Source organism: Sebastes fasciatus, chromosome 4 (genome assembly GCF_043250625.1).
Source record: "Sebastes fasciatus isolate fSebFas1 chromosome 4, fSebFas1.pri, whole genome shotgun sequence".
Classification (NCBI taxonomy): Eukaryota; Metazoa; Chordata; class Actinopteri; order Perciformes; family Sebastidae; genus Sebastes; species Sebastes fasciatus.
The window spans coordinates 18,977,928-19,089,019 of record NC_133798.1 but is presented as its reverse complement, the minus strand read 5'-3'; the positions used below and the strand labels follow the sequence as shown (position 1 = coordinate 19,089,019).

The 111,092-nt window shown below is 39.0% G+C and overlaps 7 protein-coding genes across 15 annotated transcripts; 1 reads left to right on the top strand and 6 right to left on the bottom strand.

Moving 5' to 3' along the window:
- Nucleotides 1–1,941: 1,941 nt before the first annotated feature.
- Nucleotides 1,942–17,647, bottom strand: LOC141766060 (AT-rich interactive domain-containing protein 3B-like). The gene is made up of 9 exons (XM_074632492.1): nucleotides 17,313–17,647; nucleotides 15,996–16,637; nucleotides 9,658–9,732; nucleotides 9,477–9,549; nucleotides 7,498–7,681; nucleotides 5,649–5,890; nucleotides 5,010–5,294; nucleotides 4,824–4,913; nucleotides 1,942–3,281 (listed from the first exon to the last, which is right to left on the bottom strand). Exons 1-9 carry the CDS (start codon nucleotides 17,337–17,339, stop codon nucleotides 3,142–3,144), a joined length of 1,758 nt encoding a protein of 585 aa, XP_074488593.1. The 5' UTR covers nucleotides 17,340–17,647; the 3' UTR covers nucleotides 1,942–3,141.
- Nucleotides 17,648–21,828: 4,181 nt separating this feature from the next.
- On the bottom strand, nucleotides 21,829–27,744 carry cox5aa (cytochrome c oxidase subunit 5Aa). 4 transcript variants are annotated; one of them, XM_074632491.1, is made up of 5 exons: nucleotides 27,575–27,744; nucleotides 25,714–25,830; nucleotides 22,581–22,702; nucleotides 22,337–22,454; nucleotides 21,829–21,872 (listed from the first exon to the last, which is right to left on the bottom strand). In XM_074632491.1, the coding sequence occupies exons 1-4, from the start codon at nucleotides 27,645–27,647 to the stop codon at nucleotides 22,341–22,343; spliced, it is 426 nt and encodes a 141-aa protein (XP_074488592.1). In that variant the 5' UTR covers nucleotides 27,648–27,744; the 3' UTR covers nucleotides 21,829–21,872; nucleotides 22,337–22,340. The 4 variants fall into 4 exon arrangements, with proteins under 4 accessions (XP_074488592.1, XP_074488590.1, XP_074488591.1 ...); XM_074632489.1 differs by having other exon boundaries at nucleotides 21,829–22,252; nucleotides 27,575–27,743; XM_074632490.1 differs by having other exon boundaries at nucleotides 21,829–22,244; nucleotides 27,575–27,743.
- A 3,474-nt stretch (nucleotides 27,745–31,218) lies between these two features.
- Nucleotides 31,219–32,952, bottom strand: LOC141767074 (ribonuclease P protein subunit p25-like protein). The gene has a single exon (XM_074634321.1). It carries the CDS (start codon nucleotides 32,655–32,657, stop codon nucleotides 31,977–31,979), a length of 681 nt encoding a protein of 226 aa, XP_074490422.1. The 5' UTR covers nucleotides 32,658–32,952; the 3' UTR covers nucleotides 31,219–31,976.
- Nucleotides 32,953–34,557: 1,605 nt separating this feature from the next.
- LOC141766889 (protein mono-ADP-ribosyltransferase PARP6-like) lies at nucleotides 34,558–44,419 on the bottom strand. Its single transcript, XM_074634061.1, has 23 exons — nucleotides 44,354–44,419; nucleotides 43,909–44,157; nucleotides 43,198–43,275; nucleotides 41,331–41,425; nucleotides 40,755–40,815; nucleotides 40,564–40,654; nucleotides 40,415–40,478; nucleotides 39,188–39,337; nucleotides 38,958–39,093; nucleotides 38,688–38,819; nucleotides 37,274–37,369; nucleotides 37,072–37,164; nucleotides 36,871–36,996; nucleotides 36,715–36,780; nucleotides 36,490–36,557; nucleotides 36,331–36,379; nucleotides 36,058–36,170; nucleotides 35,888–35,960; nucleotides 35,630–35,699; nucleotides 35,451–35,530; nucleotides 35,291–35,354; nucleotides 35,107–35,191; nucleotides 34,558–34,996 (listed from the first exon to the last, which is right to left on the bottom strand). Exons 1-23 carry the CDS (start codon nucleotides 44,417–44,419, stop codon nucleotides 34,900–34,902), a joined length of 2,202 nt encoding a protein of 733 aa, XP_074490162.1. The 3' UTR covers nucleotides 34,558–34,899.
- Nucleotides 44,420–50,145: 5,726 nt separating this feature from the next.
- On the top strand, nucleotides 50,146–59,018 carry pkmb (pyruvate kinase M1/2b). Its single transcript, XM_074632485.1, has 11 exons — nucleotides 50,146–50,278; nucleotides 51,913–52,093; nucleotides 52,193–52,284; nucleotides 53,904–54,035; nucleotides 54,169–54,355; nucleotides 54,465–54,735; nucleotides 54,817–54,967; nucleotides 55,055–55,207; nucleotides 56,054–56,220; nucleotides 57,398–57,579; nucleotides 58,429–59,018. Exons 2-11 carry the CDS (start codon nucleotides 51,943–51,945, stop codon nucleotides 58,533–58,535), a joined length of 1,593 nt encoding a protein of 530 aa, XP_074488586.1. The 5' UTR covers nucleotides 50,146–50,278; nucleotides 51,913–51,942; the 3' UTR covers nucleotides 58,536–59,018.
- Nucleotides 59,019–61,663: 2,645 nt separating this feature from the next.
- Nucleotides 61,664–83,685, bottom strand: LOC141766056 (potassium/sodium hyperpolarization-activated cyclic nucleotide-gated channel 4-like). Its single transcript, XM_074632480.1, has 8 exons — nucleotides 82,313–83,685; nucleotides 76,137–76,560; nucleotides 74,619–74,780; nucleotides 72,841–73,059; nucleotides 70,382–70,528; nucleotides 68,887–69,127; nucleotides 67,238–67,402; nucleotides 61,664–64,928 (listed from the first exon to the last, which is right to left on the bottom strand). Exons 1-8 carry the CDS (start codon nucleotides 82,939–82,941, stop codon nucleotides 63,325–63,327), a joined length of 3,591 nt encoding a protein of 1,196 aa, XP_074488581.1. The 5' UTR covers nucleotides 82,942–83,685; the 3' UTR covers nucleotides 61,664–63,324.
- Nucleotides 76,529–108,474, bottom strand: LOC141766057 (neuroplastin-like). Of its 6 annotated transcripts, XR_012593567.1 has the most exons (9): nucleotides 108,133–108,474; nucleotides 98,130–98,298; nucleotides 97,928–98,022; nucleotides 96,799–96,932; nucleotides 95,267–95,540; nucleotides 94,387–94,432; nucleotides 93,660–93,681; nucleotides 91,978–92,054; nucleotides 90,871–91,825 (listed from the first exon to the last, which is right to left on the bottom strand). XR_012593567.1 is itself a non-coding variant. In XM_074632481.1 (8 exons), exons 1-7 carry the CDS (start codon nucleotides 108,221–108,223, stop codon nucleotides 91,994–91,996), a joined length of 846 nt encoding a protein of 281 aa, XP_074488582.1. In that variant the 5' UTR covers nucleotides 108,224–108,474; the 3' UTR covers nucleotides 90,871–91,825; nucleotides 91,978–91,993. The 6 variants fall into 6 exon arrangements, 4 of the variants coding, with proteins under 4 accessions (XP_074488584.1, XP_074488582.1, XP_074488583.1 ...); XM_074632481.1 differs by lacking the exon at nucleotides 94,387–94,432; XR_012593568.1 differs by lacking the exons at nucleotides 93,660–93,681; nucleotides 94,387–94,432 and having other exon boundaries at nucleotides 95,250–95,540; nucleotides 108,133–108,473.
- Between the last annotated feature and the right edge of the window lie 2,618 nt (nucleotides 108,475–111,092).

Here is a 111,092-nt window from a genome sequence, read left to right as displayed (position 1 = left end):
TGTGCCTGTAGCATCTTTCTTTTACAGTGTTCCAGATGCCAGTCCATCAGAGTCACTATAGAATAATTATCCCAACATTAAATCCTGTAGCCCATCCCCCGCCCTCATCCTCTGACCCAGCAGCTCTTATCTCCATTAGTATAACCTCTGTCATACATCTGCTGCTCAGGAATTAACGCTCAATACAAACTCTTTCCACTTTTCCATATACTGTACACAATATGTTGATTTTTTTACTTTTTAAAAGTAATCTGATGTGAAATGCATATTGTGAAAACCACAAATACAAATTTGGTTTGTCACCAATGTTGCAATTAAGAACCAATTAACAATAAAAATCCAGGACAGGAATTGTTTAATAAATTAACTCCTAATTATTCACCGGTTCAGGTTCTTGGTTAAAGATATTAACAACAGAGATGTCAAAGTGATGATCAATGAAATGCTGATAAATGTGCATGTTTATGGATGCATAATACCTCTGAACTTGTGTGGAAGTGTTTTATAGAAGAGGAAATACTACCCCCATCTGGCCACTCACTTATGTATTCTTCTCTTTTTGGTATGTACTTTCCAGTGAAGAAAGTGTTTAGATAGTAAAACTAGCAATACAAGTAATAGTCCTGCAAATGTCAAAAAACTTGCATAGATATTATTAGCAAAATGTATTTTAAATTCCAAAAGTAAAAGGGTGAAGTGAGTGCTATACTATTAAATATATTACATTATTGAGTTATCATTAATGATGCAAGGATGTGCAAGTAGCATTTTAGTATTGTAGTTGGTCGAGATGGAGCTAATTATGCATCATATTTATAAACCAATTCTTTTAAAACCCGTCTAAAGACCCATCTCTTTTCTTTAGACTTAATCATCATAAAAAAATACCACTTTTGTTTTTATTTCATTTTGTTGTTTATGCAATACTGTTGTGTTATGATTTAATCACGATACTATGTGCTTTTAGTAATTTACCTATATTCTCTCTTATTTATGGCTGCGTTTTTATTTTAATCATTTACGTGTTTTATTTAATCTCTTTGTAAAGCACTTTGGTCAACGTTTGTTGTTTTTAAATGTGCTCTATAAATAAATGTGACTTGACTTGATGTGTTTTCTATGTAAAATCTTCTGTCAGATAAATATAGTGGAGTAAAAATTACAATATGAAGTGGAAGTATGAAGTAGAATTAAATAGAAAATACTTAAGTACTTGAATATATATATATATATATATATATATATATTTATTAAAAAAAAATATATATATATATATATTTTTTTTTTAAGATATATTTGTAGTTACAGGGCATTACAAACAGCAATAACCCCAGCAAACCCAGTCCCACAACTTGGAATAACAGGAGAGAGAATGGTGAAAGTAATAATAACAACAATGAGAAAAATCAAAAATAAATAAATAGATAAAATAATAGATAAAACATATAAGTCCCATGTGTTAGAAGCCCCAATTGGTTGCATAGGTAGGGAGAAAGTGAGCCCCAAGTGTGGCTATATGCACAAAACTCCACATATTACAAATGACAAAACAGTCACTCATACAATGATATAAATCTCACATAAATTTGAAGATGGAAGTTCTTGACATTGGGATCAGTATGTGTGACAAAATCGTTTCAACTCAGTCACTGATGAAGACGATGAAGACGCAGCTGAAAGCTTAATAAAAAAAACAGCCAATAAGTGGACCTTGCATTGAGACTATTCACACATGGCATAAAATGTTCACTTACTTATTACGCATTTGTTCAAGCCCAAACACAACTATAAAAAAGACTACTACACAATTCAAAAATGAACACGATCATATGCACAACATGTGAAATATTAGAACAGCTAACTTTTTTAAGGATCATAATGATCTTTTGCACTGAGGCGTTCACAAAGGAAACACTGCCTTTGTGTAAAAAGAGAGAAGTCTTTCTACAGCACACAAGATTTATTTTATTCCTCATGGCCACGTGTCCAAGAAATACATAAATCAGTCCAAAACAGAGTTTAACATAACCTTGATTTTCTGAAGTTCACAGTGACATTTGTTTGCATGATTGATATGTCTACTTGATTGTCCACATACAGTATATTCCAGCAGATGGCTAAATCAACACATGCTGCATTAAGTATTGCATATTATTTCTCTAGAAGAGTGAGGTAGCACTGTTTCAGTGTCAATAAGCTTGAGGTCATTAGCGATACATTCTCTGAGTTTATGCAAAAACAACACAGCAATATATTATGAGAAACAGTTTAACAGTGATGAGTCTGGAGGACGTTCCTGAGAAACTTACCAACACGGGAAGTCAATTGAGGTAAATGTTGAATCACTTCCATCCTACATATAATTCTAAGCAAAACTATGTCTCTAATGTTTTGCCTTTGATTCAAAGCCGACATGAAATAAATGAGGCCGAGCCAAATGATTAAATAAAAAAGTTAAATGAAACACAATACAAAACATAACAAAAATCCAACCAACCTGGACCAAATTTCTCTAATTCTTTAGGAAACCGATGGTGTACATAATCCCTGAAAAAAGCTATGAAAAGTATAAACTATGCGCTTTCAATCAGGTTAAACCAAATGTTTACTACAAAATGGCTTCAGCATAATAGTTGCAGATAGAAGCTATGACATTGAGCTAAGGCTTTTTGGTCTTCATTAGCTGCACTTTGGCAACCACACTGTTCTACGATGGGAAAAGGCAGCTACAGAACTGTTTGAGAATTAGCTATAAATGCAGTCAACATCCAAAGAGGCTCTAAAGACACTTCTGAATAAACCTAGTAAAGCCTTATAGACATGAATGCTACTACATTTTAAAAAAAAAGAAACGCTTCTTACAGGCACAAAGGTTAACTATAATCTGAATCTATACTATGGTCAGTTTGAAAGCCTTTGAGGTTAAACATCATTTAAAGCACATTACGCTGTCAAAATAATGGAAAAACAAAGCTAGATTTCCAAAAAGACTGCACTGCCTGAGTGAACAAACAGGAGGTCAACTAGTAGGTATACTAGTAGACAGCAGTATAGTTAGAGTTCACACAGTTCTTGCCTCGTATGCATTTTGCTTTAATTATTAATTATTTAGCTGAGGACCGGTTTAAAGACCAGCGAGGCTTAATGTGGTCCCTTTGAGGAGGTGGAAGATGAAGAGGAGGGGCTGTGTGCCGAGGACAGGGCACTGAAACCATTTGTTCCTGCTGGAGTTACGACCTGTGACGCCACAGAACCAGCTGCCTTCTGGGCAAACAGCATTCCTGCAATGCAAAGATCAGAGAGAAGACTGGAGTTAAAACCAACAGCCATAAAAAACATGTATTGTATGATTAACTTAAATTAATTAAAATTAAAAATTTCAAGGTCAAATTCAAGGGAGAATTTAGTGTCATTAAAGGGATAGTTCGGGTGTTTTGAAGTGGGGTTGTATGAGGTACTTATCTATAGTCAGTGTATTGCCTACAGTAGATGACGGTTCGCACGCTCCCAGTTTTGAGAAACAGACACGAGCACCGACACCGGAGCAAAGCAATACAGTGCTGTGGACGGGGGCGGCAGAAAAATGTATTTTAGCCACCTAAACTCTTTCTAAATATAGCATTCGCTTAAATGAATATCAAATTTTTTTTTAACTGGGACTTTCTTTTAGGTGGCTAAAATAAATTTTTCTGCCGGCCCCATCCACAGCAGTACATTGCTTTGCTCCAGTGCCGGTGCTCCTGTCTGTTTCTCCAAACTGGTGGCGTGCCGACCGTCATCTACTGTAAGTAATACACCTACTATGGATAAATACCTCGTACAACCCCACTTCAAAAAACTTGAAATATCCCTTTAAGTAGTTAGTATTCAGAGGAATGAAACCTTTTAGTGCTGCAGTCACAATAGAGAAACAGATTTCAATAACAAAATAAAAAAAACAGGTACAAAAGACAGTAAAATACATTATTATTAAAGGAATAGTTTGACATTTTGGAAAAGATGCTTATTCGCTTTCTAGCTGGGAGTTAGATGAGAAGATTGATACCACTCATGTCTATGCACTACACAGGGAAGCTAGAGCCAGCAGGCTAATTTAGCTTAGCATACAGACTAGAAGCCAAGGGAAGCAGCTAGCCTAGCTCTGTCCGAAGGTAACAAACTTGCCGAGCAGCATCTCTAAAGCTCACTCATTAACACTTTACATCTTCTTTGTTTCATGTGTACAAAAAACAAAGTGTAAAAATGAAATGTTGTGGAAGGAAGTCACTTTTCCCAGCCATGAAATAGTCCGGCACATAACCCCAAGTAAAACCACAACTTGTTGGTTTTTACTCTGTTCTTGTAAGGATTAAACAGTACGGATTAAACAAACAAGATATAACACGTTAATCACTGAGGTTAAGAGGTGCTGGTAGGCAGACGTTTTTTATCTTCCGACAGAGCCGGATGAGCGGTTTCCAGTCTTAATGCTAAACTAAGATAACGCCTGCTGGCTAAACTATTCTATTATTACTATTATAAGCAGTATAATCGACTAAACTGAGATTCTATATGTGTTTATTAAATAAAGTGTGATATATTGTAAAGTGCAGTCTCACATCAAAGAATGTGTGATCGGTTTTGCGATATACAATAACATTGACAAAAAAAGATAATAAAAACAAATATAAATAAATAAATAAAATGATCTAAAAACTAATTTATAATATATATATTATAACATTTTCCTAGCTGCTTCTTTTCTTCTTTTTTTTGAGGAGGGGGGGGGGGGGGATTTTAAAAACACCAAAAGGCCAAAACCCTGTTAAAATGTAATCACTCACCCGAGTAAACGGTGCCATTGACCTCCACAGACACACTGATACTGGCTGCTCCGTTAGTGGAGATACTCAGAGACAAATCCTGTTTGCTCTCTGTGGGAGAAAACGAAAATACTCCAATTAATGGACTTTCCTAGACTCATGTTAAGTAATGATAAAGCCTGCATCATTACAGCGGAGGCAACTCACCATGTCCGTTGTTATGTTTGAGGTTCATGGGGTTAAAGTGAGACGCAAAGGCCAGGAGGTTTTGTTGGAAAGCCTGCTGCATGAGGCGTTGCTGCTCCTCCGCCATCCTCATCATTTTCTTCTCTGGACCGTCGGCTGCAGCTCCTGCAGCTCCTGCAGCTCCTCGCTCCAGCCGCTCTCTGAAATGCTCCAACGTGGCAGCTTGTGCCAGCTGCTGCTGCTGCTGCTGCCCCAGTGCCGGAGCCATGGGCAGCCGGCTGGGTAACACAGGAGTTGACATCTCATCTGATTGGAAAAAACAGTGAAAATTATTTTAAACGTGTCATGAAATCAGGAGAACAACACAAAGAAAAAGCAAAGGAAAATAGCAATTCATTATATGCTTGAATAATAATCCTTTCTATTAATACTGAAAAAAATTAGCAATCTGCTAAATATGAAGGAAGATTTAAACCACTAGTCACAAGTATCTTAAAATTGTTAAAACATGCTTTATGAATCAAGTTGGAGTCCTCTAATGGACTAGTATAAAACAATATAGAATCCAAGCTGGATCAAACAAATGTTTATAATGGTGATCTAAGAATGGTGACAAGAATTACTTTCAAAATATCAAATCAGGGACACTGTGTGTCATACCTGCGTTTCTCTTTAGATTTGGGCTAGTGGATGTATTGAGGCCGTTGTGTGCGGTTTGCATTATGGGTGAAGAGAGGAGGGCGAGTGAAGCGGAGCTCGGGGAGGGAGAGTAGCGGTACAAGCTGTTGGTGTAGCTAGGACGTCGACCTTCTCTGCGATTACTGTCGATGGCGGCCTGCAGCTCACCCGGAGAACTCAGGCCCTTCTTCTCACACTCAAATCCGTACAGATACTTCATATACCTGCAAGGAAACATTTCTAATTAGTCACATGATCTGGTGCAAAAGAGCATCATTTCAAAATAATCTGAGTGTAAAAGATTGAACATTTCTGCATCCATTGAACGGCTTCCCTTTCTTATTGCTAATCAATAAATTATTTACCTTGAATTCAACATTTCAATGTTAAGAAATGTGTTTTACTTACTCTAGCATGCAGCTTTGAATATCGCCTACTGTAAATAATACTGAGAGATTTGAACCATTACTGAAATGTCTGTGCTTAAGCCAACAGAGAGGCTAAAACTTTGACATTGATTGGTTATGATTACATGGACACTTGCACACTGCATGAAAACAAGTCTAAAGTAATCTGAAAGAAAGAACAAAGATGGTGGGTTTAATTTACAGTAATGACTTAAAATATTTTGTCATTCTTGCAGCACAAAGTGGTAATTTTTCATCATTGAGAAGATGACATAGCTCCCTTCAAGATGTAAAAAACTTATAGTAAACCTAATAGCATAATAATTAATTTCTCAAAATGTGATCAATGTCTCTCCATTAAGACTAAAGATAGATGGAAATTAATAATACATTAGATTTATATAGTGCTTTTCAAAGTTCTCAAAGACGCTTTACATACTGTAGAATAAAATAAATTAAAAAAACAAGCAGTAAACTTTAACAGTGATAACACATGCTGAATACTGTAATGCAATCATTAATAAAGGGTGAATCCCATGGTGTAAAAATACTGAAAAGGGTAATATTTCATTTATTTGTCATTATTATTATGATTTTTGATCAATCAATTGAAATGATAGACCCAATGTTAAGTAATAATTGCAATAATTTACGCTACGTTCACACTACATTCAAAAGTGGCCCAAATCAGATTTTTTTGTACGTGTGACTCTGATCTGTTTTTTCTCACAAAAGTGTGAACAGTACAAATCACAGACCTTGCAGCTGGATTCTCGCGATGTCACAAGATCACACAAGAATCGCGGGATCATACATCACATGAAAATCCATCTCGTCAGGCTTCAAGTAAGGCGTTTGTGTCCAGTAAGCGAGATCATGGACCAATCAGCATCTTATGCTACAGCTACTGGCGGGCTTAGGTATGTGTGTGACGACACAGAGAGGCGACCATTCGTTCTTAACAACAGTTGCAGCTCCTAAAGAGGTTAGCTTGGATGCTGCTATAGCATCCGTAATATCAGAACAGGCGAGTATTTCTTCATTGAAAGAAGAGCAAAGAACGGCACTGAAGGCTTTTCTCGATGGAAAATATATTTTCCCTCTTCTCCTGACTGGCTTCGGCATGAGTTTGATTGACAGATAAATTCACCTGCCAATTTTGAAAGTGCCGGCCCTTTTCCAAACAGTTTCCAATGACAGCTTCTCAGATGGTTCTGTGTAACAAACCATCTGGTCGGTCAGGTTACAAATCACTTGAGATCTGATCTTTTCAATTCTGATTTGGGTCACTTTCATATGTTGTCATAAATCCGATACAGGTTAGATTTTTTGCAATGCGACCTCATTCTTAACAGTACTAACGGATTTCATGCGACTTTTACGTCGCTCTAATTCGTCATTCGCCAAAATAGAGGGACACCTACTGTGTGCGGAGGGTGAAGGCTGCGCTGGTGATGGATGTGGGAAGGTTGAGACCTTTGGTGATCTCCCTCCAGATCTTCTTATTGATAACCTCCACCAGGCCTCCCTTCTCCGTCACAAGCTTATAAAGCCTATACAGGTCCAGCACCTGCTTTGCCATGATGGGGATGCGGTTCACAGGAGTTCCTGAATAAACGAGAGGATAAATACTCATGAGAAGTTGGCATGAAATAAGAGTGGATAAGGAGGACAAGAACATATTCTGATTTACGGAGCTGAGGGCCCGAGGTTAATGTTGGGTAAAATGGCTTAGCATGTATAATCTGTGTGGATAGACTTCTCTAATGAAGCCTATTTCAAATGGATGGGGGTGGGGATAATTCCACAACAGCAGCTCTGTTGCTGCACTGATTTGAGCGCAGGGGGGAGGGGTCATTTCAGAGCCAGCAGTGCCTGCCAATCACAGGGTTCACGGCTAACCCTTCCAATCCCAATTTGGAGTAAAGCCAATTAAGCAAGGAGGCTAAAATGCAGTCGTAGAAACAAGATTTCTTTGTGCTTAAGATGTACACATGTCACAGACACACACATGCACACACGCATTTGCTATGACCTTTGCACACACGAGTGCAGATTGCAGACAGTGTCCCGCTACATTTTCTTCAGTTTGACTGGGATTTGTTTGCATCGGACCAAATTCATTTGCTTAACTGTCTTTAACATATACCCTTTTCCACCAAAATTATCGAGTATATGTGGATTTTTTAAATACAGGTAAACCAGCTAAAAATAGGTGTTAGACTCCTCCGTTCAAATTGGGAGTATGGCGTGCATATTGTTATACATTCACTTAAACGCACTGGCGAAAATTGGCGTGTCCATCCGGGAGTCATGTTTCCATCACTGCTGATAAATACTCGTGACTACTGCAGAGTCATTTGTCCCGGGAATGAATGCCGGTTGTAACCTTTCCCACTGAAGGCAAAAGCCAGATGTTAGTGTTTAATTTGTCCAGTACTATGCAGTACTTAACACTGGTACACAACTATAGAATTGCAGGTGTAGACAAAAAGTATATTGTAAAAGCCTTGAGGATTTCTGTTGCTAATTTATGCATTAATTTATGTTGAAAAAATTGCTCAATTGAACTAATTACTTAAATTTCCCTCGGGATCAATAAAGTTACTATCTATCTATCTATCTAATTCAATAATTCTTAGATTGTGGTTAAGACGTGAAATTAACTGGTATTTTTGAGATACTTGAAATTCCATATACAACTGAGAGAAGATCATGAGTTTTTGTATTAAGCACCAAAACACTTAAATAAATATATTTGAGAGTCTTTACTAGTAAAACCTGCAGGAATCGACCTGTAGTGCGTCAAGTTTGTTATCATGCTAAAAAGAAAATCAGTTTGTATTTTCAGTACAAAAAAACTGCCAAATTTATGGTAACTGTATTCATTGCTTGACACTTTAACCCTTTAATTTTTGCATTTATGGATCAGCATTTATCTTTCTAATACTATAATATTGAAGATATTTTGGTAACAATTAATTTACATAGTCAGTTGATTCTCTGATTGTTTTGTTGAACTGCTGGGGTTTTTTAAAATCATGTATTTGATTTTTTTATAGCAAATCTATGAAAATAGTGAATTCAGTTACTGTATAATGTAATATTAATTTATGAGATAATAGTCAACTTAAAAGATAAAATGCATCATTTTGAACAGATAGGATGAGATAAGACAGAGAGAGAGAGAGAGAGAGAGAGAATTTTAATATCAGCTACAATGCCAGCCCTGCTGCTAAAATTGCCATTCCTTTAATAAACAGACATAATATGGACATTAAAAAAGTATTCTATCAGCAACGCTTCAAGAGCACCACTATTAAAAAAAAATAACACAAAGATCTCCCTTAGCCACTCACAAAAACAAAAACAAAAACCTGAAGGCTCTAACTCTGAATCTGACCTCGTTTCTGCATGAAGATAAAGAGTTCATCAAGAAACTCCTTCCGTTGTGGGTCATGATCCAGTTCATAAAGCTGGAAGTTAAAACAAAAAAACATCAGCAACAAGCTGGTCAACTGTTACTCTGTGAATAATTAAGCCATTTTCTTGTTTGCATATATCGACTAAATACATCTTCTGACCTTGGCAAAGTCCCTGGATGGCTCTCCTCTTGCTTTTCCTCCGTCATTCTCCTCGGCCCAGATGGCACTTCCTCTCTGGAAAAACACCCAAACAGAAACATTGGTAAACAGTTTGTCCTCCGGATTGTCCTGCGTCTGCATTACGTGACGAGTTTAATGAGAGTATGGCTAAACACGGGACAATTGGAACTTAATTTCCAATTGCTTATTGCAGATGAAACATGGATGTATATACCACCAGACATGCAATATAGACAGACAGACAGACAGACAGACAGACAGACAGACAGACAGACAGACAGATGTTGTACCCTCAGTGAGATATCATTCTTATGTAAAGCTTCTCTTTATCTGTCACGTTTTCCTCAAGGACTCTGGACTTTGTACCTCCCAGCTCATGTGTCCAAACCTGTCTTTTTCCCAGTACTGAAACCACCGTTTACTGCAGGATGGTAGACAGCTGGTGTTACATACAAACTAATGCATACTATATGATATTATATTTCCTACTCTATGCTTTATTGTTGTATAATTATACTATATAAGTACATGTTCACCATATCATACTTTATATACATTATGTGTACTATATTAATACAGACAAACACTATTAAGTATCATTACTTAATCATATTATATATAATTTCTGGTGTATGCTAACCCCGTTATAGTAGGTGCTATCATATTAATCTTCCATATACTTTGCAGCTGCTAATCACACAACTATTTCACAACACTTGTACTGCACTGATAGTTTACAGTAAGTACGGTATGAGTACTGCTTGCCTTGTAATTTCGAGTTTGCTCTTGTATGGTTTCTCTTTTTTTATGTCTCTTCTTATTGGCTAATGCTATTAGCACCGAGGTGTCAGTAGCCAACCATTCTAATTGCACCCAGTTTAGTTGCCTCAACGAAACTGCGACTGCAAACTGATAATAATAAGTCAGCTAAGTGTAAAACGAGGTTTCTCAGGGGACACGAATGCCAGTCTGCTGGGTGTAAGTCCTATGTTTGACCGATTCATCCACCACAACCTCCTCCCTGCATGTACTTTGTTGATCTTTATACTATACGAGGTGAGGGATGAGGGGGCCGGGTGTAAATAGCTGCTGTGTGATTATTCTCACCCGGGTGCAACTAGACACTCAGTTTCTTATTTTATATACTTCCAATTATTTTTCTTTTACTGTGCTCTATTTATTTGTGCTTATTTCTCTGCTGCTGTAACACCTAATTTTCTCCTCTGGCGATCAATAAAACGCTAATCTTATCTTATATTTCTCAATGGGTGTGTCCGTTTAAAGCTGAGCACAGTAAAAGGAAGATTAATGAAAGCTCATTAGGTAGTTTAATGTGATATGCTCCGTTTTCCCTCCATCACCTCCCCCCTTAACATGACAGCTAAAGGTTAAAAATGTGAGTGGACGCCAGTGTGTGTGCAACTGTGTGGAAAGCCCCGCTGAGATGTTATTGTCCTGCTAACGCACAGAGAGAGCTGCATGATGATGCAAGTATGAAAATCAAACATGGTTGGTAGAACAGTCTTAAGAATGGATCTGCCATTACAATTACATGAAGTAGATGATGTGTTATTCTATTATCCCTCCTACTCTTAATCAAAGCTGACATTACAATTCATTCATTTAAGGACTATTGTGGATCTTGTCGCAGCAGCTTATGAAATGTCACACTGTTTTCTTCTTAGATATTTATCATTGGTTTGCTTTCTTTAGGCTTATGAGGGCTCACACGCCGTTCAGTTCATGCTCTTGTTTTATGTGAACATGTTTTGTATTAAAACAAGCATGGGTATTTTCAACAACAAAACATGTTTTTGTATGTGACAGGATCAAATGCGTCAATTGCCATGCTTGCGGTTTATCTAAATAATGGACTCCCTCATAAGGATTTTACTTACTTGCATTTAAATGTATCATTTTATACTTTAAACAAATTATCCCATTCACTAAATGTTTGGTATGAAAACCTGATCCGACCTGGGGCTAATACCAGGCTAATACCCATTGAGCCACAAAATACATGGGAACCAACAATTTCTTGGCTTCCAGTCCAACTGTAACTCTCCTCGTGTTTACAGTAAAAACACTATTCAAACTGCAAATGCTGACACACAAACAACTGCATGATATTATAACCCAGAGGTTCCCAGCGTTTGTTGTGAGATGAACCCCTACAGCCCTATCAGAGGTCATTTCAATGCATTTTAAGACATCACATTTCAACCATTTATCCATTACTTTTAGCTACTTCAAACATCCATTAGGCCTACTTTTAGCCAACTGTTTCAGCCATATATCCATTACTTTTAGCTAACTATTTCAACCATTTATACATTACTTTGAGCTAATTGTTTCAATCATTTTTACATTCATTTTAGCGATTTGTTTCAACCATTTGTACATTACTTTGAGCTAATTGTTTTGACCGTTTATACATTACTTTTAGCTAATTGTTTCATTCATTTATATATTCCTTTTAGCTAATTGTTTCAACCATTATACATTACTTTTAGCTCATTCAACCATTTATACATTACTTTCAGCTAATTGTTTCAACCATTTATACATTACTTTTAACCATTTAAGCATTACTTTTGGCTAATTATTTGAACCATTTATACATTACTTTTGGTTAATTCTTTCAACCATTTATCCATTACCATTAGCTAACTATTCAGCTCACTCTAAATAAATACACAGGTGATACAACTGACTGATAACATATTTTCTAAAATCTAATTTTAATTTTCTTTTCTTTATTTTAATTACATAATGTTCTTTCTACCACTAACTGCAGACGTAAGTTATCCCTCGGGTTGGGAATCACTATTGTAATAGACCCCCCCTGTAAACACCAACTTTTCCTCTGGAAAATAATTTCCAATTCCTGTTTTTAGTTGTTAAACTAGTAAAACAGTATTACTGGATGCATCAACTTTACACATAAAACTGTCCATGTGGTGGCAGCGCTGTTGACACATCTAATGGCTTCAGCTTAGAATTGGTAGTAAAGGACTTCTACTCCCCCAGCAGAAAGCTTATTGATGTGAAGGTAGATAAACATCCCAGTCTTTTCACCATGAAATGGAAATAAAACCCTCCCCCCCTTATTGATGAGCAAGTGAGACCTACTGTGGCTCTATTAACAAAGAGCTTTCAGTTAATTGCTCACAGAGTTTTCACACATCCAGCCCTGGGAATCCTGATAGTATTCAGTATGTAGGTCAGGAAAAGGTTTCTTTTGTTTTGTTAAAAAAGGCAAATTTTTATTAGGTTTTTAGATGCTTTTATATATTTAAATTCCAAATTACCCAGTTAATGCATATTACTATAAACACAAAGTAGTTATGGAAAAGCATGTCTGTTCAACCAGTCAAGATTAAAAAAAAGACACTTCATTTGAAATTACCCATTGAAATACTCCAACATTAACCGGAAACTGCTTCTTATAATGAGCTTCATTAAAATCATTCAGCTGCTCCAGCAGAGCAGCAGTGAAAACATATCCCTCTCCAAATGTCAAGGTAACCACGGGGGGACCAAATGTTTAATCCAAATCAAATTATTGGGTCTTTAGTCACCCGAACAAGTCAAGATAATTTATCCAGCCCCTTGCTGTGCGGTGGACTGGGACTGAGAGCAAACAGTGGCCTTTTATCCCCGCCCCGGCCTACATTGAAGGGCGTACAGTGAGACCGCACACAGGGAGTGAACAATGGCTGCCCAGCATGGTGAGGCTTGTGCAGCATGTCCAGACCTTCAATGATGTTTGATTCATGAAAGGAATGAGAAAAAAAAGCTAAAGAAATAGCAGTGAGGGAGCCAATTTTAGAGTGAAAAGGGGGTAACAAAAGTAAATCATTACAACCATTTAAACCAGCCACCAATTAACTTGCAAAAGACCCATTTCAAGCTAACAAAGTGAACTTATTTACATGCAATTCACATAAAACAGCTTTGTTGCTAACCACTGAAGGAGTCCTGTTTTAAAATTCACTCCAAAAAAAAACACTGCCAAACAAACACATATACACATATACATATACACTTATAGCTTATTTGTAATTTGTAAATTGTACATTTTTATTATTTTATTCTAACGTTTTTATCTATTCTTCTGTTTTTATCTATTCTTTTGTTATTATACAGTTTGTCTCGCACCAATAATGCCTCTTACACCTGGCAATAAACACCATTCTGATTCCGATTCTGATTCTACATTTTAGGTAAAGTGGAAAGCATGTTTAACTTTGTGTCTGGTTATAGGCTGCATACTATTTTACAACCGCTTGCAAAGCTCAATAATGTTCCCTACAAAGTTAGCAATGATAAAACAACCTATAATGCTTTTTAGCTTAATTTAGCATGTAGGATTAAGTTAAATATCACAAGCAATCCCTCCTAAATCTCAACACAAATGGGTCAAAGCAAACACCTCAATGATAAATTGAGGTCCTGAGATGGAAAAAAACAATCCAAACCATTTCACACACACACGCAATTAAGTTCTTTTCACAACTCGTTACTGTGCTTTAATTAAAACGGAACAAATGTTCTTCTTTGCTCCAGGTGTTGTGTGCTGGTCTGACAAAAGGAAATTCAATTCTCACTACAGTGGCCATATAATGTATTGATTACTTGCTGTTGAATTAAGCTGCCATTAAGTGTTGCCAAGCGACGGCTAAATTATGCAAAGCTATGCACTGAGCTACATCAGCAGTGAGGTTTCTGAGCATGTTGAGGTTTTTAAAAAAGAGCCTAATGAACACATAACTTTTTTAAATTCATAAAGAGAACTAGTAACTTTTCACTCCACATGTTACTTTTACCAAAAACTCAAGCAACAGAGGGGAAAGAAAAGCACAAGGAAATATGAAATATCTCTAAATAACGATCAAGAGGTGTGTAAAACTGATAGCAAATACAAAAAGCCCATTCAACTCCACTGAAACTACTGTATGGAAACTTTATGGGCAGTTGTTTGCTGGTATGCTGGGAGGCACTAACCCAGCTGTCCGTCTGGCCACAGGCCTCATTAATCATAATGTATTGTATTGACGTGGGGCCTTTTCAAGGGAAGCACACACACACAGAGGAACCAATCAGATTGGTCGCCATAAAGAAAAAATCTCTGAAGGGACCCTCTGTTTCCTATAACTAGTCAAACATATATCTGTTGGAAAACACACTCGTAAATACTAGCTTTGGCTCTCATTAAAGAAGATCTGTCTGATACAATGAGAGAAAAGTCCACCCCCCGACCCAGCAACTCCTTACAGTAGTTAACCCTTGAAGCCAACCTTGTCCATAAATACACACTTGAGGCAATTTCATTAATCCTCTGCTCTCATTTTAACTTCATCTCTGTCAGGCCTGAACGGGCTGCTTTGAACAGTGAGGATTGGACCGCGGCCAAGACCAATTAGCTTGACCGGTGGCGAGGACGTATTTTCAAAAGTGTGAGACATGAGGTGAAGAATGGCAGAAGGAGAGATCTCTGGCCTGGCCAGTAATTAAACACTATCAAGTTTGGGCATCTTGCCAAAAGGAAGCAATCCTTCCCTCCCACATGTGAGAGAACAGGATGCAGCAGCGACTCTCAGCAGGAAGAAGTCACCAATTATTAATAAGAGTTAGATCACACATCTAACACATCAGCTAACAGGGAGCGATACAGATGTTCATTTCCTGAATTGAGGCTCTGGGTACTTCATGTGGAGTTATAATCGCTATTATATATCCAAGAATGAACAGAGATATTACAATTTGATGTGTCTGTAATTTATGAGAGAAAATGTACACTATAAAGATGGTAAACAATACAGTGAAGAAAAACACTATGGCCTTGATTTGGGCTGTTAAACCTGCAGTAGGCAGAATGTTTTTGGCATCTTTGGGCAAAATTTCCATAATAACCTTTCAGCATATTGTAATTCAAGTGTTCTGAGAGATAACTAGACTTCTGCACCTCCTCATGGCTCTGTTTTCAGGCTTTAAATAATGATCAGCGCTGCCTAGTTTGACCGTTTGATCGGAGTTCGCGAGTGATTGACAGCCGGCTCTTATAGACAGCAGCTGGGCGGCAGACTCCAGCTCGGCTCTTACTGCTTGTTTTCCTCCGGTCTGTGAAATCTTGCAGATGCCATTAGGAGCATCGGGGGACACCGGAGGACACAGAGAGACATGATTTTTTTCCGATTACCTGTCTCATGCACTACTGTCAGGATATAGTGACCGTTTTATAAAAATAACTTTTGTATTTAAATCATATTTGCTCCATTTCTACCCACTGCAGCTTTAAATCAAAGGTTACTTACTTGTTTAAATGAGTCTTCATAGCTCCAGTCAGCGAAGCCATTGGGTGATGTGAAGGAGTGTTGGCCTGCAGGAGAAGTCAACTCCTTCTCCTCATTCTCCTGTTTTATTACTGAAGGTGGAGATTCGGACCTTTGCTTCACAGCAGACGACTGAGGTGTGGAATAAGGAGCGAAGGGGAAGCCTGCAACCTGCTGGATTTGAGGCTTCTTCGCCTGCTGATGAGGCATGTCCCCCACCTCCTCCTCATCATCATCACCATCATCTTCAACCGCCTCATCGTTCTCTCCAGGCTCCACCATTTCCTGTTCCTCCTCATCCGAGTCTTCATCGTCCTCATCTGGACCTAGTCTGCTGAGATGGCTGTTCAAAGCTTGTGGAGCTGCTTGATAAGTCTGTCCATCTGCTTTGCCAAATAATGCAGAGTCTAATCTGGAGCCAGAGTCTAATCTGGAGCCAGAGGCTCTTGCTGCTGCAGCGTGCTGAGCAAACAGGAGCTGGGCGTGAAGGAGATGTTTCTCTTGCAGGTTCATCTCCAGCTTGGCTCCTTGTTGTCTCTGCAGATGCTCCATCATCGCCTCCAGCTTCACAGCATTACCAGACTGTGGACACCCAGATGAACTGCCCTCTTCGGAAAAGCTTGACTATGGACAAAAAATAAAATAGAAATCAACAACTTCATTGATAAAATGTTTGATTTTTTTGCTTTTATATGCTATAGAAAATTATTTAGAGATAATGGAAACTGCATTCAACAAGTATAAAAGGCTAAAAGAGGCAAAACAAACTTTTACCAAATGCTTATTTAAGTACATAGTCTGAATAAAGTTGTATATTTGTCTTTGGATACAAAGAAAATAGTCATGTAAAGTGAAAAGAGAGTCTGTTTCTGCCTCAAAAAGCACAGTGATGGTGGATTAAAATGAAACAAAGCTTGATGGCTTGAGACAATAATTACATGCAATGCATTAATTCAGTTGAGAATAAATTAGTAGTGGGATGCAAAACGTTTTCTCACTACAATTTTTCTGTGTCCTCACTTTGTTAAAAACGAATTAAAATATGAAAGAGTTTAGATTATTTCAAAAACATCGATTCTTCGGTTTTATAAATAGAAAATGAATTATTTGCACAATGCAGATATATGCAAATACAAAGCCTACACTAATAATGATGAAAAAACATAATAACTAAAGAGAAAACTAAACAGTTAAAGTGCAAAATGTTCCAGGAACACGTCTACATTAATCGCCATTTGCTTTGTTACTGTAACAAACACGAGTGGGAGCTGGTTTACCAACCCAGTCGTCGACGCTCACCATTTGCCCCTTTGAGTAATCCATCATCGCCAACAGGTCGGATCTAGTTTTTCCTTCTTCCCTCCTGCAGAAATGAATCGCATCTCATGACCAGCTTTCTTTTGAAACAAGAAAAACACAGATTGCTCAGCCTCAGATGTGTTTTCAGAAAGCCCCTGTAGTGTGGAGGAGGCCGGAGTGCTGTGAGCTGGAGGAGGAGGGGTAAAATCTGCTCTGCTCTTTACCTCCCTTTGGTCACTGCTGCGCATGGAAACTCAAACATCTCTGATTGTCTGTCTACACCCCCAACAACTCGCGTGAATGAAAGGCCCGCCCCACGGTGCGTAGAGCTCGTAAAGTGGGTTTCCTTTCCTGCACATCCGTGGAACTATACCCACCCACTTCACACGGAAAGTCCCACCCACTGCTGTTATCCTACACACTTTGCATGGTGGGTTATAGAGGCAACTCGACCTCTAACTAAAAATATGACAAAACATTATTTTAGTCTGCTCCATTCACATTGGCTCTGACCTCTATACTCTACACCCACTGGACACTTTTTTCCTTTTTCTTCCACAGCAGAAACCAGCATGGAAATTCAGTCTGGCTATAAAGTCATGGTCCATTAGTCACTGTCTTTTTTCCTTTGAGCAGGATTAAAGGGGCTGTTTTTAAGGATCAGAAATGCTTGTTAACAGCGACACCTGTGGCCGTTAAGTCAACGAAAGTTGCTCTAAATAGACATGAACGAGCATCGCTCAAAACAGTGAGGCGACACACGTCAGCTAAAAACACAATATCACTCTTTATTTCAGCTGCTTGGCAGTAATGTTAGCTGACAAGACGAAGGTCTCTCCATGAATCACTGCTGATCCTAGTGTTGGCCCTTCAAAGCGGCTCGGTGCCGGGGCTGAAGCAGGAAGAGAAACGTTATTGTCTTCTGACTGCGCCCGCAGGGAGACACCAGCACCCGGTCGGAGATGATAACGTAACTCGCTGCGTCACTTCACAAGACCAACCTCTGTTGGTCTGGAGGAGCTGCAGCATTTATTTCTGCACAAAAGTCCACTGTACATCCACTAGATATTCTCAGAGCTAAACTAACTCTTCCGCAGTGTGGAGTGTGCGCGCATGAACGTGTAGAGGTGGAGCGAGACAGCGAGAACGCGCACATTGTGTGAGTGAAAGCAAGCAGGCAGCGGAACAGAGACTCCGGCCACACGCGATCGCGCATATGCGAGCGTGCATGGGATCCCGATCCGGTAGATTTATACGTGTAAAAAGTTACACAGTCCCTTTAAGTACATTTAACAGACAGTGTGTAAAAGAGGCTGGCAGAGGTCATCTGTCGGCGGTATACTGCAGATCTAATAGCTTGAATTCCCCCAAAATAATATATTTATAGAGCACTTTTCATATCAAGAGCTCAAAGTGCTTTACAAAAGAAAAGAAAAGTGCAACACATTCAAACAAGGGGACAACAACAGGACAGTAGAGCTATGCTAAAATAGTGAAATTTAAAAACAAAGACCATTAAAGCTGCAGTGGGTAGAAATGGAGCAAACATGATTAAAAAAATATATATTTTTTTATATAAAACGGTCACTATATACTGACAGTAGTGCATGAGATAGGTAATCTGAAAAAAAGCATGTGCCTCTGTGTCCTCCGCTGTCCTCTGGTGCTCCTAATGACATCTGCAAAATTTCACACACCGGAAGAAAACAACCAATCGTAGTCGAGCTGGAGCCTGCCGTCTCTGAGCAGCTGTCAATCCCTCGCAAATATGAATCAATATACTGCAATGCCTATTTCTCACATAAAATGTTTTCAGAAACATCTTGTAGTGTACTGTTTATTATAAAGTTTGTGACCCGGTAGCCATGTTGAGATCGCCCACCAACCAGAGCACAGCCAATAGGAAGGCTCTCTCTCTGAAATGACCTGTGATTGGCCAAAGTCTCCCGTCACGGGCTAGATTATTTAAATCCTGAAAACAGAGCCATGAGGTGGTGCAGAAGTCTAGGTATCTCTCAGAACACTTGAATTACAATATGCTGAAAGGTTATTAAACTGATTGCAGCTCCTACCTGGGGACTGAAATGTTTTTTCTGCCTCAGAATGGTTTGATTTTATTCATGAGGATTATATCTGACAGATTATAGACCACTCAGTCCTTTTTAACTGCTGAAATTCCTTTAAAGGACCATTACAACTCATAAAATACAGTTTTCACCTGCCAAAAACTGATTGCAGCTCCTATCGTGTGACTGAAAGATTTTTTCTGTCTCAGAATGGTTTGATTTCAATTATGAGGATTATATTTGACAGATTATAGACCACTCAATCCCTTTTACCAGCTGAAATTCCTTTAAAGGACCATTACAACTCATAAAATTCAGTTTTAACCTGCCAAAAACTCATTGCAGCTCCTACCTTGTGACTGAAAGGGGTTCTCTGTCTCAGAATGGTTTGATTTCATTCATGAAGATTATATCTGACATTGTAGACCACTCAGTCCTTTCTAACTGCTGAAATTCCTTTAAAGGACCATTACAACCCATAACGTACAGTTATGGTAAAATCTATTCTAAAAGATTCTGGGAGCCAATGGAGCGTAGCTAAAACCGTCAATGGTTCATCTTTATTTCCTGTATTCATGGTGGCATAAACAAATAGATGTATGTGTTGCAGTCAGATCAACTTTGCCACTCAGTAGGCCACTAACTGAATAGACATATGGCTCTTGACTTTTGCTTGTCTACAAAACCAATTTCAACTGCTATTTGGCACCTTGATGAACATCTCATGCACTTCTATTTTGAACAGCCCAATACTATATGTAACACATTATACTGGAAATCTAGGTTATATTGACTCCAACCCCTCTATAAAAAGCCAGAGGCATATGCTGTTGACATGACCAGATTGATTACAGGATAAGAAGTCAAGAATAGGGCTGCACAATTAATAGACATTTTTATCACAATCGCAATATTGCCTACTGCAACTTTCAAATCGCAGGAAGCACAATATTTATTAAAGGCAAATTGTGTCAAAATACCATTTTAAGTTAAATATTGTGGTGCTGCAGAGATGTACTGAACTACACATCATATTCTACGGACTTAAGAAAACATCTTTGTTTGATACAGATCCCTGCTAAAATCCCACCATAATAATTTTAATGTTTTTCAATGAAAATGAGAATAATGATCCAAAAATGATCATACCCTCTAATATCGCAAATCATTTCGCAATTGCAATATCAGTCAAAATAATTGCAATTACATCAATCCATCCATTATCTGTAACTGCTAATCCTATTAAGTGTTGCAGGGGGGCTGGAACTGATACCAGCTGACATTGGGCGAAGGCGGTGTACACCGTGGACAGGTCGCCAGACTATCACTGGAGAGACACACACATAGAGACAGACAACCATTCACGCTCACATTCACATCTACGGGCAATTTAGAGTCAACAATCAACCTAACCTGCATGTCTTTGGACTGTGGGAGGAAGCCCGAGAACCCGGAGAAAACCCACGCTAACACGGGGAGAACATGCAAACTCCACACAGACGGGCCCCAAACCGGGTTTGAACCTGCAACCCTCTTTAATTGCAATTATATATTTTTTCAAATTGGGTAACCCTGGTCAAGAATTAAATTCTCACGCACGCAAGCACACACACACACACACACAGTGTATTCATTGACTTGGAAAGGGAAATTTCAAGAATACAAAATCTAAACCAATTCCTCTCAAATAATATCTACTTTTTTTTTCAGTGACCTTGTAGCAGATGCAGAACGGTGACTAATTCAATTAACAAGTATGATCAGTTACTCTTTATTTCTCCTGTTAAACCACAGGTTTGCTTGGTTGGTACAGATTTATGAATCTCAGGCAGTATAAGAGATGTTGAAATTGGCAAAAAAAAGCTTGTTTTATCAAGTAATTGTGTTCTCGCTTTTCTTAAGCATGTCAAAGGATACCAAAAATTACATTAGGTATACCAGTCGCATTTAAGTACCTTTGACTTGTTAAAACCCTTTAAACTCCACTGCACTACAGTTTTTACAGTTTTAGCTGATAATAATTGCAAAGATTGCAGTGATGAAAAGAGCACTGAAATAATTTACTCAACTCAGGTTATTTTAACTCAAAGAATATCTTACCATCGAGTACATTTTTGTTTTTAAAGAGAATACAATTGTGCACATTTCAAAATGGTACAACTACACACAAGCCAATTGAAATTTTTTTACTGACACATTGGAGGTATTTTATGCTCATCCCAATAAGGGTGGCGTGCATGGTAATTATAAGCATAACATAATAATATTAAAACAATCTAATATTCTCTGTATAATACCGCTTGTAAAAATACAGAAAAGTCCATGGACTGTAAAATTGCCTTCTGTCCCAATCTTTAATAGAAACAAAACTTCAAAATCAATTTAAGTTGTCATATTTCGTATCCATTCGAGCAATATTCCAGTTATGTGTTGATAACAACATTACACCATTTGCAATTTGAACATGTTTATTTTACAAGCACATACATTCTCCCTGAAATGAAAACAGATGAAATATAGATTGAATACAGTAAAATGATTTTTACATTCATGTGAAAACGCTGCTCCCTGGTGGCAAAAAGTGACTCTCACAAGAATGTCCTCACACACACTCAGTCAACATGCACCATACAAGTGAGGCTCTGCTCTCAGTTAAAGCAACTTGTAATGAATTGAGTGTATTGTTTCAATAACTACTTAAAATATCCCAAAATACTTTTGACATTCAAAGATAAACTTTCCTTTATTAGGTTCATTGATATTTTACAAGTAAAAGAACTTCATAAAGGCCAAATTAAATATCACACGTATTATATGAGGCAAACAGTTAAGCACAAGGGTTCTGTGTCCTGGGGATATCCACCGTCTTTAGATCTGAAACGAAACAAACAACATGTCTGTTAGGTTGCCCTCTTATGAGAAACAACACATGACTGATCAGAGTATATTAATACCTACTCATCTACACTTTGTCAATGCCGAGCTCTTCGGGTGTAGGGATGGCAAGCTCGTCTAATGTTGGCCGCAGCTCTTGGATCAGATACGGGTAGATCTCTTTATGAGGGCCGGCTTTATCCTGAGGAAAAGACAGATGGTGAAACCCATTAATCATTAACTTATGACTATCAACAAGCAAAGATGCTGGTAGGCAACATTCTCCAAATTATTACCAAGCTCAGAAAGATCCCTTTCTCTCTCTCACCTTCACAGCTTCCAAAATCCGGATGGCGCTGGCCAAGTCGTTTAACCTCCGACAGGCTCTCAGTGCTGCCTCGAGAATCTTTGGCTCAGGTACCAGATCGTAACCAATCAATGTGTTCATCCCTGAAAGAAGGAATTATATCTGTTAAATTGGAGAAATGAGACAGAAATAAACACTTTCACTATAAGCTGCATTTCGGCTGTTGCTCAAAAGGAAAAGGTACGCAATGTTTAGATGAGGCATTAATAATTCAATGTCAACATTATGAATGAAGCTTCAAACTATTCGGTAGGCTACAGCCCTACGAGCCACACACACAATACTATTTTGAATTTGACAAACGCCGAAATTGGGTATACAAGTTTGAGTTACAAGTTGAGCATACAAATGTTTTCAAGGCAAAACTGCAACACCAACCACATTTGCAAAACTACTTCCTGTATATGTTTTAGTGTAATGTTCAACCACTATGACTGCCTAGAGGAATCATTTCTGATCTTATCATTTCTCACCTGATAATGAGTCTTTCCCTATTTCGCTTTCTTTCCTGCAACTCAAATCATCTCTTCTGTTGTGCTTTTCTCTCTTCACACCAAAAATAGCCCTGCATTGAAAGAATGTGTGATGCTTCAGGTACCACTGAGATGATGAAATACGATCCAGGAAGTCCGGGGTCAGTAACAGATTAACGTGTCTGAAGGCTTATCAGACGCCAAAACACTGCAGAGCTGTTTATAATACTCTCTGATAGGACTTTATTACTCTGGAAAGCCGTTACGGTGTAAATCATTTTATCACAATAGTGAGGTAAACAGTAGAAATGCAGCATTCATGTTACGAAATAATTACCAGACATGTGAGCTTGCGCATATTTTTCACACAGTGCTGTTTTCTGTGGTTGTGTTTGCTATGGTCAGACATCAAACAGCATTTGGTACCGACCAAAGGGTGTCTGCAGCATAAAGTATTGAAAACTGTCAGTCAAGTATCCTAAGCCTGCTCGGATTGGTACCGCTCTTTCTTATTCTTTTATCACAGTTTCAGATTTGAATAATGATTTTGCTGATTTTAGAGTATATTTTATCTACACAAAGTTCTTGTACAGCTACTTGTCAAACACTTTACATTTGAGAAGTTTGGATTCTTTTGTTAAATGAAAAAGAGGTTTTGTAGAAAAACATGTATGTTCCTCAAAACGAGTTATTGAAAATGTGTTGTTTGGGAATCTATTCTGAAACGAATTAGCACTAGCATTGAAAATAGAGCTGCAAAAATTAATCGATTGTCCAATAATAAATGAATCACTAACTATTTTAATAATTGACGATTAATCGGTTTGAGTAAAAAAAATATTAATAATTGTCAAAATTCTCTGCTTCCAGCTTGTTTAATGTGAATATTATTGTTATTATTTTTTTTACTCCTCTCTGACAGTAAACCAAATATCTGAATTGTGTAGAAAACAAAACATTTGAGGACGTCATCTTTGGCTTTGGGAAACACTGATCGACATTTTCACCATTTTATAGACCAAACTAATCGATTAATCGAAAAAATTATTTATTTATTTATTAATCAACAATGAAAATAATTGTTTGTTGCAGCCCTAATTGAAAACATTCCAATTATAACTGGCCCTAGTATTAAATGTACATGGGGGCTGTTGCTCCCATTCAAATATACAGAGACAAGTTATCATGGCAACACTGGTTGCATTTACAGACAGATCAGTTATGTCATTGTGGAAATCAAATTTGCATAATTATTAAACCATAAATGTTTAATGTTTATATTTTAGTAATGTTACTACAATAAAGTTTACTGTGTACTTTATTAAAGTAATATCTAGTGAATAAACGAAAACTCAAACTATTTCATCACTAATGCTCTCATCCTGTAATCTAATATTGTCAAAGCAGTCATCCTCACAGATCAGACCAAATCTTTACTAGTTGACAACTCTCTATTGACTCAGTCAATATTTTATTATCGCCAAATCTTAGCTTTGACCTACTAAACTAACTGAACTGAAAACAACTTCCTCATTCTAACCCCTGTAATAACTGTTGGACACTATGTATTGAGTTAGGGCTGCACAATTTATCGAATATTAATCGTCATCACGACTGTGGCTTCCCACAAATACATGAATATGATATACTGCGATGTTGACGTTTAAAATGCGTTCTCCACTCATAGAAAACCGTGCTGCTATCAAATCAAGCCTTTCCTAAAATAACTGAGATGTTTTGGCTTCAGTTTTGGGGAGCTTTCATGCTTCTGCATGTGCACCCTACAGCGACAGTCTGTGAAAAACTTTCCTGAATGTTGCGGCTGCAGTCCAGAGTAGAAGAGTAATACACTGTATATTACTTGTTTTAACATAGAGCAGACGGACAAAACGAAAACGCTCTTAATTCAGGTGAAGAAGAACCTTATTTTAAGTCCTAAATTAATGCTAAATTTGTCAAGAATGTGGTACAATGCGAACATGAGAACAGTGTTCTGTTAATTTAATTTAGGGTAAAAGGCTTTGGTACAATTTTATTTTGCTTCTAGGAGATGCTCTGTGAATAAGGACTAGTCTTATTTTGATGCAAAGATGTGTACATTAGCAGGAATGTAGTACAGCATGTAGGTGAAATCAGTGCTCTGTTTATTTAAAGGCAGGGTTGACGATGTTATCCAGTAAACACTATTTGTACAAGTTTACTGGAAAAAGGAAGAGAAAACTCAGCCAAAAGTAGCACTGCTGCAATTACTTGTCATGAGGTAGCATTGTTGAGTTGAGGTCCTCTCTCCGCTCTGTGTCTGTGTCTGTGAAGTAGCTACGATGCGCATGTGTGTGGGGGCCGTTGCCTTGGAAGGAGCCCCGAGGGGAGGGGGGGGGTAGAGGGGGGGTTTAGACGGAGCTCCTGAGGCGATGCTACTTTCAAATTATGCTTTCCAACATCATCGACCCTATCTTTAAATGGGAAAGTGTAATAAAAATATTTTGTCACTAAAATCAATGAATAATCATGATAAATAATCGTGATCTCAATATTGATCAAAAATAATTGTGATTATCATTCTGTCCATAAATCTGTCTCAGATTGATGTGATTCAGTTTCACGGTCATATACAAACATACCTTTTCTCAGCTCCCATGCGTCAATGTCTTGCTTGTTGAAATAGGTGATCCAGCGGGCATCAAACTCCTCATCGGTCTCTTGCTTTCCATGTGAGTAACACCTTGAGGCCAAAAGAGCTGCACGAAGAAAAAACAGTTCTAAGTTAGACAACCTAATCACCAACAAAATAAAGCTTATAGTGACACCTAGAGTCGTGTAATGTAGAAGGGTAATACAGTTAAGGGTATGCATACAGAGTGACGTTGGATAAGGACACATAATGTCTAACCATTGTTAGACATTATGTGTCCTTATCCAACGTCACTCTGTATGCAGTTGGATCAATGCCAAACGTCCTGGCATGACCTGCCTATACTGCACGTACCAGCCTGAACACACTCTGACATTCAGGACATTTCTATTAATGCTATAGTTACAATATAGATAGATACAAAGTATATGATGATGACCCCTAGAGCTACTATGGAAGAGTTGCAGTCTTATTATTATTTATTTATTTATTTATGCATTTCTTTTTTTTGTTCCTTGAATTATTTTCTACCCCCTCTTTTATTTTTGTTATTATATTATTATTTTTTATAATTTAAGTTATCTTTCCTATCCGATGGCGCCTTGTATGTTAGAAGTATTGAGTTTAGATTACAATGCCTTAATGTTTGTAAATTAATTTTCTTCAATAAAAAAATAAATAAAAAAAATATATAAATATCCTCCTGAGACCCAGCCCATCGACATGTGTCCTCTGTAGTGGACATTTTGTTACTCTTACTCGTTTGACCTACTCTATCAACCCCTGGTGTATCGTAAAGAGGACATATAGGCTTCCCAGTGATATGGCATGTGTGTTTGTTTTCAATTTGAATGTATTCTTGGTTTAATATCACTCTACAGCCATAATCTGTTCTTTTTTTTCCCAGTCTTTCCACACTGAAATAGTCCTGTAGTCCACTATACAGTGGACAATAAAAATAAAGTTTAACAAGCCTAAATTGTTAAGATTTTCTTTTAACCCTAAATAGGAAGGAAATCACAAACAAAAGTAATTGGAAGACACTTTTTTTAACTCGGTTCCCAGGAGGATATAGCAAAGTTTTCGCTAAAACATCATAAACATCGTGTTTTCCTGTACTGTGAACCAAACCATACCCTGATGACCCTGAGGTTTATGCACCAAATATCTGGAACAAGCTCCCAGAAACCTGCAGGACCAACTCCAACTCTGATTTTCAACTTTCCTGTTTGCTGCTGCTGCCTTTTAATGATCTTATATACTGCACTAGAGCTATTACTCTTGTGTTATACTCTATTTTAGCTTCTATCCTATAGCTTTTATTTTTATTTAATTTTCTAATATTTAATGTTTTTATTGTTTTATAACTGTTTTAATTATGTCTTAATGTTCTTGAATGTTTATGTAAAGCACTTTGAATTGCCCTTTTGCTGAAATGTGCTCTACAAATAAAGCCTTCTTGCATTGATGGTCTTGAACACACTGGAGAGCAGCTGGCTGAGCACACCCAGCTGTAGCTACTGTTAGTCAACCTAACCTTAGTCAACTAGCCTAGTGAGCATGTTAGCAGCTAGGCCTCAGATTGAGCCTCACCAGCTGGGTCATGACAAGGACACAGGCTGCTGACAGCTGAACACACTCACCGCTATGTGGGTAATAGCAGCATTGAACACAAGTCTACATGATTTGAGTGAAACATTAACACGTGTGACAGTGCGGGCTGTATTTATTTATAGATACACCTGCTAAGCTAATAGCAGCTAACTAGCCATGTTAGCCGACAGACACACATGACTTCACGTGATAGTTTCAAAAGCTACAACAGATATCATCCAGAGGTGAACACATACCTCGACAGGCTGGCTGTGTGCGGGTTAAACTCCGGACCCCGGAGACTGAGAGTCGGACGGCTGCTCTGAACATGATGGTGACAGCCAGCTACAGACCTGGGGAGAGATACTGACTGAAGGAGGAAGAAGCTGGAGATCAGTAGATCAGCCGGTCACGTAGACGGAGACGTTCTGCGCATGCGCGAAGTCATGCAGCTCATTCTGTCTGTATTGTTGACCCTCTGACTTTGACCCATAAGTAATACAGTAAAAAGTGCCAAGCCTTTTTATGTTTTTTTTATGTTTTTATTCTAAGAAGAGTTGTCCCCAATGGAATCAGGATCATGTTCATATTTATATTTTTATTTATTAATTTTTTTGGGTTGGTTACGACGTTCCATTAAAGGGACTATTTGTAACTTTCAGAAATGCTTCTTAACAGCGACACCTGTGGCCGTGAAATCAACGAAAGTCAGCGTCGGGCTCGCGCTTGCTCGCTCTCAATATACCTGAACGAGCATCGCTCAAAACAGTGAGGCGACACACGTCAGCTAAAACCACAACATCACTCTATATTTCAGCTGCTTGGCAGTAATGTTAGCTGACCAGACGAAGGTCTCTGCCTAAGTGCAGGCTGAGGCAGCGGGGCTCTGCAGCGTGTCTCCCTGCTCTCTCCGCCCGCAGCCGGAGAGAGCAGAGGAGACACAGGCACCCGGTCGGTAACGAGAAGACAACGTAAATCTCTGTAGAGCTCCGTCATTCCACAAGACACGGAAAACCTCTGTTGGTCTGGAGGAGCTGCAGCAGTTATTTCTGCACAAACGTCCCCTGTGCATTCACTAGATATTCTCAGAGCTAAACTAACTCTTCTGCAGTGTGGAGTGAGCACGCGTTCACGTCTAGAGGTGGAGCGAGCTGAGCTGTCTGAGTGAAGGCGAGCAGGCAGAGGAGGAGGGTACAGCGGCTACACGCGAATGCGCATATGCGAGCGCGCATGTGTGCCGACCGGCTACATTTATACGCTTACAAAGTTACAAATAGTCCCTTTAAAGCGACTGTTTGTAAGAATCAGAAATGCTTGTTGAGGTGACACACGTCAGCTAAAACCACAATATCACTCTATATTTCAGCTGCTTGGCAGTAATATTAGCTGACCAGACAAAGATCTCTCCATGAATCACTGCTGATCCTAGTGTTGGCTTTTCTTGCTTCCGCCTCCCGACCGCGGTCGGAGGGAACAGGAAAGACAACGGCACCCGGTCAGAGACGATAACGTTTCTCACAGTAAAAGTGCATAGCCTTTTTATGATTTTTTTCTGTCTTTATTTTAAGAAGACTTGTCCCAAATGGGATCAGGATCATGTTCATATTTATATTTGTATTTATCCATTTGTTTGGGTTGGTTACAACGTTCCATTAAGGGAACTGGTCAGTATTTTGAGCTGAGTTAAAAAATTCCCTTTAATTTTCCCTTATTAAAGGAATCACCTGTAGACTTAAAGGCATCATAAAACAGGACTCATGAAACCATAATAAGACAAAATAGAAATAAATAACTTAATGAGTGCCTAACTAATAACATTGAACTCAATTAGCATTCCAACTAGAAATAAAATAGAAAAACATAAATAAAACCAATACTTACTTGACGGGTGTATTCCTGATTTGATTAAACCTGAAAGAAAGAATAAGTGATATTTTCCAAGGAAAGCATTTTGTTTTGTTTTGGTTTGTTTTTTTTTCTTTTGGGTGCTAATGCATTTGAAATATGGGGAGAATAGATCTGTATCTTTACCTTTCAAATGTAACTGTCGTCCATGTCTTGTTTCACCTCTGTTGCCCGATACACATTTCTCCTGAGCGACTTAGAACTTCTGATACCTTGTCCACATTGATTATTTATTCTTCTCCTAATTCTACTTCTGGATGTTACACATGCATTATTATTCTCACAGAAAAGGTCAGTAATCATGGGATATATTTTAGTGGGATGCTATAAAAAGCTCCAAGCACTTTAAAATACAATGGAGCTGCTATAAAACACCATGCCAAAATGCAAATAGACCGAATTAATATCATTATGGCACACTTTGAATTATGTGTTCAAAAATGTGCTGTACACCCTCAGCAGATTTGTGCTGCATATTTGTGATTGTATATTTGTTGTAGTCTATTTCTATTGTGGGATACAGTATATCCTGACCTGGAGCATTATTTGTGGGAGGTTCATGTTTACAATTATGTTTGGATGATGTTTATGTTTATGTGTATGTTTGGATGATGCTGGTGTATTGTGCTGTTAATTCAATTCAATTCAATTCAATTCAATTTATTTTTGTATAGCGTCAAATCACAACAGAAGTTATCTCAAGACGCTTTATATATGGAGCAGGTCTTAGACCGTATGGTGGGCTAACATGCCCTGAGGTTTGATTTGATAGTTTGTAAATTGATGTGTCTGAATAATCCCATGAGGGATGCGTTATGTAAATGACCAGACAAGAAAATAAATTATATATTCATTCATTCATTCATTCATTCATTCATTCATTCATTCATTCATTCCCTCACCTATGACCCCACTAATAAGTAGCTGTACCACACAGGTTCCTGAGGCAATATCAGATATTTTGATAAGTGTTGCCTATAGACTATATTCTGTCAGGATGAGAATGAGAGAATGGGGGTTAAATAGTCTCAAAACTTGTGGTGTTGATACTATTATTTTTTTATTTCCCCATGCTGCATTTCAGTATAACAAAGAAAAAATGGTTAATGTTTTGGAGGACAGATTGTAACTCACAAACACTAATTAACTTGGATTAAAATGACTGCTGACAATATACAGGTGGTAATGTACATATGTACATAATGTTTGTTTTTCTATACAATTCCTGGTTTAGAAGTTTAAACTGCTTCAATTCCATAAAGGAATTTTATTAAAATAAAATATGTGTATAAACACTCGAAACATCAAAGTTGAAATGCATATTTCATTTATTTCATTGATGTTACATCCGTAAAAAGGGACAGCATCATTATGAAAAGAAATTCTAAATAAAAACTACTAATGTAACTATTTATATTACTGCTAATCATCGTTTAAACATACATTACTTCTCATAACAAAGCGTTGCAAAAGACATATTTAAATTTCATCATGCACATTTTTTGCTGCAAATCATTCAAAGTATCACCTTTATTTATTCTCACTGAAGATGTATACTGATGTAATATCGTAGATTATGAATGTGTTTTGTTTTGGCTATCAGAGACAGTTTGTCCACTTTAGTGGCGGAATACCTTAAACAGTAAAATATAAAAGTTGAAATTCAGAAATATTTAATATTTTAGGCAAACATGATGCTGCTAAGAATACATGATAAAATAACCCTAATATGATAATTTTCTGATCTTTCACATGATGTAGTCAGACTTTCATGGAGATGTTTCTAGGGCTGTCCTGAACCAAAGACATTCTTAGTCGATACCCATATGATTTTGATGACTAACCGATTAGTTGATTTAAAGGTACAGTGTGTAGGATTTGGCGGCATCTAGTGGTGTGTTTGCAGATTGCAACCAACTAAGTACCTCTCCTCTCACTCGTCCCTTTCAAGACTGCGGCTGGCAGTATCACGGTTTTGCACTCTGTGGCTCACGTTACCGCAGTTTCACAAGCGTGTCGGAGAACTAGTGACCTTCAGGTAACGTAATAATGTAAAAGTCTCTCTCTAGAGCCAGTGTTTGGTTTGTCCGTTCTAGGCTACTGTAGAAACATGGCGGAGCAACATGGCGGACTCCATGAAGAGGACCCGCTCCCTATGTAGATATGAAGAGCTCATTCTAAGCTAGTGAAAACACAACGATTCCTAGTTTCAGTTGTTTATACACTAATGAAAACATAGTTATGAACATTATATTAAATTTCTTTCTCCAGGTTCTCCGGCTTCCTCCCACAGTCCTAAGACATGCAGGTTAGGTTAATTGTTAACTCTAAATTTCCCCATAGGTGTGAATGTGAGCGTGCATGGTTGTCTGTCTCTATGTGCCAGCCCTGTGATAGTCTGGTGACGTGTCCAAGGTGTACCCCGCCTTCGCCCAATGTCAGCTGGGATCGGCTACAGCCCCCCGCGACCCCGAATGGTATACGCGGTTACAGATAATGAATGAATGAATGAATATTCAATTTATGCCATTAGATCCCCCGAAATGTTAGACACTGTTCCTTTAATTGACAGATATGTAAAACTGAGTTTCTCCACAAAGAATCACACAAAAGCACAACTTTAAATCTTGTGTTTACCAGAGATGTGCTCATAAGTTTCTTGGAAATAAGTAATTCAGCATGAAAAACGCATAAAAATGACAAAAGAAATCTTAGTCAACTAAAATCCAAACAACCGATTAGTCGACTAATCGACTACGAGGGGTCAGCCCTCGGAGAACACACACTCCAGTCATCCAGACAGACTCTCTTGGCGGTGTGTTGTGAGGTCGGACTGTGAGCCGACCTGATCAGAGCTCTACGTTTCTCTGCGTCCTCTGTGGGAACACTGGGGGTTTGGGGAGGTTGGTACCCAGGCTCCTGGGGATCCAGAGGGTCTTTAGAGAGCAGGATGCAGATGGCAGGGACCGTCCTCTGCACGGTTATACCTGGTGCTCCCTGCTGTGGACTCTCCCATACCTCATTCACTGTCTTGTAGTAGAGCTTGGACACCTGGTGGAGCTCACCCACTTTACGTTTCAAGATCTCCACACAGGTGATGGTCTTGGTGACTCCTCTACCTGAGCCGGTGAAGACCACCTGTCTCAGTGATGTCCCATCTTTTCCCTCCCCTTGCATGCGAGCAGTTGCAAACCGCAGCAAATTGCGGATCTTGCTTCCTTCTTTCACTCGCATGTGCAGGGTGTCTGCTGCCAGGCCGGGGATCGGGTAGGGGTCACTGTCCTCTGTGCGACTGACTCTTCGGAAGTTGCTCTGGCCAAGTTTTGGAGGCAAAGACAAAGATGAGACATCAGGGTCGAATGAAGCAGACTGCAGTTCCAACACAGTGCTGCTCGTAGCATTTGAACTCTTCATCTGACCCCTGGGTTCAGTCATTGTTTAAAAAGCAGTGATGCTGTTTCTGAGTCTGCAGCCTCGGATTTTTTGCATACCTCCCCTGAGATCGGAAACACGTTTCTTGTTCATTTAGTATAAGAAACTAAAAACTGATCAGCTCTGTAATCCAAACTTGTGACTCATCCCGCTCTTCTTTCTGTCCTCTGTCCACACTGCATTTCCATGTTGTCTTCTGAGCACTGAGATGACAGCCAGCAGTATATGAAGAGGGTATTTCTTCCTCTAATCCCATTGACGTGAAGGAAAAGATGTCCTTGCTCTATTCAGCACTGAGGACAGCTGATGCCAACAAACACATATGAGGCTCAGAGAGAGACATGTAGAGTGGGACATGAGGCTCTTAAAGGCACATGCAACATTTTATAATATCACATTCTAGTTTGTTGGTTTTGGAGGGAAGCTTTTGTTAAACCCTAAAGGGCTCAGAGATTTTATTTGTCCATGTGGATGCTTGAATTATGTGGATGAATTAACACGAGTTAATGAGATTTAACAAAGCGTGATGAAACAACCCTTTGTTTTCAATTATTGACATCCTTAATGTGCCTTTTTGCAAATATACAAAATACAATGTCGCTGGGTTAAAGATATTTAGAAATAATAGTTATTGCAACATATCATTGCTTTCAAGGCAACTTTCCCTCTGCATTATCACCAGAGAGCCATATGGTCCTTGAAAAATGTCTTCCTTTGGGCTATTACAGCAACTTCCCAGTTCTCCTCCCTTCAGTCCATCGCCTGCTGGGCTGACCCAGAAAATGCTTGCTACCTCATTTGTTCCTCTTTGGAGTCAATGACATTTATGAGGACAATCATACCTTGGAGCTGCTGCTTTTTTGTCAAACTTGCATAAAAAGAAAAGATTGAATGCAGATGCAAACAGAGGTCTTTTCTTTAGAGGAGCAGAGCCGAGAGAGAGGAGGTCAGGAGGCAGCTGTGGGGCTCATATGGAACCAGTATACTGTTATAATGGTGCATTTCTGCCTCACAGGATGGTGTGCACCTCGTGATATTCACTGAACAATGAGCACAAAGATGTGATTGTCAGTGGTGTCAATATAGTTCAGAACAAAATACAGTTATTCCCGGGAGAATAATCCACTTGGCATAAATATGCATGTTAACTGTCCATCAGTGAGTACATCCCCATTATGACAATGTTGGGTAAAACATAGCTGTGGTTCTCTGGAGTCTCTGTAGTCTCTCAATTTTTTTTTTTTTTTTCAGTATAAAGCACATTATTAATTTTACGTGTGACTCTTGTGTTATGAAGTTGTCTAGTGTTGTTTTTCCTGAGGTAAAATATAACAGAGGCTCATGTCAACAACCACGTTTTGAATGTGATCACGATGCTTTCTTATTTAAACATCTGTAGCAGGATCTTCATACAGACATTTAGAATTATAACTGTCATAACATAACAGTTATGGGGTTTTATTGGCTCTGTGTTAGCAAGGTTATATATTGTATGAGTTTAATGCACATATTTGTACATATTTCTCATTTATTATTCTTACTTTTATTATATATTTATATTGCTTTACATATATTGTTATATATTGTAACATTATGAACATAATTAACATGCTACATCGTCCTTTATTTGTATTTTTCTTATATGTCTTTATGCTTTTATATAAGAGCAACTGCAACGTCTCAATTCCCCCCCGGAGATCAATATAGTATTTCTGATTCTGACTGTGATGAAAAGTAGTTCATCAGTAGTTATTATTGGTTACACTTCCATCTTGTGGTACAAAACAGGTATTACACAAATTAAAAAAAGGGGCCCTTCGAGCTGTAAAAGTAAAACATTAGATCTGTTGAACAAAATTAGCAAATATTGTTTGTTTTTTTTATTAAAAAATGTGTGCTTATAAAAAAGGTAAAAAATGTGTTTACAGTACATAGTTATGACACAGATTTAAATAACACCAGACTGTACGTTAAGATATAAGGCAAAAAAAGGTTTTACAGGTGCATGACAACAAAAATGTTTCATCCATCTAATATTATTGCAGTTGATATCAGAAACAAGAGATGCCCTCTTAGTTCATTCACACACAATCTGATAAATTCAATATAAAACATTGTTTTATGCTCACCTGTCAAACCAATAAAAGCCAAACTTATTATTTAGCCACAAAAGAACTAAGATCTATCCTCAGTCAGTTGTTTTTTAAAATGAAATCTGCACGCTAGTAATAAGTCATTTGTTTTCTCAGCACGGCTTTGAAGCAATTACTTGTAAAATTTCCCTGTGGATACTGGCTTCCTGAGTGTTGATGTGGACGTCTCCCACCTGGCCGTTCTCATACCTGAGAAAGACAAAAGCAGAACATTGTGAGAAATCTGCAATATAGTCAGGAAATGTATCATCACACTGGCACAAAGGTTTTCTGTCTCTGCTGCTTCATGTTATACTCACACAAAGAGGAAACGTGTGCACACATGGTCGGATATCGGACACACCCAGATGTTCCCATGTTTTTGAAGATCCTTTGACGTTATGACTGTCAGGACATGCATACAACTTTGTCACAAAATCATTCCTTATATTATCAACTCAAGGCTCTTTGTAACACACATACAGTATACTATATCAAATATACCTTCACAGAGAGCAATGCAGTTTAGATTCCTGTTTTGCAGAAACCTGGACTGCCCCGGCTGTTCCTGAGACAAGGAGACAATACAGGATGAGATACACAAAACAAGAGAAGACGCCCTTGTACAGACAGACACATTTTAGACACATGAATGATAATGTACCTGTTTGATCTTGTTTATTTGGTTGCATTTCTGTATGAGTTCTTCTTTGGTGGGCATTTGGTGTCGCCCTTTACCCATCTCTGCACAAAAAAAATATGCTAGAATCAATAAGTAATGGTGATCTTTGTATAAAAAGGTCAATTTGTATGCAGAGTATAAATTAAAGTGTGCATTCATACCAGAATATCCAAATGATATGCTTGATATCGGACTCAGGTAGATGCCTTTCCCAAACGCAGCTCCATGAAGCTTGAATAAGAAACAATGGGAACACTTCAGTTGATTTAAAAGTCTCATAGGTCAAACTGTACACTTAATCTATAGAAACTAAACTCAGAAGTCTGTTGAAATCTCCACTGTGACATGATATTAGCTTTAAAGGCTTATATTAACTTAGCTCAAGGAATTCAAGACCCTTTGGTGTTTTCATACTCTACCTGTAATTTGGTATAAGAAGCATTAATCAGCCCATTTCTCAAAATCGAGTGCCAGTTTTCGATGTGGGAACCACTGAAAGAAGAGAAAATAGGGCCTAAACATATGAAAGAAGGATCATAGTGTTGATATGAAGGTTTTATATTAGTGGCACAGCTTTGTTTCTACTCACTGGAAAGCAAAAGTGCTGCCGTAAAGTTTCCTGGCAGCTTGAAAACGAGCCTCTTTGGATGGAGGGCTGGTGATCAACAGGAACTGATAGGGTGTGTGCATGAACTTAAGTTGCTGTTGTGCACCAAGTGATTAAAAGTAGACAAGCACAAACAGAATAAAATTTAAATAAAGTATAAAACCTAGTATATCATATAATATTTGACTAACTACTACTGCTGTAAAACTACTGAGTTAAGACGTCATATTCTAGCTGTGAGCTGCTCTATCGTACCCTGTTCAGCGGAAGCTTGACAATGTGTGATCTGTTGCTTGTTAAAATCCTGTTTGTCAAACATACAAACACACACCTGGATATGAATCTAAGAAACATTTGATGACATGTCAAGTTTTATGAAACACAATGAAAATATGTTTAGATTGTGTCACTCACCATTGTAGTAAGGGATGAGCGAGAGGGTCTATCTTGTCCATCTGCTTCTTCATTTCAGAATATGGACCCTGGATATGATCAAATAGTTTCATCGGTCTAATAATATATTAATGCAACTGTCAAGGAAACATTTACCAGCTTTTAGATTATTCTCAGACGAGGAGAACAAGATATGAACTTTGAAAACGGAGTCATGAGTGTGGGATTTATTTTAAGATCTCTCACCTGTGACATCCTCCTGATTAACAAGACACTGTCCAGTGCTTTTTGTAGTCTGTCGTAGCTCTTTCTCTGCCACAATAAAACAAGACATTCAAATGACATACTGAATATTTAATTACAAATCAAGTCAGTAATGCATTAGATTAGTTCAGCTGGTACCTTAGGATTAAAGGCCAGGGTTTTGGGGTTGCACGGATCAACAACAGAAGGGTACGGTTCAAATATGATGCTCTTGCGTGAAGACTGAAGGGCAGCTCTGCACATGGCCACCAGCAGGTCAACTACCTGTAGAACAGCCATTACTGCAACACATCAATCTTATATTACGATCACCAAAAGTGTGTTAAGTGTGTTACCAACCTCTGCACCGGTGGCAACCTCCTCTGTAGCTCCAGACATGACCCCCAACGTATAAAAGGAAAACACACACAGCTCCCTGGTGCAAACCGCTGGCTACAAACACACAGAGAACTAAATAGTGACAATATATTAACAGTCAACTGCATTTTTTTGGTTTTCAATCAGTAGATTAGCCAGTAAATCAGTCTTTGTAGGAATGTACCTTTAACATAGGGGCGTTCTGAAACACATGTCGCTCATCACAGACAACACAGTATTCGTTCAGCGTGGGGAGTCTCTGCTCAGCATACCTCATTATCTGTGAACACAATGGAAAACATCATTATAGATGCTGCTTGCATTTCAACTTACTATCTGCTTTACAGGAGGTAAAGAAAATGTAATGTCAAACAACTACTCGCTAAATTGCTGCTGCACTGAAAGTGCATATGGTAACCACTAATGCAATATAATAAATCTTATTGTCCATCATGGTGGAAATTTGTTTTTGCCTCACCAAACAAAGGAAACAACATAAAAAGCAGGCAAGCAGTTCATGTCAGTGTCTAGTGTGGCTTAGATCTACTCAGTCACTTTGTTGAGTTAACAATATTGATGGCACTTGGGATGAAGGACTTCTTAAACACATTTTTAGTTGCCAGAGGGACTCTATAGCTCAAACTGGCTGAAAAGAGGAAGGGAGCTATCTGCTCAACACCTTCTCATTCCCAGTGCGTCAAATACCGAGGCTTTGTCACGACCGTCTGCGTTTGATACTGATGCACAAGGCACCCTTTAGCGCTGTGTGAGACACACCAAGCTTTCCATTAACTACAATGTAAACCCATCCACGTCAATTAAACCCTCAGGGAAAGTGCGCCGGCAGTGTGGTGACATAGCTTTAGGCGCAAAAAGACACACATGGCGGGCAGGACGGGAGGTGGATGGGTCCAACAAACACAAGGCTTTCATCCAGGAGACTGCTGTTCGTGTCTCGGGCATCACGTTACAATTAGCTGTTCGTTCGTGTTCCCTGTTCACAACATTTAGTGTCATTTTCACTGTACAAACGTAGTAGTTTTAAGCCCAACCATGTTGTTTTTTCCTAAACCTAACTATAGTGGTTTTATTGCCTGAAACTAAGCAAGTGTTTTTGTTTAATTCACAACATTAAGCATGTGTTACTGCAAGCGAAAAGTGACACTGAGGGATCTGACAAAGCGTCAGTATATGTCGAGTTGGGATGAGAATGTGTTGATCTGCCAGGATACTCCTCGCCGTCTTCCTCGTCCTCTCTGTAAAAAGTTGAGTCAAGGGCTTTTAGGGTTTGGCAACTATTTTGCTTGCCATTGACACAATCCTAGAGAGTTTATTCTTAGATCTACAGTTTAGGTGACCGTCCAGGCAGGAAGGTGAAAGGTTAAAAGACTCTCAACAATAGTTTTGTACACTAATTCTAAAATCTGCTGACGTCCGCTGTGAAGATCTCTTGAAAATATTCTCTGTATTTTTAGAGAAGCTCACCTGGGAGTCCAAAGCTGTACTGAGGTATTATGCAAGTTGTGACACTGGGTGCAGTTACTCTTAAATTTCCCTCCATGACAAAATATAATAGTACCTGATTTATTCTGCTTTACCTGCACCAAGAAGCCGTGCTGCAGACTTGGGGTGGTCTTACAGTGCCTGATGGCCTGGGAGGAGAAAAGCAGCTCTATCAGCTGTTTGGTACTAAGCTGTGCTGATGACTTGACTGCTGACACCACCACCCTCTGTGGAAGAAGAGACACAAACACTCACTATTAAACTTACAGAACTTATTAGGTAATAGAAGAGACAAAAACTTGGCAAGATTGTTGCAACCATAAAATACCCAAGTGTATTATGACAGAGGTGTATTTTGAACTCACCTTTCCACTGGGTGTGTAGGTGAAGAGCTCTCCTGTGGGATTCTTGATGGTGTAGGAAGTTGTGTGATTTTTTAAACGGTTCATCGCTGGTGAAATGATCCTTCCTTTCGTAGTGGGTTCCTGGAGCTCACTGGACCTGCCCACACAGTGAGCGAGGAAGCAGTGAACAGAGACTTCAGAACACGTTGAATCAGCAACAAAACTGCTGGATTCATTAGATTGTCACATACTTTGATGTAGGGAGCCAGATGCTGAGTCGCGCACGAAATTTCTTGATGGTCCCACCTGGCCTGAACCAGCTGTGCCTTGTCTTCTGTCGGACTACGACGTTGTCATTGGTCAAATGTTTCCACTCCCGAGATAAGAAGACTGTGAGAACACTGGGAACAGACATGAACAGTTAGTCTGAGCAATAGGCTATAGGGCTGCCCTCTCTTAGTAAAATAGCCGACTAATCAGTCGTTTTGGTCTGGGTCAACTAAGATTTCTTTTGTCGATTAGTCATTTTTATGCATTTTTTCATGTTGAATGACTTATTTGCAAGAAACTTATGCGCACATCTGTGGTAAACACAAGTTTTAAAGGTACAGTGTGTAGGAATTGGTGGCATCTAGTGGTGTAGTTGTAGATTGCAACCAACTGATGCCCCTCCCTTCACTCCTCCCTTTCCAAGTACTGGCAGTACCACAGTTTTGGCTCACGTTATCGCAGTTTATTACATGGCTGTGTTAAATACTCGATTCTGATTACTTATTCACGGCGTTCTGCGGTCTGTAATTTCTTTATAACAGACTGTTGCTATGTATAGCAGACCATTGCTATGGGCGCAGTTCTGATGTTGGATTCTGCGGACCGTTTAAGTGTCAAATTATTGATATCTTAAGTAAGTAGCCGTGTAATAAGCGGGATAATGTACAGCTAGCAGGTCATTGTTGTGAAAAAATCCCCTTCAGGGCGATGAGAGACCCCTCTGCTTCACGTTGGGGTGCGCCCTGTCGGGGATTCTTTCACAACAATGACTGGCTCGCTGTACATTATCCCTTACTTAACAAGCGTGTCGGAGAACTGCGGTGGCCTTCAGGTAACGTAAAAATGGGAAAGGCTCTCTCTGGAGCCAAAGTTTGGTTTGTCCATTCTGGACTACTGTAGAAACATGGCGGAGCAACATGGCGGACTCCGTGAAGACGACCCGCTCCCTGTGTATGAACGGCTCATTCTAAGCTAATGAAAACACGATTCTTAGTTTCAGGTGATTATACACTAATGAAAACATAGTTATGAATATTATATTCAATTTCTGATGCTAGATCCCCCAAAATGTTATTCACTGTACCTTTAAAATCCTCATCCATAATTGAACTAAAAAGTTTAACATCTAAAAAGTGAAACCTGTAATAATGTGGAGGCCTATTGCAACATGAATTAACTGGTATAAAGCATGAAACATGAACACTCACTTCTGTAGTTGTTTCCTAAGGCTGAAATGAGTGTTGGATGGTTGAAAGACTTCGACTGAAGGTGCTGTGGTGAGAAACGTCACTTAATCAGGTGTCACATTGATTCATAGTAAATTCAAATTTATAGTAAATGTGTCATTGATGCTCACCAGGTCCGTCCAGATACTGAGACGGAGAAAAGTGCAGACGGATAACGATAGGCTCTGATGGGTTAATCCTCCAGGCTATGGTCGTTTCCTCCTGTGGACATCACACAGCACAATCATATTAAACACACCAAGATGCGAGGACAGCAAACACGTCAATATATTCTACATAAATTATTGTAAATTTAACTTACATCCAAAACGTTGGCATTTATGCTTAAGTCAACATCCACATCATCAATTGAGCCGTACTCCCTAGAAGAAGAAAAGGAAGTGGATGTGTCAGAATGTAGAAAAGCAACAGTAATCCTTTTAAAGAGGACCTATTGTGTTTTTTCCCCTTTCCTTTAGTGTGTTATAAATTTTTTTGTAGAAGGTCTGCAAAGTTACAAAGTCCAAAGTCTACGCCAAAGGGAGTTTCTCTCCCCCACAGAAACACTGCTCCTGAACTGCCTGAAACGCCTCGCTTGAAGTCCCGCCTTTTCTTCTGTAATGTGGTGATGTCACCAAGTAGCACATTTGCATAATACATGCCTAGCGGCTAGTTTGGCACGGCCTCAAACAAAGCTAGTTAGAGCGGAGCTGGAGCGGAGTCTGAAGGGTTTGGTTCAGTTGACCAATCACAACAGAGGAGGCCAGCTGACAAAGTGTTTTTTTGAACATTAAAGAAAGTAAACATCTTCTAGTAGAAACCCAAAATACAAGCATGCACCTGAAAATGAGCATAATAGATCCTCTTTAAGATCATGACTAAGAAAAGCTGCTCTGACCTGATGGAGACTGCAGAGTCTGAATACAAAGTCCTGACTGCCTTTACGTCAGTATCCAGCTGAGGGTGGCGAGTCAGGTCAGTGGCACAGCTCTCCTGCGGAGACAAACACTAACACACTTACCTTCTGCTCCAAACAGCTCAGCACCACAGGGGGCCGAGGGATTAAACCAGTCTCACATTTTTACAACAATGGCTGCAAAAAAGTGGGTAACACCTTATTTTCGCCAACCTTTATTTTTTTTAGCATTCATAAGCAGCATATAAACAATAAAAAATGGTTTATAACTTACTGTAACACACTATACTGTAGATGTAAGCAGATATAAGGAATATTTTAAGTGTTTATTAACATATTTGTCAACTATATTTGCAATTGAATGATTCAATCACATATTTTATATTTTAAAGAATATGACTGTTTATTATATAAAGAATGATATATTTATTTATTTATAAATACTTCTTTACTCTCATAGAAACTCCATTAGTTGATTAAGGCCAGGAAATGATGAGGAGCTGATAAACACTGCCGAAGAAATCTAGTAAGTGAATCTTGAGTTAAGTTTCTGTCTAACTGAAGTTTTGAACACATTTATGAACAGTTTTAAAACTGCTTGTACATGTGTATAAAGAGCTAATAGATGTTTTATAACACACTGGGAGGATTGTGTAATAAATGTAATGAATATGTTATAGTGTTTAATCACATATATTACCTGTTTATATGCTTGTTAGGGATGCTTCTAAGGTGAAATTATAGTTTAAGTATTGTTGCCAAATATATGAATAAAATGATATGTCATTATATCTGTTTACAGCTATATTATAGTGTTATAAACCATTTGTTAAGTGTTTATATTCTGGTTTCATGTTTCAAGAAGCACTTACTCCACAATATTAAACCAAATGGAGCCATTGCCTTTCCAGCATTCAGTGACCATATAATGATAACTTGTGATTTTTAATCAACACTACATATGCAACCATTTTCTATAGGTTGCTGTTTTCAAAAAGTCATTTTTTTTAAAGGCTAAACACAGATAAATATATTGAAGCAGAATATTTTGTTTGATAACATGTGAATTTTGAAAATTATTACATCTATCGTTTTTTCAATACATTTTGACTTTTGGGCTGTGGACTGCGACTACCTGGCAAACAGAGCAGACAAAAGACTTGAAACTTGACTTGGACTTGACAAAAAATGACTTGTGAGCGTCTCTGCTTTTTAGTTCATGACAGTTTACTTTGTATACTTTAACTTATAATACTTAGACAATGATTTATGTATTACATAAAGAGACATGCTCCTTTTGCTATTTGACTCTATGATTTGTGATGAGATTTAAAAAAATTATAAAATGTGTTGTTCTCGCATGCCTCTACGGTGAACAGATAATCCCAAAACTTGATGAATTGAAGTAAATTCATATCAAAACATCCTTTTACAAACTCTCACACACTTTAATAGGCAACTCTATCAAAAAGTAAGCACAATTACAAGCCAAGTATTCTTTTCTGTAAGCCTATAGGGCAAGAAGTATATCTTGATCAAAAGATTAAGTAAGTAGGCCTATAAGCCAAATATACTTAGACTTTTCTGTATACTTGTCAGTATGACCCAAGTGTACTTAAGTATCATTTTGTTAAATATATCTCTGATAAGTGCATAAAAAGTAAACTGAAATTATTATTATTTTAAGTTCAAAAGAAGTATACCAATAGCACACTTGAATAAACTTAATTTTGGTAAGGGACACTATGGACATATTGATTTAAGGGGCATTTAAAATATGTTTTGGTTATCTAAAAATGTGATAAAATAAAAAAATAAAACATTCAAACCACCAGAAAGTAATGCTTACAGTGATTCCACACATGATCTCCTCTAAGTCACTGTCCTCATCAGTTTGGCTCTCGGTCCACTGTTGGCTCTCCGTCTCCTGTCAGGTTAACAGGAGAAGCTGTCAATCAAAAGATCCTCTTATTTACACCACTAATTACTTCCTTCTGTCCAGCCAAACAAAGTCAACTAACCATGCAGCCCAGATTGATTTCAGTTATTTTCTGTCAATGTAAACAACTTACTATCCAGACTGTGTGATATTAAGAATATCATATGAATGTAATATGAATAGGAGAGGAGTGTTTGGGGCTCATCGACTCACCATGTGTTCAGTTTGGCACTTCTTCAGCAACATTCAATTAAATACTATGCTGGAAAAAACATGTGACTTAATTAGTTCAGATACCTCTACAATATACATATTTGAACACATTACTGTTAGTATCTTCTTCACAATTTAAACTATATTTTCATCACCAAGATTATTCTTATTTGCCTCACTTTATCTGAGCATCTTCTGGGACATTATTGAAAATGAAAATGAAAAGGCAGGAGCATGTTTGGTAATAATATGTTATGTTATCATGTCAGTGGCACAAAACCAAAAATAAAAGTGCTTACCTTTCCTGCATGAGAAACCTTGGAGTTCCCACATATTCCAATCAAACAATGATTATGATATAAAACAACAAAAATCTATAGCCCATACATGACGCGGAAACAACCAAACCAATGAATATTCCTGTTTGACGACTCGGCTGGCTGGTTGTGTTCGAACAGCAGGAAGTCCCACATGTTGAGTCTCAGACTTCAGTGTCACATGATTGGCTGACGGCCTGATCAGCTGAACCTGGTCCAGAGATCCAGAGAGAGGAGAGCATGAGGACACGTCCTGAAGCTCCAGGTCTAGTCCAGTCTTACAGTATCTCTGTCCTATTTGTGTTATATGAGTGCTATATCCTCTCCACAGTGTGTATCCCTTCGTAAAAGAGGAGAAAAACAAAACAAATCCATGTATCATATCCTCCACCAAAGTCAGGTTCATGAATCGGCTTTAGGACTGTGATGAGAACAAAGGTGGCACATCAGAAGGAGGGTGATATGTGTGATGTTTGCTGTTGATTAGTCTTCCTGTCTGTCTGCGGCGCTGCAGTCTGACCTTAATCGGCAGTTACCCTTGTTAGCAGTCGCCTGCTGCTCTGCAGTCTGGCCAGATTAGACACTTCAAGGACTGCATACATCTGTGCAAGTGTTCTCTCAACAAGTGCTTTTCTCACAGTAATCCACTTAGACAGGAGTGGGTGTCTGTTATGTGGCGGGGTTTATTTATAGTGGGTGGGCACAATATATAATATACTATATGTAATATAATATATAAATACTTTTACACTATACTGTATGCATGAACAGGAAAAACACAAAGCATAATTTCTGCTGAGGTGAGTCAACACGTCTCAGTGACAACAGAACATTATGAGCTCCGCAAAAGGTAGCAGGGATATTGATTTATATTGTATTATACTGTGCAGTTTTTGTGTTGCATCCACCCCCTTCTCATTTGATACACCTGCTGTTATATCATAACTTTCAGGCCTCATCTGTCGCGCCCACAAGATGAATAAACATGTTCACAGTGAATGATAAAGGGATCAGATTTCAGCAGCAAGCAGCAGCTCTACACAATATCTACTGCATCTGTTGTAGACACCAAACTATCAAAATCAAGAATTATCAGGAAGTAAACTGAAATAAATACAAGTTGGTAAATCCCTGAAGTACAATACCTTAATATTAATTCCACAGTTTAGCACATTTCAGTTGTCCTGCAGGTCAACTCTCAACCAGTCGTCCACAAGAGAGAGCTGTTGTGTGTGAGAGAGAGAGAGAGTCCCACAGATGGACAGTACTGTCACAATTCATACAATGTACTAATTGAACACAGTAGATTATGTACTAAAACACTGGTTCCCAACCTGGGGGTCCCAGCCCCCACTAGGGGTCGCCAAAGCTTCACAGGGAAGGTAGCGAGGCCTTCTTGATTTTAAGGGGTGTAAGACAACTTTTTGAAAAATAATATACAATCGGCTTATATCTCAACATTTCATTCATTTCTGTGAAGAAAACTAAATGAAATTGTTATATTTAAAGTTTTGATTATTATTTAAGATATAAACGGGATAAATCCACCAAAGAGCTAATAGAACAATGGCCGAACATCAGGGAGAAGGAAACACTGAATTTGTCAAAAAATAAGCCTATTAAGTATGTCTGACTGTTAAAAAATACACAATACAGACACAGATATATATCAGAAGTTCCTAAAAATAGCTGGAAAACTAATCTCTGATGCAAAAAAATCATCCAGATCGCTCATTTTCAACTTCCTGCTGTTATTGCGTTCACTGTTTGGGTTAATTGTACAGTTTATCAGTTGTTCCGTACGGTTATTGTAATACATTGAATATAATATGAACTATACATAAAATAGTCATGTAGTCAGGGGTAATCAGTTTACTCAATGATAGAAAAGGGGTCCCTTTTGAAAAACGGTTGGGAACCACTGTACTAAAAAACAGTAATTGTGGAATGTCACTGACAAACTTCACAAATACATAAATCTAAATGTTTTCCCACTGATTAGATACTCAATTTAAGTTTTCTTGGGTGTCCAGTCCACAAAGCTGCTTTCCCTAATATCTAGTTTTAATGTTTTGCAACAGTGAGTAACGCCACCTTTGCGCAATGCATTGTGGGAGAACAGTGTTCATCACTAGTACACTCTAAAAAGAAGCAGATTTAGTACGCATACTGACTGTTTTGAGTATACTTAAAGGTGCTATATACCAGTGGTTTTTGAAGTGGGGTCCGGGGACCCCAGGGGTCCTCGAGTGGGTTCCAGGGGATCCCGATCAAAAAGGGGACTTATTTACTTTCACTATAATTCCATAAGTAATGTATGACTATTTTGGTCATGGGTTCCATACACTTTCTGTAATAAAACTATCAGATGTGGGACACTGGGACAAAATCTTATCAAATGGGGGTCTGTGGTCTAATTTGCATCAGTTTACAGGTCCTTGATGTGAAAAAGTTTGGGAACCACTGCTCTATAAAATATTCAGAGCATTAACATAGCATCAAACAAGTATTCCCGATGTAAAGATATAGAGGAGTAATATCTACCGGAGCAGAGAATTAAGTCACTCTCCATCTGTGTGTGTTGTGATCCGAGCTTCTCCTTGCTTTGTTTACATCGCCGGGCTGGCCGGGCTTTTAGTGCATGTAAGCCCTACCGACTGGCTATAGCTCACGGCAAGGCCTATTGAAGGAGACTGGGTCATGCTTCATGAATGCGTCATATCTTTGGGGAACCACAAATGCACAGTAAATTCTGGTCTGCACTCGCCAAAATTGATCCAATCGCAATGCACGACCGTAACTTCAGTTACAGTGCACATGTGTTGTAACCCATACCCCAAGACCCGTATCCGCCCGTGTCCCAGCCTCCCTCCATAGGCCTTGGCTCACGGCTGCCGCTCTACACTGTGTTCATACAGCGGTTACAGCCGATAATGACGTCCTGACTGATGGTGCCGTTGCTTCAGCGTAGCATCCACCCTCCGGTTAACCTCTGTCAGCACTGTTGCCATTGTTTTCACTGTTAGCACCGTCAGCTGCAAGCTGCCGGCTCAGCCGTCGCCATGTTGAGAGCTGTGCAGAGGCAATAGAAATGCTCCCAATCTTGCATTCAGTACCTTTAATATTGTCACTTTTGCTGTCACAGTTCAGGAATAGTAGGTTTGGACCAAGCCGCAGAGAGAACTGAGCAGGAAGCAGCAGGTGGTGTTAAAAGATTTAATGGTGAATAAACTAACAGAGAGCAGGAGTCAAAAAAAACAGGCATCAACACAGGCAAATCCCCAAAACACAGACCAGCAACACTGAAACACTGAGAAACTAACTTTCTTGAACAGGTGAGACGACAAACTGAAACATGGACAGGGAAACACAGAGACTAAATACACAAAGGACTAATTAACTAACGAAACACAGGTGTGGGAAAAAGACAAAGGCAGGAAGCAAAACAAACAGGAGTGAACTTTCAAAATAAAACAGGAAACAGACTAAACCAAAACCCAGGCCCATGACATTAGCAGCGTGAACACACAACAGACTCAAAATCTGCTTAGAGTATATGTAGTATATAATAAAGTAAATAAGAAAATAAGATAATAAGAAAAATAGTAAATAAGAATGTATTCTTAATTGACTTGCCTGGTTAAATAAAGGTTAAATAAAATAAAAAATAAAAGTATGGATTTAGGAGACAGATAGGATGTGTTGTTACCATACAGAGAATATACCTGAAAATGTAGAAACTTAAATAAATCTGTAATTTTGTTAAAATTATGTGGAATAAGAAGGGAAATAATTTTGACCGGATGATTATATCAATGTTTTATCAATATGTTTTACAGCGTAATATGCAAACTCAGACAATTCATACATGTTGATGCCAAATCAACACAATTACTTGTGTGTTACTGAAGTGATGTTAGATGTGTCCAATGTGTCTTGACTCTTTGGAAGCAGAGATATTGTATCTCAATGGGACATTCCTGGCTAAATAAAGGATCACTAAATAACAAAAACTGAACACATGCAGTTGAAGCAGACGTGAACTGTGAACTGTGAACTGTGAACTGTGAACTGTGAACTGTGGCGTTTCTCTCCATCGGCCTCAGCCCATCTTTGGGTTGCACATTTATCCATACATGGACGGGAGGGTGAAAGTCAGTCTGGAGTCAGATTTCCACGTCTTGAGGGATCACAGCATCCACACGCTCCAAGAATATTTAGGAGTCATAAATGACACAAATTAAATACTGGTCACTTTATTGGTACTAGGTTAAACAGTTTTGTAGGGCATAAACATACATAGACCTTATATCGTCCTTTAAAAATTCAAATTAGCTCCCATAACTCACTACATGTTTCTGGTCCAGTTAAGATATTTTTGAAGGTTACTTCATGCATTTGTTAGTTCAGGTTAATTAGCTGCCAAGTCAGCAAATGAAGACTGCAGCTTTTTTCCCTCGGTTTTTCCAGTTTTCCATTCCGTTAATACAAAGGACATATTTTATTATTATTTATTTTATTTTATTTTTAATATTTTAGACAAATATTCTTCCCCTTTTTCAATTATTAGAATATAAATTTGGCTGTTGAGGAATATAAAAATAATGTGCATCTGAAAAAGGATTACACACAGAGAGAATACAAAAATGATGTTCCCCTATCAGTAAATCAAAATGATTGAATTACTGAGAAGCACATTAAATATCAGTAAGGAGAGTGCACATACAGTATATGTTGAACTTGGCACTGGGAGGATCTGGTTTTATGTTGTGGTACACTGTGTTCCAGATATGTTCCTCAGGCTACACAGAGCCAAGCATGGCTTTACTATATATATACATTTACACATTGGAAGAGTTACAACCAGACATATGGTGTGTCATATACTGTACTCTATCTTTAGTGAAGGTGTGTCATATGTTGCTATACCTGATTGATGCATGCATTTGTGCATCTGTAATACAATATGTTGATATTAAGTTTGCATCTCTGTAAGCTTTTGCTTTTGACTTATCAGCTGTCACACCCTCCACTGCATGGCTGCACCTTTCTTCTAATTTTAAAGCGTCGTTACTGTACAGTATATCAAGCTCTAAGTGAATGCATTTGGACTGTCATATCATGATGCAGGAATGCAGACACATTCAAACTGCTGCTGAGCTCAGTAAACAAACTAAAATGATAACATATGAAAGAAGACATAAAGAAGATGATGGGTCTCCTTCAAAATGAGAGATCATAGTGCACATGTCATTACATTTAATTGAATCATAAATAAAGGAAAAAAATAAATTAAATCATAAATAAAATAAAAAAAATTAAATGCATCTAAATTACAAAAAAAAAAAAAACATATTGAAAAAATAATAAATTCCTGGCATAGGTGTGGTCTTGCAGGCGTGCATCTGAAAAAACATGTTTTATTAGATGTTGCATGATGTTTATGATAATATATCCTGGAAAGGATGCTAAAGGAACCACTTATGTGTGTTTTTGTATTTCTGCACTCAAAATGTCCTCACAAGAACAGAAAAGTGAGCAATACATGTTCCAATAAACCTATTTAAAGAGATTTAACAGATTTGTGTTTAGAGTTCAAATACAAATAAGGACAATATAGGTTAAGCATGGGTAGAGTAAAGTTTGAGATCAGAGGTCAGGACAGCTGGTCCTCATAATTAGCCATAATACAAATATTTATATATTACATATTTTCAGGTGGAATTTCATTCATTCTCACTGTGCAATATCATTTTTCCACTTGTGCAATTTTTTAATAGTTTGTTTATTGTCAATACTGTATATACTGCTCCTATTTTTATACTTCCTTCTATTGAAATTGTTCATATTTTGTTACACTGTGTTAGCTGATGCATCTTGTTTTTTGCACTATCCCCTTTGCTGCTGTATACTGCAAATTTCCCCACTGCGGGACTAATAAAGGAATATCTTATCTCTTATATTTATTGAGTTATGAAGACAGACAAACATAAAACAACTAATATTGAGACACGATTTAACTCCTTGGTCCTATATATATTTAAAAGCAGTAAAGCAGCACAGCCTGAATTACAGTTACAGTTGAAAGGTCAACAGTAGCTCATAGTTTTAGGAGCCTCAGGTTCAGGCTCATGTTATCAGCGGAGAGCTCTGTGATTGGCCAGGCGAACAACACTCGCACCTGCGCTGTATCCTCCCTCAATATTTGTCCAACTTCTGTGATTTTATTCGAAAATTTTACACTGTGTTTTATATTCACGTATAGAAAACAACTTCCGTTTGAAAAACATTCGTTCAACTAGCTGTAAAAAACGGTAAACGGTGCCGTAATTGTCGCGCCCTATATTCTGTGTCACCGGGCGTTGGTGGCGTAGGAAAGTAGTTCCGGTTAGTGAGGGGGATAAAATCTGTCCCTCCAGAAGGACCAGTGGCGTCTTGGTTCTGCAAAGTTCACCCAGTCGGTGAGTAGCAGCAAATAGATTCAACTTTATCACACAAAGAGTTTATATTAAGTTTTACAAGTATTATATTTTAAATGATAATTTACTGTCATGTTTTTAAAAAAAGTAAAAATACTAATTTCAATCACTTTTCAAACTTTTTCACCCAATTATATTAAAAGTTACTATGCATGATCATATTAATTATGCATGCATTGTATTTATATAATATTTATTTCAAATATACAAATAAACTGTATCTAAAAGGTCGATTTGGTTGTGCACTGGTTTGCACATACAGTTCCTTTATGCACTGTACAAGGGTTTAAGTCCCATACAGCTCTTTAGCTTTGATTTATTAGTGAATTGCTTCTCTGCTCTACTTTTATAAGTATTATATTTTAAATGATAATTTCCTGTCATGTTTTAAAAAAAAGTAAAAATACAAATTTTATCACTTATCAAACTTTTTCCTCAAAATCACCCATTTATATATTAAAAGTTATTATGCATGATCATATTAATTATACATGCATTGCATTTATATAATATTTATTTCAAATATACAAATAAACTGTATCTAAAATGTCAATTTGGTTGTGCACTGCATGGTTTGCACTTGCAGTTCCTTTATGCACTGCACAAGGGTTTAAGTCCCATACAGCTCTTTCGCTTTGATTTATTAGGTAATTGCTTCTCTGCTCTGCATCTTGTACAGATAAAGAAATGTGTTTCTACTCAACCTGCATGTTTCAAGAAACTTTTTTTTCTTAATAAAATAAATATCAGCCTAATTTATGAGTTACTCTGTAATTTATTACATAGCTATTAATTAGTTAGATTACACAAAGCTTTTGTTGACGGCATTACTCAGAAATACCTGAAATGTGGCTTTGACCTTGTCATATATGGTATATATATATATATATATATATATATATATATTAAAAAAAAACATGCAATGCAATGCAATGCATTATCATGCAATTATAATGGATTTAGTCATTTTCCTGATATGTTTTTGTTCTGATATGTTTCTATAGTCCATAAATGGTCTAAGCTGCCCGCGTTATTTTAGTTGAGGGGCAGGAATGGTGTCCCAGCACACACACCTACCATGTTTCCATGCACTGACAACACTCATTTGTCATGCATGTTGCATACACCTCTACTATACTACTGAATCCTGATAACTCTGCTGCTTTGTCCATTTAATGTACATTGTTTGGATTCTCAACTCAGGCAACATACATAATGTTTTCCAGCTTCCTCCTGCAGTTATTCCGTGAGTGTGTCTAAATTACCTTCAGCCTCTGTCAAGTGACTCCTCTTCTTCAGCTGCACATAAACTCCCGCTGGAATGTGGGAGAGTGCAGTCAGGCAGGCACATATACTGTTGTTGTTACTCTTTGCACGGGCTGTTCGGTCGGCTCGCACAGTCACTGTGGAGAGGTCACACCTTCCTATAAGTTTGTACTTTTCCATTTAGATATATGATTGAACCTTACTATACTGTAGTTTCTGATATCCACACTCTTTGAATATGTATGTGCTCACATTTATGTACCTTCCTACATGACCTATAATAGATGTCAGAGGTTGAGTTGTCAGCTATTAATCGATCATCGCACTTGTTTCCTCCTCTGTCTCCACAGACCGTTTCCGGCAGACACAGAGATCCAGTCATGTCGAAGTCAAAGGATATGGGCTCTTCCATCATTCACACCCAGCAGATGCATGCTGCCATGGCGGACACGTTCATGGAGCACATGTGCCTGCTGGACATCGACTCTGAACCCGCTGTGTCTCGCAACACTGGCATCATCTGCACAATCGGTCAGACTCATTAACAAACCCTGTTGATTCAAAGGTTATCTCGTTGTATCTTACAAATATCATATTTAGCCTTGTATTCATTCACCTGTCTCGATGCAGGACCTGCATCCCGATCTGTGGACATGGCCAAGGAAATGATCAAGGCTGGGATGAACATTGCAAGAATGAACTTCTCTCATGGCACACATGAAGTGAGTCAAGGATGAAACATATTCAGCAAATACAGTCCCTAGTAGTTGCACTACACAATCCCAAATGGGGATTTCACAGCAGCTGATTTACCAGCAGCTGTCGAAGCCTAAAACACCGGCTGTGACATCACTGATTCAAGTGTGTGCAGAGTTTGATCCCAGACGGAGCAGTTCAGCAGTAGTTTCTTTACCCTCTGCAAGTGATTCAGAGTGGATTTGCCCTTTACAGCTACAGCCGTCAGTGTGACATTACTCTTGTGGCCTGGTAACGTCTGTGGCTGTAATGTGATCCATGAGCTTGTACTTGCCCCTTCAGTATCAGGGTCTGTGTCGTAGCTTGAGATTTGGCGAGCCAATTGCATCACAGCCAACTCTTTGGCCGACCTTCTACTACTGACCCTTTGCCTTTAAAAGTCATGCCTCTTTACCTTTTTCACTGTCACCTGAGTGGATGAGCCTTCAAATCTATCTTCAGCTGTAGTGTGAACACCCGCAGTTGATATTTGGATCTCCAAAGGTTAAAAGCTTTTTTTCAATGTAGCTCAACTTTCAGAGTTGCTTTTGAGTTGTCTGTCCAGTCCAGTGTTTTAGCAACAAAAAATAATAAGATTGATAATCAGAACTCCAGAAAGTTACAACTTATATATGATTTATTATGAGAAGGGCAAAATAGATCTGACCTCTGTCTCATTGGTGTGTCAGTTGTCAGTACGGCTATAAATAGGTCTTCTGTGAGAGTCCGCCTGGCAGCAACAGTGCCAGTAGAACACATGTAGTGAAACCACAGTGAGGCGTTCATTATTGACAGTAGTCAGTACCACAGCTGTGGACAGTTTTCCATCACACGAAGTAGGAAATTAAAAGTATTAATTTAATTTGTCAAAAACCCTGCTTTAAAGGCTTTAGCATCAACTATTTTGGAAACTATTCATGTAATCCCTGACAGCTGGTTATGTACAGTGAAACTATAATGAGCTAAAAATGGGTTGCAGTTGTCATTCAAAATGTACTGCATAGAGTTATGTAACCGTGCTGTCCTTGTGGCCGAGTTTGTCCACCTGTTGTTGTACCAACTTCAGTTTAGAGATCCAGTGTGTAGCATTTCGTGGGATCTATTAGCAGAAATGGAATATAATATTCATAACCATGTTTTCATAAGTGTATAATCACCTGAAACTAGGAATCGTGTTTTCATTAGCTTAGAATGAGCTCTTCATATCTACATAGGGAGCGAGTCCTCTTCCTCTTTAAGTCTTTTTTTAAGTCTTTCACGGAGTCCGCCATGTTGCTCAGTAGCCCAGAACAGACAAACCAAACACTGTTTCTAGAGAGAGACTTTCACGTTTTTACATTACCTGAAGGCCGCCGTAGTTCTCTGACACGCTTGGATAGTGAGGGGTGATCGGAGGGGTCTTCAGTTGGCTGCAATCTGCCACTAAATCCTACACACTCTACCTTTAAGAATATAACACATTTAGAGATAATCTTTTCTCCACCTAAATAAAACAAGCTATTATGACTATCTCTAATGTAAATTATTCCACTTTTTTATGTTATTCTATTTGATTTATTGAGGTTTTCAATGTGATAATGTTTGTTTAACACCCCACTTCATACAGTACCATGCTGAGACCATCAAGAATGTCCGCGACGCAGCTGAGAGCTTCGGCCCCGGATCTGCTGACTACAGACCTCTGGCCATCGCTCTGGACACCAAGGGACCAGAAATCAGGACTGGACTTATCATGGGAGTGAGTTCTTGCCAAGTTACCAAGGCTCCAATGAGGCCATTTTTGATTTATTGCACAAATAACTGTATGAAGATTTCATGCAGCAGTTTTCCTCCTGAGAATGAACAAGCTCTCGCTCTGTTGTCTTGTTCAGAGTGGCACTGCTGAGGTTGAGCTCAAGAAGGGTGAAACCATCAAGCTCACATACGACGACCAGTACATGGAAAAATGTGATGAGAAAGTTCTGTGGCTCGACTACAAGAACATCACAAAGGTTGTGCAGATGGGAAGCCACATCTACATTGATGATGGTCTGATTTCCCTCAAGGTTAAAGAAGTTGGTAAGCACACAAACAATCATCTGTTTGGTTAATCTTTCATGCAGATTTAGCTTTCACCTTTATGCGTAATCGTGGAAATTAAGTTTCTCTTCATTCTCTGTGTCCGAAGGCAACGACTTCCTGATGTGTGAAATTGAGAATGGCGGTACCCTGGGCAGCAAGAAGGGCGTCAACCTGCCTGGAGCTGCCGTCGACCTGCCTGCTGTTTCTGAGAAGGACATTCAGGACCTGCAGTTTGGCGTGGAGCAGGGTGTCGACATGGTCTTCGCCTCCTTCATTCGTAAGGCTGCTGATGTTCACGCTGTCAGGAAAGTGCTTGGTGAGAAGGGCAAGGACATCAAGATCATCAGCAAGCTGGAGAACCACGAGGGCGTGCGCAGGTATCAGCAGTCAGACTTGAATCTGCGCAGATCTGAATCTTTGAATTGTTAAACTGACTTTTTGTTCTCTTCGTCCGATAGATTCGATGAGATCCTGGAGGCTAGCGATGGCATCATGGTTGCCCGTGGAGACCTTGGCATTGAAATCCCAACAGAGAAGGTCTTCATCGCCCAGAAGATGATGACTGGCAGGTGCATGAGGATTGGCAAGCCCATCACCTGTGCCACACAGGTCCGTGACATCAGTATAGGACGACTGTTTTGTGGAAAGCATTTTAAAAAGAAAAGTGAATCAGAGAGTCTTGTTGTTTCTCCTCAGATGCTGGAGAGCATGACCAAGAAACCCCGCCCTACTCGCGCTGAGGCCAGCGATGTCGCCAATGCCGTGCTGGACGGCAACGACTGCATCATGCTGAGTGGTGAGACCGCCAAGGGAGACTATCCCCTGGAGGCCGTCCGCACACAGCACAAGGTAAGAGTCTGGTCCCATTCTTCAATGTTTAAAAACCATACCAGTGTTTTTGGTCATGCAAATTGTGCCATCACCTGTGTGTCTCAATCTGTTTATGTGTTTGAGGCTGTGAGAAAGCCTGCATTATCAGTATTAAAGCCCTCTAACATTTGTTGTGGCATGTGGTGCATTCATGTGCTCTTGGGAAACATATAAGTCTTGAGAGTTGGCTGCCAACCTGCAAAGTTTTTAATGAAAAAAGATACCAAATTTACCAATCAAGCAACACATTAGTGCTGGTAACTTAATGGCTTTGCACCCTTTGTCTTTATATACATAGGCACACACACACAGATACCTGAAGCACTTAAAAGAGAAAAAAATACTTCTGAAGTGTAAACACAAACGATCCATAAAAGACAGGGATGCTTCTATTGAAGACAATGTTTGCTTTGAGGTGTAAATTACATTTTCTAAATCATGTAGAATGAAGAGTAAATTATCTTTTACATCACTGGTACCAGCTTGGGTTTTACTAACAGCTTGTTTGGTATTTGTTCAACTTGCTTTGTGTATCCCTGTTGCACCGCACCTCCCTCCGTCCATCTGCTGTCTTTTCCCGCATTGTGCTTTAACTGTGTGTTCATATTACTCATGTAGCATGTGTCTGAGGATCTGCAGTGCACAGCAACAGTCCCTGGACATCCTGGCCGCCACTGTTGTTTAGCTTCATGTCTCAGTGTGCTGTCAGGTATGAAGAGGTTATAACTGCCCCTTTGTTTTGTCCTTTAAAATACAAACTAACTCCTGATTGTGTGACTGCAGCCTGACACGACTGTAATCTGTTTTTTATTTTCACATGCTTAGATTGCCCGTGAAGCCGAGGCAGCCATGTACCACAGGCAGATGTTCGAGGAGCTGCGTCGCACCTCTCATCTGACCCGTGACCCCACGGAGACCGTCGCTATCGGTGCCGTCGAGGCTTCCTTCAAGTGCTGCGCCAGCGCTATCATCGTGCTCACCAAATCTGGCAGGTGAGACTCCAAGAAGAAGAAGAAGTCCATCCTGTAAACCTCCTCTGTAAAGCTCTGACTCATAATATCCCACACGGCGCCCACTTGTGAGCAAAGAAACTGGTGTATTATGACATCTCTCTATCCCTCCGCCTCCGCTCCCTCCCCAACACAAACCCTCGGCTCATGTGAAGTGTGCCAACTTTCACAATCCGTGCTCCACTGATGACCTTTTGAAATCTGAACCCTGACATTTTATAAGTTAATTTTAACTCCCTGTTCATTCCTCTCCACTAAAGAGTCCATCTTCACCACACATGATACAGAAGACGTTTCACTGTCAGCGGAGTGGATCTCCTAATGATAATGGCATAATTAAAGCAGCTATAATTAATATCTCCATATTCACAATGGATCACATGACTACTTAAAGGAGTGGTGCAGATAATTATCTCCTGACTCTGCTGTTCACCTCAACATGACGGAGCTTTAGAGCGTCTTTAAGCTCATTGTTTGGCTGTCCGGCTCGCATATGTTTTAATTTAATTTGAATTTAATTTGAAAAGGGACAATGCACATTAATCAACATTCAAACAAGTGTAATCATTGGATGTTTTCATCGGCAATCCTTTTGCCTGATGTTGTAAGGCATCCAAGCTATAATAATAAAAATAATTATACAATATGTACAATAGTAAAAAGATGATAAATGCGAGATAGGATGCATTTTTATTGCCTCCGCATGGCTCTCAACATGGCGACAGCTGAACCAGCAGCTCGTGGGCAACAGTGCTAACAGCGCTAACAGTGAAAACAAAGGCAACACTGCTGACAGAGCTAACAGTGTTAACCTAGGTGGGAACCGGAGGGTGTTTTGCTGAGGTTCACTCTATCTCTGCTCTCAAAGCATTGTTTTCAGCTGCGAAAAAGCTCTAAAAACCCACTTTACACTACCTACTCAGCACCAAACAACAGACAGACAAAGTTAGAGACTAGCTGGTGAACATAGTTGAGCAGCCAGCAGCTAAAGAGACAGATATTTCCCTCAGTAGTTGATGGAGACTGAAAACAGAGCTAAAAGAGAGAGAATATTGGCCTTTTACTTTAAGTGGCCAAAGAATCACTTATTGAATTGGGGTTAAAATTATTAAACTTTCAGTTCTATATCTTTGTAATAATTTCTACTTGCTATCTGCAGGTCTGCTCACATGCTGTCGAGGTACAGGCCCCGTGCCCCCATCATCGCTGTGACCCGCTGCGGCCAGACCGCCCGCCAGTCCCACCTGTACCGCGGTATCTACCCTGTGCTCTACACCAAGCCTGCCAATGATGTCTGGGCCGAGGACGTTGATCTGCGTGTGAACTTTGCCCTGGAAGTTGGTGAGTGGTATTGTTTTTTGTTAGAATAGAGTGCTGCAGAGATTACATATTTTTGTAGGCCAACCAGGAAGTTAGCATTGACCTGGTTCCCTCGACAAAAGGACAATGTGATTTTTCCATTGGAATTTGGATTATTGCAAAAAATAGACTCTGTGGCAAACACACGTTTATGATACTTATATGTTTTTTTCCGTAAGATAATCTCCACAAATGAACACCACTTTTATGATTTTTGAAGCGTAAATTAAATCGGCAGAAGTAAAAAACTAACGTTAGGCTATAAACGAACTACACCACGAACTACACCACCACGGTTGACTTCACATCACCACCACTAGGCTAAAGGCGGACTAGTGTTTGGCTTGATGACGTTTAGTAATCCAATTTAGCCACTTGCTATCAACCGCCTTTTCTAAGATACGTAAAAGCTTCTAAAGTCATGAGTGGGATAATTACTGACGTTATGTCGTTATGTGATGTTATGTCGTAGAACAAAACATTAAAATTTCTTAAAATTGTGTTAACCACAGACCTTATTTCAGGCATCTAACTAAAAACACATCCAAAAAACCCATTGACTTTGAGACAAGGGAACCGGAAGCACTAAATGCTAACTCATTTCCGGGTTTTAGAACTTCACGCAAGTGAAGTCAATTTCTTTGTATAGCCCAAAAAAACCACTCTATTAATCTAAAAAAAGATATATATCTTTTTTTTACAGTTAAGTAAAACTGTTATGGGGTAAGAGATATGGGATAGTTTTGTTAATTTACAGGAGTCACAAGGTTTTATATTTAATTAACTGAATCCTTATTCTTCCACTAACGCCTCTTTTTTCTCTATCTGTAGGCAAGCACCGCAAATTCTTCAAGTCTGGTGATGTTGCCATTGTTGTGACCGGCTGGCGCCCAGGCACCGGTTACACCAACACTATGAGAGTTGTGCTGGTGCCTTGAACATCATCAAAGGACATTAGTAACCGCTCCCCTTCCCCTCTCCTATAACCTGCCTCCACTTTTCTTTCTGTTGGTCTTCGTCATCACCAACAGAAAATCAAAACCAGGCCGCTCCTTCAAAGGACTTTTGAAGGTGTTGTTCACCGACAGTAACTCCCTGATTCCATATTTGTAATTTATTGTCCAAATCCTGCTGCCAGAGACTGAACTCAAACCCTTCTAGTGGAAACTCTTCTGCCGTACGTGTGCCGACCATAGAAACACGTTTGCATGGTGAACAGAGTGGAAGTCAGTGTTCCTCTGCATGCACTGTTAAGTACAGGTTTTGTCTTTTCCTCTGTTTTTGGTTCTTTAATTATCCAGAGATAAACATAAATATGTACTGCTATTCTCCAGTGGTTCATGCTGGACTGACAGTTGGCACAAAATGATCTGGTATGACCGGGTGTCTATCCATTAAAAGGAATTCTTGGGTCAACTGTGTTTGTTTTCCTCTCGTAATCACTGTCACACTAAACTGAGACAAGAGTCACTTTTTCATTCAAGTATTCCAGTGAGAGACATTTTTCTTTTTTGGGTTGGGGTATTTTATGCCTTATGTCATTTGATAGCGTTAAAGGGGAGATGAAAGGAAAAAAGGAACAGATACCTCAACGGATACATGACATCAGACTACAGTGGTGGAAGAAGTATTAGCATCATAATATACTTAAAGTACAAGCAGTATTATGCAAGAACGTCTCTTTTCAGAATAATGTACATTATTGAATTATAATTATTGATGCATTAATATGTGCATCACTTTAATATTGCAGCTGGTAAAGATGGGTGTATTTTTTTTTACTTGTGAATTTCACTAAGGGAGCAATAAAGTTTTCTTTTTCTTTTTTATCATGGCCAAAACAAACAATATTATCGTGATATCTATAGAAAATTTGACAAAAACAAAATAATACTATCAGTCAAATTCATCTTTAACTTTGTTTATTGTGTAGGAAACCGATGGATTGCCTACTCCGGGTAGGGAATGAGTCCTTACCCCAAGTGAAGGAGTTTAAGTATCTCGGGGTCTTGTTCGCGAGTGAGGGGACGATGGAACGTGAGATTGGTCGGAGAATCGGAGCAGCAGGGGCGGTATTGCATTCGCTTTACTGCACCGTTGTGACGAAAAGAGAGCTGAGCCGGAAGGCAAAGCTCTCGATCTACCGTTCAATCTTCGTTCCTACTCTCACCTATGGTCATGAGGGTTGGGTCATGACCGAAAGAACGAGGTCGCGGGTGCAAGCGGCCGAAATGGGTTTCCTCAGGAGGGTGGCTGGCGTCTCCCTTAGAGATAGGGTAAGAAGCTCAGTCATCCGTGAGGGACTCGGAGTAGAGTCCTTGCTCCTTTGCGTCGAAAGGAGCCAGTTGAGGTGGTTCGGGCATCTAGCACGGATGCCTCCTGGGCGCCTCCCTTGGGAGGTGTTCCAGGCACGACCAGCTGGGAGGAGGCCACGGGGAAGACCCAGGACTAGGTGGAGAGATTATATCTCTACTCTGGCCTGGGAACGCCTCGGGATCCCCCAGTCAGAGCTGGTTAATGTGGCCCGGGAAAGGGAAGTTTGGGGTCCCCTGCTGGAGCTGTTGCCCCCGCGACCCGATCCCGGATAAGCGGTTGAAGATGGATGGATGGATATTGTGTATTTTGTCTCTTTTTTGGCAAATTAATTACACTCAAAACGAGTGTACAAGTCTGTAACCATAACTGTGTAAAAGCGTGATTTAAGAGGTGCTGGATTATTTACACAATATTATCATATGTATATTGACATGATATCAATACCATTTTTTTAAATATTATTATCTCCTATAGCGGTATATCGCGACACACCTATCCATAATAATACATCATCATTTAATTGTTGATTATATTTTGTATTATTAAAGCTGAAGAAGGCGAGATTGGTTCAAATATGATTAAAAAAAGTTATTTCTATAAAACGATCGCTATAACCTGGCAGTAGAACATTAAACAGGTAACCTGAAAAAAATCATGTGCCTCTGTCTCCGGTGTCCGGAGGAAAAGTACCAGTCAGAGCTGAGCTGGAGTCTGCTGTCCAGCTGCTGTCCATGAGAGCCGGCTGTCAATCACTCTCGAACTCCGACCAAACGGTCAATCTAGGCAGCAATATTCAATATATAATAACAATATTATGTTATTGTAATGTCTATTTCTCACCTCAGATGGTTTCAGAATCATCTTGTAGTGTACTGTTTAGCTGTAAAATAAGAAAGTTTGTGACCCGGCAGCCATGTTGAGATCAGTTGAGGAAATACCAAGCATCGCTCACATGACCAGAGCACAGCCAATAGGAACGCTCTCTCTGAAATGACCTGTGATTAGTCAAAGTCTGCGATTATTTAAAGCCTGAAAACAGAGCCATGAGGAGGTGCAGAAGTCTAGTTTTCTCTCAGAACACTTGAATTACAATATGCTGAAAGGTTATTATGGGATTGTTGCCCAATGATGCCAACAAATTGTTGCGTACTGAAGCTTTAATCTGAATCTGCAAAGTAATTTAAGTTATTAAATAAATGCAATGGAGTATAAAGTACAAAATTTCCCTCTCTGAATTGTAGTGGAGTAGAAGTAAAGTAGCAGAAAATGGAAATACTCAAGTGAAGTACAAGTACCTCAAAATTGCACAGTACTTGAGTACTTAGTCTTCCAGCACTGTCAGACTATTATATAATAATCTCATCTAGTGGAGTTATTAAAGGAAAGGGAACAGCGGGTCTGTCAATTCTTTGTCCAGAACGACATATAAAAGTTTTGTCTGCTTTGGATCGACCTTAAAATCTTATTTTAATCGAAACCTTGCAGCACCACTGAATTAAATATCTATATTTACTCACTAATCCAGCAGTTATCAACTCCATGAACACGGCAGATCATTTTCTTTGTACTGATGAGTCGAATATCTGGCAGATTACAATCCTAGCTATTTTGAATGTGTGGCACCGTGCAGTTCTCAATTTATAATCCGGCTTAAAGTCTGAAACTTCACCAGCGTTTTATCAGATTCTCCTCGCCACGCTCTCTGCTCTTGAAAAAAAGAAAACAGCTAAGACGAGCATCATTGACCATTTGTTATTTTATTGCACTGAATTCAGTAGCTAAAATAAAATATGCCTAACATACATACATACATAGGTGGTGGAATCCTCAGATTAAAAGGCAGCAAAATGAGAAATAAATATATAAATAGATGAATGACTGACACCTCTTCTCCTACACACACCTTTAAGTTGACTGCACTCAACGTAACCGTACACTCGACCCGAGCCTCTGGCAGGTGGTGCGGGGTTGGAGGAGAATAGTAATGAGGAATTGATCGAGCCCATTGGCAGTGACTGGCTAGGGACTGATAGTATCTCTCTTCGCTCGGGTTCAGTAACCAGGCAGCTACAGCCACTGGACACGATCCTCCGAGGGTTTGACCCGCTGACTTCACAGTTCCTCGCCAACCACACGGAGAGAGAAGCGTCATCTAAACACATGAACTTATTAACAAGTAGAAGGATTTAAAAAAGCAGTCAGTGATACACGTCTTATTGATTCAGCATAGCATCACAAAGCAGCAATTGTTCAACAAACAAATCTTACAATCAAACAATGTAAAATTAAAGAGGTAAATATGCAGCATATGTGACCCATCAGGGTTTCTTGTTAACCACGGGTCCTGCTTTTAGCCCTTTGACTGGTGCAAGAAACATTCAGATCAGTCTTAGTGCATTGCTGGTTTCAGGATGTTTGATTATCCACAATTGCTTTTATTCCATTTAATTCCCTTGTTTTAATCTGAAAACAGAACCTCACTCATTGACTCAAGTGCTTCTATTCACAGTACCTTTGTATACCCATAAAAAAACACAGATTATTGCATACAATGCTGATGGCACACAAACAAATGTTCGGTACCGAAGTTATTGAAATGAGTTGGCATCAGCGGTGCGTCTCGGAGCGGTTGTGGAAATGTGTATTGTCTCTGGCTACACCTTCCAGTGCTCTACAGAAAACCATCATCGCCCTCGAGTTCAACACATTCAACAATGAATCCCGCTTCTCTCCCACTCAGACAGACAAACATTACATTCATTACTTCAGGTTTTTCTTTTTGGAGTGTGATCTGATTTGTGTGACCCATTTGGGTGTGCAATATTGCTGAAACGCTATCTTGGAAGACATGCCGTCATCAAACCATTACGTTAGGTGATCTCTGAAACGAGCAAAGTGCACAGTCTGTCTCTCCTCCAATCTCTTAGTAAAGTCGCATTCACACAACACACTCGGCGGTGGGAAAGGACATAAAAAAGGACAATCATTTTTGGTTTCAATCATAACAGTTGTGGACAAATTACCAACTAAACGGGTGTAGCTAAAAGGTTACACAAAATTGCCTGGACGATGGGGTTCAAACAAAAATACTTAAAACAAATCACAGAGTGGGGTTATAATACAATACATAGAACAATTGGTATTTTCATGAGGTGCTATATATACCCATCAATAGGTTTTTGGATTTTATAACTATATTCAAAGATGCAATATCCTGTAGAAAAAAATATCCATCATTGTCCATAATTATCCCCGATCCATTCAGTCTGATTAAAAATGAAACCACCGATCAATCTGATTAGAATAACACACCCTCCTACTTGAAAATTTGACAAAGTAGTGGTTAAAACAACGTCAACGAGGAGGCAACCTCCCGTTTGTTCAGGTGTTAAAGGAGGGTGTGTCTGAACCTCACAAGTTGGATGGAAGTTTGGACTGTTTGTGTTCGGTCTCTAACATCTTAGCAGGGGATCTAGCGTGGGGGGAGTGAACGCCAACGGACTGGTTCTGAGGTTCGGGTCCTGAATGTGTCAGACTGAAGGGGGCAACTTGACCCGGGATCGGGCTGTAGGGTTTACTGACGGGAGCAACTTGACCCGGGATCGAGCTGTAGGGTTTACTGACAGCCATGGGGGAGGAGAAGGGGCTGGATGCCCCTGCTGCTCCCTCTGGGGAGCCGCTCATGGCCAAAGGCCTTTCCTGGTGTATAGAGCTGTGAGAGCCTGAGATAGTCTTTATTTCCTGGGTAAAGAGATCCACCGAGGACTCGGCCCTCTCTTTGAGGGTACAAGCCACCCTGGCATGGCATGAGGTCTGAGGGGTTAGAGGGCTGCGAGAGCCCACAGCGCTGGGGAGATCATTGTGGTAAACTGTCCTTCCCCTCGCAGGGCTCTGTAAGTTGGGACTGTGGACTGGAGGCGTGTAACAGGGTGAGGCCTCGGCGGAGCCATACTGGGCCAGGGAGGCGAGGGCCGAGTGCTCGGGGAGAACCTGGGGGAGGAAAACAGATTGGAGACCTGCAAGGCTTTGCTGCGCCAGGGAGGTTGCGGCCCCAGCTCCGATGGCAGACCCCGGCTGAATAAATCCAGTGGAGGACTGAGTGCTGGTGATGAAGGGAAAATGTGGGAGGTTCAGACCACTGAATGTCCTGCCTGCTCTGTCATGACTGAACCCCATCTGCTGCGCGGTTGTGTGAGAGCTCTGCTGCAGCTGGTTTAGTAAGGGGCCGACCGAGCTGGAGATGAGAGGGCTTATGGCGGAGGCAGAGGGGGCTGGGAATCTACCTGCTAGCCTCCCTGGCACCCCCTGCTGGAGTAAACCTATGGGGTACGGTGGGGTGGTCATAGCACCGTGGAAGGGCTGAGGGTGCAGCTGAGCAGAGCAGGTGTAGGACACCGTGGTCTGGCCGATGGGGAAGACTGAGGCCATGCCGGAGTGGGGCAGGTGGTGCGGGAGCTGGTGTAAGGGCAGAGGGGCCAGAGGCAGCAGGCTGCTGGTGAAGATGGGCGGGGACGTCAGCGTGGGTGACGCGGGCCCAGCGGCGAGATGCTGTGCCCTGAGGGCCGCCAGCGTGGGAGTCTCAATCCCAGATCTGAATATGTTGGAGCTGGCAGGAGAACCGGGCCCTGAACCACAGCTACTGGACGTGTTTGCTGCTCCAACGTGGACTCTCTTTGGGAGGCTGATGGAGTCCTTCAGGGAGCCCGGTGCCAGATGATGGTGGAAGAGGATGGGAGGCAGCTGGGAGTGGTGGGCTAAGGCCAGAGCCAGCGGGGTGGTGGCGGCAGCAGCCTGGAGCGGGGCCTGGATCAGCGGGGCCCAGATGACCGGGACGGGTGACGGGGGAGCAGCGGGATGGTGCAGGCTCTGCGGGCTGGTCTGGGTCAGCTGCGTGCACTGGGCCATGTCACGGTCATGTTGCACTATTCTTTGGATGATCTCGCTCTCTTGGAAGTTTAGCATGCCAGAACTTTGGTTATGCTGGACTTTATGCTGAAGAACTGAGTTCCTCTTCCCTGTTAATAAAATACAAATAAGATCATGCTAGTTTCTTTTTTCCATTAATGAACGCATATCAGAGTTATTATAGTAAACGAAAACGAAAACGAAAATAAGCAATGAGAAATATTTTTAGTAAACTGAACCTAAATAAAAATTATATCCTTTAAGAAAAAATAAACTACACTGAAACTACATTATATTGCCTGATTAAAAACTAATCAAAATAAAATAAAAATGAGCATAAATTCAGTTTTTTTTTTAGCTATAATATATCACAATGGAAAACGGAGACAGCATGAATTTCCATTAACTCTCGTGACATTGAACCACAGAAACTGAACGTACTTGCTGCTATGCTGCAATCGCTTCACATCGGACACTAAAGTACAACTTTTGTCAAACATTAAACAGTATGGCCAATCCTATACAGTTCTCCAACCAGGTATTTTGTATGTGTAGCTAAATATGAGACATTATAGCTGACCTTAACAAAAACAAACTAAAACTACTGTAAAACTAAATTTATAAAAATTTAAACAAAACCTTTCTGAAAAACTGAAACCAAACTAAAACTAGCAAACACACTCTGAAAACTAGCTAAAACTATAATAAAATAAAAACTAATTGAAAATTCAAAACTATTATAACCTTGGCATTTCATCAGCACCATAGCCCTGTCGCTCTTAACTAGAGGGTTTAAATGTGATAGCATAACATAACATATCTATGTATCAGCAACCAATTTTACATGGATGTTCAGTTCTTATGGGAGCCGTTGCACTACAGTACAATGTGGCTGAAACAGTAAAGACAGAGCTGGATCCTAAAATGTTTCTTATTCTACACACACAGCTCAGACATCTCCTCCTCTAGATGAAAGCGCTGTCTCTCGTAAAGAATGAACCTGATAAAAACACACCAATAGAAAATGTCCGTTTGTCTATACACTCCAAAGGTTGACAACACGTTCCACAAAACCAGTGCGTCTCCACTCACCTGACTCCCTTAAAGTGTTTGTTAGGTGTAGTAACATTGCTACTCGGTCTCAAATGGGAATGTAATAGAGCTGCAACTAACGATTATTTCCATTGTCGATTAATCTGTCGATTATTTTCTCGATTAATCGATTAGTTGTTTGGTCTATAAAATGTCCGAAAATGGTGAAAAATGTACCCCAGTGTTTCCCACTTTACGGTCATAGGAGTAAAGAAACCAGAAAATATTCACATTTAAGAAGCTGGAATCAGAGAATTAAATAAATACTCAAACTGATTAATCTTTTATCAAAATAGTTGGCGACTCATTTAATAGTTGACAACTAATCAATTAATCATTGCAGCTCTAGCATTTATGTATTTCTTTTGAATCCCCACCACCCTGTTTAGACATAGAAGTTATAAAAACTCCACCCTTTAGTCCCGTCAGTCATATGTGACATACATATGTGAGTTAACAGACATATTTAGACATCAGTTTCTATTTATTTATAACTGGCAACTTGCAGTCATATATCACTTCCTTATTAAATTGGACCTATAGTACTTATTTGACTCATTCAAGTGATTGTCTAACACTTGAAGTTCTGCGTGCAAACACTACATTTGGGAAAACTGATTTTGGTGTTTGTGCTGCACACACTTGGAACATTTAACAACACACATTAAAAGTTAACACAATTGCACCTCAAGGTCAATTTAAAACCATGATTACCAACTACTCTGTTTTTAACTGTCTGGTTGTTTGTTTGCTCGTTAATTATTTTCTTGTGTGCATTTATTCTGTTTTAATTGTACTCTTGACATCATTGAAAATGAGGGCATGCCCTCAATGATCCCTTTAAAAGAGATTTAAATAAAGGTTGAATGATATATATAATGGATTTGTTTGTGATAAACAAATTGTTTCGTATTGCATTCATAGTAGATTCCTGTTTGTAGAAGATCCTATGTGCAAAGCTTATGGATGCATTAATTATGTGAGAATAATGATGACCTGATTTACAATATTAATTACATTTAATCCATTCGGAGTGTTTTGATTTGTAATATTGTCTTTCATTTCCGTGTCTTGAAAAAAACTCTTCAATTCCATCAAATCAATTCATCTTCGACTGCTATTAATAAACTGTTGGGTCCTGTGTTTAAATGTGAACCTTACATCACATGTTCTGTCAGCAGATGCCTCCACCATCGCTGTAGTCAGTGTATAACCAATAACACTTACAATGAAATATAATTGTTATTATTGAAACTAGACCAGCGTTACATGTAATGCATGAAGAAGAGGCAAGCAAAGTGAAATATCAACACTTGAAAGGACCCACCGATGCGGTCCAGGCGGTCCAGAGCCACGGTCTCAAAGGCCCTCCTCATCATGGGATACTCCTCCAGCACCTCGTTGAAGTTGTCCACCGATAGAGAGTACAGCCGACAGTAGTTATCTGCTCGCACGCTTGCCGTCCTCCTGCCTCGGGTTAGCAGGCAGATCTCTGCAGGGAGGAGAGGGAAAAAAGTTTAATTATTTATACCATTTCTTTAAAACACATCCTGCTGAGTGCAAATCAGAGAAGGATTTTTTTTTTTTTTTTAAATGTGTAATTAATATGAAATGGTACATGATGATTTTCCACTTTTCTCATATAAGTTGTGTGACATATTACAACCATGTTTATATTGTATTTAGATCCATTCACAAAAGGAAAGGCAAAAATAGTATTATTAGTGTGAGAACATGAAAAGGCCGATGCCTGTGAACCCCACAGATGGAGCACTTTATGCAATTTCTGCAGCTTACAGTTTGTCCTGACCTCGGCTGTCGTGCCAGATCAGAAAAATAAAATAATGCGCCATTTAAAAAAAAAAAAAAAAAAGACGGCATATTTTGTCAGGACAGACATATTGAGGACATAGACACAAACAGACTCACACGCTCGCTCGCTCGCTCGCTCTCTCTCTCTCTCTCTCTCTCTCGCTCTCTCTCTCTCTCTCTCTCTCTTTTAAACACATTTTCTGTCCTCTTACCATTTTCACATCTGTGTGTGTTCAGCTGTGCTGAAAATATATAATGTTTTATGATTATTACCATATAATTATCTTGTATATCTTGACTCCTGGAACAAAATACAGCACCTCTTTAAAATCAATTCACTTATACCTTTTAGACATTTAAGAAATTTGATCTTAAATCTCCCAAATTGTACTTGTAATTGTTTTATATATACTGCATAATTGCAAAATTCTTTTGTACATACTGTTCTTTATTTTACATCTTAAAAACCCGAAAGTATCCATCAAATTATTTTTCCTAATTGAAAAGTTTTAATGGCTTTTACTATTTGTTATAATGGTATTGACTTTTCTCTGTCTGTATATCTCATTGTTGTTGTGTTGTTTTCCTTTTATTTGTTTTTGTAATTGACTGGAAGTCATTGTAAATGAGGGTCGCCCCTCAATGATCTCTCGAGTATAAATAAAGATTGAATGAATGATTCAAAAATGTATGCTGGAGTAAACATTAAAATGTTGTTAAAAATAATTGCTTGGGTTGCCAGATCACACCGCTTTAAAAGTATATTATATATTTATATTTCCTGGTTGATATTTGATGATGACATTTCACTTTTCTACAGAGCCAGACACCGACAACGAGACGACGTAACAATGAATCAAATTGAAAGTTCTGTATTTCAGCTTTAAATATTGCGATGACAAAAGGGGAAAACCCCACAGATGGAATCAAAGATCACAAAGCTTTGCTCCTCTTAGTCCCGAGCCCTTTTAAGGAGATGATGTGGACAAATTTTTTCCCAGCTGTAATAGTCAGGGAAGTTAATCTGCTGAGTGCCGTAGCTAAAATAAATCAAAACAAATCATACTATCAGCACTCCTTCACATACATTTCAAACTGACTCAGTGCCAGCTCCAGAAGGTATTAGCATGCAGGCCACACAGCAGGTTGTGTTGCAGACATTACCTCCAAAATAAGAGCCATCAGACAGCTTGGTGTCATTGCTGTTCTTTGTCAGGACGCTGACGACGCCGTGCTGGATGAAGTACATCTTCTTGCCGATGGTTCCCTCTCTGATGATGTAGTCAGCCGGCTGGAAGACCTCGAAGCGTAGTTTGGTCAGCATGGAGGTGACAAAGTTGGGATCGGCGTTGGCGAACAGAGGCATGGAGGCCACCAGTTTACGACAGTTAAAGTTGATGATCTCCTGCAGAAGACACAACAAAAAGTGTTAGATTCCATAGCAAGGCCTTCACAACACACGTCAACGTTACTACTTGTGTACATTTCAATCATGTAAAAGCAGGGCTGTTAACGGCTTAGTGCTCCGTTAATGAGGTTCTCTGTCGTCATAAAGTCTCCATCCATTACTAATCAGATTACATGTCTATCAACATTATCCTGCAAAGTAAGGGAGGCATATTAGATTGCATAATTAATTAACTGTAAACCATTAACTCTGAGAAACATTACGGATTTGAAAAAATAAAATACATTTAAAGCACTTTGCTTTAATCCTCCTATTTAGCATTTATAAGCAGTATATAAAACATTTAATACATGTTTTGGCACATGATGTAGCTTTAAGCGGATATGAGGACATTTTGAAGTGGTTACTAATGCACAGTGTTTTTGCCATAATTATAAATGATTCTATGAATAATACAGCTGTGTTTTACTTCAGTATATTCATTGCCTGTTTATACAGCAGCCTACATTTATGGGTTTATGAGTTATAGCTGTTGACAAATACATTATAGACACTTATATCTGCTAACATCTACATTATATTGTGTTATAAACCATTTATTTAACATTGTCTTCCTTCCCGGGCTGCACCAAACCCCTTAATTTGAATTGATACATTTACTTATTATTATTATTTATTTATTTTTGATATGCTTACTATTTACTTTTATCCTTTCATTACTATTATTTTTATTATTAATATTATTATTATTACTATTTATGTAGTTACTTAACTTACTTATCAACATTATTACAATTACCATTTATTTACGCATTAAGTTATTTATTTACTTCTCTCTCCCTCTCCTCTTTCCACTCCTTCTCCTTGGACATACTTGCACATGCCTCTAGTCACAGTTATTCACTTATGAATATGACACACTTACACAACACACTTTCATGCATGCACCCTCCCACTAAAAAAACAAAACAAAAATCTGTACCATATCCAAAAACTATTCATACGTCTTATGTTAATGTCTGTATATTTCGTGTTACATCCTTGCCTGTATAATTTGTCATCTGTTTGTATAAAGTCACACTGACAAAATTAAAATAAAAACATTTATTTATGTTCTTAAAATGCTTATAAATTCTAAATAGGAAGAGTTAAAGTGTTAAGTTGTGATAGACGTTGAAGCCAACATTGTGATGACTCAGCAGTATTATCTCCAAGACAACAACAACAACAACAAGGTAGATGACTTCTGACCTCTCGCAGTGGCTCATTCAGCTCCTCCAAAATGCTTTCCTCGTCAAACATCTTGCCCTGATAACGGTGCTCGTAGTATTCGTGGATCCTCTGGCGCATGTCGGCTGGGAGCTTGTGGAAGGACATGTACTGCTCCACCTGTTTATACTGTAACAACAACAACAACACAAGTCCAATTATTACTATTATAGAATACGTCTTTAACAACCGCCACAGAAATACCTGTAACTGTAATGTAACTGCAAGAGAAAATGCAAAGTCATGTCAAAATGAATATATTAAAGTGATTGATGTGTTGGCTCAGAGGTGGACTATAATGTGTCTCATTATGTTAACAGTCAACTGTCAGGCCATCTGTGAAACCTGCCCACAGAGCAACGCTGTGCCTCTGTCCCATCTGACAAATACAGTGGCGCTCTGCAGGCTGCAGCTAATAACATTAACTACTGTGTCCTTCAGCGGTGTACTCTACCAGCAAAGCACCATCAACGGTCCCTGTGCCAAATCTATGGAAGTCTCTGTTTAGCTTTTATTAACAGGCTCTTTACCTCTTTCTAATGTTTCTCTGTTCTCTGTACTCATATGTGTTGCTCTATCCCTTTTAATCTATTTGTAGTATCCTCCTGTCTTACTTATATGCCTAAAGATTTATGGGAGACGGGGTAAAGCAGCCACACAAATACTTTGTCACAACGTCATGTATCATCGTCACCATTTAAACTGCATTTCAATCAGTCCTGGAATAAGGATTCAGATCCTCTATTTAAGTAAAAGCAGCAATACAACAATGGAAAATATTTAAAAGCTATAACGTTACTATAACGGCCCTGCATTCAAAATTTTACTCAAGTTAAAGTACAGAAGTACTATCAGCTAATTTTACTTAAATTATTAAAAGTAAAAGTATACAATATATAGAAAAACAGCCCTTATGAGTGTTATTATTATGTGTCAGAGGTGGGACCAAGTCATTGTTTTGCAAGTCACAAGTAAGTCTCAAGTCTTTGCACTTAAAGTCACGAGTCAAGCCCTAAACTTTGGGTTTCGAGTCCTAATAATAATAATAACAATAAGTCATAATGCGCTCTTCACCAAATGTACAAAAATCATGAATGTTTTTTAAAAATGTTATTTATTTATTAAAACAAGTTTGTTAAAACAAGTGTGACTGAACTTAATTATATAAAAAAAAAATTTGGGGAATAAATTGTTGACTTGCTGGGAATGAATAACGTTAACGTTAGTTGATTCAGAAAATGAATGGAAATGAATTGATTTGTGGCACCCTTTTTAAACATCACACTTTGGTAACACTTCATTTTACAGGTCTGCAGATTTCATGCTAATTGAGTGATAATTAGAAGGTAACCTATTGAAATTTCTTTGGAATTACTGGCAAATTATTCCAATATTTACCTCAAAATTTATCGAAAATGACTTTATTATAAACATTATTTAATCATTATATTCTTCTATTTCCCAATAGCTGGTAATTTATTTAATACATTTAATAATATAATAGTACATTTAATATATTAGCAAATAACTTCTTAAATAACTCCCTGAATCATTACATTAGCTACCAGGTTACATTTGTGTAGACAATAAGTGACACAATGGTGAGATTTGTAACTGATCAGAAGTGTCTTCTATTAGGTTTGATTTTCCACCTCCGATGAAGAGCAGCACACAGCCGCTTATCGAGCCTAAGGGCCCTATTTTAACGATTATATGCTATTTAAGCATATAATTATTAAAAAATGTTTATAATAAAGTAATTTCCGATCATTTTTTAGATAAATATTGGGGATAATTTGGCAGTAATTCCAAAGAAATTTCAAATAGGTTACTTGCTAATTATCACCAAATTACCATGAAATTTGCTGACCTGTAAAATGAGGTGTTACCAAGCTTTTTAATCTTTGGGCTTGGGGAAAGATATCAAGTATTTTCAAGTCAAAAGGCACAAGTCCAAGTGAAGTCACGAGTCACTGGTATTAAAGTCCAAGTCCAGTTGCAAGTCTTTTTTGATTTTGTCAAGTCGAGTCAAAAGTTATTACATTTTTAGTCATGTGACTCGCGTTCACCCTTCTGTTAATGTATAATATCATTGGGTTATTAATGATGATGCAAAAATGTATAAGTATTACTTAACTGATGCAGTTTGTCAAGGTGGAGCTAATTTTAACTAATTTATACTGTTGCGTAGTTTAATCTATAACAAATAAACTGAAAATGTGTTCTGTATGTAAAGTCGCAATCAGAAAGTAACTAAAGCTGTTAAATAAATGTAGCGTAGAAGTATAACGTAGCATAAAATGGAAATACTCTCGTACAAGTATGTCAAAACACTTGAGTACAGTATTTGTGTAAACGACTTCCACCACTGATTTCAACTCTCTTAGACCTAGAGAACGTTTCTTTGACAGATATCAGCCACGCAGAGAACAAACACCCACCTTCTCTTGGTACTGCCTCCTGGAGGAGTCCAGAGACTGAATCAGTGCAGTTGCATGCCCCACAAACATGGCAAAGCAGGTAGCGCCCACAATCATGCTGAGGATGGTGAGCCACACGTCAGCCATGCCGATGGGGGGGTACAGGCCGTAGCCGATGCACAGCATGTGACTCATGGCCTTGAACAGAGCGTAGGAGTACTGCTGACCCCAAGTGTCATTCTGCAAGAGACGAAGAGGAGGAAGGAGAAAGTTTATCACCACAACATTATTGCTGCAGCACATCTTTGCGAGCCTGTTCACAGTTTAAGATCAAGATCACAGTTGATGACGTCTTTATTTTACAGGTTTGTTGGCTTTGAAGCGCCCTACTGAGGGACTCAGACCGTTATAACATGCACACTGACTGACGTTACTGTTCGGGTTTATTCTTTGGTGTAAGTTACCAGTATACCTATTAATATGTTCTGTACTCAGAGCGATAATTAATAAAGATAATCTCTTGAAACACTTGAATATGGTTAGCGCTGCAACTAACTATTATATTCATTAGCGATTAATCTGCTTAATTATTTTTTCGATTTTTGGTCCATAAATTGTCAGAAAATTGCCTGTTATAATTTCTAACAGCCCAAGGTGATGTATTCAAATATCTTGTTGTATTTGACCAACAGTGCAAAATCACTAAATATGATTATTGTGTGGAATTAAAGCCCCTAAAAACGGTATTTCTCTATAATATGAAATATACACAACTAAATGAGTTTAGAAGAAATAAATAAACATCCTTAAATATTATTTATTGAGTGTTTAAAGGAGAAATATATACTACATTTACTGTAATAAATCATAAAATGACCATGATATGTCATCAGAGATTAAGGAAACATGCAAAATTGAAATACTGGCTTCTCCGACAACAACGCTACAGCCAGTATGTTCTCCTTTGAAATCTATTTTTGTTTTGGTCGGTGTGATCCCGTCCACGGCCCGTTTCGACACCCCGTTGCCACATATGAAACGAATTGGCATCCAAACAGCCTTCTGCAGCCATGAAAGCATGCAAATCACCTGGATCAACAGAGATAAAGTTAACTTTAGATTCTACCCGACCTGAAAAGCCTCAGCACATCTCTCTGTGATCAGTGTGCAGCTGAGTTATCAAGGCAGCGAGTATTTGAGACACACAGCTGGTGAAGTGATACCGACTACTGCTGCTGGCCAGCGGCTAACGTGGTGATGCTAACACACGCTAACTGCTATCAGTCACACCGGAGGAGCAAACGGGCCACAAATTGGATTTGGACTGCTGTTGCCCATTTTAAAACGCTAGCCGTCAGTGCTAGATATTGCTCCTTTTAGCATTCAAAAACTCAGCTATTCTGCTTCATCAGGACTGTGGGGATGGGATTTGATCTGATTTGATTGACAGTGACCAACTATCCATCCACCCATCCATTATCTGTAACCAATTATCCTATGATTAACCTATTAACCCATGCTAACACTCCACACAGAAGGCCCCCGAACCGGGTTCAAACCTGCGACTCTCTTGCTGTGCCACAACTATCATCAGATTATTTTGATTCAAATGTTGTTAAACTCCTGATTGGTACATGGAAGTATTTGACATCATCTTTTTTCCAGCTGAGACTCGCCTACTTCAAACCAGCGAGAAGAAAATACGATGTGAAACAACCAAAACAGTTCTAACTTTGGCAGAAAGGTTTGCGGTAATGCAGGACCCAATCCCTCATGGTAAAACCACTTAGACCACTTACCACCATCTTGTTTCTAGTGACCCAGCAGTCAGCAGGGAAGTCCTGCAGCATGGGGACCAGGAACTGCAGACAGCCATCCCAGTGACACAGCAGCAGCATCATACCAATCAGGTTCATGATGCGCACCATGGCGCTGGCCAGGTCATAGGTCATATGGAAAACCTGCGACACAGATTATCAGCATTAATACATCTGAAACACACGACTCTCTGTACTTAAATATATGAAATTTAAATTCTCTCTCATGCAATGAGAGGATTTGAAATATACAATAGGTGCTTGTGGTCACAGAGGTCCTATACCAGACCACACTGCTCTTAATCTTCTATAGACCGGCACAGGCTGTTTCAGTTTAAATAATCTGCATGCAACATTAATGGCCTATAGCTGCAGCCTCCGTTGGAATTATAAAAATAAGATTATGCACGAAAATATCTGTTATTAAGTCAGTTGGTTGCGTGTGACCCTCAGAGGGGAACCAACAAATAAACTAATGTATTGTGTAAATGTAGTAATCCAGACAACGTTACAAGTTAGGAGAAATCTGCAAATGGAAACCTCACTATGTACAGCACTTCAGTCAGAGGAACATTTGAAAGTAGCGCTGCAACTAACACTTACTTTCATAAATGTATTAATCTGTTTGTTCAATGAAATGTTTAAAAATATTTGAAAATCAGTTTTTACAGAACAGTGATGTGGTTTTTAACAAGTGCTGTTATTTTGCCTTGATTATTTTAGCCTGTGATTGCTGTGTGTTTTGTGTCTGTTGTTGTGTTTTGGTATGTTTTTCATTATGATGTCATCTGTCCCCGTTTGTACTCATATATGAAACTTCTTACTTGCTGCCCATCTTGACCAGGCAGAAGAGATAATGTATCTCAGTGGGACCTTTTTGGTTTAATAAAGGATAACAAAATAAAATAAAATAAAATAAAAATGACAGAAAACTCTGAGAAATACCCGGCGCATGTTATCCGAGCACGGTGGTGTCTTTAAATGATTTGTTTTGTACAACCAGGAGTTCAAAACCCAAATTTATATATTGTAAATACTTAAATATTTAAGGGATAATGTACAGCGAGCCGGTCATTATTGTGAAAGGCGATGCTCTCACGGAGGGGTCTCTCATCGCCCTGAAGGGGATTCTTTCACAACAATGACCCGCTAGCTGTACATTATCCCGCTTATTACACGGCTACTTACTGAAGAAATCAATATTTTGTCACAGAAAAGGTCCGACAGAGTCCGACTCAGAACTGTGACCATGGCAACGGTCTGTTATACATAGCAACGGTCTTATAGAGAAATTACAGACCGCAGAATGCCGTGATTGACCAATCAGAATCGAGTATTCAACACAGCCGTGTAATAATCACATATAAAATAATAGATGCCAAGCATTTTTTGGCATTTTTTCTTAAAAAATTATTATCAAATTTGCTGCTGACTAATATTCTGTTGAGTAATTTGCATGTAATTGATTAACTGTTGTGTCTCTATTAGGAAGAGATCTACCTCTTCCCACTGGTGGATGTAGCGAATGAGTCTGGAGAGGCGCAGCAGCCGCAGCAGACTGAGGATCTTGGTGAACCGGACGATCCTCAGGGCTCGGGCCGTCTTGTAAAAGTCTGAGTCGATGCGTGTCTCCACGATGAGAAAGATGTAGTCCACAGGTATGGAGGAGATGAAATCCACCACGAACCAGGTCTTTAGGTACTTGACCTTAATCTGATGCGGGTCCAGGATGATCTCTGTGTTGTCCTCCTTGACGATGCCCGTGCGGAAGTTCAGGACCAGGTCCATGAGGAAGAAGGTGTCCGAGACCACGTTGAAGACGATCCAGGGCGGCGTGTGCTCGTCCTTGAAGAAGGTGATGCCCACGGGGATGATGATGAGGTTTCCCACCATCAGCAGCAGCATGGTCAGATCCCAGTAGAACCTGAAACACACAGACACACTCATAACTCATGTTGGAGAAACCAGCGGGCCAAAGTCATTCAGGTCTTCAATCAACAGATTGTACTCCACTCACACCTTTGACAGAATAGTTGAATGTTTTATGTGAGGATGAATAATTGACTTTTTAAGTTTTTATTTGAATGCTTTTATTAGAGATTAGAGCAAAAATGCAAACACTGATAGGTTCCATCTTCTATAATATAATGATTTAATGCTTTTCTTTGTCATATACTGTATGATAGTAAACTGAATATATTTGAGTTTTGATCTAAAACATTGGCCAGGAAATTATAATGAGCATTTTTCACAATTTTTGTAAATTTTACAGACAAAACGATCAATCGAAATGATAAACAGCAGATTAATCAATAATGAAAATTATTGCATACCTGGAAAGAATACCGATTAACAGTACTTTGAACTGGTGCTAAATGCGAGATTGGGAGCGTTCCTATTGCCTCTGCAAGGCTCTCAGCATGTCGACAGCTAAGCAGATGGCTCGTAGCTAACGGTTGTGTCTAGAAGGTAAACCACGAGTTGGGAAACTCTTGCGAGATGGTTAAGGTAAGGCATTGACCTTGAATGGTTATGGCTACCTGAAGGGGAACCAGAGGGTGGGTGCTACGCTTCTGCAACAACGGCGTTATCAGCTGTAACCGCCGTATGAGAGCTGTGCAAAGCAGCGTCAATAAGCTAGTGGTGCACACTCACATGCATGAACATGCACTAAAAGGAACGCAAGGCTGGCTCGGCTATGTCAACAAAGCAAGGAGAAAGTCAGACTACAACACACACAGAGGGAGAGTGACTTCATTCTCTGCTCAGGTAGACATTACTCTTCTATATCTTTACACAGCTAATAGTTGTTTGCGGCTATATTAATGCTCTGGATGACGTATAGAGAACCTTTAAAAAAAATAGTAGAAAGATTCTGAGAGACAGGAACGAATTATGAATAGACACCAATTTTATCAATGATTGCGGCTCCGTTCACACAGGAGATTTTTATAGCCAGAGTCTGAGTGTCTATGTGCATACTGAATATGTGCTGCATATTCAAAGCAATTCTGGACGTGTGGGAACTTCAAATAGAAATTAATCTCTGTGCAACTTGCAGTCTCACAATGGAACTCAAAAAATCTAGTATATTGTATGTTCAAATGAACAGAAACAAAGTAAACAAACAGCTTGAGTATGAACACTAACAAAGCAAGAAACAACTTGATTCAAGAAAACAATCTAATTCAGTTCAATACTGGGCCTCTGGCCACGGGGGCGGAGAGGAAAATGGGTTATTGGAATTCATCTGAATTGCTCATGAGGAAATATTGATTTTCAAAACTAACTTAATCCTCAAGTATCAGCAGCAGAGTGTTCAATTTCATCTATAATAATTGCATTTCAAATATTACAATATTGTTTTTTTTAAATTCAAAGTTTTATTTACAAATCTGGCAAATATTTGCTAACAGCTAAATATAAAATAGCCATTTTTCAATTACTCCATTTACTATCATGAGATTATTGTAAGTTGTCAGACGTCTTTATTATTTATCATCTGTTTTTGCAGCCCTGCTTTAAAATTCTCATTGCAGTAGCTGATGCATAATAAAGGACATACAGCACTCTACTGCTCGGTCACACAAAGACCAAGATATGGAGAGCGTTTGTTTACCAATTACCATCTTCGGGGTGTATAAGTATGTGAGAAGAGAAAGCTTGCACGCATTCGATTGCATGTCCGATCCATTTCAGAGACCTAATTAACCACTGATCGATCCAACAGGAGCCTGACACACCTACTGAGCCAGCACAAACTGTGACCTGCGAAGGTGCATCCATTACACCACTTAAGGGTACTTAAGTGACATGTGAGGCAGCCTACAGTGACCACACTGTATGAGCCGAACATTCAAGAGGAGAGACTGTAAATTAGAGGGAATGCGACGTTGAATTGGACAAACGCCTCACCATCTTGTCTACAGGTATCAAAACTTCAGTCCATGATTGACTGAGAGAAAAGTATTTGTGTGAGTATTATGCAATGATGATTATATGTACAGCTGTAAAATAATGAGGGTCCAGGAAAGAGACAACCAACAGTATATGTGACCAACATAGCTTTACCTATTCTAGTTCCTCACACCAAACCATCACAGGAGAACATCAAAAAAAGAGGGAACCGGTGAGAACATCGTGGCCATTTGTTCTAATCAGCTTTCCGTTGTTCTCTGCCAAACAAAGCATTTGCATTCCTCTCTTCATCTGCCCGTTCGCCTCTGCGGTGACACACTGATCCTAATTGCACTTCCCCTCTCTCGCTAAATCCACCGTTATCTCCTGGGAATCCATGTCATCTCCAGAAGTCAGCTCCCATCAGCCAGATGTTGAGTAGTTAGCATTACTGCTCTGCACACGTAACCGTGCTGCAGAACCCTGGAACAGCTGGACCAAAAAAAAAAAAAAAGGTCTGCAGGGAACAGTGCATTACTGCCCCTGCAGACCATCCAGTTTGCTCATCAGCTGACTGTGCACGCAGCATTGGGACCACAAAGCTCAGACGACTTGCTGGTGTAATCTGGTGTTGCCATCAAAATAAAGCTGACAGTTGTTGGGTCTATAGACGTCTACGGGTCCAGAAAGGAATCTTGCACTATTTGGGTCAGAGTGCAACTACGTTAAAGAGCATGAGAGCACAAAGAGAGGGGAGTTACGAGCAAAGTGAACACAAAAAGGCTTAAAATGGTGAAAGAAGCTTAGATCAATCAGGACAGCTGAAAAAGGGATCACATTTGTACTAGAGATACTTATCTCTTGCTGCCAGAGCGCAGCTGAAGCACAACAGCCTGCATGCAGCTCAGTGGCTTAACACACACCTGTACTGTGGCTCAGGCCCACCAGCAATCATATTAACCATATTTACGCAGCGTGCCAGTTCAGCATGTCTGCTGCTGCGTCCACAGACAGCTTTAATAAAAGACAGAGGTTACTTGTGTTATAAACAACACAGAGACTGTGTTTCTAAAAGATACAAGGAGAAGGTTACACTGTTCTGAGCTGATGCACAGTGGTCATGGAAACACAGTGAGTTGACTGTTTTAGGATTGGATTAAACAGTGTCTCACTAGCCGAAAAGATCCAAATAACCTTTAAGGTTTACACCTCTGCAGGATGAGGCGTCCACCTTGAGAGGCCCAGAACTCTGCTTGAACCGAGCATGAAGTAATGACACCTCATACCTCAAACACAGAGTCAACAGCTGGGTGTCCTGATTCCTCACAACATCATTTTCATTTCAATCTCTCTGTCTCTTTCTGTGTGTGTTCGGGGTTTTGTGGTTGTGTCTCTCCTCCCCGTCCACACCATCTCTGCTCCATTAGACTAATTGTACTGTAATAATCTCCACTGATGTGTGCTTCTAATATCTCGAATGGTCATGTTACCCTATTTTGATTACCCCATTTCCAAGCCCCTGCTGCACTCTCTGTAATCCATTGCCCTCGCTAAATGATAAAAAAAAAAGTGTAATTCAGATGAGTGGAAAAGAAAACCTGCAGTGACACACATCGGCATACAACTGGCCGGTGAAAATATGATGACAGTGAGCCTCAAGGTTAAATGTCATGAAAATCCCTTGATGGCGGTGATGAACAGAATGCTGGTTTGCATGCAGCGTGCAACGAAATGTGAAGCGTGCATGTGTGCATGGCACAGCGTGGCTGGTAAATTAGGGAATTACAGGTTGGCTTAGTTTGGTGCACAAATTTAATTTGTAGACAGAGAAAATTGGTTGGTCAGATTATCATATCTAGCGTATTCTTGTGTGAATTAAACTATATACACACACACTCCTCTAAAACCAAACAAAAGAGGGACTTCTTATATATGATATAATGTGGCTGTCATTGTGCTTATAAGAGGATTTGTATTCTAGTCAACTCCTGTATGATACAACAAATGTTTCCTTGTAAGAATACAGTACAGTACAAGTGGTTAAGTCTTTATAGAGAAAGATCATTTTCAGAAATGAAGCCATTTATCTATTCAAGCTGAGACACATTCAGCTTATGATACATCTATTCTGCACAGGCTTCTGATTATGATTTTATCATAATATCACAGTGATCAAAGCAAAGAAAAAAACACTCCTGGTGACTGTTGTGTGTCTATGCTTTGTCACATATTTAGGCCAGGTTTCTTATATATAAGAAATTCTATAGGAATTTTTTATAACCAGAGCAAATTCAAATTATGGTTTGGCTGCTGTAAAGTTGATAGTGTCGAACTAGGTGATTATAAGGGATAAAACGGAGTTGATGACTAATGTTCTGTGAAATGTTGCTCCAAGTTCCCTTAAAACATGACAAATTTTCTTTTTTTTTTCTTTTATGTATGATAAGGTCATTTATAGTGATGGCACTGAATGTCTCATAGGCTATTCTAAAATGATGTTTTCTACATTTCTAAGCCTAAAATGTGTGACAGGATCACTGCTGCAAAAAAAACACTCCTGGTTACTACTGTGTGTCTATGATATTAAGTTTATAGTGACCTTATCATATATGATGGCACTGACTGCCTTAATAGGCTATTCTAAAATTATTATTCTATATTTCTAAGCCTAAAAATGTATGACACGATCACTGCTGCACTTCTTTTTTTTTCACAACAAGAGTATGCTTAGACTTGCCAACAGCATCTCTTCTGATCCCTTACATGTTTTAAATGGGGAATATCAACTTCTGCCTTCCAAGAGGCGATTCAGAGTCCCTACATTTAACCTGCATCAGGCTAAAGAACAGGCTTTTGTCCATCAGTCCATCTTGGTGCTAAATAATAATTAATGTGCTGCTAAAGACATGTAAATCCAGAGGACAGATGGTCATTTTGTAATGGGTTATGTATGAATAATTGTGATGTTTTGTTTTTTTTGTCTGATGGATCTTACTTGTCTGTCTGTCTATGGTAACAGTATGTCTATTGTATGTGTACTTTTTCTCAAACTGAGCTGCCTATGGATGCAAAATGAATTTCAGTGCAAACTGACAATAAAGTTGTATCGTAACGTATTCTGCAGTCTCACTCTTCTGATTATGATTTTATCATAATATCACAGTGATCAGAGAAAACCCCCCCACTCCTGGTGATTGTTGTGTCTATAAGTTTATAGTGACCTTATCATATACTGTATGATGGCACTGAATGCCTCATATTCTAAAATTATGTTTTCTACATTTCTAAGCCTAAAAATGTGTCTTTTTTTTTTTTTTGCTCACACCATTGTTTTTGCAAAAGAAAGATTTTTTTCTGCACAAAAATTGACCTAAAATCACTGTACGGGTGGATTATCCAGAATGCCTTAATAGGCTATTCTAAAATTATGTTTTTTACATTTCTAAGCTTAAAATGTGTGACAGGATCACTGCTAAACTTTTTTTTTGTAAGACACCATTGTTTGCAAAAGAAAGATTCTCTGCACACAAATTACCTAAAATAAAATCACAGTGATCAAAGACAAAAAAAAACACTCCTGGTGACTATTGTGTGTCTATGATATTAAGTTTATAGTGACCTTACCATATATATGATGGCACTGAATGCCTTAATAGGCTATTCTGAAATGATGTTTTCTACATTTCTAAGCTTAAAAATGTGTGACAGGATCACTGCTGCACTTTTTGCTCACACCATTGTGTTTGCAAAAGAAACATTTTCTGCACACAATGCATTACCTAAAATCACTGTAGGGATGTATTATCCAGAAGCCAGCGTGCTTGACTCTCTCCCTCTCGTGCTCCACGGCCCTCTCGCTGCCCAGCATCCGCAGGGAGAACTTGTTGACTCCCGGTTGGAGCATCGCCCCAAACTGCCGGTGCATGAAGCCGGCTTGGTACAGCAGCCGGTCGTCCTCAGGCAGGATCTGCTCGGTTCCTTCCAACTTGATGAAACTTGACTGGTCAAACACAGACTCCTGCTCGGCTGCAGCACCCACACCACCACCACCCGGTGCATCACTGCCTCCAGCCTCCGGGAGGATGAGGCGCCGCTGCTCCACCGGGTCTGAACCGGGATGAGGAGGACGTCGTCCGGTGATGGAGGAAAGGCTGCTGCCACGAAACAAGCAACAGTCTCCGTTCAAGTTGGTCTTCACAGAAAAATCCCTCTCCTCCAAATCTTCTCCCCTGGCCTCCTCAATGCTCCTGCAACTGCTTGACAGAGAGGACAAATGTTTTAGCCGGATACTTTTCCTCTTGGTGTCCTTGTTGTCTCCTTCGTCCATCATCACGCAGGGTTTGTTGTGCACAATGTTTTGCGGCAAGCTGTAGAGCCTTTTGCGCATGGAGGACTGGAATATTTCCATGTTGAATGAATGAATGAAGAAGAAGAAGAGATGCGCTCTTTAAGGGTAGAAAACAGAGGGATGAATCATGAATCTCTCATATAACGGGGTGCCTCCAAAACAGTGACGGTGCATCCGCAGGACAGACAGGTTGTCTCTTATTTGACACTTTGGGACGTGCCTCTCTCTACTCTCCCCCCGGTTCAAACATGGAGATGCGTCAACAATAACGTGATGGAAATGCGTGTAAATCCAGGTAACCAAACAAGCGTGCAGACGAGAGAGAGCGCATCAGGATGCAGCATGCTGAGCGTCGGACGTGCCGGAGTGGAGAGAAACTGGTGCTGCTGCTGCTGATAGTGATGCTGCTGCTGCTGCTGCTGCTGCTGCTGGTACTGATGCTGCTGCTGGTATTGATGCTGCTGCTGCTGCTGCTGGTATTGATGCTGCTGCTGCTGCTGCTGCTGGTACTGATGCTGCTGCTGCTGCTGCTGAGCTCCTCAATGACAATGCATGATCTCCACCTCCCCAAAAATACCATCTGAGCTCTCTCCGTCAGTGTGCAAGGTGGTGATGACACACACATGCACGCAGCAAAGCACCGGTATTCAGAGCGCTGACATCACTGATCCATCAGCCTTTCTAATATATCGATGATGGGGGCTATAATCGATCTGGTTGCCATAGGAGACCAGGGTGGCACATGCGCTCACCCCGCCCAGTCAGGACAGCTGAGCTGGAGGAGAGGATGATGAGTCAAGGATCCAGACTCAGAGTTGATATAGTTCACTATTAGTTGAGATGTCAGAGAATAAAGTCTTTATGCATCACAAGGGTGTTTCTGCAACTATACGGTTACTATCGACTCTCCCAAATTAAAAAAACAACCTGTTTTAATTTTAACCATCAGAGTATGAAATACATCTTAACAGGTGCTCACAAAATTACATGTAGTTGTTAAGATGTTAATCTGTAACATGTTTATTTTTTTTAATAGTATATATATATATTTTTATATTATATTTTATACATTTTGCTTTTTTAATTACTGTAATATGTGTTAGACATTTAAATTCATTTTAATGAAGCTTTGTGCATCATTGTAAATACAGATATTATTTATTTATTTATTTTTCTTTCAAATAGGGGATGTCATGATATTCTCTAGGGATGTACTGATCCGACTCTGATTTTAACCATCAGAGTATGAAATACATCTTAACAGGCACAATTACATGTAGTTGTTAAGATGTTAATCTGTAACATGTTTATTTTTGTATCACTTGTTCTTATACTAAACTGTCCTTATACCGCAACATTACAATGATTTTCACTTTATACATTTTGCTTTTTTAATTACTATAATATTTGTGAAACATTTTAATTATTATTATTATTTTTTTTTTTATTTCATCAAAAACAGACAAAAAAACAAAAAACAAAAAAGTAACATCTGCAGACAGACTCAATAACATACCAACCCCACATACAGAATAATAAAAAAAAAAAAAAATCAAGCTTTGTGCATCATTGTAAATACTGATATAAAAATATATATTTTTTAAAATAGGGGATGTCATGATGTTCTCTAGGGATGCACTGATCCGACTGTTTCAGTCCAGATACCGATACCGGGGTTTTGGGGATCAGCCGATACCGAGTACCGATCCGATACCCGTGTTTAATTAATAAGCTGTATGCCTCACTGTCTGGAAGTGACTAGGATCATTCTTTTATATGTAAGGAAACATCTGGCTTAAATTTAAGACTTAAACATCGCTTTCCCAACTCTGTAAAACAAAATGTAACAAATAAATACACAGATATACATTTATTGAATTGTTATTTATTATTAAAATAATAAATTGTGCACCAGCAACTTAAAAAAAATCTTGAAAACTTAGACAGGAATTCAAATTCCAGTCTATAATGTATATAGTATATAAACATAGAATTGAATTGAATAGATCGGCCCCATTGCTAAGGATACCTGATGCTATTTGAGTCAGTATCGGCCCGATATCCGATCCGGTATCAATATCGGTGCATCCCTAGTTTTCTCTACACATTCAAAAATTTAGACAGTAACCATAGATGTCAGTTTTCATACACAAAAATATAAAATATGTTGTGTTTTATGACATATTGCAGTTCTAATAACACTGCGTGTGTTATCTCTTCTATTTTATTTTATTTTATTAATATTTCATTATTTTAATACAATCTGCTAATTTATTTATTTATTTATTTTTATTGTTATTTTTATTCTTTGTATTTTATTTATCTTTTATTGTCTTAAATACCCATCTTTTATTTCTTTTTTATGCAATGAACTTTTATCTTGGTTGTTTTGGTGTGCATTAGTCTCATTGCTGGGACTTAAAAATGTCCAAAGGTCTAGGGTGGGTGGGATGGGAGGGAACCAAAAGGGAGGGATTTGGGGGTGGGGGGAAGGGGGCGCAGAAGTTTTTATTTAAATTACTTTTTGTTGTTGTTTGCTGTTATTTTCTTTCTTCCTGTTTGTTTGTTTGTTTGTTTTTCTTCATTTTCTTTTTTCTGTAGCTGCTTGCCAATTCTGTATTGATTAGTACATGGACATTTGTGATTATATATATATATTTTTTTTTACTCTATTTGTGATCTATCAATTTGTAACCCCACCCTATATCCATCCATCTTCAACCGCTTATCCGGGATCGGGTCGCGGGGGCAACAGCTCCAGCAGGGGACCCCAAACTTCCCTTTCCCGGGCCACATTAACCAGCTCTGACTTGGGGATCCCGAGGCGTTCCCAGGCCAGAGTAGAGATATAATCTCTCCACCTAGTCCTGGGTCTTCCCCGTGGTCTCCTCCCAGCTGGTCGTGCCTGGAACACCTCCCAAGGGAGGCGCCCAGGAGGCATCCGTGCTAGATGCCCGAACCACCTCAACTGGCTCCTTTCGACGCAAAGGAGCAAGGACTCTACTCCGAGTCCCTCACGGATGACTGAGCTTCTTACCCTATCTCTAAGGGAGACGCCAGCCACCCTCCTGAGGAAACCCATTTCGGCCGCTTGCACCCGCGACCTCGTTCTTTCGGTCATGACCCAACCCTCATGACCATAGGTGAGAGTAGGAACGAAGATTGAACGGTAGATCGAGAGCTTTGCCTTCCGGCTCAGCTCTCTTTTCGTCACAACGGTGCGGTAAAGCGAATGCAATACCGCCCCTGCTGCTCCGATTCTCCGACCAATCTCACGTTCCATCGTCCCCTCACTCGCGAACAAGACCCCGAGATACTTAAACTCCTTCACTTGGGGTAAGGACTCATTCCCTACCCGGAGTAGGCAAACCACCGGTTTCCCACCCTATATCATTTTGCTTAAATACCAATAAAAAATTGATCACAAAAAAAAAATGTCCATAGTTGCAGATAGACCCACAAATGTTTGTCGACGGGTCCTACTGGAGTATTGTTTCATATTAAAGAACGTGTTTTCTCTTCTAGCCTACAGGAGCTGAAACATCTCAAATGAACAGAAGAACTGATTTTGTCCAATTTGACATGCCCACATCTTCTGATCAACCTTTGAACCTACGGCTTGAGGAGAGAAGTCAATGTGAATAAAGTTCAATACTTTCCTTGTTAATGGTGGATTTGTTTCATCACTCGCTGTGAATATATTACATTGAGGTACAACCTGTTTGGCCACCTACTCCCTGTATAATGGCAGATGCATTGGTACTCTCTGCAGTGTTTCATTTTTATTCCCTGAAGAAGCCTTATTCAGTTATGTGGAAAAGTGTTGAAGGACTTCCCGGAAAAGACCAACACGGCAAGTTAATTTGGTGAAAGGTTGTTGGCAGCTGGTTGCATTACTTTTGTAAGATTCAATGCAAACTTCCCTGAATTGATTTAAACAGCAATTTCATATGGCATAATGCCATGTGGCAGGGAGAAGGGAACAGTTTGTTTCTGCCAAAAATATTTCCTCACTAAATGTTAATCTATCGGAGGTCAAGATTCGGCTACTATATGCGACAGATACTATTTTTCTTTCACCTCATTTATATCTCTCAATTTTTCTGTCAGTGGGAAGTTATTTTCTTTATAAAAATGTATGTAACTATGCTGTTTTCTTTCTCTTCCCTTCAGTAGTCATCCTACAGACCTAAAACGTCAGCACTTGAAGCTTACATTCTCCTGATCATAAACTGGCCAGATTAGGAGTTCACACTCTGGGCCTTATTTAGTACACTCCAGTAATCACTCTCCATTATGTTTGCATGCACAATTATCACGAAGTATGGGACGTCATCTCAGATCACATGGCTGATTAGTTACCAGTTTATTAGGTACACCTAATTGATACCAATGCAGTCAAACACAATTTGGTTTAAACTAGGGCTGTCAAAGTTAACGTGATAATAACGCGTTGACGCAAATGTGTTTTAACGTCATTAATTTCTTTGACACATTAACGCAACTTGTGATTTTTAGGTTTTAGCGGGATCAGTTTTAAAGAGAGTGAAGATACTGGCATCATATGAAATTAGAAAACCTAAAGAATCCATTGGTACCAACCTTGTCAAAGTAACTTGTCGCAAAGGAGGTTAAATAACGCTCCAAACTTGAGCTAAATCTTGGGGAGGAAAAACTGGCATAGACATTTTCAAAGTGGTTCCTTGACCTCTGACCTTAAGATATGTGAATGAAAATGGGTTCTCTGGGTACCCACGAGTCTCCCCTTTACAGACATGCCCACTTTATGATAAACACGTGCAAAATATCAAATGGGAAACACATACTGTAAGGTAGTCAATCTCAACGTCCTCACAATGTTGGGTACTAGGTCGCAAAGATGTTATCTGACAAGAACCGATTATTATATTATAATGTGGTAAAACATGTCTGGATGGAATCTTTTAAAGTAGACTCAGTCTGGTAACAGAGGAGGTAAGTAGTAGAGCAAATTGAAAATGAGTGCTACTGTGAATTCATTACAAACAAAGCTATAAATCTTTCAAACAAAGTTCAAATCTACCCACTAAATGTGTTGTTTAATACAATCCACTGACCTGTTTGAGAACTAGTCCATCAGATTTATTTAAACTTCACCTGAATGAGAGCTTAATCCCCACAGACAGAACTACAAATCACTTTTGTCAAAAGTTGTGTCCCATTTTTTTTTTTTTTTTTTCAGGGTTCATAAAGTCACCAAATGGACTGTTCTTATTATTGTTTGAATCCCACTGACATATTAATCCAGGACACAACATTACATCATGGGAATCAGGTTCGGACAATGAGACCACTGGTGTTACCAGACAGCAGCCACAATAAAAGAGCGCTACCCTTTGGTATGTTGCTGCAATTTCCCACATAATGTGTTGAATGTGCTGCCCACTACTGTTTGAGAATAACACAGGAGAAAAATACACTCAGCTGCCAATTTATTAGGTACACCGAGCTAAAACTATAGCCACATGTAAGTAATATTTTGTCCATCTCATTTATAATATCATATTATATATAAATATTATGAACCAGCACTACAAATAACTGCATCCAAACTAACCATTAAGTTGAATCAACTCCTTCATAAAAGGTAGTATTTATAGCAGGACTGTTGTATTAGACTGCATTAGTTTGATAAACTGAGTGTATATTATAAGGAGTCTTTGTAAAACCATAAAATGGCAAAACTGCACATAATCAGTAAGTAACAATACTGTCACTGTTTGGTACAAATGTTTAAACTAGGGCCGTCAATTGATTCAAATATTTAATCGTGATTAATTGCATGATTGTCCGTAGTTAATTGCAAATTAATCGCATATTTTTTATCTGTTCAAAATGTAACTTAAAGGGAGATTTGTCAAGTATTTAATATTCTTATCAACATGGGAGTGGAAAAATATGCTTGCTTTATGCAAATGTATGTATATATTTATTATTGGAAATCAATTAATACAAAAAAATGACAAATATTGTCCAGAAACCCTCACAGGCAACAACAGCTGTCAGTGTGTCAGTGTGCTGACTTGACTATGACTTGCCCCAAAACTGCATATGATTATCATAAAGTGGGCATGTCTGTAAAGGGGAGACTCGTGGGTACCCATAGAACCCATTTTCATTCACATATCTTGAGGTCAGAGTTCAAGGGACCCCTTTGAAAATGGAAACGGATCTGTTTCCGTCAATAAATTGGGCTCCATATGCAGAAAATACCTGCACTAAAATCACGCACAATAGCTACCAATAGTGTTGACGATTTGTAGGTTTGTTCATCTCTTTAGGCAGGATGAGGTAATCAGGATTTTAAATACCGATCCTAAACAGAAAGACAACTTCAGTTCTAGAATTTAACCCTGGGTGCTTGCTGTGTCACATTTTCCATCTTTTCACATGTAACAGAAAGAATATGGTATGGGAAGAGTAAAAAAAAATAACCTTTTGTGTGCTACTCTTGAACTTAGGTGACTGGTTTTTGAGTATTTTATGTTTTTGATCAATGCTCATTGATGAAGAGAAAAAACTGAGCTGTAAATGAGCCCTAGTTTGCTTCAAAGTCTGTTTCCATCTTGTATCCTTGCAGATGCTAAATAGGAACTCCATAAAGTAGAATAAAACAACATATCAAGTATGTATTGTTCATAAGTCTTAACTGATCTTTTTCGTCGGACAGTTCCGGGATTTTTGTGAACCAAGTGAGAAATTAATCAAGGCAGATTCTCATTTTACTTTTACTTACAAGATTTTCATGGTCAATGGAAGTTTTAATTGGCTGCTTCACTGTAATTGTTGTGCATATGATAAGCTCTTGAAACTTGTTCCTCTGATGTGAGGTTCATCATCATGTTCAACACGTCTGCTGTGAGTCATTCAAATCCTCACTAGATGGCGCCATTCTCAACAAACTCTTTCCTGCATCCTCATGGGACGGCCTGTGTGCATCATTACAGTTTTTCCTCACTCGCTTTGGCTCAATTCTTGAATGAGAATACTTTTTTTTTTTCAAAACAAAAAGTTCAAATCTCTAAACAATTAGTTTGTTGTTAACAACAGCTTTGACTTTCTCATTCACTCAAGCAAATTGCACGTGTTTTAGCACAAAAGCAACTTGCACATGGCTTGCAGATCAAAATTGATGAGTTGATTCTCAGTGAAATTGTCTTCTAAACATTCTTTCATCGTTTGAGCCGTCACATGCAAAATGATCCATTCAATTATCAAAATCTGTCAGACGTACATACTGTATATATTCCATAAATATCTGTGACAAGGAGGTACAATTTGTAGTTTTTTAACTGCACTACTGCAGGTTTTTTCATTGTTATGGGGATGTTGTTTTTTTGGCATGGATGTCATTTTGTGGCAAAATTTCAGTCACAGTATATGACTTTAATGAAAGATCAAAAGTGAATTTCCAATACATACACGTTGCTACACAAATACATTAACTATACATACAAAAGTGCATATCCCTTTTCCGTGTAGCGACGACAGTATTGACTTTTCCCAATAAACTTTGACCCACTGTTGAAATAGGAATCTAAAAATCTCCGTGCAATACATAACAGTACAGCTAGATAAAATTGAGATTCATGCATAGTAGGCCGAAGCAGTCAGTGTCAACAAAAACGTAGAACAAAACAGAGATTTCCAGGGTTGACTGCCGTGGTGAAAAAAACACCCAAATATTTTGACCAGTACGGCTCACACGATGACAAGACAACTTTTCATTTTGGTGCATTGGCCAATTTACTGACACAATAACTAGATTTTGAAGCATGACTGAAGTGTATTGGCTGAATTACTATATTTTGCAAACATGCAATAGAGTTGTGATGTCCCATGAAACAGAATGTTGAGACTGTTTAAAAAAAATGAGACAAAGCGATTGAGAAAAACTGTAAATGGTACAACTGAATATTTTGTACAAAGAAGACAACTCAACAGACACACTTTCTTTTTTGAGATATTTATTCTTAAAAATGAGTCGGGGGATCTTGGAATTGCTTCACATGTGTCAGTCCTGACGTGGGCTTCTTTCGCCGCCTCCCACGTCAGCTGTAGAGAATTCATGCAGCTGTGTAGTATGCCGCCAACGCTCTACGGTGATCCTATACTAGTTTAAAGCTTTGTCACAGAGAAATCAAAAGCTGCAATGATTTTCAATATATTGATATGGATAATAGTTGCATAGGATAATAGCCATGCTGTACAATACACATGATTATAAAACAATATGTTAGAATGATTAGTACAGATTTCCTAAAGTAGGTTTATACAGTTTTCATTATCCTCAACATTTAAGTGCATCATATCATATGAATATATTTATATTAATGGTGATCTGATACATAGTTATAGTGATTTAATACATACAGTACATACAGTAAAGTAAAGCTTAATCAACTTTAGAGGGACATTGCGAAGCCCTTAAAATGCAATAAATATTTTCTGATAAAATGGTATGCAGGGGAATGATAAAACTGTACACAACTGTCATACCAGATATGGTGGCATTTACTTTTACATTGCCAAGTTTTGTTTTTCCTCTAGAACACACAGTAAAGATTATCTAAATGAAGCCACTCTCAGAGAAAAGAGCCCAAAATAAAAAGCCATTTCTGTATCAAACAGAAGGTCAACATCTTGCATGCATTATTTTAGAAGTAGTAAAAATGTAAAATCAGTGGATAAGAGGGGAAAAAATCATAAACGTCAACAACTGCATGCAGCAACAATGGTTATAATGTTAACAATTCCATATTCGCACCCTCGCACAGTAAAATCATAAGGCATGCCTCACTGAACTCCTCAACAACCATACTTAATGGCAGATACATCCTGTTAACAACTGGTGAGGATTCCCTTCTTGTTTACCTTCATATGGTCAATACATGTGGAATGAAACCTGCAAATAAAGAGAACATTCAGCTCATTAGCGCAGTCTGACAGTAGAGCATCCAGTGATAAGATCACATGGTGGATCATCTTGTGATTTGTGGCCACAGGCTTGTCATACATATTTATCATCAGGCTTCCTCTTAATAATGTAATACTCACTCAGCAGACAGGCTGCTCAGTTCGTGTTCCTCTGGCGGAGATTCTTGTCTTTGTGGTTGTTGGTTGAATTAGTTTTCCTTTAGCAGGAAGTAAACAACACAATCAGTTCATATCTCAAATGAAACGTGCATTCTAGTCAAATGATCAGTTAAATGATTGGCAGAAAGTAATGTGACTCCAATTCTAATAACTGTTAAATCATTGTGGTCATTTATCAAATAAAAACACAAGAAATTTGCTTTTCTGTTTGACGTCATTATAAATGCGATACTTCAGAATAATTGACCAAGTCATCTTTTTGAGCTCTGACAAATTGTGAGGGAAATGTAGCCTAATTTTTGACATTTTATAGACTAAATTCTATTTAGAACTAAAACTAGGGCAATCGATTCAAACATTTAATCACGATTGTCCATAGTTAATCGTGATTAATCACACATTTTTTATCTTTTGAAAATGTACCTTAAAGGGAGATTCGTCAACTATTTAATACTCTTATCAACATGGGAGTGGGCAAATATGCTTTATGCAAATGTTTGCATATATTTATTATTGGAAATCAATTAACAACACAAAACAATGACAAATATTGTCCGGAAACCCTCAGAGGTACTGCATTTAACATAAAAAATATGCTCAAATCATAACATGGTAAACTCAAGCCCAACAGGCAACAACAGCTGTCAGTAAGTAAAAATACTGCAACTGCTTCGTACAAATGTTTAAACTAGGGCTGTCAATTGATTCAAATATTTAATCCTGATTAATTGTATGATTGTCCATAGTCAATTGCAAATTAATCGCATATTTTGTATCTGTTCAAAATGTACCTTAAAGGGAGATTTGTCAAGTATTTAATACTCTTATCAACATGGGAGTGGGTAAATATGCTGTTTTATGCAAACGTATGTATATATTTATTATTGGAAATCAATTAATACAAAATAATGACATATATTGTCCAGAAGGAACAGGCAACAACAGCTGTCAGTATGTCAGTCTGCTGACTTGACCATGACTTGCCCCAAAACGGCATGTGATTATCATAAAGTGGGCATGTCTGTAAAGGGGAGACTCGTGGGTACCCATAGAACCCATTTTCATTCACATATCTTGAGGTCAGAGGTCAATGGACCCCTTTGAAAATGTTAAATTTTCAAGTTATTATCTTGTTAACTTTGACAGCCCTATTTAAATATATTCTAAATTGTAAATGGTAATGGATCCGTTTCCGTCAATGAATTGAGCTCCATATGCAGAAAATGGTGTTGATGATTTGTAGGTTTGTTCATCTCAATTAACATTTATTCCTGCTTACAACTGCACTATAGTGTGTTATAAACCATTTATTACATGTTTTTATACTGCTTATGACTGGTAATAGGGGTACTTAAAGTAATGTGTGGCCTTTTTAAGTCAAGTATCATAGGCAGGGCTTCCGGACAATTCAGATGGTGACTTGTCATCGACAGGAAAACATGTCCTTACTTGACTCATTATATTTTATATGAACGCAGCAAAACGTGATGCTCCCAGTTATTTTATGACCCAGATTTATGGTGTACTGTACATTGCGCTCTAAAGACAGTCAGGAGTGGATATATCGTGATAAGCTACAACAAAAACACACGTTATCAAGCAAAACAGAGAGAAGTTATTGAAGGTAAAATGTTTATACTTACGCTGGACCTGCCAGGTCATCGTCTGAGGCAACAAGGGAAGATATGGAGAAATGAAATAAAATAAAATAATCGCAAGGAAGTTGCACACGTTGATGAAGTGACAAGTGTTTTTTTTTAAATCTTTTTTACAGAAAGCATAAAGTATTAAGAACAATTAGCTGTGACTGACACATGGTGCACAGAGTGTTTTATAGTTTCAACAGTACTGCGTGTGCAGACTGTGTTGTTGGATGAAAACGTGGCCCAGATGAAGTAACAAAATAGGAAACAACAAGGCTGTCATGCCGCAGGGAAAACCACCTCATGAGGTCACTCACAAACACACAGTTAAATCCAGCACAACACATTAAAACAATCACATACAGGCAAAATTCAAATAAAAAAAAAATAATACTGTTGTCATGCACAGACAGGCAGCGCTCACGAAGAACAGCTGTTCACTCAGCGAGATTAGTGAAGAGCAGCTCCATTAATATCAGCCCTCTACTGAGGGTAATAAAGTCATTGAAGCGATGTCAAACAGTGACGGTAGAAATGATTGCTTGCATGCCATCTCACTGCTGCGGCTCGATGCAAGAACATGGAGTCACCGTTTGTCAAATAAAATCTTAAAAACGGAAGATTTTGAAAGGCGCTAAACAGAATTGTGTACTGTGCTGTGAACTGGAAGAAGATGAAGCTGAATGCCTGTTGAAATTCATGACGCATGCACAAGTCTCACACTTACCACAATCATGGTTTAGGTGTTGCAATTTAGGGAAAAGGGGAACAATCTGTTAAAATATTCACCAGCTAACCTAAGTAAAATATGAAGTAGTGACATTACATGCGAGAATTTGCTTTATGATTCATGCAATCTATTTTGTAAGACTGGGAGGATTCTCAAGGTGACTTAAACACCATGTAATGAACCATAATGAATATATTCCTGTTCAGTGTTGCCGACTGACTGACGGTCACAGCTCTGAGCTGTCAGTCATCCGCTGCACATTGCATCTAATCAGCATGTGACAACATCAAAATTCTGTTTGAGAGGAAAAGGTCACCCAAATACCATTAATGCATAATTTATGATGCAGCTAGACTCTTGAAATTAAGTACTCTGTAGTATTAAAAAATCCCAGGCTGGCATACGCAGATTGTATAGCTAAATGATGTGTCTCGTGGTTAAGCTTGCAGTAGCTTGGGGACAGCGCAAGGTCCCTGGAAAGCCGTAAATAATTGAAACTGTCCACCTCCGCAACACTGCAGTATCATATTTCTCATGAATATTAAATGCATGAAATTGTCCTGACAAGGTGCGACCTCCTGCAACAGTGTCTGCCTGTTGGGTCAACCTCGCCAGACTAAATTATTGAATGCAGGCACAGCACAGTGTCAGGTGACTCTGTTAGTGTCTCTGACGACGGAATGACTTAAGGCAGTCACCAGAAAACAAAGTGTGCCTCCTTTCACAGTCACCTCATTGCACAACACCATGCTGACAGGGGTTTGGGATGCAAAAAGAATTTGGACAAAATTCATCGGAGAGATCGGTGTCAAAGCTGAACAATACAGTGAACAGTGAAATAATAAAACAGTTTTAAGCACCGCCGCTGGTTACTCACCGTCTTGTAAATCATCCGGCTTCTTGCGCTTCTCATAAACGACGATGATGACGATCAGGATGATGATCTCGGCCAAAACCCCCAGAAGAGGCCATAAGGGGGCTAAGTTGCTGCGGACCCTCAGCACAATCTTCTCGTCGCGGGTGCCGAGCATGTTGGTGGCGTTGCAGTGGTACTCGCCTGGATCTAGATTAATGTCTAGGTTGACAATGTTGAGTTCAGTGTAGTTGTCTCTGCTGCTGATGAAGAAGCGTCCGCTTGAGTTGTCAATTTCCTGTTGAGGGAGAAGAAAGCAATGTACTAAATAATGTTGAGGGTCAATGGTGTCAAAGTTAATGCAATAAAATCACATCAACGCAAATTCGTTTTAACGCCACTAATTTCTTCAACGCATTAATGCAACTTGCGATTTTAAGGTTGTAGCGGGCTCAGTTTTAAAGCTAGCTAGTCAAGTCAGCACACTGACACACTGACAGCTGTTGTTGCCTGTTGGGCTTGAGTTTACCATGTTATGATTTGAGCATATTTTTTATGCTAAATGCAGTACCTGTGAGGGTTTCTGGACAATATTTGTCATTGTTTTGTGTTGTTAATTGATTTACAATAATAAATATATATATACATTTGCATAAAACAAACATTTTTGTCCACTCCCATGTTGATAAGAATATTAAATACTTAACAGATCTCCCTTTAAGGTACATTTTGAACAGATAAAAAACATGTGTGATTCATTTGTGATTAATAACGATTAACTATGGACGCAATTAAATATTTTAATCAATTGACAGCCATAGTTATGAGGTTTTAAAACATTACACAATATTTCATACTGTATTACAGGACCATGTTATGAAATAACATAATAAAAGGTATTTCATGGACAGCCTCCTAAATTGTATTTAAATATATCAGTTTTATTTGTTTATATTACCATTTCTTATCTTATTCTATTTAATTTTCTCTACTTTTATTTGCCTGGATTTTATCTAATTGTAATGCTGATTTGTTTTAATCTTATTTTTCCCCTATAGAGCACTTTAACTTTGCATTTTGTAACTTCGTTTTGGAAGGTGTTGTACAAATAAAGTCATTCATTATCATTATTATTATGAAATGATGTACAACCCATGATTTTCCATTTGAGGTCATCGTGAAGTCTTAAACGAATCGCTTCTTGAGCTTGAATATTTACAGTAACTCAGTATAAGTATAGTTTTGCAAAGAGTTTCCCTTCTGTTGAGGTAGCTAGTAAATGAGTAGTGGACGTCTTCTAATACAGGTTTGTGCAGAAAACTAAGCCAGTTAAATACTAGCCATAAATTCTGCCTTTAAAAACATAATAATGTTCCGTTTTGATGAGTATATGTTTATTATCGCAGTTGCAGTTTTCAGTGGTGTTAAGGTGTTTCTAATATTTTGCCCACCCCATTTACAAAAACAAGGGAGGAAGAATATTAGAAACACATGTCAATATAATGCAGTCCAGTAAAACACCACCACTAACTACATTACTATCATATATCACATACCCTATGAATGCCGTTGTCGTACTTGCGCCAAGTCCAGACAGGGTGAGGATAGCCCACAGACTTACAGTAGAGTACAGCAAGCTGGCCCTCGTTCTTATTCTCACTACGCTTGTGGCCTGTGATGTCAGGAGCAGCTTAAAAAAAATAACAAATATCAATTGTTAAACAGGAATACATTCAAGAAATTCAAAAAAAAAATAAAGTGCTACAGCTCTACTGTGAGTTGTATGAAAATAATAAATTGGTTTGTGCCAATTTCTGCTTTTCATCTTTTCCTTTTCCAGTACAAACTAATTAATTTTTTTTATTGCATCTATCTTTTAAATATTAGTTAAGTAAGCAATGCTTATGGAAAACGGCTCCATAAATAAAGTTTTTCAGGCAATGAACAGCTGCTTCACTGTGTTCAGATCAGTACTTTTCAAGCAAGATGCACAAAGCACTTCCCAGAGTTAGGAAGATAACTAACAGCTGCAGGGGGTAAATAATGCACCAAACAAGATTGCAATAAGTAGAGAAACATAATAATAAAACGTAAATACAGTGTTGTTGTTGAACTTATCCACCAAGTTTTCTAGCCACGATCAGGGAGTACAATGTTAGGAAGACGGATTAACTTATGTGTGAAAAGAAGTGAAATTTTTATATTTCCTTCAAAACATTTCATCTACGAGGAACATGTGATCCTGTGTAACATCAAGCTGCCTGTATTATTCCTGAATAATACCTGTGTATTCTGTTTATTATAAATCTACCAGGCCTGTAAATCTGTTTTCTTCCCGGATGAAAAGAAACTCTCCGTAATATAAAAGCAAATAAAATCCAATTTGCCTCCATAGTGATGTGTGTGACGGCAGAAAAGGCTGACAGATTTTACCGTTGAGACATAATCCCTTGCCATCAGACAAACAAGACACCATCTGCTGCCACTGAGCCGGGCATTGGTTAGATGGAGGTGTCAAGGGCGCCGGCTGCCCCATGAGCAGCCAGCAGAGCCGTTTGAAATCACAGGTCCTCGCATGACAGGGCTGCTGGTGCTCAAGGCCATTTGGGCCATTTTTATTGGGGACAGCTCTAATGTGGCCTTGAAACTGACAAATACGCCCGAAGCTCACAAATCAACACCTACATTTAACTTCTATGGTGGCGTTTGCTGGAGGAGCCATCTCGAAGGTGTAAACACACATGTACATTCCGGCGTCATCTCCTCTTGGTTTTTTCAGCCTGGAGAAACAGAAACACACACACGTGAACTCACAGCAGGCTGCTAAACTCCCACACACACACACACAAACACAAAAGGTTTTATAAAGTTTTGCCGTGACTCCTACTTGTACTCAGTGTTTCTATTTGGGGTGCGTGTTTCCGGGATCTCCTCCCCGTTCTTCATCCAGTAGCTCTCCTCGTGGGCACTGTGGGCGCCGGTCAGGTTGCATTGCAGTAGGTAAGAGTCGCCTTCCACAGGAAGTGTGGCGTGATCAGAGGCGGCGATTGTCGGCTCTGTAAGAGAGACACAGATTAGCTACGGACAGAAGGGATGTTCGCTGGGACTCGTGGGTGAGAGGAGGTGTTGAAGGATGTAAACAAGAACACACAAAAGGTCCAGACAGACAACACACTTTATACACACTTATACAACATAGCACAGGAATAGAGTTGTGAAGTGGGAGGAATTATTTTAGGCATCCAGGGTTCCTTAAGTAGAAGTTATTCTCTGCATTGCTAGGTGACTGGAAAGTGGGAGCACTTCTCCCTCGGTTGAATCATCAGTACAAAAAAGTCCAACAGCATTAGAAAATATCTGGTTCTTTGATAAAAAGTTTAAGTACAAGCCTGTGTACATAAAAACGCAAGTAGAGAAGCCAACTACAGCTCCCACGGTGCATTTCAGCAAGAAGCATCCACTGAGCTTAAATGTCTACATCTTACATCTTACATGTGCCACTAACAATGAGCGAAAGCTAAAGATTACGTTTTTTACAAATTTTTACAGTACAATCTGCAGCTTAAATTAATATTATAGCTCAATTTCAGATGAATTGTGCAACTAAAGTGCTGCACTGTGGTCTCAGCTGTAATGATGAATCCACCACAATAACAGAAAAGGACACGACTTCTTAGAAACAAGATTAAATGAATTAAAACTAGGGCTGTCAAAGTAACGCAAATTATTTTTAACTAATTTCTTTAACACACTTACGCATTTTGCAATTTCTAGATTGTAGTGGGCTCAGTTTTAAAGCTAGAGTGAAGATACTGGTATCATATGAAACTAGAACCTAAGGAATCCATTGGTACCAACCATGTCATACTATATTGTTGCAAATGATGTTAAATAACGCTCCAGACTTACACTAAATGTTGTCGAGAAAAAAAATGGCATGGCCATTATCAAAGGGGTCCCTTGACCTCTGATCTCAAGATATGTGAATGAAAATGGGTTCTATGGGTACCCACGAGTCTCCCCTTTACAGGCATGCCCATTTTATGATAATCACATGGGGCAAGTCATAGTAAAGTCAGCACACTGACACACTGACAGCTGTTGTTGCCTGTTGGGCTTGAGTTTGCAATGCTAAATGCAGTACCTGTGAGGGTTTCTGGACAATATTTGTCAATATGCTTGCTTTATACATTTGTATAAAGCAAGCATATTTGTCCACTCCCATGTTCATATGAGTATTATATAATCTCCCTTTAAGTTATATTTTGAACGGATAAAAAATGTGCGATTAATCGTGATTAACTATGGACAATCATGCGATTAATCAGGATTAAATATTGAATCGATTGACAGCCCTAATTAAAACTGATGGTCATGACGTAAACTTACAGTATCATTACTTTGATGAATTCATTGACTAAAAAGTTAGGATCAGGAATTAAGAATAGAGAGACTGAGTGGGGAAAAGCTCCTCTGGAACCAGTTTCTGAACAGGATAAAACTAGACATTTCTATTACACTCACTGGAATACAGGCAAGTCTAAACTTTGATTTATTTTTTCCCAAAAGCTGATTAAAAAGCTAAAATAAACTCCTTAAGATTGTATTTTTGTAGCTAAGCCTACCACAATGGATTCCCCTTTTATGGAAGACGTACTCATGCTGGGAGCCAGCGAGGACGACTCTAGCTTTAATTAAATAACTCCGAAGGAATCCCATAAAAAACACAGAAACTCACAATAACATACATTTGAATCTGGTTGAAATTCAACCTGTTGAAAGTCCTCGCTTGGATTAGCTGTCAGACAGCAAAGACCTTAATTGGAAGTATTCTGCTTAATCCTGATTATCTACATCTCGTACATGTAGACACCGGTGAACCTCTCAACCTCAGTTGCCACAAGCTGAAACACTCATATATACAGAACAGCTCGGCATCGTTTTGAATTATTTTCTTTTTTTAACTAGTGCCGATACTAGCGCTGGTAAATGCTGTCTAAACCTAAAGACCATCAGCTGTAAAACTAATTTGCCCTCATAAAATCATCTGAAATTGATAAAATTTGAATTATAAATCTGGAGCTATCTGATCAACAAATAAGTAAACAAGATTACTAATATGACGAGACTTTTGATGGCAGCTTTCGGCACTTATTAACACTTGGGGCTACAGAAACATTTCGTTCCCTACCAAAAAAACATTGACATTCGACACCCAAGTTCAGTATCCACACGTTTTGGTTTCCATTTAGTTCTGTGCATTTCAGATTCTGGTACAGAATAGTTTGTGGGGAAAAAAACATTTGTAGATTAGGAATTAAAAAGGTCACACCAAACATTGGCCAAATTTGTGTGTGGAAGTATAGTCAGTATGCAAAATTTGACATTTTAAAAACAGAATTAAAACTGGTTATGACATTAATAATAACCAAAAGAAACATCTTTGGAATATAATGATATACAGTTCAGGGAAATGAGAAGGTGAGAGCTAAAGGAAGAGATAAATTAAGTAGAGAGGAAATGGAGACGGGGAGGAGATTGGGTTCTACAGGGTTCAGGTTGAAGGATGTACTGAACCGACAATGTAAAACATTACTCAACTAGGCTGGTAAAAGTACATAAAGTGTTTTTCTTAATTTTCCAAGTCTGTAGGGGAGGATGGCTCCTACGGAGGAAGCTAGAGGTCCTCTGGAGAGGTTTGAGGGAGGCTGGATCACACAGGAACTGTTCAATGTGTCTGCTAACGGAAGGGAAGGAGGTGTTTCCTCTACAGTGACCACTCACTCTGCAGCACCGTTATAGTGGCCTGAGCACGGATCCAGGTGGTGGCTGGATTTTGGTGCAGGTCGTTACGTCGCGGGTCATTGCTGGCTCTGCACTCATAGGTCCCAGCATCGTCCAGCGTGAGACGAGAGACACCTAACGCACTCGCGGCGTTGGAGCCGTAGGCCGTGCTGATGGACACTCGCCGCTTACGGGCGCCGTCCCACAGCTGCCTGAAGGAATCTGCTCGGTTGATCTCAGAGTACCACCACTGGATTTCCGGGGTGGGGTTTCCCACCACGTCACAGTACAGCTCAAAGGTGTCGCCCGTGAGCTTTGTCTCAGAAAGAGGTGATTTCACAAAGCCCGCTGGTGGTGGCGGTGAAGGTTTAGGGGGCAGCATGTCCAGGGACAAGCCCCAAAAAAGGAAAACAGGTTGAGGATGGAAAGGCCAGAAAATAACAGGGTGAATTAAATAGGAAACAGAAAAGGAAAGACAAACAGAAAAAAAGATAATATGAAATAATCAAAAAGACACTGACAGACAACTTAAAATGAAACAAAGGATGTAGAAAATGTAAATTATACAACAGAGATGCAGCTAACTTTTATCATCATCGATTAATCCGTCGGTAATTTTCTTGATTAATTGTTTGAAAGTGAAAAATGTCCATCACAATTTTCCAGAGCCCAAGTTCATGTAGGGAAGCACCGATACAGGATCGGATATCGGGCCGATACTGACTCAAATAGCTGGATCGGATATCAGTGACAATGGGGCCGATCTATTCAATTCTATGTTTATATACTGTCTATATACATTACATACTGGAATTTGAATTCCTGTAAATTTTGACCAATTTGTTGCTGCATTAAAACGGTTTACACCTGAATTCCTGTTCATTTTGAAGATTTTTTTTACACATAAAAGAATGATCCCAGTCTCTTCCACACAGTGAGGCATACAGCTTATTAATTAAACACTGGTATCGGATCGGTACTCGGTAACGGCCGATACCCAAAGCCCAGGTATCGCAATCGGTATCGAGACTGGAAAAGTCGGATTGGTGTATCCCTATGGTCATGTACTAATTTTTTTGGGACTGATCAACAGTCCTAAACTCAAAGATAGGCTATTCAATTTACTTTCATAGAAGACTAAGAAATTATGCAAATATAAAAAAAAAAATTAAAAGCCGGACATAGAAAACTTAAGCCATTTTTTTTGCATTAAATGATCAACTAATGGTTTCAGCTTAGTGTAAAATATAAAACAGGAAAATCAACATCAAACTGTCTGTCAAGAACAGGTTGGTGAGAGAGAGAGAGAGAGAGAGAGAGAGAGAGAGAGAGAGAGAGAGATGACCTCAGATCTGCTTAAGCCATTATTAATGCTATTTCTAGGAAGTTTTCATTCAATTCTGCTGGGACGTCTTTGCAAGGCTGCTCTCACTTGATTTTGTACAATTAATGACATTATATAAATCTGTGCCGGGCTCGTGCAGCACACACATCCAAAAGTCCTCCAAGTGACCTTGTCATTTTCCGTACATCTTGTCTGTATAATGAAAACAGCATTAGTGCTTCTTTATATAATTATTCAATAATCGGACACAGACACCGGGCCGACTGTATACTGTTAATTTAACAGGATTGAAATGTCCCCTCTCTGAACTGACAGCAATAAAAACAAATTAAACAATTGATCACGGCTGCACAGATTGGAGGAGGAGGAGGACGGGGGGCTGTGTAGTCATAAGGATGGTCTATAGGCAACGTGGAGACTGAGTACATGAGATTGAGAGGAGATTTATAGAAACTGCAGCTCTGGGTCTCTGGGGAGTGTGTGGGCGCATGGTGAAAGACCCCCTCCGTTTCCATAGAAGCACTCTACAGCAACAAAGTGGGAAGAGAAGAGACAGCCAACCAGACCAGGCAGATCATCACAAGGCAGACACGTTTTGTTTTTTTGTCAAGATGACATCATAACCCTGCTGCACAGCCCACAACTGGTTCATCAAGACCAGCACATTTACTGTCGGCACAAATAGATTCCTATATACACTCAGTTGCCAGTTTATTAGGTACACCTGGCTAAAACTAATGCAGTCTAATACAACAGTCTTGCAATACCTTCATGAAGGTTATAATGTCGAATTGTATTGCATTAAACTGGCAGGTGTTTCTGTTATTTAGTATACCCTCATTGATATAAATGGGGTGTAATAGGGCTGTCACAATAACCGCAATATTGCAATACCGCACTATTGACAAGCCAACCGCCACGTTTATGTTCACGCACATTTACACTATGCTACAAAACGCCAGCAGCGTGATGAGGCGCTGAGCGTTTATTCTGTGTTGAGAGAGTTGAAAAATGTTCAGCTTTGGGTAAAACGTTGCACTCAGTCACATCCTACATGTGCTGAACAACAAATACAATGGAGGAGTAATTAATATACATAGACCGGCGGTAATAAATTAAGTAATTTGCAAAAAAAACTTCAATAATACCACATATCGCACTATTGAGACCATCATTATCACCGCAAGGGAAATTCCTTCACCGTGACAGCCCTAGGGTGTACAAAATAATAGAAACACCTGTCACAATTCAACAGACAAACTGCGGCCTCCGAAATGACCATACAGTTGAATCAAGACCTCTCTAAACCGTTTCAACAAAAACTAAACGTTATCAGCTTCATGAAGGTAGGAGGATTTATTGTAGGACTGTTGTATTTCACTGCATTAGTTTTAGCTAGGTGCACCTAATAAACTGGCAACCGAGTGTATATAAGGACCAGGAAACAACGTGACTGGGACTGAAAACTAAAAGCAACACCGCAGCTCTTAACAGAAAACTGCTGAGAGACAGATGCTGCCACCTCGGATAGTCTAGATGTATGAAAAGTGCTGAGCGAGTAGCATTGTCCCACTGCACGCCATTGTACTATACACGTCTGAATAACGTCACTCATGTCAAGTTGACGTTGGTTTAGTTTTGGCATACTGTTGTGTGTGTCTCACGTGGGTGATCTTAGAACTATAATGGCTGCATTGTACTTTTTTTATAGATCCTGATAAATCTTAAATTGTCCACATATTCTTAACCTTTGAATGTTGGGCTGCAACCAACTGATCATTTTTTATTATCAATTGATTTATCAATTTTTTTTTTGAAAATGTCAGAAAATTGAAAGGAAATGCTCATCATAATCTTTTAAAATAACTTGTTTTGTTCCAGCCATTCATTTTAGGTCTGCAACTCATGATTCATTTTATTATCGATTAATATGTCGATTCTTTTTTTCAATTAATGCTTTAACTCTGACCGCCTTTAAAAGAAGGCTTAAAAACCTGTTATTTTCTGCTGCCTTCTAATGCTTTTTATTGCCTTTATTTTCTTTTTTTATGTCAGTATTGCCAAATTTGTACACGTTCAGTTTGTTTCCAATTCATTTTTTAAAAGCGTAAATGTCTGTAAAGCACTTATTTGTTTTATCTTATTTGTTTTGTGTTTCTATATCCATATTTTACCCTGGCTTCTGTTCATTTTCTTAGTGAATATGTGGAAAAGTGTGTGTTATGATTAGATGATATTATCACAGAATAAAACCCCAAAATCATTTCCCTTATTGCCTATAGTAACTACTATTTCCCAGAACCCAAGGTCATCATCATCATTCCTCTTCATCCCCTATGGGACATAAGGCTTCAATGAGCTCTCTCCATTGTATTCGGTCTTGGCAGCATGTTGGGCCTCTCCCCATGACAGGTTCATCTTGTCCAGCTCCTGTGTCACAGTTCTGCGCCAGGTGGATTTGGGCCTCCCGGGTTTTCTTTTGCCTGGTGGTGTCCATCTTAAGGCGACTCTCGGGATCCGGTCCTGCTCCATTCTCAGAACATGGCCTAGCCATCTCAGACGTCTGTGTGTAATTTCCTTGATGATGCTACGGCTACCATTTTTTTTGTACAGTTGGTGGTTGGAGATTTTGTTTGGCCAAAAGATCTGGCATATTCGTCGGAGGCATCCATTGTGAAAAACTTCCACTCTCCTCATATCACTTTTGATCACTCGCCAACTCTCTGAGCCATATAGCAGAACAGACTTGACATTGCTGTTGTACAAAAGCATCTTAGTTTTAAGGCTGTATTGCTTGGACCTCCAGATGGAACGGAGTTGGGAGAAGGCACCCTGAGCCTTTCCCAGCCTTGTTTTAATGTCTTTCTGCACTGCACTATCTTTACTGATGAGGCTGCCCAGGTATGTGAACTCTTCCACAAACTCAAGTGGTGCCCCATTTACAAGAATGGGTGCTGCAGGGGGAACCCAAGGTGACATTGTCAAATGTCTTGTTTGACCAACAAAAAAAAAAAAAGTTCAGTTTATGATGATATAAAACAGAAAAAAGCACTAAATCTTCACATTAGAAAAGCTGGAACTCTGGATGCACCAATACCAGATCGAATATCGGGCCAATACTGACTCAAACAGCTGGATCGGGTATCGGTGACAATGCAGCCGATCTATTCAATCACCATATACATTTTATACTAGAATTTTTATTCCGGATTAAGTTTTGACAATTTATTGCTGCATTAAAAAGGTTTACACTTCCTGTTAAATTGGAAGGGGTTTGTACGATTTATTATTTCATTAATAAATAACGATTCAGTAAATGTATATATATATATATATGTATTTATTTGTTAGGAAAGCAGTATTTAAGTCAAGCCTGATGTTTCCTTTCACGTAAAAGAAGGATGCACAGAGAGAAGATGGTTAAGCTTAAACCAGAAAATAACCACAAATTAAAAGGGGTTAAATTCGAAATTCAGGATGCAGATCAGAAGTGAGTCCAGAGACATCTAGAGATTAGAAAATGGTAAATGGACTTGGACTTATATAGCGTCCAAGGTGACAGAAAGCACAGAGTATACAGTATTTACATGCTGGCTGGTCAATAGAATTAGATATAAAGTAAATGTACTGACATTTTCCTTGAGGGACATTAATGTAGTATTCAGTGCTGATGTTTAATGATGCTGATGTTTATCTCTGAACAGCTGACTTCATATCTTGAATTTAAAAGTTCTGCTCTTACCAACCGCGTCTCTAATTGTCCTGGCATTTTGATATTTTGTGTGCAGGGTATCTGGGAGTCCGAGAAAGAGCAGAGCTACAAAGAAAGTCACTAACACTCCCCGGTTAGGATGCCTTTGATGTTAAATATGACAGAAATGCAAATTAAAACTGAAATGATTTTTGAATTAATCGATAAGTCAACTGACAGAAAAATAATCAGCAATTTTGATGATCAATTAATCGTTTAAGGCACTTAAATTTTCTTTTTACTATTTTCTGACATTTTGCTGACCAAACAATTAATGAGAAAATAATCATCGGATTAATCAATAACAAAAATAATCAACATTTGTAGCCCAATTGCAATCCCTTATTTGTCAGGATGATTGCACTCTGACCTGTGTACTGATGAACACCTCGACACATCTGCTGATACAGTAATATGAACCTGAGACTGACAATCCCCAAATACTCATTGATTGCACTCAATTCATTACTGGAGCAACAAAATTCTCTGTTTGCATTGATCCATTCATTAACTGAGACCTGCATTTTTTTTTTTAGCAGTTTTTTGTGGCTTTTGTGTGAGAAATTACCTCCAAAAAAATTGTTTGAATGATACTATTAAACAGCCTCCTTGGTAAAAAGCCACTCTACTTTAGATGAAACACACATCCTTAGGGATTCTTGTCAGGAATAGCTTCATATTTGAACATCCATTAGCAGATACAAATGGCTTCTGTGATGAGGCTGGCTGCTGTGCGCGTTAATATCTTGCATTACCAGACTAATGGTATGGTATATAAATAATATTTGCTTTATACAGTATATACTGTGACATTTCTTGAACCATCCAGCCTCTTTGAAAACAGGCAAAGAAGATAAGACAATATCAGATGTTCTAGCTCAGATAAAAAGCCATTACATTTAACTTCATCCGCTGGTGTGCTGATTGAAGAAGAGATGTGATGAGTGGGTGTGTGCAGTATAAGGAGGAGATGTGTAATGCATTCCTACACATTGTCAACTCCAGGGAAGGCCAGAGCTGATTTTCACCCAATGCTTCTTGCAAATCTACACTTGCACACTTACAGTATATCCACCCCCTCCAAATACTCAGCTGAGATGGGTTTTATGCTGCCCTAAACAGTTTGGTGGGTGGGGGGATGAGATTTATGAGCCCAGGGGTCAATTGGACAAGTAGAACCTCTTGCAGAGAAATCAATGCCATTCTGCAGTGCAGTGCATCTCGAAAGCGAAAGAGCTGAACAGATTCACTGTTACTGCAAGAGGACATTAAAGCCATGGTTCCCCCAGTGCAGCAGCAGCAGCATCTCTGCTCTAAAAATAGAAGCATGCAGCAAAAAGGACTGGTGCTATTTACAGCACTTCTGAGGTCCTACATCTAATTACATGCATGTCATAAGCTCTGTTGCAAGGACTGATGCATGGGAATGATCTCACCCTGTATAGGAGAGGAGTTGGTGATATTCACTGCTGGATACTGAATTCCTAAAGGCATATAATCCTGACATACCTGAGCAGACCTGTGCTTATCTCTAAGGAAAAGCATGACAGATTTTGAACTTCAGTGTGACACCATGTCTCCTATCCACCTTTTCCTATAATGAGCTTGTCCTTGCTGATTGAATCCACACTTCAAAGGACATTTTAAGGGACACAGCTAGGCCTCCTTGTGGCCCACTTCACTTCAGCCCAACCAATACAGATTGTAGCCTATTAAAGATGTATTGACCCTTCATTTCAAAGCCAAAAAACACGCGCTTCATTCGACTAATATAAGGTTTCTTTTAGTGTAACGTAAGGGATTATATAATGAGACTTCTGGTGAGACATCCGTGATGGACAGCCTTCTTAACACACAGACACGTCTTGTAATCATTAATAAATGCCTCCACTGCAGAAAAGCAGGCGACACATCCCTCCCTCCATGAAAAACCGTATTTTCTGCCATGATGTGAGATTATTTTTATTATAAAGAGATTATTCTTATTCTAAGGATAGCGCGTTTTCTTACCGTTCTGTGAAGAGACGGACTGCAGCATCAGGGCTCCTAGTATCACCACCGAGAAGGACATGACTGCAGCTCTTCGTTTGCCAGGTATCATCTTCGGGAGATGGAAAATGCCGGTAGGAGAGCAGCGCTGTAAAGGTGACCTGAGCTGGATATGATGATGATGATGATGATGCGCTGGATTCACCTCCAAAACACTCCGACTGTATCTCACGCAGAGAGGGAAGTGTCGCTATAGGTGGACTAGCAGGAGCCCGTCGGCACTACTGCCAGCTACCTGTGCAGCTCTGTGCTGTCAGCCCGGTGCAGAAAGGAGGGAACCACCTTCTTTTCTTTTTTTAACCACCCGTTTAATCTTAAATCCCGCGAGATCTTGGAGGAGGAGCGCAGAGAGACAAGCTGGTACATCACACAACGTCCTGTCTTAAAGTGGAGCAGAAATCAATTATATGAAAACAATATACACAAGATGGACGGTGTTATTTCTCAGCCATAGTCATTTAACTATGGAAACAACTTGAGAAAATTGCTTGTAACCAGATTAATTCATGATAGAGATCGACTAAGTTATGTAAAGTAGTTTCCAAAGCGCAATGATTTAGAACGTTAATTAAACTGTTGACCGGAACTATGTTTGACAGGTTCTAGAACACATCTGCCAACCAATCAGGAACGAGTATTGCTCAGGTCAGGGGTCAGAGACCTTTACTATCAAAAGAGCCATTTTAGGCAAAAATAATAATAAAAAAATCTGTCTAGAGCCGCAAAACTTTTGAGCATTGTGATGAAGGCAAGTACAGTTTATAGTCTAAGTATGTATAGTCTAATGCAGTGAGGGCCACAGTGCAAATGTACAACGGAGTATTAGGGCCACGTTGAGGGTAAAAAAATCAGAGATTTCGAAAATAAAGTCATAATATTACGAGAAAAAAAGTCGTAATATTATGAGAATAAAGTCATAACTTTGCGAGAAAAAAAGTTGTAATATTACGAGAAAAAAGTAATAACTTTACGTGGAAAAAGTCGTAATATTACGAGAATAAAGTCATAACTGTACGAGAAAAAAAGTCGTAATATTACGAGAAAAAAGTCTGAAGTGTACGAGAAAAAAGTCTGAAGTGTACGAGAAAAAAGTCATAATATGAGAAAAACGTCAGAAGTTTACGAGAAAAAAATCTTATGAGAATAATGTCATAATATTACGAGAAAAAAGTCAGAAACTTTCTCAGCCAGGTTTCTCAATCACTCGCGAACTCCGATCAAACGGTCAAACTATAGGCAGGGCTGTGGTTACCAGTGAGCAATGATTTAGAACGTTGATTAAACTGTTGACCGGTACTATGTTTGACAGATTCTAACAGACATCTGCCAACTAATCAGGAACAAGTATTGCTCAGGTATTGATACTAACGGTATCCAATGCTTAACAAATCGCTATTAAGCCTGAAACTGTGCTATGGGTCAAGCAGTAACTCAGGCTGACATAAGCCTTGACCTAAACAGCACCTGGGGCTTTAAGTAGACTTCTAATCCTATTTCTCTTTGAACTAATATAGGGTAATGGCAGCCTCACACACATAAAACAGTACACGCAGTGTAACCTTGGCAAAAAATAAAAAGCCTTTATTCAAATGGCTATTTCAGGATGAAATGCTAAAAACAATGCTGGTACATGTTCAGATTGGGTAACAACCACACAACAACAACAACAACACACAGGCCTACACCCTGAAGAATGCTGTTTGTCTCGCTACGCGTGGGGTATTACCCAATCTGAACATGTACCAGCATGGTTTTTAGCATTTCATCATGAAATAGCCATTTGAATAAAGGCTTTTTATTTTTTGCCAGAAGAGTGCCTTGGACTCCCCCTTTTTTTAACCTTTGTATACCCTACCAAAGAGCACCTTCATGACACTGATTTGAGCTTCCGAGCACTCTGGACTTTCTCCCTTTTTTGACAGTGTAACCTTGTTCTTAAACTAAATGGAGCTTGTGAAGTGGCCTAAACATACTTTACTTGTGGTCAGTGATTACTGTCTTTGGAATTGGAATCATATCTTACTTATTGGAGTAGGACTTAAAGGATATGGACTCAGCTCCAATCCAAAAAGGGCAGAGTGAGTCCAAAGAGAGCATTAGCCTATACTCACCTGTAATATCAATCCAACAGCCATTATGTGGCAACAAAACAGGACATAGGTGGTTCTGAGAGTGTGGTTCTCCTCCCAATTACATTGAAACGCTATGGTCCCATTTTTCTCATACTACTCATTATATACTTTATATGAAGCCTACAAGACGCAGCAGACAAAAAGTGCAAACTGTGAACAAACTGGAGAATAAGCCATTAGTACTGCATCCATTCCACTTAATTAATCCACCAAGGTCCAGAAGAAACGCAAAAGAATGAAGGAGGCTGATGGACTGTTTTGTATTGTTAAGAAGGTCTAGTAGTGAAATGCAGTGCCTTGCTATTGTAATCAATTAAGTAAATCATGTTAATTATTTTTCAAATATGATGCAGTATGTGGAATAAGGAAAGGATTTAAAATGTTTTTTATTTCAATATATCTCAAGATCATGGCATATATATTTTATTATATTGCATGTAAGATGCATCTAACCCACTTCTGAATTTCAAGCAAAAACTGCCAAGATAAAGCTTTCTGTAACCAGTTTCATATTTTTCGATTATATTTCTGCTGCATTATTTTATCAGCCGGTTGTATGAAGTATGAACCAATTTTAAAAAAAATATATTTGTATGCATATATATGTTTGGAAGCCCTGATAGGCAAGTGACAAAAAAAATCGGGTGATTCATTTTCTAAGTCTGTTCTAAATGGTTTTCTCTCCTGTGTTTATGACTTGAGAACTGGTGAAAAAAATGTTTTGCCAGGATAATCTTTATAAATTCTTTCATTTTTTTTATATGTGAAAACAGATTGAGAAAAAAATTG

Bases quoted from the DNA above. Each gene is read 5' to 3' on its own strand.
- LOC141766060 (XM_074632492.1), bottom strand. From the start codon at position 17,339: ATGATGGATTACTCAAAGGGGCAAATG. The intron at 5,891-7,497 runs GTAGGTGTCCCT...GTTTCCTTGCAG, and splicing joins GCCTTCACCCTCCGCACACA to GTATATGAAGTATCTGTACG. The intron at 3,282-4,823 runs GTGAGTGATTAC...TTTGCATTGCAG, and splicing joins CAATGGCACCGTTTACTCGG to GAATGCTGTTTGCCCAGAAG.
- cox5aa (XM_074632491.1), bottom strand. From the start codon at position 27,647: ATGTTCAGAGCAGCCGTCCGACTCTCAGTCTCCGGGGTCCGGAGTTTA. The intron at 25,831-27,574 runs GTATGTGTTCAC...TTCTTCGTGCAG, and splicing joins CACACAGCCAGCCTGTCGAG to CTCTTTTGGCCTCAAGGTGT. The intron at 22,703-25,713 runs GTATGTTTGTAT...TCCTTCTTTCAG, and splicing joins CGCATGGGAGCTGAGAAAAG to GGATGAACACATTGATTGGT.
- LOC141767074 (XM_074634321.1), bottom strand. From the start codon at position 32,657: ATGACTGAACCCAGGGGTCAGATGAAGAGTTCAAATGCTACGAGCAGC.
- LOC141766889 (XM_074634061.1), bottom strand. From the start codon at position 44,419: ATGTATGCAGTCCTTGAAGTGTCTAATCTGGCCAGACTGCAGAGCAGC. The intron at 37,370-38,687 runs GTAAAGCAGAAT...TTGTGTTCACAG, and splicing joins AGCACGGCTTCTTGGTGCAG to ATAATGAGGTATGCTGAGCA. The intron at 34,997-35,106 runs GTGAGTATAACA...TGTCTTTCTCAG, and splicing joins TGCACACGTTTCCTCTTTGT to GTATGAGAACGGCCAGGTGG.
- pkmb (XM_074632485.1), top strand. From the start codon at position 51,943: ATGTCGAAGTCAAAGGATATGGGCTCTTCCATCATTCACACCCAGCAG. The intron at 52,094-52,192 runs GTCAGACTCATT...GTCTCGATGCAG, and splicing joins TGGCATCATCTGCACAATCG to GACCTGCATCCCGATCTGTG. The intron at 54,036-54,168 runs GTGAGTTCTTGC...TGTCTTGTTCAG, and splicing joins GGACTGGACTTATCATGGGA to AGTGGCACTGCTGAGGTTGA.
- LOC141766056 (XM_074632480.1), bottom strand. From the start codon at position 82,941: ATGGAAATATTCCAGTCCTCCATGCGCAAAAGGCTCTACAGCTTGCCG. The intron at 76,561-82,312 runs GTAATGCATTGT...TGTGTGTTTCAG, and splicing joins CATCCCTACAGTGATTTTAG to GTTCTACTGGGATCTGACCA. The intron at 64,929-67,237 runs GTGGGTCCTTTC...TTTTATTAACAG, and splicing joins GGACCGCCTGGACCGCATCG to GGAAGAGGAACTCAGTTCTT.
- LOC141766057 (XM_074632481.1), bottom strand. From the start codon at position 108,223: ATGATACCTGGCAAACGAAGAGCTGCAGTCATGTCCTTCTCGGTGGTG. The intron at 98,299-108,132 runs GTAAGAAAACGC...TCTCTCTTACAG, and splicing joins GTCCGTCTCTTCACAGAACG to AGCCGACAATCGCCGCCTCT. The intron at 92,055-93,659 runs GTAAGTATAAAC...TTCCTGCTAAAG, and splicing joins GATGACCTGGCAGGTCCAGC to GAAAACTAATTCAACCAACA.